This window comes from Macaca mulatta, chromosome 2 (assembly GCF_049350105.2).
Source record: "Macaca mulatta isolate MMU2019108-1 chromosome 2, T2T-MMU8v2.0, whole genome shotgun sequence".
Classification (NCBI taxonomy): domain Eukaryota; kingdom Metazoa; phylum Chordata; class Mammalia; order Primates; family Cercopithecidae; genus Macaca; species Macaca mulatta.
This window is the reverse complement of record NC_133407.1, coordinates 185,188,174-185,332,352: the sequence shown is the minus strand read 5'-3', so window position 1 is coordinate 185,332,352 and position 144,179 is coordinate 185,188,174. Positions and strand designations below refer to the sequence as shown.

Genomic DNA, 144,179 nt, shown 5'->3' with positions numbered 1-144,179 from the left:
TTGCAAACCTCTAGTTACTTATTTCCTCCATCCTTCTAACAGTCACTCACTTCCCCAACATTGCTGTCAGATTGCTTTTTGCAAACGGAACTCTAACTAATTATATCCCTCTTCAATTCCTTTTGTTAGATTGTCATTGCTATCAGATTATATGTATGTTTTAGTTATCTATATCAGTATGCATACATACGCATATGATTATTTTTGCATATATAGTTAATGCATATGTATGGTTAATAAACCTTACATGTATAGTTAAAATACAAATGCAGCAGCATTAGAATTTAGAGTTTATTTAAGGAGACTTGATTTATTTTGCAACACCAGTTTGCATGTGGTATGGGGCTTTCCTGAAGGGACAAGAGAGGAGATAAAGGCTTTTAAAGGGCAAACGTGGAAGTACGGCAAAAGTAAAGGTTGTATTGGCTAAAGTGGAGCAGTAGTGTTATTTTGATCATTCCAGTGGCAAATACCTAGTTAGAAATTAGCTAGGGAGTTTTGGTTAGTTACAGTTAACTTTTGTTTTACCATTTACAATGAGTTGAATTTCTGTTTGCTTAGGTACAAAACCCACTTTGCTGCACCCATGTCAGCCTAATAAAATTTAATTTAATTATTTTCACTATTTTCTCCCTTCTGGCCAGCCTCTCCATTATGGGACATTGACCAAAACTCAGGTACACTTGCCACTTTCTGTGACCAGCACAGCTGGTTTGTCTTTGTCTCAGCATAGAGTTCATAATTTGCAAGGTTTGGTCCCTTATGAAAACGTTTCTTTTATTGGACATTTTGTTTTTATTATTCTAATCATAGAGAGAAAATCTGGCACAGTGTGGTGGCTACAAACATGTATTTAAAACTCTTGAGCGAATACAGCACACCAGGAATATGACAATGACTATCACAAACATAATGCCAAGGGACTGGGGTATACTCCACAGCCAAAGTATGCTTGAACAAAACCAACTGAAATAAAACGAAGGAAAACAAAAGTTAATGGTTAAAACCACTGATAAGCTTAGCATGTGAGCCCGGAGGGCAGTTAGTTGAGAAGATTTTTAGATTTAAGCTCAAACCATCTTTAGATGATGAAATAAAATGGCAGTTGCAGTCTGATAATTTTTCTGTTTTGCAGTTTGAATGTCTCTTGTCATGTCAGTGAATGTTTTGTGAAGCTCCTGAGTGGCCCAGTAAGCATCATGCATGAAGATTATCCTCTGACATTTATATCAAGTTGTCCAGCCCTCGCTTGTAGCCCTTCAGGAATAGGACAATTTCTAAGTAGATAATAAAACATCAAAGACAATGGACAGAACTGGAATTTAATTATGGGTGCACTATATTTTTCTACTGAAACATAATTTTCCCTCTATAATCACCCCCATTTCTTTCATATATAATTATAGTAAGACTAATTTGTTTACCAAATAAGTCTATCCTCATTAAGCTTCAACTGAGTATTTACATAAGTGCAAGTAGGAATAGGAATTGATAGTCTCTTTTTAAGAAGGCCTTGCTACGGCCTTTACTAAATAATCTCAGATTAGACTTTAAAGGCTGTTCAAGCTATAAAGTCATACCAACAACTTACCATTAGTTTCTCCTGCAATTCTGACAGATTTAGGTAAACTCCCCTGTACTCAAAAAGGTTCTAAAAATATATTTCAGTTTCCTGGGCCTTCCAGTTAGTAAGGTCTTTCTTACTCTTTACCAGTATTGTTAGAAAGCTTGTGAGCAGCTATCAGGCCAGATTTTCTGAAGGAGATGGCTCTAGTTTTGTTTGATAAACACCTGCAAATTTCATGTTGAAATTTGATTACAAATATTGGAGGTTGAAGATGGGAGGTGTTTAGATCATGGGTGTCGATCTGTCATGAATGCCTTGGAGCCATCCTCGTAGTAATAAGTACGTTCTTACTGTATTAGTTCCCATGAGGGCTGGTTGATAAGAGCCCAGCACTGCACTCTCTCTCCTTTCCTCTGTCACCACGTGATCACTACACATGCCAGCTCCACTTCACCTGTGGTCATGAATGAAGTAGGCTGAAGCCTTCATCAGAAGTGGGCATTTAATCCATGCTTTCTGTATAGCCTGCAGAATTGTTCTCCAAACAAATACCTTTCATTTATAAATTACCCAGCCTCAAGAATTTATTACAATGCTAAATGGAATAAAGCAGGGCATAATTGGCTCCATAAAGTCAATTCTTAGTTTCTTAAATCTCTCCAGTCGTATCTAATTTTTGCACATTCTCCAATATGACATTCCAGTGACAGTAGTAGTAATATTACCATAATTATGTTATATTATGAGAACAGATTCTGATTAAAATTTTGCAAATACCTATATTGCAATCAAAATAACAATACTCAATGATGGTTTCTGAATTCTGGAGATATCAGCTACGGAGAAGAAGATAAATGTATTAATTCTGTTTACAAAAGGTATACTTAGCCAAATTGTTTGCAAAGTTTCTTTAATTCTGGTCTCGTGTTGTGTTTCTAACGTTATCAGAAATCTTTACTTTTCAGAGCCTTTCCTGTAAATCTGTTGAGATTAGATAGATACTTTGCATACAGGGATGTTTCCTTTACATTATTCAGTAGTATTAATGACTACACATTAACTCGAATTCTAAACTCTTAGTAACTTTCTTTTCTGGAATAGAAGCAATTGACAAATATGCATCACACCAGTATTTTACAGATTGGCAAATCTACGAATACACAATTTCATAATTTCTAGAAGCATGTGTTTCCTGTTGTATAATTTTTCAATGTGGCACAGGACATGGTTGGTAATGAACCCACATTTTTTATTTCTTCTATAATAAGAAGTCCAAAATAGATAAGCATATATTCAGCAATTAGTATTTTTTAAAAAATTTATTTGGAAATTATCCAGATATTCAATGAGTATTGATAATATTAATTCAATGGTGTGACTTTCTAAGAATATCATTTACCACAGAGAAGTGGAAAGATATTTTTAAGCAGACTTATCATTAAACATAATTATGGTTTAAAAGTTCATTTATAAACATATATTGTACTTACATCTATTTAGTTCACTTATTCTGAATTGTTTGGTTTACTCATGAAAATTTCATAAGACATAAGACATAACCAGGCATCCTCTCAAATTACTCTTTTGTTAACTATATTTACAATACATTTATGTCAGTAAGTCATCATAAAAACAAAAATCTAAAAGTCAAATATTAGGGGTTTTTTTTTGTTTGCTTTATTGCTGTGCCTGATATATATGAAGTAAATGCTATTATATTTTCACATAGGTTTCTATGTTGAACTCTTAGTTTTATGACTTTAAACATCAGGTAGAGATAATAAAAACTTATTTGACTAGGAAACTCAGCTAATATGAAAGTTGTGTGTTTGTATTATATTTAATTCTGAAAACTCTAAAGCGATGTCTATTCTAGTAAAACCAACAAACATAAAGTAGCTTTGATTTAACAGAGATTATCACAGATCATGTGAACCTGAAAAATATATTGGTGAATTTCTATCTTTCTGAGTTTAAGGAATCCTTAATTCATATAAGCACATATTCTTCTATAGGCCAAATGAATAGAGCTCTATTACTAATTAATTTTGCAATACCATCCAAAGGTAGCAAAATGTCACACATACAAACATATGTAGACACAATAGACATACAGAAAGAAGCAAATATTACAGTGTTCATTCTAAAATTGTAGCCACATCAGGTACAACAATAACAAACTTAAGGCTGGGCACAGTGGCTCTTGCCTGTAATCCCAGAACTTTGGGAGGCCAAGGCAGGTGGATCACCTGAAGTCAGGAGTTTGAGATCAGTCTGGCCAACATAGCAAAAACCTGTCTCTACTAAAATAGAAAAATTAGCCAGGCGTGGTGGTGCACCCCTATAGTCCCAGCTGCTTGGGAAACAGGCAGGAGAATCGCTCGAACACAGTTGGCAGAGGTTGCAGTGAGCCGAGATCACGCCACTGCACACCAGCCTGGCTGGCAGAAAAAAACTGCATTTCAAAAAAAAAAAAAGAAAGAAAAAAAAAGAAACTTAGTAATTTATAAAACTATCTAGACATGAATTGTGTTTCTCATAGTTGGAAGAAGATGTCCTGTCCAGATGACCAAAGCTTTTTATTAATATTTTTGGAAAATATTTTTACTATTTTTCATTAGCCCCATTTACAAATGCCACTTTTTTTTTCAGATGTGACTTCTCTTTGAAATTTGCATATAAAATTATAAAGGTCTCATTTCTTACAGTAGAGATGTAGAATATTTACATATTAAAATCATAGTGCTTAGATTCCAGACTTCATTTTCCAAAACAAATAAACAAAAAGAATGCTGATAGAGACCCAGTTAAGACAAGAAGACAGCTAAGATAACCACCTTAAAGAAAGGTAAGTTTTGTGATGTAGATTAAGGTAATGCCTTCGCTTTCTCCATTATTTAGAGGTTTAGTCCTACTACTCTTCCTGGACCAGATATGTGGATCTCTTACAAATGGAGATTCCTTTAAATTTCTCTTCTAAAGGGAATCTCAAAACAACCCAGCCAAAATAGTCTTTATGCCAGTAGGTAAAATATTTTGGTAGTTATTTGGCCCCATCATTCACATATCATCCCAGCTTTTGTTTTGTAACTACATTAAAGATTTCAGGGTTATCTTATCAGTGAATAGGACACGGATTTTCTATGCCTGAACTCAGCATAGATGGACCACAATGTTTCACAAATAGTACTTCTACTTCTATTCTTGCCTTATATTCAGAGACTGGCTTATCCTTTTTTTTTTTTTTTTTTTTTTTTTTTTTTTTTTTTGATTGCATGACAGACATGTGAGTTTTTGAAGAAATTCTTTGGGGATGAATTCTAAGAGATTATTTATTTTTCAGCACTTTTGGTCTTTCCCTGGAAGATTGAGGGATTGGATCTTTGCTGTCTATCTTAGGTATGTAACATTTAGCTTCAGCTACAGGCTTCTCTAGGTCCCAGGATCATGTGAATAAATTGGTACAGATCAGGGAGTCCTAAATCATACGATCCAAGAAGAATTAGAAATTCCACAGAAAATGTCTGGGGCATATGTTTGGACTGGATATTTTTCGCTATTGCTCTGAGCTCAGATTTTGACCAAGGTGCAAAACTGGGTAAAGAAGGTAGGCCTGGTTCATCTGATGAGCTGACTTTATAAGGCAACTGACTATTTTTCTTTTACTCTTACAGGTGAAAACATAACTGAGCAAAAGACTTAATAGACTCAGAGTTATGAGGTAGAGGATAATATAGAGAACATAATGAAATGAAAATGAGAAAGCATTTCATAACATGAAAATGAGAAAAATCTTACATAAGAATATTTTCACAGTGATTCTGAAATAGGAAAATTAGACAGTGCTTCTAAACTCCAAGCTTACTTTCCTCATTCCCACATGTAGGCAAAACTACATTTGGAAAAAATTTAGTTTATAGTGTGTGACTTTGAAACAAAATGGTAAGAGCCCCTCGTCAAAGCAAACCTCCTCCTTGCTTGGGGTCCAGGCCACAAGATTAGATATTATGGCTCCAGAGTCATGCAGTCAGAGGCCACAAGATTCCTAACCTCCCTAATTATTTCTGTAGATAACATTATTATTGTAAAACCTAAGGTTTTTAGACCCTGCATTGTGATGAAACACGTCACACCACCCAGACTGGTAAACTCGCTTGTCTGATCTTGTAGCTCTTTTCCAGAAACTGGTTTACTGCAAGAGGACAGCTTTGACTCATATGCATTTATCCCCAAACCAACAAATCAGCATTCCCCATTTCCTAGCCTTCTGTCTGAAAAACTATCTATAAAAACCCTTAGACTCTGTCTGGGTGCAATGGCTCGTGCCTTTAATTCCAGCACATTGAGAGACCGAGGCAGACAAATCAATTGAAGCCAGGAGTTTGAGACCAGCCTGGCCAACGTGACAAAACTCTGTTTCTTCTAAAAATACAAAAATTAGCCAGGCGTGATGGTGCATGCCTGTAATCCTAGCTATTTGCTGGCGGTTGGGGGGGGCGGGGCCGGGGGTGCATTGAGGCATGAGAATCACTTGAACCCAGGAGGGAGAGGTTGCAGTGAGCAGCCATCCTGCCAGTGCACTCCAACCTGGGCAATAAAGTGAGACCCTGTCTCAAAAAAAAGTGAAAAAGAAGAAGGAAGAGAGAGAAAGAAAGGAAAAAAAGGAATAAAAAAGAAAGAAAGAAAGAAAGAAAGAAAGAAAGAAAGAAAGAAAGAAAGAAAGAAAAAGAGATGTAAGGAAGGAAGGAAGGAAGGAAGGAAGGAAGGAAAGACTCTAGCTTCTGAATATTTGGAGAGTTTGACTTGAGTTATAATTAAACTCTGTTTTCCCATTTAGCCAGGTTTGTGTGTATTAAACTTTTTCTCATTGCAATTGCCCTGTATTGATAATTGGCTCTATCTGGGTAGCAGGCGAGAAGATCTCATTTGGTGGTAACAGAGAGAAGGAGCAGTTGGAGTTAAGTCAGTCATTGACTTACACCTAGACTTTATGGAAAAAAAATACATACACACACACACACACACACACACACACACACACACACACACACACACACACATTCTAACTGGATATAAAGACAGAATGACATTTTGAAGGCATAGTAAGAGCACCACCTATGACTGAATACATTGCAAGACTGTCTTCATTTTTTCTTTTCTTTCCCCCTGACCATTGCCTAAAAATAAAATTTTTATTTTATTATCATCAGATTTCAGCTCACCTGAAAGTTACATAAATATCTGGAGTTTGAGCTGCATGAGGAGGACAATTTTACTCGTGGGTGGCTTATGAAGGGAATCTAGATCATTGGCCTTATTAAAATCATAACTAGCTCAGATGAGACTACACCAATCAAAACATTAAGAGCATCCAATTTTTAAAAATCAATTTTTATTTTAAGTTCTGGGGTAGATGTACAAGACATGCAGATTTGTTACCTAGGTAAACATGTGCTGTGGTGGTTTGCTACACAGATGAACCCATCACCTAGGTATGAAGCCCAGCATCCATTAGCTATTCTTCTTGATGAAGAACATCCAATTTATATACAAACTGAAGTTCACATAAAATGTCACTAGTGTCACATGTTGTGGAAAATTGTGGCATAAAGTATAATTTCAATTGTGAAAACTAGAACTGGCTTCCAGTGACTTAATGTTTATGATTCCGAAGTCCTCAGTACACTGTAGTATAATCTGTATTTCTCACACATATCTAAATCCACAATGCCCAGCTGAACATTTTCACTTCATCCATGTAGAATTATTGTCACTTGTTCTTTATATTGTGTGCATCAGCATTCATTCTTTTGCTTAGTTGATTCTGCTAAAAATCAAACATTCAAACAAAAAATTGATGGAAAATAAAGTGCTGTCAACAGCAGCAGCAAGATTTTTAGAGAAATTTAGCTTTAATCACTGTAATTAAAAGGGTAGAGTAACAGTTAAATATGGAGTAAACTTTCAGCCAGTGCCAATATATTCATGAACAGTATACAATTTATAAGTAAATTTCAAGTCAAAGTCTCTTTATCAAACACCAATTCCCTAGAAAAATTAACTTGAATTAAAAAAAGAAAGGAAAATGAAAAGACTCTCAAAGCTCTGTCTAGTATCAATGAACACCAAAGTTAATGCAGGCACTCAACCCAGACTTCGGAGCCTTTCCCTTTATTTTGGCTTAATGGATCTCCAATACTTTCTGTCTCCCTCTTTATTGACATGTCTTTCTTGCATTTACCGTCTATGACGTGATTATTCTGTATCTATTTTTCTTCGTCCTTGTTTTATTTCACCCATGCAAATTTCCATTTCCACATTCCAATCCCTTTCTTCTCTTGATGACTTCCTCTCACTTATCTATCTTTACTTTTGAGAACTTTTCCTAAGTACTCTAATGGAGTAAAAAACTTTCGTTTATGAGCAGCAGACAAATACAAATTGTTCTCCACGTGTCATAGAGTACTCTATCTTATCCCCTCACTGCTGTGCTACTTCTTTCCCCTTCACTCCTTATTTGCTGACTTTTATTCTATTACATGATGATGTATTGGGGGAAACCCCACCCCTGATATTCAACGTGGGTTGTTTGCTATTTCCCTAAGCGTCGGCTGGTCTGAGAAATAAAGGGGAAGAGTACAAAAGAGAGAGATTTTAAAGCTGGGTGTCCGGGGGAGACATCACATGTTGAAGGGTTTCGTGATGCTCCCTGAGCCCTAAAACCAGCAAGTTTTTATTAGCAATATTCAAAAGGGGAGGGAGTGCATGGATAGGGTGTGGGTCACAGAGATCACATGCTTCACAAGGTAAAAAAAATAGCAAATGGAGGCAGGGCCAGATCACAGGACCACAGGAAGGGGTAAAATTAAAATTGTTAATGAAGTTTTGGGCATGCATTTTCACTGATAACATCTTATCAGAAGACAGGGTTTGAGAGCAGACAACCAGTCTGACCAAAATTTATTAGGCGGGAATAAGCAGGATTTATTAGGTGGGAATAAGCCTCATCTTAATAAGCCTGGGAGTGTTACAGGAGACTGGGGTTTATTTCATCCCTTTGGCTTTGACTGTAAAAGACAGTCACCCCTAAAGGGGCCATTTCAGAAGCCTACCCTCAGGGGCCATTCTCTTTCTCAGGGATATTCCTTGCTGAGAAAAAGAATTCAGCAGTATTTCTCCTATTTGCTTTTGAAAGAAGAGAAATATGGCTCTGTTCCATCCAGCTCACTGGCAGTCAAAGTTTAAGGTTATCTCCTTATTCCCTGAACATCACTGTTATCCTGTTCTTTTTTCAAGATGCCCAGATTTCATATTGTTCAAACACACATGCTCTACAAACAATTTGTGCAGTTAACGCAATCATCACAGGGTCCTGAGGCGACATATATCCTCCTCAGCTTATGAAGATAACAGGATTAAGAGATTAAAGTAAAGACAGGCATAGGAAATCACAAGGGTATTGATTGAGGAAGTGAAAAGTATCCATGAAATCTTCACTATTTATGTTCAGAGATTGCAGTAAAGACAGGCATAAGAAATTATAAAAGTATCAATCTGGGGAACTAATAAATGTCCATGAAATCTTCACAATTTATGTTCTTCTGCCATAGCTTCAGCCGGTCCCTCCGTTCGGGGTCCCTGACTTCCCGCAACACTGATGCTCTGACTAAAGCCACTAAAAATGACTTCCTTTCTACACACAGTGATTTCCCTGGACTCCTTGTCCTGTAGAGCATTTATTTTGTCATTTCTCCCTGTGCTTCACTTGGTCACACTTATCTTTCCTCTCTTTATGTCCACAACAGCCAGCTTTCTACTTCCCTCCTGCTTCTTCCCTTGATCACTCTGTTTAGTACCATTTTCTGTTATCTCCTTTGTCTCTCTTTTGAACATCCAGGGCTTTGGGTAGCAATGGAAAAATTTTACTGAATGGATATTGACTCTAGTATAGAAATGGCAGGGGAGGTAGAGGAATCCACAGGAAAATAATGGCAGAAACGGAAGTAAAGCAGCCAGTCAGCAGCCAAAGTCCTTTTCCAACAGTAACTCCATGAGTGTGGCTGTTTCTGCTGATAATAACACAGCTCATATTTTCAGCAACATTGTTGTACATACAGGATACACATGCTGGAATCTTATGTTTTTACCTCAACTGCCTTTGCACAATTTTTTTTGTCTATGTACATTTGTCTCCATTTCTCTATATCCAACTCTATGTAGGGTGGGTTCGATTGGGCAAATCTAGGTGAAATTCTTTGTCTGCCACCAAGACCCATGTGGTAGAAAGGGATTCCAGGGGTTGGCCATATAACGAATGACATCCATTGCCTTCATAACCTTTTAGTATGTTTCTCAAAAAGTTTTGTATTTCAACTTTTATTTTAGATATAAAGAATGCACGGGCAGCTTTGTTATTTCGTTACATGAGTATATTGCATGCATGCAGCGGGCATAGTACCCAATAGGTGGTTTTATCACTGATTCCTTCTCTCCTCCCTCCCCAACCTATTAGTCCACAGAGTCTATTACAGTCATGTTTATGTCCTGTGTTCTCAATGTTTAGCTTCCACTCAGAAGTGAGAACATGTGGTATTTGGTTTTCTGTTCCTTCATTGGTTCATTTAAGATTACAGCCTCCAACCACACCTATGCTGCTGCAAAAGATATGATCCTGTTCTTTTTATGGCTGCATAGTATTCTGTGATCTATATGTACCACGTTATATTTATCCAATCTACCACTGATGATCACTTAGGTTCATTCCACGTCTTTGCTATTGTGAATAGCACAGCAATGAACATAAGAGTATATGTGTCTTTATAAACAAAGTAGCATAATTCTGGTACAAAAACAGATGCATAGAACACTGGAAAAGAATAGAACACTCAGAAATCAAGCCACAAACTTACAATCATCTGATCTTCAACAAATCTGACCAAAAAAAAATGCAATGGGGCAAGCATAGTCTACTCAATAAATGGTGCTGGGATAAGTGACTAGCCAAACGAAGAATGAAACTGGCTAGCCATATTTAGAAGAATGAATGCCCCCACAACCTGCATCAAGGGGAAACTGGATGGGGGCTATCCCTGGTGGGGCAGCTCCTCAGTTCTGTTTACCACCAAACTTGGCACAGCCAGGTGATTAAATCCAAATTCATTCAGAATGTAGTTGAGATGAGGCGCTGTGTGGTGGAAGAAGAATGGCATTTGTAGCCAGACGACCTAGGTTTGAGTCTTATCTCTGGTCCCACACCTTTCACATATACCAAAATTAGCCCGAGCTGGATTAAACATTTAATGTAAGAACTTATTCTGTAAACATCCTAGGAGATACCCTAGGGTCTTTCTCAATATCAGCATTGGAAAAGAATTTTGGTTATGTCCTCAAAAGCAATTGCAACAAAAACAAAAAATGACAAATCATCCTTAATTAAACAAAGGAGCTTCTGCACAGCAAAATAAACTATCGATAGAGTGTGTAAGCAATTTACAGAATGGGAGAAAATATTCCCAAACTATGCTTTCAATAAAGGTCTACTATCCAGAATAAATAAGGTATTTAACAAATCAACAAACAAAAACCAAATAACCCATTTACCAAAGAGCAAAGTGCATGAACAGACACTTCTAAAAAGACTACACAAGTGATCATGAGACATATACGAAAATGCTCATCATCACTAGTCACCAGGGAAATGCAAATCAAAACTAAAATGAAATATCATCTCACACCTGTCAGAATGACTATTATTAAAAAGTCAAAAAACAACAGATGCTGGAGAGGCTACCAAGAAAAGGGAACACATACACTATTGGTGGGAATACAAATTACTTCAGCCACTGTGGAACGCAGTCTGCAGATTTCTCAAAGAACTTGAAACAGAGCTCCAATTTGACTCAGTAATTCCATTTCTGGATATATACCCAAAGGAAATTAGATCATTATACTGTCAATTTTTTTCTTGTCATACTTCTTTTTTTTAGTGTACTCTCCAATAGATATGACATTCATAACTATATCCTCAGCTGCTTAAATGACTTCCAAAATAATATTTATATTGCTCTTGTAGAACTGTATTGCTAAATCTAAACAGCTTACCTGCACCTGGCTGTTCAAAGCGTGCTCATACTGCAAACTCCTCAATGCATCTGAGTTCTCAGTCTCTATTTTGGATGACTATCTGCCTACTCACAGAGTGATACTTTTTTCCTTCAGTGACCACTACATTTCCGTCAAATACGGGACTAAGTTCAAGTGACAGTAAATTCTGAATACCTTAGAATCTATCTCTTCATCCTTTTCATTATTCCCAACATTATATTATACAAGGATGAAGCCACTTGATTTAAGTTTGTGTCATGTCAGTACTTACGTCAGCACGTTAAACTGCTTACATCTCTCTACTGAAGAGTTTTCAGTGACTTCTGTGTATTCTATGTATTATTTGTCTTATTTCTTTGTCTTTTTCAAGAAACATTCTATGAAAAAAGGATAAGCGATTAGGGAATCTACCAAAAAATATGGCTTTTACTTTCCAACTAACTTTTCTTTAATGAATACATTTACTGTCAAGAATGTTACAAATCACTATTTAAATACAAAAATGTAAATATTACAAATAAGTCTATTAGATTTTGTTTCTGAAAGAATGCTCACTAATATGTTGCTGAGTTAATGTTCTAAAGAAAGTACTGAATATGTTGCCATCATTTTCAAACTCCCGCAATAATACTTCTATAATTGTTCTGTAAATTGTGGTAAAGACAAAACCACTGACTACCCTCTGAATTCGCTTGGAAGCCTCCCCATGCTGGCCACCCTGAACACACCTGGCCTTCCTTGCTTCTCTCTTTTCAAACCAGCCACATTTACCATTTATTGTTTTCCAATGATCAAGGCTCTTTGATAATCTAGGTCCTCCCATGATGAAGGCCTGTTGGATGGCAAATGTCCACAGTTATCACTTTGTTAGAAATAAAGGTTCCTGAGAGACCCACACAAGAACTACTGAAAGAGAATCTGCATTTTGACAGGATCTCTAGGGAAGTCATAGGCATTATCATTTGAGAAGCACAGAATTAGGGCACCTTCCACTGCAGTCCCTGGCTTTGTTTTATATTGGCTCCTCCCTTGTCCTCTTCCTAGTGAAATTTCCCATCAGATTTTAGCTACAAATGGAGGAACTTGGTATATGTCTAAAATGTAAGCTGAAATTTGAATGGGGAACACAGCTCTGTTTGGTTTTGGCTCCTGAATTGAATCTAAAATTTTGGTCTTATTAAAATTATGCTTTGATTACATCAGATAAGACCATACTAATCAAAGCCCTAAGAGTAAATTTCACATATATACTAAAGTTTGAACAAATATGGCAGAAGTGTCATCTGTGGTGGTAAATAGTGGCATAAAGTGTTATTTCAATTGTTAAAAGTAGAAGTGTCCACAATGAAATGATGCTTATGGTTCTGGGAGTCTGTAATGACCTTTGGGCCAACCTGGATTCTCATATGTGTCTGAATTCACAATGCCCACTAGAATCGCTTCAATCTGTTCTACAGGGAGTCCTCTGGCAATCTTATGAGAACTTCAGTTTTTCACTCCTTCATCTTCTGGAAAAAATACCCAGCTGCACAATTGGATCAGTCATGTGCTCAAACCAAATTTTTATAACCAAAAGTTTTCTAAACTTGAGAAATGAAGTGTCAAAAAGAATGAATATGCAGTGAAATGCTACCAGTGCTATTAACATCGCGGTGCTACTGTGGTTTTTTTTTTTTTTTTTTTTTTCTGTTTTATACAGTGTAACACGTTTAAAGGATATCCACAATTTCTTTCAAAAATATGGGTAAGGAGGAAATAATTTTTTTAATTTTCATTATGTTTTATAGAAATGTTGAAATGCTGTTTAATTGATTGAAATTTTAGATCAGGTATACAAGCTATTAAAATAGCCAGAAGGAAGTTGAATAACTATTACTGTACTGTCTTTAGATTTCAGTTTTACAACTATACTATGGATAGGGTACATAGTTATAAGACTGAATTGTTCCTTTAATGATACTGTATTATCTTGTTAATCTTGTTATAATAACTTTATATGACCTAGGTCATTAAACAATTAAAACTTGGTTTAAAGGTTCAGATCATAATGATTCTTAGAATTATTTCTTGGAATTATTCTGATATAAATATCCATTCGTTTTAATTCGCCACATTCTCTGATTAAAACTTTTAATGTGAGTTACCTACAGATAAATTCCTGTATCCTTACACCCACATTGGACAATAATTTCACAGCTCACACTATAAATGTTATTGATGTAAATAAAAGTTGCATTAAGAGGAGTCTTGGTAATTCTGCCTTGGCTACTTTTGAATCCAAAATCTTTCTCTCTCTCTCCGTATTCCAAATGTAAGATCAGTGTGTTTCATTTGCCATCCTAGATCGTGTCCCTTCACTCTACAAGGAAGAAGAATGGGAAAATGAGTTTCTAGCTCTTTTGGCTTGTAGAGCAGTAGGTATCCTCTGACAGCTGCCAAGACATGGATGGCAAAAAAAGATCACATCTTGGCTATTTACGGGACATATGTCCACTTTGTTACCTCTTTAACATAACTTGCTCCAGTTGATTTTCTTGCCACTCTTTTTGTTTATTTGTTACTCTCCAATGGATACATCATTCTTAACTGTGCCTTTGACTACCACAATAATTCCAAGTAATTATTTCTGTTAAGCTCTAACAGGCTCATATTACTGATTGGATTTACCTAGTTGGCTGCAGGATGCTCACTCCAAGAACTTGCTAGCACATCTGAGTTCCCATCCTCAATATTTAATGACCAACTACCCAGTCACCAAGTGACTCTTACCTCCTTTATTACCTTTTGTTTCCCACCAAATATGTCATAGAATACTAGAGAATCTACATTCCGAATTCTTTGGAATCTATTTCTTTGTCTTACCATTTCTTCCAATGTAATATCACACATGGACTAGACACCTAGCACTCATTTGAATCACCTTGAGGGTATTTTTAAAGACAGATTTCTAGAACTCATTTCTGAAATAATCAATTTCTACATTAAAATCTCACAATCTATATTTTTCATAAAACACTTTCCAGATAATTTTCATTTGTGATTTGATTTGGGATTGCTGGGACCTTAGTAACAAGTTTCTAATTAGTACCCCTTAGTCCAATTTCCCCATCCCACAGCATATTTTCTACACTATCAAAAAATCTAGAAACTGTTTTAGGATGCTATTTCCCATCTTAAAGTATTTGGTACATAGTTATATAATGAAAAAGTGTAAGATTCTTCACATGGCATTTATTTCATTGATTTTCATTCAGACCTTTCAAAAACCTTTTCTCCAGGACCTCCATTCATGTACCAGACACAGGAATGTTCTACCACATTCAAGAGTGTGCACATAAATTTAGTGAATCCAGAGAATGCATATTACTACCCAATTTTCAAACAATAATATATGATTTTTTCATTTCATTAACACCTTAAATATAGGATTTCTTATTTATAATAATGATCAAAAAATTGATAATTGCACACTTCATTGCAACACCTCTTCCCCAATTTCAGCTCGTAATGCCATTGCAAATGTTCCCTTTCATTTGTTGCATTTTATTTTAGAGGACATGCAGTGAGGACATGGAAGAGGCAAATGCAACATTGCTGACAGAGTTTGTTCTCACAGGATTTTTATATCAACCAAAGTGGAAAATACCCCTGTTCCTGGCATTCTTAGTAACATATCTCATCACCATCATGGGGAATCTTGGCCTGATTGCTGTCATCTGGAAAGACCCTCACCTTCATATCCCAATGTACTTATTCCTCGGGAATTTGGCTTTTGTGGATGCTTTGTTATCATCCACAGTGACTCCGAAGATGCTGATCAACTTCTTAGCTAAGAGTAAGATCATATCTCTCTCTGAATGCAAGATACAATTTTTTTCCTTTGCAATTGGTGTAACCACAGAATGTTTTATCTTGGCAACAATGGCGTATGATCGCTATGTAGCCATATGCAAACCTTTACTTTATCCAGTCATTATGACCAACAGACTATGCATCCGGCTATTAGTCTTGTCATTTCTAGGTGGCCTTCTTCATGCTGTAATTCATGAAGGTTTTTTTTACAGATTAACCTTCTGTAATTCCAACATAATACATCACTTTTACTGTGACATTATCCCATTGTTAAAAATTTCCTGTACTGATTCTTCTATTAATTTTCTCATGGTTTTTATTTTCTCAGGTTCAATACAAGTTTTCACCATTGGGACTGTTCTTATATCTTATACATTTGTCCTCTATACAATCTTGAAAAAGAGGTCTGTGAAAGGTATAAGAAAAGCCTTCTCCACCTGTGGAGCTCATCTCTTATCTGTATCTTTATACTATGGCCCCCTCGCCGTCATGTATGTGGGCTCTGCTTCCCCACAGGCTGATGACCAAGATATGATGGAGTCTCTATTTTACACTGTCATAGTTCCTTCATTAAACCCCATGATCTACAGCCTGAGAAATAAGCAAGTCATAGATTCACTCACAAAAATGGTCAAAAGAAATGATGTTTAGATCTCTTACTCATTTCTCTTTTCTATTTACTAAAATAGTCACAAAATTGTGCAAATTAGAGGTACCTATGTTTTGCCACCATTAAAGGATTTTGCAATTATAACTCTCCCAGCACTTTAATGACCTATGATATTAGTACCTATTTAACTAATTAAAATATCCCACTGTTATTCAAAAGCATTTGAGAAATTTTAGTCAACTGTCCATAATAGAATAATGATAGCATAAAGCAAATAAAAATATTGTACAGTATGGCATGTTAATCAATGTGTCTCATAAATACATCAAATTCAAAATAGTCTAGTTCATCTGTTAAGCACTTAAGTATGATGTTTTTGATACTAACACAACTGTATGACCCGAGATGTCTATCACATTTATCTTCATAGTGAAGGTTGATTTGTGTCTAGGGGAAGACAGGTAGATTCAAGAATTCTACTAGCCATCAAGAGGCCTTTCAGTCCACTTACTGTAAAAGAGTGAATTTCACTTCTTGTAGGAAGCCAACTTACATATCAAATAAAGTAACAGAAATGGAAATGCAGTGAGGACGAAATGAGATGGGGTTAACAGTGAAGGCACTGCCAATATGCAAGAGGGCAAGAGGATGCTGTTAACGCTGTGTGCTTGTATGAGTAAGAAGCATGCAGCCTTTAACTTTCTAAGATGGCTTCTAAGGGACTTAGCAGCTGTGATTTCATTTTCATTCTGAAAAGCTTCCCTAAATCAGAAAATTAAATGAATAAACAGAACTTAATTTGAAATAGTCATAGAAAGGAAAAGACAAATGACATAGTAGGAAGAAAAGGGTCTTAATCTTCCTAGAAAAAATAAATGAAGCTACTAAGGTTTTAAAAGTCAGTGATGTTACATGATTATTGGAATGTGTTGTTGACAACCAGGGACTTTAAATCTTTATCACCAAAGTTCAAAGAATTTTAAGTTGACATGACATCATAGTGTCCAGTGATTGTGAAGAAAAATATGAAAATGAGGAAGAGTTTGGATTTTTCTGCTTCAAAAAGTCCTTGTTAACTTTCTTTTCACTTCATACTCTTGAAGTATGTGAGTCATCCATCTACCATTCCACTCTGCCCTTTGTCTTTCAACACTGAAATTCATTTCACTTTGTCACTGATACCAAGGCCCTTACCCTAAAAATTACTCACATGTTGTTTTGCAAACCTCTAGTTATTTCCTCCACCCTTCTTACACTAATTTATTTCCCCATTTTGCTGTCACATTGTTTTATTCAATTCCTACAATTTATTTTGTTGGATCATCATTGCTACCTGATTTTATATATATGTATACATATGTGTGTGTGTGTATTTTAGGTGTCAATGTATATGTATACATACACTTATGTATACATGAGAGGAGAGAAAGGCTTTTATTGATTTAATGTGGAAGTAAGGCAAACAGAAACTTTTGTGGCTAAAGTGGAGCAGTAGCATTATTTGGATTATTCCAGTAGAAAGTTCCTATGTAGAGGTGAGTTGATCATTTCTGATTGGTTAAAGTAAACTTTTGTTAAGAACCTATCATCAGAGTGAACAGGCAACCAACAGAAAGGGAGAAAATTTTTGCAATCTCTCCATCTGACAAAGTGCTAAGATCCAGCATCTACAAGAAACTTAAACAAATTTACAAGGGAAAAACAAACCACCCCATCAAAACATGGGTGAAGGATATGAACAGACACTTCTCAAAAGAAGACATTTATGCAACCAACAAACATATGAAAAACAGCTCATCATCACTGGTCAGTAGAGAAATGCAAATCAAAACCACAAGGAGATACCACCTCACACCATTAGAAGGGTGATCATTAAGAAGTCAGGAAACCACAGATGCTGGAGAGGATGTGGAGAAATGGGAACGCTTTTACACTGTTGGTGGGCATGTAATTAGTTCGCCATTGTAGAAGACAGTGTGGTTATTACTCAAGGATCTGAAACCAGAAATACCATTTGACCCAGCAATCCCATTATTAAGTATATACCCAAAGACTTAGCTATCATTCTGTTATAAAGACACATGAAGACATATGTTTATTGCAGCAGTATTCACAATAGCAAGCACTTCAAACCAACCCAGCAGCCCACCAATGATAGACTGGATAAAGAAAATGTGGCCCATATACACCATGGAATACTATGCAGCCATAAAAAACAATGAGTTCATGTCCTTATCAGGGACGTGGATGAAGCTGGAAACCATTATTCTCAGCAAACTAACACAGGAACAGAAAACTAAACACATGTTCTCACTTATAAGTGGGAGTTGAAAAATGGGAACACATGGACACAAGGAGGTGAACGTCATACACTGGGGCCTGTCAGGGGTGGAGGGAAGGGGAGGGAGAGCGTTAGGACAAACACCTAATGCATGTGGGGCTTAAAACCTACATGGCAGGTTGATGGGTGCAGCAAACCACCATGGTACGTGTATAGATATGTAACAACCTGCACGATCTGCACACGTACCCCAGAACTTAAAGTATAAAGAAAAAGAAAAACCTAACTTTTGTTTTACCATTTACAATGAGTTGGGTTTCTGCGTGCTTAGGTAGAAGCCCATTTTGCTGGGGCCACCTCAGCCTAATGTACTTCAATTTTATTATTTTAACTATTTTCTCCCTTTTGTTTCACTTCTCAATTATGGGATATTGACCAACACTCAGGCACACGGAGCACTTTCTCACCACCAGAGCTGGTTGTCTTTGTCTCAGCATAAGTTACAATTTCTAGTCTCTTAAAGCAGTGTTTCTTTTATTGGACACTTTGTTTATGACATTTTAATCGTATGGAGAAAATCTGATAACTGTGATGGCTGTGAATTTGCATTTCAGACTGGAGAAAATACAGCATACCAGGAAGATTACAATGATGACCCTCATGAGGAAAACATCAAGGGACTGGGAATTACCCCACAGCCAAAGCGCCCATGAACGAAATAAGACAAATAAAAAGTTAATGGTTATAGGCCAGGCATGGTGGCTCACGCCTCTAATCCCAGCACTTTGAGAGGCCGAGGTGGGTGCATCAGTTGAGGTCAGGAGTTCCAGACCAGCCTCGCCACCATGGTGAAACCTGTCTGTACTAAAAATACAAGAAATTAGCCGAGAGTGGTGGCAGGTGCCTGTGATCCCAGCTGCTTGTGAGGCTGAGGCAGATGAATCACTTGAATCCAGGAGGCTGAGGTTGCAGTGAGCCGAGATGGTGCTACTGCACTCCAGCCTGGGCAACAGAGCGAGACTCTGTCTCAGGAAAAAAAAAAAAAAAAAGGTTAATGGTTATAACAATCTGTAAACTTAGTATCTGAACCCAAAGGGCAGTTAGTTGAGGAGATATTTAGATTTTAAGCTCAAAGCATCTTTTGATGATGGAATAAAAGGGCAGTTGCAATTGTTGATTTTTCTGTTTTGCAGTCTGAATGTCTCTGATTATGTTATTGGATATTTTGGTGAGCTTTTTAGCAGCCCACTCAGCTGCATGTATGAAGATTGTCCTCTGAACTTTATATCAAGTTGCCCACACCAAGCTCATAGGGCTTCATGAAAAAGACAATTTATAGGTAGATAATAAAACTCAAAGACAACAGACAGAACTTGAATTTAATAGCGGATGCACTATGATTTTCTACTGAAATATATTTTGGGGTATTAATTTGGTAGATCATCAGCTTCTCAACGTAGCTTTTGTTTTGTAATTAGGTTAATGAGTTGAAGGTGGATCCCACTGATGAATAGGACAAGTATTTTCTATGCTGAACTCAACATGAATTGACCAGAATGTTCTACAAATCACACTTCTAATCTTGCCTTATAGTCAGAGATTAGTTCCTCCTGTTTTATTTATAAGATTACATGTCAGATGAGTGAATTTTTGAAGGAATACTTGGGGAATGGATGCTGGAGGATTATTTGTTATTTTCCCACCCCGTTTCGTTCCTTTTCTGGAAGACTGAGTTGTTGGATCTTTGCTATCTATTTTAGGTATTTCATGTTTGGCTTCAGCTATAGGATTAACCAGCTTACAGTACCATGTTATTAAATTGATAAAGATCAGGGAGTCCTGGGTTATATGATCCTGCAAGAATTCTAATTCCACAGAAAACTTCTGGCACTTTTGCTTGGGACAGAGATATTTTTCTCCATTGCTCTGAGCTCAGATTTTGACCAAGGTGTAAAGGTGGTTAAAGAAGGCAGGCCTAGTTGATCTGAGGAAGTGACTTTATAAGGCATTTATCTAGTTTTCTTTATTTAATGGGTGAAAATGTAACTGAGAAAAAGGCTTAGTAGACTCAGAGTTATAAAGTGGAGTATGATAGAGTGAAATGTAGTTGAAACCACCTTTGCAAAAACGATGACAGAAAAATCTCACATAGGAATATTATGACAGTGAATCTGCAATAAGAAAATCAGGCAGTGCGTCTCATCTCCAAGCTGCCCTTCTGCATTCCTGAGTGTAGGTTCAACCACCTCTGGGAGGAATTTATAGTTTGACTTTGGAACAAATATGGTAAGAGTCTCTCCTCAAAGCAAACTTCCTCCTTGCTTGTGAATCCGACCACCTTTGTAAAACTCAGATTATCACAAAATTAGAAGTTATGGCTCCTGATCATGCAACTAGAGACCACAGATTTCTAACCTTCCTAATCGCTCCTACAGATAATATTCCTATTGTGAAATCTAAGATTGGTGTTCCAGGTGTTTTATAGATCCTGAATTCTGATAAGTCAGCTGGCACCACCCAGAATGGTAAAAAGACTCCTCTAGTTTTGAGACCCCCACACAGGATTCACAAGAAGACAGCTTCAACCCCTATGATTGTATCCTCATCCCAACCAGTCAGCTTTCCTCATTCCTTAGACCCCTGCCCAACGAACTGTGTTTAAAAAACCCTAGCCTCTGAATTTTTGGAAAGGGTGATTTGAGCAATAATAAAACTTGAATCTAATCTCCCATTTAGCCAGCTGTATATGGATTAAACTCTCTATTGCAATTCCTCTGTCTTGCTAATGGGCTTTATCCAGGTGTCAGGCAAAAAGATCTCATTGGGTGTTTCCATAGAGAGAGGGAGCAGTTTGAGTTAAGTCAGTCAGTGATCTACACCTAGACTTTCTGGAAATTATATATAAACTAATTGGACAGAAAGATAGAATGCCAGTATGAAGCTGTAGTGACAGCACCAACTAGGTGGCAATGCATTGCAAGATTGTCTTTGCTTTTCTTTATTCCTCCCCCAGACATTTGCCTATTAACACTTCTCATCAGATTTCAGCTCGCCTGGAAGTTAGATATATGTCTGGAGTTCGAGCTGCAGTTTGAATGAGGACAATTTTACAAATTTACTTGGGGTTGGCTTCTGAAGGGAACCTAGATCTTTGACCTTATTAAAATCATGTCTTCACCAGCTCTGATGAGACTATATTAATCACAGCATTCAGAGAATCCTATTTTATGTAGAAACTGAAGTTTGCATATAATGTCTGAAGTGTTAGGTGTTGTGGATAATAGCGGCATAAAGTGTAATTTCAATTGTTAAAACCCAAACTGGGTACAGTGACTTAATGTATATGGTTCTAAACTCTGCAGTATCCTGTAGGATAATCTGTATTTCTCATACACATCTAAATCCACAATACCCAGTTGAAGATTTTCACTTTGTCCTACAGGGAATCCTAAGATGCTCTTAGGGGAATTTCAGTTCTCTACGTCTTTCTCTCCTGGTGAAAACAGATACACAATATTGGTCAACACTTGTGTTGAAAGCAAATTTTTATAAACAATATTTTTCTGAGATTGGAAATGAAGCCTCCAAAATGCATCAGTGTGCATAGAATTGCTGCCTGTCTTATTATCAGATCTGTTCTATTATGTATTTTTCTCTGCTTTAGAAAGCCTAATACTTTAAAGGATCTCTGTAATTTCTTATGAAATTAGTAAGAGGAAAATTGTTTTATCATATCCATTATTATTTTTAAAGAAATTTTAAAATGCTATTTAATATATAATAATTTTGTATTTGGTTTGCAGCATGCCAAGATTGCTGGGAACAAAAAGAGTGAAGAATCTTGATATCTCATTATTATGGCTAAAATCTTGATAACCAAAATACCTATATAATAAATTTTTAAATTTTAAATGATAATGTATTATCTTTTTAACCTGACTGTAATGATGTTATAAGTTCTGGCTAATTAGAAAGTTAAAATTATTAAAGCTGGGTTTAAATCTTCAATTCATTGTGAATGTTATGTAAGAAACTTTTCCGATGGTTGTGATGTAGTTTCATTCTGCATAATCACATTCTCCAATGAAAACTTTTAGGATCTGTCAATTAAATATTTTCTCCTCTATACTTTCACCACTTCTCTCAATAATTTCATTGATTATTTCATATATAAGGTGCATAAACATATAAATAATAAAATCCATAGAAGTACCCATTTTTCATATTGAACATTTTAGATACACATGGTAATACTAGCAATAATTATAATATATGTATATCTATGCATATATCTCAGAAAATATGCAGAAAATGTACTTCCCTAACCTTACTAGCATTTATGCTTTTAAAAGCACCCTGAAACAAATTGAATTTTAGAGTTTTTCATAATTTTGTAATTTGGGATTGCATGGGATTGTCTTATAAAATTTTACAAGTAGAATTACTTGTCCTATATTTATTACAATGTTTGTATTAGGATCCAGTCTTTGTCTTAGTTGATTCTGCTAAAAATAATCAAAGAAAAAAACCTGACAGAGAAGAAAGTGTTCTCAAATCAGCAATATTTCTTGAGAAATTTAGTTTTAATGACTATAATAGCAAAGATAAAGCAACATTTAAATATGGAGTAAACTTTCAGAAAATGCTGATATGTTCATGAACAGTGCAAAATGTATGGACAAAAATTATACTCAAAGTCTCTTTGTCATACACAAATTGCATAGGAAAGTGAACTTTGAATTCTTTTTAAAGAAAATGAAAAGACTCTCGGAGCTCTCTGTGGTATTCATGAACACCAGAGTTAATGCACAGTTTCAACATAAGCTTCTGAGTCCTTCCCTCTATTTTGCCTTAGTGCATCTCTGATACTTCCTCTCTCCCTGTTTTGTGGCTTGTCTTTTTACACTTACCCACCTATGACTATCACATGAGAAAATCATGACAGTGAATTTGACATAGGATAATTAGACAGTGCTTCTAATATCCAAGCTGCCTTTCTTCATTCATGGGTATAAGCCAAACTAATTTTGAGAGAAATTTAATTTAAGTTTGACTTTGAAACAAAGAGCACAACTGTCCTTACTAAAAACAAACCCCTCCTTCCTTGGGGACCAGACCACATTGGAAAACTAACAAATTATTACAAGATTAGAAACTATAGCTCAAGAGTTATGCAGCCGGAAGACACGGGATTCCTAACCTGTCCAATGACTCCTATGGATATCATTACTATTGTCAAATCTGAGTTTGGTGTTCGAGGTATATTTTTAGACCTTGTATTCTGATGAACCAGGAGGCACCACTCTGACTTGTAAACCGGCTCATCTGGACTCACCTCAAGAGGACAGCTTTGACTCCCTATAATTTCATCCCTAAACCAACCAATGATCATTTTCCATTTCCTTGCCCCTGCTCAACAACTGTCTTTAAAGCGATCAACTATCTTTAAAAACTAACAACTGTCTTTGAAAAATACTAGCCTCTGAATTTTTGGAGAGGCTGTTTGAGTAATAATAAAACTCTAGTCTCCCATTTAGCCAGCTCTATGACTATTAAACTCTTTCTCGCTTATAATTCCTCTGTCTTGATAATTGACTCCATGTGGGTAGAAGGCAAGAAGATCCCAATGGGCGGTTCCATAGAGAGAAGGAGCAGTTGGAGTTGTCAGTCAAAGACTTACACCTGGACTCTGGAAAAAATATATATATTAATTGAATAGGATGATAGAATGGCATTACGAAGACATAGTGACAGTGCCAACTAAGAGGCAACACACTGCCAGATTGTCTTTATTTTGCCTTTTTCTTCCCCCTGAACTTTTTCTAGTAAAACCCCTTATTTCTCTTCAGATATAAGTTTGCCTGGAAGATATATGTCTGGAATTTGAGGTTCAGTTTGCATGAGGAGGACAATTTTACTTGAGTTGGCTTCTGAAGGGAATCTAGATCTTTGGGTTATTAAAACCATATTTTTACTAGCTGAGATAGCATTATACTGATCACAGCATTCACAGCATCCAATTTTATAAACTGAAGTTTGTATAAAATGTAAGAAGTGTGATGTGTTGTGGATAATAGTGGCATAAAGTGTAATTTCAATTGTTAAAAGCAAGAATTGGCTTACAGTGACTTAATATTTATGATTCTGAAGTCCATAGTACACTGTAGAATGATCTGCATTTCTTATACACATCTAAATCCACAATACCCAGTTGCAGATCTTCCCTTTGTCCTACATGGAACCCTAAGGTGCTCTTAGGGATGTTCCAGTTCTCTACACCTTCCTGTCCCGGCACAGTGGATATACACAACTGATGAACCCTTGTGTTGAACCGACATAGAGCCAAGTTTATGTCAACATTTTTCTGAGATTGGAAATTAAGCCTCCAAAATGAATCAGTGTACAAAGTTTTACTACCTGTGTTACTATCAGTTCTGTTCTATTATGTATTTTTCTCTGCTTTAGAAAGCCAAACACTTTCAAAGGAGCTCCATTATTTCTTATGACATTGGTAAAAGAGAAATGATTTTATATCTGTTATTCTTTTTAAATAAAGTTTAAAATGCAATGTAATTCACAATAATTTTAGATTTGATATAGCATGCTAAAATTACGGACAAATTAAAAAAGCAAATAATCTTCATGTTTTATTATCATGATTAAAATGATTAAAAGAGTAAATAATCTTCATGTTTTATTATCATGATTAAAATCTAGATAAGCAAAATTCTTGATAAATGAGTTTTTATAATGATGATTTTCCAACTACATCCCAACTATAATGATGTTGTAAGATAAGTTCTGGTTAAGTAGAATGGTATATGCTTTAAAGCTCAGTTTAAACTTTTCTTTCATTATGGTTCTTATACAAGAAACCTTACTGATGATTCTAATATAAATGTACATTCTGTGTAATCACACATTCTGATTAAAATTTTAAGATCTGTCTATTAAACATTAACTTCTCTATAACTTCTGACAATAATTTAAATATTTTATATATAGATACATAAATATACATAGCAGTATGTAGAGATACATATATTTTTATTCAGCATTTTATGTGAATAGTAATACATGTATGTATATATCAGAAAAATACTTTTCCTAACTTATTCAGCATTTATAAATTTAAAAGGACTCCAGTAAACACTTCTGAGAATTTTTCATTATTTTGTGATTTAGGATTTAGGATTTCATTATTTTGTGATTTGTGGAAGGAAATGGTTTCCACGTAAAAATTTACTTAAGAATGGAATTACTGCAATTTGTTCTTTATATTATCTGTATCAGGATTCAGTCTTTGACTGATTTCTTTCTGCTATTAAAAAATACTGATGGAGAATGAAGTGCTCTCAAAACCATCATGGTTTCTTGAGAAATTTAGTTTTAATTACTTTAATAACAAAGGAAGATCAAAATTTAAATATGAACTAAACTGTCAGTTTCAATATTTTCATGAACGGTGGGAAATTGGTGAGTAAAAGTTCAAGTCAATGACTATCATACACAAATTCCACAGGAAAAATAAACTTTGAATTTTTTATAAAAGAAAATAAAAGACTCTCAGAGCTCTAGCTGGTATTGTTGAATACTAGTGTCAATGCACACATCCAAACGAAACTTCTGAGTCTTAGCCTCTGTTTTGCCTTAATGAATCTCCGATACTTCCTCTCTTTCTATCTTGTGGCTTGTCTTTTTTGCACTTACCCGTCTATGACTTCATTATTCCCTACCTATCTTTCCTTCCTCCTTCCTGTTTTATTTCACCCACACAAATCTCCATTTCTGCTTTTACTGTCCCTTTTTTCCTCTCAACATCTTCCTCTTATCTCCTCTCAATCTGTCTATCTTTTCTCTTGAGAACTTTTCTTTATTCTATGGGAGAAAAACTATTAAATTAGTTTGTGAGCAGCAGACAAATGCTAAGTGTTCACATTTCTTTGAGTGCTCTATCTCATACCCTCACTGTTGTGCTACTTGTTTCCCATTCACTTCTTATTTGATGACGTTTATTCTATTACGTAAGGAAAATTGCTCTCACTAAAGCCATTAAAAATTGCTTAATTTCTACACACAGTGATTTTCATTAAGCCAGTATAGTACTTGTACAAAATTAGACACATAGACCAATGGAAAAGAGGAGAAAACTCAGAAAGATAGTCACACACTTACAACCATCTGACTTTCAAGTTCAACATAAACATGCAGTGGTTAAAGAATTCCATAGTCAATAAATGGTGATAGGATAACTGGCTAGCCTGAAGCAGAAGAACAAAACTGAACCCTTACCTTTCAACATATACAAAAACTTACTCAAGGTGGATTAAATTTTTAAATGTAAGACCTCATACTATAAATATCCTAGAAGAAGCCCTAGGAAATATCCCTCTTGATGTTGGCCTTGGTAAAGAATTTTTTGTTAAGTCCACAAAATCAACTGCAACAAAAACAAAAATTGACAAGTGGGACCTAACGAAAGAACTTTTGCACAGCAAAAGAAACTATCAGTAGAGTTTAAAAGCAACCTACATGAAGGGAGAAAATACTTGCAAACTATGTATCCAACAAAGGTCTAATATCTACAATCTATAAGGAACTTAAAAAATTCAACCAGAATAAATAAATAAATAACCCCATTAACAAATGAGCAAACATGAACAGACACTTCTTAAAAGAAGACACACAAGTGGTCAACAAACATATGAAAAAATACTCATTATCACTAGTCATCAGAGAAATGCAAATCAAAACCACAATGAGACACCATCTCACACCAGTCAAAAAAAAAGTTAAAAAAAAAACAAACAGATGTTGGAGAGGCTGCAGAGAAAGGGAACATATATATACTGTTGGTGGGAATGTAAATTACTTCAGCCACTGTGGAAAGCAGTCTGTAAATTTTTCAAAGAACTTGAGGCCGGGCGCGGTGGCTCAAGCCTGTAATCCCAGCACTTTGGGAGGCCGAGACGGGCGGATCACGAGGCCAGGAGATCGAGAGACGATCCCGGCTAACACGGTGAAACCCCATCTCTACTAAAAAATACAAAAAACTAGCCGGGCGAGGTGGCGGGCGCCTGTAGTCCCAGCTACTCGGGAGGCTGAGGCAGGAGAATGGCGTAAACCCGGGAGGCGGAGCTTGCAGTGAGCTGAGATCCGGCCACTGCACTCCAGCCTGGGTGACAGAGCAAGACTCCGTCTCAAAAAAAAAAAAAAAAAAAAAGAACTTGAAACAGAACTGCCATTTGACCCAGTGATACTATTACTAGCAATCCTATTACTATATCCAAAGAAAATTAGCTCATTCTACCATCATTTTTTTCTTTCCATACTTCTCTTTTCTCAGTATACTCTCTGACAAGTAATTCATAACTATGCCCTCATCTACTCCAATGACACCCAACTTATTTTTTTATTTCTGTTGCTCTAGTAGTAGTATATTACTAATACTAACCAGCTAGTCCCGATGTTCAAGGCATGTTCACACCACACACTTGTCAATGCATCTGAATTCTCAGTCTCTATTTTGGATGACGATCCATCTACTCATAAAGAGACTCCATTTTCCTTCAGTAAATACTACTTTCCCATCAAATACAGGACTAAATATTTGAACTCTAGCGATACTACATTCTGAATGCCTTGCAATATCCTAGTGATGCTACATTCCGAATGCCTTAAATCTCTTTCTTCATCCTTCTCATTATTGCCAGCATTATGTTACACAAGTACACGGCAATATAATTTAATGTTGTGTAATGTCAGTGCACCCTTCTGAAGAGTTTTCAGTGACTCCTGTGTTATTTATTGATATGGTTTGGCTCTGTGTTTCTGTGTTCTCTCCCAAATCTCATATCAAATTGTAATCTTCATGTGTCAGGGAAGGGGCCTGATAGGAGGTGATTGGATCATGGGAGCGGATTTCCCCCTTAGTGTTCTTGTGATAGTGAGTGAGTTCTCATGAGACCTAGTGATTTAAAAGTGTGTGGCACTTCTCTCTTTGCTCACTCTCTCTCCTTCTCTGCCATGGTAAGACTTGCTTGCTTCCCCTTCACTTTCTTCCAAGATTGTAAGTTTCCTGGGGCCTCCTAACCATGCTTCCTGTGCAGCCTATGGAATTATGAGTCAATTAAATCTCTTTTCTTCATAAAGTACTCAGTCTCTGGTAGTTCTTTATAGCAGTGTAAGAATGAACTAATACAGAAAATTAGTACCAGAAGAGTGGGGCACTGCTATAAAGATACCTGAAAATGAGGAAGCAACTTTGAAACTGGGTAACAGGAAGAGGTTGTAACAGTTTGGAGGACTCAGAAGAAGACAGTAAGATGAAGGAAAGCTTGGAATTTCCTAGAGACTTGTTGAATGGTTTTGACCAAAATGCTCTTAGTGATGTGGACAATGAAATCCAGGCTGAGGTAGTCAGATGGAGATGAGAAACTTATTAGGAACTGGAGTAAAAGTCAATCTTGCTATGCTTTAGCAAAGTGACTGGTGGCGTTTTTCCCTTGAGATCCTAGAGATCTGTGGAACTTTGAACTTGAGAGAGATGATTTAGGGTATCTGGCAGAAGAAATTTCTAAGCAACAAAGGATTAAAGATGTTTTGTTACCTGGTTGTTTCTAAAGGTGTATGATTATATGTGTGAACAGAGAGATTTTCTGAAACTTGAACTTATCTTTAAAAGAGAAGCAGAGCATAAAAGTCTGGAAAATGTGTAGCCTGGCCATGTGGCAGAAAAGAAAAATCCATTTTCTGGGGAGAAATTTAAACCTGTTGCAGAAATTTGCATGAGTAACAAGGATCCAAATATTAATAGCCAAGACAATACAGAAAATGTCAGCAGGGCATTTCTGAGATCTTCATGACAGTTCCTCCCATCACAGGCCAAGAAGTCTAGGAGGGAAAGTGGTTTCATGGGCTGGGCCCAGGGCCCCGCTATTCTGTGCAGCCTTGGGACTTGGCACCCTGCACCCTAGCTGCTCCAGCTCCAGCCATAGCTAAAAGGGGTCAAGGTATAGCTTGAGTCATTGCTTCAGAGGGTGCAAGCCCCAGGCTTTGATGGCCTTCCTGTGGCCTGTGGGTATGCAAAAGACAAGAATTTGGGAACCTCTGCCTTCATTTCAGAGGATGCATGGAAACACTTGGATGTTCAGGAAGAAGTCTGCTGTAGGGGCGGAGACCTCATGGAGAACCTCTACTAGGGCTGTGGGAAGGGGAAATGTGAGGTTGGAGCCCTCACACAGAGTTCCCACTGGGGCACTGCCTAGTGGAGCTATGAGAAGAGGGCCACTGTCCTCCAGATGCCAGGATGGTAGATCCACTGACAGCTTGCACTGTGTGCCTGGAAAAATGGCAGGCACTAGATGCCAGGCCATTTTGATTTGCATTTCTCTAATGATCAGGGATGTTGACCACCTTTTCATATGCGGGCTTACCATTTGTATGTCTTCTTTTGAGAAATGTCTATTCAAATCTTTTACCCTGTATTTGATCAGATTATTAGATTCTTTCCTATAAAGGGGTTTGAGTTCCTTATATATTCTGGTTATTAATCCATTGTCAGGTGGGTAGTTTACAACTATTTTCTCCCATTCTGTGGGTTGTCTCTTCATTTTGTTGATTGTATCCTTTGTTGTGCAGAAGCTTTTTAACTTGATGTAATCCCATTTGTCCATGTCTTCTTTGGTTGTCTATTCTTGTAGGGTATTGCTCAATAAATCTTTGCCCAGAACAATGTCCTGGAGACTTCCCTCAATGTTTTCTTGTAGAAGTTTCATAGTCTGAGGTATTAGATTGAAGCTTTTTATTCATTTTGATTTTATTTTTGGATATGGTGAGAGATAGGGGTCTAGTTTTATTCTTTTGCATATGGATATCTAGTTTTCTCAGCATCATTTATTGATGAGACTGTCTTTTCCCAATGTATGTTCTTGGAACCTTTGTTAAAAAATGAATTCACTGTAGATGTGTGGATTTGTTTCTGGTTCTTTATTCTGTTCCATTGATCTATGTGTTTCTTTTTATGTCAGAAAAATTCAGGGCACTTCCCACTGCAGTCCTTGCCTTTATTTTTCATTGTTTCATCCACTGACTTTGTCTAATAAGATTTCCCATCAGATTTTAGCACAAAATGGGGGAACTAGGTATATGTCTAAAATTTGAGCTGCAGTTTTCATGGGAAAGACAACCGTATTCGGGTTTGTCTCCTAAAGGGAATCAGAAACTTTGGCCTTATTAAATTATGTTTTGATTACCTCAGATAAGATTATACTAATCAAAGCACTAAGAGTAAATTTCACGTTTAACTAAAGTTTATACAAACATGACAGAAGTGTCATCTGTAGCAGTAAATAGTATATAAAATATTATTTCATTTGTTAAAACTAGAAGTGTTCACATGAAAAAGTGTTTATGATTCCAGAAGTTAAATGCCACTGGGGACAATCTGGACTTTTTATATATGTCGAAATCCACAATACACACTAGAACAGCTTCAGTTTGTTCCATAGGGAATCCCTTGGCACTCTTATGAGAATTTCAGTTTTCCATTCAATCATCTTCTGGCAAAAGTACAGAGTTATACAATTGAATGACTCTTCTGTTCAATCCAAATTTATGTAAACAGTAGTTTCCTGAGCTTGCAGAAAGAAGCCTCCCAAAAGAATGAATATGCAATGAATTGCTACCTGTGTTATCAGCATTCCTGTGCAATTGTATTTTTTTCTGTTTTAGAAAGCCTAATGGTTTTAGAGGATATCCTAAATTTCTTTCAAAATATGGGTAAGAAAAAATATCTATAATTTTCATTATGCTTCGTAGAAATGTTGAAAATGCTAGTTAACTTACCATAATTTTAGATTGGGTATACAAGCTGTCAAAATAGCCAGGTTGAAATTAGATAACTATTACTGGCTTATCTCTATATTTTAGTTTCATGATTATGATATGGATAGGATAAATAGTTATAAGACAGCATTGTTCTTTTAATGATATTTTATTTTGTTGTTAACCTTATTATGACTTTATATGACAACTTGTGGTGATCTAGGACATTAAACAATTGAAACTGGTTTTGATCATAGTGATTCTAAAAATTATTTTGGATTATTCTGACAGAAATACTCATTCTTTCTAATTAATCACTTTCTTAGACTAAAACTCTTAAGGTCAGTCACTTAAAAATTAACTCCTGTATTCTTATCCCCACTTCTGGGTATAATGTGACAACTCATACTGTCAAATGAAGGATGCATTCAGTGGATTCATTGTATTTCTGCCATGGCTGAGTTTACAACTAAAGTCCACTTTTGATCCTGTCTTTTTTTTCTTCTTTTACCCATATTCAAAATGTAGGATCAGTGTGTTTCATTGCCATCCTAGATCATTGTTTCTTCACTCTAGAGGCAAGAAGAATGGGAAAATGAGTTTCCAGTTGTTTTGGCTTCTATAGTAGTAGGTAACCTTCTGACAGCCCCCAAGACATGGGTGGCAAAAAAGACTATTAGATCTTGGCCATCTTATAAAGAATGTACAGTCACTTTGTGCATCATTCCTAATGATGCTTTCAAATACTACAATGATTCCAAGTAATTATTTCTATTAAGCTTGAATAGGCCCATATTACTGATTGAATCTCACCTAGTTGCTCAGATGTGATGCTCACTCCAAAAACTTGTCAGCAATTCGAGTTCCCATCCTCAATGTTTAATATCCATCTACCTGGTCACCAAGTGACTTCTCTCTCCTTCACTGATGACGTATTTCATACCAAATATGTCACAGAAATTAAAGACTCTACATTCTGAATTCTTTTGAATCCATTCATTTGTCCTACCATGCCTTCCAATATCATATCACACAGGGACTAGACTCTTCACATGCATATCCATCACCTTGAGGGTATTTTCGAAATACAGATTCCTAGACCTCATTCCTGAAATAATCAACTTCTACATTAAAACCTCATAATCTGCATTTTTCATGAACAAAAGTCTCCCAGATGATTCTCATGTGTAATCTAATTTGGGATCTCCTTGACCTTAGTATCAAGTTTCTAATTAGGATTCCTGAATCAGCTTCTCCTTCCTGCAGCATACTTTTACACTATCAAGAACTAAATTTTAAAAATATACTATTTTAAAAATATACTGGGCCAGGAGCAGTGGCTCACACCTGTAATCCCAGCACTTTATGAGGAGCTGAGATCGTGCCATTGCACTCCAGCCTGAGCAACAAGAGCAAAGCTCTGCCTCCAAAAATATATATACATATATGTGTGTTATATTATGTATATAATATTATATACAAATATACATATATACACATATGTGCATATAATATTATATACACATATGTATATATGTATGTATATATAATATATATACATACATATATGCATATATAATAATATATATAATGCCATTTATAATATATAATATATAAATATATTATATAAATTATATAAATTATATATATAATGCCATATATAATAATATATATACACATATATGCATATATAATAATATATATAATGCCATTTCCCATTTTAAAATATTTGGTGCATGTTTATCATGTGAAGAATAAAGTTTGAGATTCTCCACATTACATTCATTCCATTTTTAATACAGGCCTTTCAAATATCTTTTTTCCTTCACCCTACATCCATATCCCAGACAGAAGGTTTTCCTATTATATTCAGTAGAGTCCACAAAAATTTAGTACATTTAGATGATGCATCTTTTTAAATCTCAATCTGTTAATTCCTACACAATTTTCAAACCAAAATGTATTATTTTTCCCATGTATTTAAATGCTCAAATATAGGGTGCATCAATTAGAGTGCTGATTAAAAAAAATTAAGAGGGCTCTGATAATTACATGGTTTATTTGAACACTTCTTCCCCAATTTCAACTCACAATTCCATTGCGAATGTTCCTTTACATTTATTTCATTTTTTAGAGGACATGCAGTGAGGACATGGAAGAGGAAAATGCAACATTGCTGACAGAGTTTGTTCTCACAGGATTTTTATATCAACCAAAGTGGAAAATACCCCTGTTCTTGGCATTCTTGGTCATATATCTCATCACCGTCATGGGGAATCTTGGTCTAATTGTCATCATCTGGAAAGATCCTCACCTTCATATCCCAATGTACTTATTCCTTGGGAGTTTGGCCTTTGTGGATGCTTGGTTATCATCCACAGTGACTCCGAAGATGCTGATCAACTTCTTAGCTAAGAGTAAGATGATATCTCTCTCTGAATGCATGATACAATTTTTTTCCTTTGCAATTGGTGTAACCACAGAATGTTTTATCTTGGCATCAATGGCATATGATCGCTATGTAGCCATTTGCAAACCTTTACTTTATCCAGTCATTATGACCAATGGACTATGCATCCGGCTGTTAGTTTTGTCGTTTCTAGGTGGCCTTCTTCATGCTTTAATCCATGAAATTTTTTTATTCAGATTAACATTCTGTAATTCCAACATAATACAACACTTTTACTGTGACATTATCCCATTATTAAAGATTTCCTGTACTGATTCTTCTATTAACTTTCTGATGGTTTTTATTTTTGCAGGTTCAATTCAAGTTTTTACCATTGGAACTATTCTTATATCTTATACACTTGTCCTCCTTATAATCTTAAAAAATAAGTCTGTCAAAGGGATGCAAAAAGCTGTCTCCACCTGTGGAGCTCATCTCTTATCTGTATCTTTATACTATGGGCCCCTCGCCGTCATGTATGTGGGCTCTGCTTCCCCACAGGCTGATGACCAAGATATGATGGAGTCTCTATTTTACACTGTCATAGTTCCTTTATTAAACCCCATGATCTACAGCCTGAGAAACAATCAAGTAATAGATTCATTGACAAAAATTTTCAAAAGAAATGTTTAGATCTCATACAATCTCTCTTCTGTATTTACTAAAGCTGTCACAAGATTGTGCAAGTTAGACGTGTGTATGTCTTACCAGCACTCAAAGATTTTGCAAAATTCTAGTACTTTAATGACCTAAGGTTTAATATATAGTAAACTAATAAATATATTCCTAAAATAGCATTTAAGAAATTTTAATCATGTTCACATCATCATTGAATAATGTTACCAGAAAACAAATAAAAACATTTTATAGTGTTGTATGTTATTCAATGTGGCTTTATAAATGCATTAAATGCTAAAATAGTCTAGGTCATCTAATAAGGACTTGAGTATAAGTGCAGTAAAAATAGTGACCGACCTCTTTTTAATTTGGATGTGTTAGGACCTTTAATAAATAATCTCATATTAGACTTTAATCTTTAATTAGACATCGTAGCCTGGAGAGGCTGTGATGTCATGCTAAGAACATACCGTTTGTCTTGACCTGCAATATTCATAGATTTAGGTAAATTTGTCTGTACTCAAAAGAGGTCCTGAAAAGATTTTTCAGTTTCCTGGGCCTTCTAGAAAGTGACCTTCTTCTCAGCCGGTAAGGCTGAAAAGCTGTGAGCAGATATCAGGCCAGTTTTTCTTGAGAAACTTTCTATAGTTTGATTTGATGGGCCAATCCAGATCTCATGTTGAAGTCTGAATGAAATGTTGGAGGTGAAACAGAATGGAGGTGTATGGGTCAAGGGAGGGAATTCTCATGGTATGGATGAATTCTCACATTCTTTGTTTCCTTGATGGCTGGTTATTAAAAAGAGCCTGGCATCTCCCTGCTTCTCTCTTGCTTCCTTTCTTACCATGTGATCACTGCACATGACACCTGCTGCTATGACTGAAGCAAGCTGAAGCCCCCATCAGTAGCTGATGTTGGCACTTTGCTCCTTGTACGGCCCGCAGAATTGTGAGCCAAATAATTCTATTTTATATATGAATTACCCAGCCTCAAGTATTCCTTCATAGCAACTCTAAATGGACTAAGGCAGGTCTTAATTTGCTCCATAAAGTTAATTCCTAGTTCCATAAAACTGTCCAGTCATTTCTAATTCTATGCTCATTCTCAAATATGACATTCCAGTCAAAGTTCTGGAAACATAACCAATGTTTTCCAATGTGTTGTGTCATAAGGAGAACAGATTCTTAATAAACTTTTCCAAATACCTCCATTGCCATGAAAATAAGAATATTTAGTGATAGTTTCTGATTTCAGGATAGATCAGCTAAGGAGAAAAAGGTAAATATGTTAATTCTATTTATAAAGGGTGTACTTGAACAAATTACTAATAAAGTTCATTTAAATCTTGTTAAATATTGTGATTTTATAGTTATCAGAAATCTCTCTCCACTTGTCAGAGTCTTTTCCATGTTTGTGTTGAGATTTTATATCACAGCTGCTTCCAAAAACTTTTATGATAGCATCAGCAGAAAACAACAAACTCTCAGTGAATTACAAAAAATGTTTAAATGGCCAAGCTTACAGATTTGTTAAGAGTTTGTTAAGAGTTTATTACAATGCTATTTACATAGAATTTTGTCATTGTGTTCCATATAACATAATGAGATAATAATTAGAATTATAACTGATCACAATATTTTAGTGCATATCAGAGTTCTAGAAAAATAATAAAATTCTAGAATATGTATATTAATCATACATATTTCTAAAAGTATAACAAAGAATGTAAACATTGCTTTTATTGGACAATATGTCTCCTTCAATTTTGCGTATCAAATAAGCCTCATTAGCTTAACATCTCTCTTTTTAAAAAAGATAAAACAAATTCTCTTTAGCTATTCTAGGGGCTCATCCAGGAAATCCCAAAGTCAGTTGAGGTCAAAAAGAACTCAATTTAGAATTTTATTTGGAGAAGTTTGTTAAAAATACCAAATGACTTAAATAATTGGTTAAATACAGTCACAAATTGAAAGAATACCAAAATGACAAAGATTTCAAAGGCAAATAGAAAAAGTGATGTTATTGTGAAAAAATAAAAAAGTTAGCTCTTTTAATACTGAGAAAACTCAGTTTTCTTAAGTAATCAAATACTGGCTAAAGACAATATGAATCACAGAACATCATCTTGATAAAACATAAAATCTTTTTGTTTCATAGGCCAAGTATTTAAAGGACCAAGAGAAAACTTAACCAGTGTCTAATAAGAGCAGAGCAACACGTTGTTAAAACTGTGATTTTAACTGAAAAGACCAAATTATAGTTTTGATTAGTTTAGTTTTAATATTAAGACACATTTTAAAAACTCATAATAACTTGAATTCTGGCAACTTAACTGCAAAATATTCTCTTTCTCTTCCAACTTTCTGCATCCATTTGATTTTTGTCTTTCATCATCTATTCTGAAACAACTTTTAGCTACCATCTGAACCAGACAATATTACTCCAGTTTTTTTTTTTTAAAAAACCCCACATATCCTCAAACCTGGTGACTTTTCTTATAAAAATCATTTCTTAATTTACTTACTTACTTTGCATACAGGGTTGTTTCTCTTAAGTTCTTCAGCAGCTTTAATTACCGTACATTAACTAGAATTATCAATTCTCAGTAACTTTATTTTCTAGGATTTTGTATCCTGAAAATCTACTGAATATTTTTATGGGTTCTCATGCTTTTTTAAGGCAAGTGTTTAGACTTTTTAAATAGAAGATCATATCAACTGAAAACAAGGATAATTTGATTTCTTCCTTTTCAATTTGGATACGCTTTATTTCTTTCTCTCATCTGTTCTAGCTAGGACTTCCAGTACTGTTACATAACAGTGGCAAAAGCGGACATCCTTGTCATTTTCAACATCTGAGAGAAAAGCATTTTATTTATTCCCCATTCAGTATGACACTAGCTGTGGGTCTGTTGTATATGGTTTTTGTTATATTGAGGTATGTTCCTTCTATATCCAGTTTTATGAGGTTTTTATCATAAAGGGATGTTTTATTTTATTAAATATTTTTTCAGCATCAGTTGAAATAATCATACTGTTTTTGTCTTCATTCTGTTGATACGATGTATCACATTGATTGATTTGTGTATACTGAACAACCTTTGCATCCCTGGGATAAATCCCACTTGGTCATGATGAATGATCTTTACCATGTATTTTTCAATTTGGTTTGCTTGTATTTTGTTGAGAATGTTTGTATCAATAGTCATCAGAGATATTCTCTTGTAAGGTGTTTTTTTTTGTTTTTTTTTTTTTTTTTTTTTTTTTTTTAATGTCTGTTTGTCTGGTTTTGATATGAAGGTAATACTGGCCTTGTCAAATTAGTTTGGAAGTATTCCTTCCTCCGTTATTTTTTGAAATAGTTTGAGTAGGATTGGTATTAGTTCTCTTTAAATGTTTGGTAGAATTTGGCAGTGAAGCCATCAGGTCCCAAGCTTTTCTTTACTGGAAGACTTTGTATTATGGTTTCAATATTGTTACTTGTTATAGGTCTGTTCAGATTTTGAATTTCTTCCTGGTTCAATTTTGGTAAGTTGTATATGTCTAGGAATTTGTTCATTTATTCCAGGTTTTCTAATTTATTGGTATATATATAGTTGCTCATAGTAGGCACTAATAATCCTTTGCATTTCTGCAATATCAGTTACAATATGTCCTTTTTCATTTCTGACTTTATTTATTTGAATCTTCTCTCTTTTTTCCTTAGCTTGGCTAAAGGTTTGTAAATTTTAAGTTTTTTTAAAAAACAACTTTTTGTTTCATTAGTCTTTTGTATTTTTTGCATTTCAATTTCATTTATTTCTGCTCTAATCTTTATCATTTCTTTTCTTCTATTAATTTTGGGTTTGGTTTGCTCTTGCTTTTCCAGTTCTTTAAGATGCATCATTAAATTGTTTATTTGAAGTTTTTCTCTTATTTGATGTATGCAATCATCGTGTTAACCTTCCTTGTTAGTACTGCATTTGGTATGTCAGACAGGTTTTGGTATGTTGTGTTTCCATTATTTGTTTCAAGAAATTTTGTGATTTCCTTCTTAATTTCTGCATTGACTCACTGGTCACTCAGGAGCATATTGTTTCTTTTCCATGTGATTATATAGTTTCCAAAATTCCTCCTGATATTTAAGTTTTAGTTTTACTCCATAGTGGTTAGATTAGATTAGATTAGATACTTAATATTATTTCAATTTTTTGAATATTTTAAAACATGCTTTGTAACCTAACATATGGTCTATCCTTGACAATAATGTATGTGGTGAGGAAAGAACATATATTCTGTAGCTGTTAGGTTCTGAAATGTTCTGTAAATATCTATTAGATCCATTTGATCTATAGTGCAGATTAACCTCAATGTTTTTTTGTTGATGTTCTGTCTGGAAAATATGTCCAATGCTGGAAGTGGAGTATTATAATCTCCAGCTATTATTGTATTGGGGCCTAGTTCTTTCTTTAATATTTTTTGCTTTGTATATGTGGGTCTCTTCTATTGGGTGCATATATATTTAAAATTGTTATATCTTCTTGATGAATTGACCCTTATATCACTATATAGTAACCCTCTTCGTCTCTTCATGTAGTGTTGTCTTAAAATCTATTTTGTCTGATATAAGTATAGATACTCCTGCTCTTTTTTGTTGTTTCAGGGGTGGATGAAGTATCTTTGTTCATCTATTTGTTTTTAGTCTATGTGTGTCTTTGTAGGTAAGGTGTGTGTTTTGCAGGCAGCAGATCAATGGGTCTTGTTTCTTTATCCATTCATCTACTTCATGTCTTTTGATCGGAGAGTTTAGTTCATTTACATTCAATGTTATTATTGATAAGTAAGGACCTGCCTCAGCCATCTTATTTGTTTTTTGGTTGTTTTGTTGTCTTCTCTTCCTTCTTGTCTTCCTTTAGTGTAGGTGATTTTCTCTGGTGATATGATTTATATTCTTGCCTCTTATTTTTGGTGTATCTATTGTATGTTTTTGGTTTGAGGTTAACATAAGTCTTGCAACCACTAGCTTATAACCCATTATTTTAAGCTGATAACAGCATATTTCATGTAAGCAAACAAACAAACTAGAAGAAAGCTAGTAAGAACTCTATGCCTTAACTTCATCTCTCTGCCTTTTAACATTTTGTTGTTTCCATTGATATCTTACTGTCCTATATATTGAAAAGTTGATGTAGTTATTATTTTTGATTGGTTCATTGTTAAGTCTTTCTGTTTAGGATTAGAGTTGTTTAAACACCATAGTTACAGTGTTATCCTAGTCTGTGTTTTTCTGTGTACTTACCATTACCAGTAAGTTTTGTACCTTCAGGTGATTATTTATTGCTCACTAATGTTCTTTTCTTTCTAATTGAAATACTCCCTTTAGCATTTCTTGTAGGATGGGCCCAGTATTGATGAAATATTTTGTTTGTCTAGGAAAATCTTTATTTCTCCTTCATTCTTGAAGGATGTTTTCACCAGATAAACTATTCTGTTTTTCCTTCAGTACTTTCAATGTATGATGCCACTGTCTCCTGGGTGTAAGATTCCCACTGAAAAGTTTGCTGCCAGATATATTGGAGCTCCATTGTATGTTATTTGTTTCTTTTCTCTTGATGCTTTTAGGATCCTTTTTTTATTCTTGATTTTTGAGTATTTGATTATTAAACGCCTTGAAGCAGTCATCTTTGGGCTAAATCTGCTTGTTGTTCTATAACTTTCTCATACTTGAATATTGATATCTTCCTCTAGGTTTGGGAAGTTCTCTATTATTATCTCTCTGAGTTAACTTTCTAGTCCTATCTCTTTCTCTACCTCCTTTTTAGGCTAATAACACATTTCCCCTTTTGGTGATGTTTTCTAGATCCTGTCAGTGTGATTCATTGTTTTTTTCTTTTGTCTCCTCTGATGGTGTATTTTTTTTTTCTTTTTGATATGGAGTCTTGCTCTGTTGCCCAGGCTGGAATGCAGTAGAATGATCTCAGCTCACTGTAGCCACCACCCTCCAGGTTCAAGTGATTCTCCTGCCTTGCCTTTCTGAGTATCTGGGATCACAGGCATGCACTACCACACCTGGCTAATTTTGCATTTTTAGTGGAGACAGGGTTTCACCATGTTGGCCAAGCTGGTCTCGAACTCCTGACAACAAGCGATCCACCCACTAGGCCTTCCAAAGTGCTGGGATGACAAGCATGAGCCACCAAGTCTGACCACCGAATGTATTTTCAAATAGCCTGTTTTCAATTCTTTTTTCTGCTCAATCCATTTTGCTATTAAAGGGCTCTGATGCATTCTTCAGTATGCCAATTGCATTTTTCAGCTCCAGATTTTCTGTCTGGTTATTTTTACTTCTTTCAATCTCTTTGTTAAATTTCACTGATATCATTCTGAATGCCTTCTTTGTGTTATTTTGAGTTTCCTCAACACAGTTATTTTGAATTCTCTGTTTGAGAGGTTCCATATCTGTATTTCTGCAGGATTGGTTCTCTGGTGCCTTATTTGGATCATTCGGTGAGGTCATGTTTTCCTTATTAGTGTTCATGCTAGTAGATGTTCTTTGGTCTCTGGGCATTGAAGAGTTAGGTATTTATTGTTATCTTCATTGTCTGGGCTTCTTTGTACCCATTCTTCTTGGGGAGGCTTTCTCAATGTTTGAAAACATTTGAATTGTTGTGATCTAAGCTATATCTGTTTTAGGGGGCATCTCAAGCCCAGTAACACTGTGGTTCTTGTGGTCTTGTAAAGGTACCACCTTGAGGGTCTTGAACAAGATTTGGGATAATTTACTGGATTACCAGGCAGAAACTCTTGTTCTCTTCCCTTACTTTCTCCCAAACCAAAGGTCTCTCTATCTCTATCTCTCTCTCTCTCTCTCTCCTGAGACATTTGTAGTTGGGGGTGGAGTGACCCAAGCACTCCTGTGGCCACCACATTTAGGACTGCACTATGTGAGACCTGAAGCCAGCACAGTGCCAGGTCTCACCCAAGGCCTTCTTTAATTACTCCTTTGCTACCACCTATGTTCCCTCAAGGTACTGGGGCTGTTCAATCAGCAGGTGGGAAATCCAGTCAGGCTTGTGTCCTTCCCTTCAGGGTGTCGAGTTCCCCCAGGTCCTGGGAGGGTCCACAGTTGCCATCCAGAAGCCAGGTACTAGAGGCAAAAATCTTAAAAGTCTACCTGCTGTTCTATTGTATGTGACTGAGCTGGTATTTAAACCACAAGACACAGTCCTTCCCACTTTTCTCTGCCCTTTCCAAAGGCAGAATAACCTCACCTCTGACCAAAACTACAGGCTCATAGGCAGTACTAGCAGATTACTGCCAACATTCCCTTAAGGCCTAAGGGCTTTTAAGTCAGCTGTGTGTTTAGGTAATTCACCCACCTCGGCCTCCCAAAGTGGTGGGATTACAGGTGTGGACCATGGCCTAAAGTCAAGAGTTCGAGACCAGCCTGACCAACATGGTGACACCCTGTCTCTACTAAAAATACAAAAACTAGCCAGGCATGGTGGTGAGTGCCTGTTATCCCAGCTACTCGGGAGGCTGAGGCAGGAGAATGAGTTGAACCCAGGAGGCAGAAGTTGCAGTGAGTTGAGATCGTGCCACTGCGCTCTAGCCTGGGCAACAAGAGTGAAACTCCATGTTGAAATAGATAAATAAATAATCAGCTGTGGTGAGTGCTGCCTGCCCTGAGATTTACCCTTCAGGGCAGTGAGCTCCTCTTCAGGCCAGGGCTTATCCAGAAATCCTGTCCAGGAGCCAAGTCCTGGAATCGGGAAACCCCATAACCTACTTGGGTGCTTGACCCCCATGGCTGAACCAGTGACTAAGGTGCAATCCAAATCCCCTTTACTTTTCCCCATGCTTTTTTCAAACAGAGGGAGTCTCATCCCATAACCACCACAACTTGGAATGTGCTAAGTCCCACCTGAAGCCAGCAAGTCTCAGAGTCTCTCCCAAGGCCCTCAGTATATTACGTGGGTATTGATGCTGGTTATTTATAGCCCAAGGGCTTTTCTGTTAGCAGGTGATGGAGTCCTGTCAGGACTGGGTTCCTCCCTTCAGGGCAGCGGATTTTCTTCTGGCCAAGGGTATGTCCAGAAATTTCATCTGGGAGCTCGGGCCTGGAAAGGGGGGCCAGCAACTCTTACTGGTGCCCTATCTTTCTGTGGCTGAGCTAGTATCCAAGATGCACGACACAGTCCTCCTCACTTTTACCTCTCCTCTTCTCAGGTGGAAGGAAAAAATCTCTTTTGGATGCACAAGCTGTGCAACCTGGGGTTAGTGTAGGGGCAAGGCTGACACTCCCTTACCCCTTTCCCACCCTGGCTGATGTCTCAGTAGGTGATATGTCTCCCCACTCTACTGACTCTGGACCCAGTCAGCACTAAGACTTGCCTAGGATCTTCAGTGCTTGTGGCCTAGAATTCCTGTCAAATTTATTTAGTGTCCCAGAGCACTTTAGCTTGTGGTGGCTAGGATTGCAGGCACTCAAATTCTAACCTCTGGGATCAGCAATTTCCCTCTGGCTAGGGCTGGTTTAAATGTTTTCTCTGTAAGGAGGCATCACCTGAGTTTGGTTCAGTTTTCAGCTCTAATAGGACAGCATTGAGTTCAACAATTGCTGTGCTCTCCCTCCCCCAGCACACAGAAACACTTTCTGCACCAGGCTGACAGTGCTGAGGGGTTGGGGAGGGGTAATTTTGGAGATTCAAGACTTTTTTTTTTTACTTATTCAGTGCCTCTTTCAGTGATACAAGGTTAAAACCAGGTACTGTGGTACTCACCTGATTTTTGGTTCTTATGAAGGTGTTTTCTTGTGTAGATAGTTGTTAAATTGAGGTCCTTGTGAGGGGACAGTCAGTGGAGCCTTTTATTCTGCCATCTTGCTCCACTTGCTAGTCCTAATTCACTTGTTCTTAATAACTGTGTGTGCATTAGTCATAAAAATTCCATGAGACAGTAGACATAGTGAGCCAACATCTCACATTATTTTTGCTAATTATATTCACAGCACACGCATGTAAGTCATAAAGCCAAAAACCTAAAAGTCAAGTATATGAGTTTTTTGTTTTACTGATGTGCTTGATTTATATGAAGTAAACACAAAATTTCACATTTTGCCTTAGGCTGAACATCAAATAAAGATAACCTAAACTTATTTGACTAGTAAACCCATGTTGAATGGTAGTTGTATTCTTGTATTATATGTAATGCTAAAAACTCTAAAAAGATGTATATTTTAATTAAACTAACAAACTTAAAATAGCTTTTATTTACCAGAGATTATCCTGGGTCATGCAGACTTGAAACATATTTTGGTTAGTTTTTGTTGTTCTAAGAGTTTAAGGAATTCTTAATTTATATAAGTATATATTATTCTACAAGCTAGTTAAATAGAGTTCAAATACAATTTAATTTTGGCGGTATCATCTAGAGTTAGAAAAGTGTCACACATACAAACATATATAGACATACATAAATATACAGAAAGAATCACACCTTATAGTGTTTATCCTAAAATTGTAGCCATGTGTCAGGTATAATAATACTGAATTCACTAGTTTATAAAAGAATACCTAGACTTGAATTGTGTTTCTGGTAGTTGGAACAAGTTAAAATGTCTTGCCCAGTTGACTAAAGCTTTTTACTAATATTTGTGGAGAATACAAATACTTTTACTATTTTTCACTTGCCCAATTTACAAATACCTCTTTTTTCTTTCAAATGTGTCATCTTCTTGAAATTTGCATATAGATTTTTAACCTGTTTACCCTCATGCCCTAGCACAGACAAGCTAGAAGATTTATATAACAAAGGCACAATGCTTAGAATTCAGGCTTAAGTACAGTCATCTGTGAAAACAAACAAATTAAAAATGTGTTAGTAAAAATCCAGTTAAGATAAAATAACTAAGATAAACACCTTAAACAAAGGTCAGGTTTGTGATGTAGATTGAATCAATTCTTTCTCCATTATTTAGTGATTTAGTTCTCCATCTCTTTCTGGACCAGAAAGGGAGACATCTTAAAAATGGAAATTCCTTTAAATTTATCTTCTAATGCAATCTTAAAATAACCAGTTTGAAATAGTCTTTATGCCAGAAAGGCAAAATATTTTGGGTATTAATTTGGCCAGATCATTAGCTTCCCAATCCAGCTTTGTTTAGTAACTAGATCAATGAATTCAGCATGGATCCCATTAATAAATAGGACAAGTATTTTCTGTGCCGGCACTCAACATGGATTGACCAGAACGTTTTACAAATAGTATTTCTAATCTTTCCTTAGAGTCAAAGACTAGTTCATCCTTATTTCTTTACAAGATTGCATGACAGACCAGTGAGTTGTTGAGGAAATAATTTGAGGGTGGATTCTAAGGGGTTGTTTGTTATTTTCCCAGCACTTTTTGTCTTTCTTTGGAAGATTGAGAAATAGATCTTTGCTATATATCTTAGGTACCACACATTTTGCTTCTGCTACCAGCTTCACCAGCTTCTAGTATCATTTGAATAAATTAGTGAAGATCAGGGAGTCTCAGATCATGTAATCCAAGAAGAATTCAAAATTTCACAGAAATTTTCTGGGGCTTTTGTTTAGAACAGGTGATAGCAGCAGGAAGCAGACAAATTCATAGGCAGACAAGGGAAGGTCATTGATGAAACTCCACTTCAAACCAAAGACATATTAAAGCCTGAAATCCATGCTACAGTCTAGGATACATCCACGGACTGGATTGAGAGACTCTCTTCCCATTTGGCACACTTTCCTCTGATTGATCCTCACCCTTCACCTATTTTACAAATAACTACCCTTTCCTAATTGGTGTTTTACACTGTCATGCCCACTTTTCAGTGGTGACTTTAGCCTTTTTTGCATACTCACAAACCAATCAGCATGCACTCCCCCATTCTGAGCCCATAAAAGACCTGGACTCAGCTACACTTAGGGACTACCCACCTTTGGGTGAGAGAAGAGAGACCACCTGACTTCAGGTAAGGGGGCTGCCCAACTCAGGTCCCCCCTTCATTAACAGCTGTTTGTCATTCAATAAAACTCTTCACCTTATTCACCCACCAGCTGTCAGCATAACCTCATTCTTCTTGGATGTGGGACAAGAACTAGGGACTCTCTGAATGCAGGCATGAAAAAGCCTGTAAGACTATATCCTCTGCCCCTGCCAGCACTCAGTGGCTGCCTCATGCAACAGGAAGCAGGGGCAGGGCCGGACCCAGCCCCAGGGCTGCAGGCCAGAGCAGGGCAATGAAACTGACAGACCTGTTATCATGCCCCGTTTGTTGGGATGTGGACAGCAGGACTAGAAGAGTTGTTAGCATGCTTTCACACCTCCTCTGGGGCTTCAGGGAATCTCTGTTCAGGTGCCATCACATTCCCCTTGTCCAGATGCTGGCTCCCAATGTGCACACAGGTCACAGCACACCTGGCCCAGCTGCAAGCTAAGCACAGATTCTGCGGTGAGTGCAGGATCCAGGCAGGAGGGCAAGGCAAGCACAGCCCACCAGGCTGAGTGAGTGGGATGTCTCCTGCAGCAAGCCCAGGACCCAAGTGAGGCCCAGGCATGGATGTCACTGGCTGCAGAGGTCTCTGGCTGGTGACGTGACAGTGAAAACAATCCTGCATCACAGGGACATTTTTCACTATTGCTCTGAGCCAGATTTTGACCAACATGTAAAAGCAGTTAAAGAAGGCAGGCCTGGGACGGTGCAGTGGCTCAAGCCTGTAATCCCAGCACTTTGGGAGGCCAAGGTGAGCAGATCACCTGAGGGTAGGGGTTCAAGACCAGCCTGGCCAAAATGGAGAAATTCCGCCTCTACTAAAAATACAAAAAAAAATAGCCAGGTGTGGTGATGCACGCCTGTAATTCCAGCTACTCAGGAAACTGAGGCAGGAGAATTGCTCGAATCCGGGAGGTGGAGGTTGCAGTAAGCCGAGACTGTACCACTGGACTCCAGCCTGGGTAAGAGAATGAGACTGTTTCAAAAAAAAAAAAAAGGCAAGCAGGACTGGTTGATCTGAGAAACTGACTTTATAAGGCATTCGTCTAGATTCTTCTTATCATTAGGAGTGAAAATATAACTGAGCAAAAGGTTTAGTAGATTCAGGGTTATGAGGTAAGGGATAATCCCCTGCAATATAGATGAAACTATATTTGCAAAAATTATGACAATGTGAAAAATCTCACATAGGAAAATTATGATAGTGAATCTGATGTAAGAAAATGAGACACTGCATCTAACCTCCAAGCTACCCTTCTTCATTCCTGCATGTAGGCTGAACTAACTTTGGGATCAATTTAGTTTAAGTTGAACTAGTTTATGGTTTCAACAAAGATGATAATCACGCCTCACAAAAACCCCCTTCTTCCTTGGGAACAAAGCCACCTTTGTAAAACCAACCAGTTAGCCAACGTAAGGCACATGGAATTAAGCCAAGGCAGACATCTAGGCCTGCATGAGTTTGGAGCACAGGCACATAATTCTACTTGTTATATAACCTGTTGGTATAAGCTCATACTTGGCTTGGAGCCACTATTATTTGAAAAAGGTATAACTGCCCTGCTGACACTGCACAGGCTCAGCTTGCATGCACCCAGAGAGAGAGTAACGCTACTGACCCCTGTAAGGGAGAGCCAGTTGCCTTGAAGGTTGACAGGAGGGAACTAGGAACCAGCTTGTGCCCAGAGTGAAAGAGTTAAGCTGCTCTCCCCATAAGGAGAGAGGCTGGGGAGTGCAGCTTGTAGGCCAGGGAGTGCAGCTGCAGGCACAGGAGTGGTAGGAGATGCAGAGCCGGAGCAGACAGCTGACATAACGAAAGACAGTGTAAGAGAGCTGCTGATCAGAGACCTGCTGAATAAAACTACATTTCACCTGCCTACACCACCCCGCCAAGTGTCTTTCAGCTATCTGCCACCAACCCAATCCCCTCGGACCTCAGCATGGGCTGGAACCTAACCCTGGGCATGACATTTAGCATAGTCATGGACCTAATCACCACAAAGTTAGAAATTACGGCACAGGAATCTTGCAGCCAGACACTACAAGGTTCCTAACCTCCCCAGTTGCTCCTATGATAACATTTTTATTATAAAACATACCTACAGCATGAGCTGGGTGGCGATAAATTGCAAGATTGCTTTGCCTAGTAAAATTTTTCATCAGATATCAGCTCGTCTGGAAGCTAAGCTGTTATGTCTGGAATTTAAGCTGTAGTTTGCATGAGGAGGACGACTTCACTTGGAGTCAGCTTCTGAAGGAAATCTTGATCTTTGGCCTTATTAAAATCATGTTTTAACTAGCTCAGGTAAGACCATGCTAATCAAAGCATTCAGAGCATCCAATTTTATATATAAACTGAAGTTTGTGTAAAATGTCAGAAGTACCACTTGTGGAAAATAGTGGCATCAAGTGTAATTTCAATTGTAAAAATCAGAACTAGCTATAGTGACTTAAAGTTTACCATTCTGAGCTTTGTAATACCCTGTAGGATAATCTGGATTTCTCATACACATCTAAATCCACAATGCCCAGTTGAAGATCTTCACTTTATCCTATAGGGAATCCTAAACTGTTCTTAGGGGAATTTCAGTTCTCCACACCATCCTCTCCTGGCAAAAAATAAAGAGATACAATTGGTGAACCCTTGTATTAAAAGCAAATTTATGTTAACAACATTTTCCTAAGATTGAAAATGAAGCCTCCATAATGAATCAGTGTGCAAAGAATTTCTACCTGTGTTATTGTCATTTCTGTTCTATTATGCATTTTTCTACGCATTAGAAAGTCTAACACTTACGAGGGATCTCCGTAATTTCTTATAATATTGGTAAGAGAGAAATTATTTTTTCATATTATTATTTTTAATGAAAGTCTAAAATGCTATTTAACGTATAAGAATTTTGTATTTGGTTTACAGCATACCAAAATTGCCAGGGGCAAATGGAACAGAAGAAGTGAATAATCTTCCTATTTTATTATCTAGATAAAATAGCTAAAATCTACATCTAAAATCTTATCTAAAATCTAGATAAGCAAAATAACTATAAAATAAAATTTTGAACCCTGATATATTATCTTTTAAATCCAACTCTAATGACTATGTAAGATAAATTCTGGATAACTAGAATATTAAATGCTTTAAAACTGGGTTTAAAGCTTTAATTCACTTCTATTCTTATATAAGAAATCTTTCTGATGATTCTGACATAAAGGTTTATTCTGTGTAGTCACATTTCTGATTAAAAATTTTAAGATCTGTTAATTAAATATTAACTCCTCTATATCATCAGCACCTGTGGCAATAATTTCATCGATCATATTAAATATAGGCATATAAATAATATATAGAATTAGTACATAGAAATAAATATATTTTATTGAGTATTTTATTTATAAATAATACTAGTAATACTAATTCATATATATACATCTCAGAAAATATGCAGCAAATATACTTCCCCTACCTTTTTTGACATTTATAATTTTAAAAAGTACCCGTATAAATTGACTTTGAGAATGTTTGATTATATTGTTAATTGGGTTTGAATGGAATAAACCAATTCTATAAAAATTTACTTAACAAGTGGAATTACTGCCCTTTGTTCTTTATATAGTCTGTCTCAGGATGTAGTCTTTGGTTTATTTAATTCTGCTGAAAAACAAGCAATCAAAGTGCTGATGGAGAATAAAGTGCTCTCAATATCAGCAAGATTTCTTGAGAAATTTCATTTTAAGCTCCATAATAATAAAGATACAGCTACATTTGAATATGGAATAAAATTTCAGACAGTGCCAATATAGTCACGAACAGTGGAACATTTTTTGGTAAAATTTTAAGTAAAAGTCTCTTCATCATACACAAATTCCAAAGGAAAAAACCTGAATTTTTTAAACAAGAAAGTGAAAATACTCTCCGAGCTCTCTGTCACATTTGTGAACATCAGAGTTAATGCACACATTCAACCCAAGTTTCCGAGCTTTTCCCTTTATTTGCCTCCATGTGTCTCTGAGACTTCCTCTCCATCTCTTTTTTGGCTTGTCTTTTTTGCACTTACCCCTATATGGCATGATTATTCTCTACCTATTTTTCTTCCTCCTTCTTATTTTATTTTCACCCACACAAATTTCTCTTTCCACTTTTTCTGTCCCTTTTTTCCTTTAAATATTTTGCTGTCCTCTTTCTCATCTATATTTTCTTTTGAGAACTTTTCTTAAATATTCTACAGAAGAAAAAATATTAAACTAGTCTATGAGCAGCAGACAAATGCTAACCAGTCTCCACATTTCATAGAGTGCTCTATTTCATCACCTCACTGTTTTGCCACTTGTTTCCCATTCACTTCTTATTTGCTGACCTTTATTCAATTACATAAGGGAAACTGTTCTCACTAAAACCACCAAAAATCACGTACTTTCTCAAACACAAAAGTGATTTTCCATCACTTCTTGTCCTACTACACCATTTATTGTGGCATTTGGCCCAGTACTTCACTTTGTCATTCTTTGTATTTTTCCTGCCTTTATGTCCCCAACACTTAGCTCTCTAGTTCCCCTCCAGCTTCTTCCCTTGATCGTTCTGCTCAATATCATTTTCTGCTCTCTCCCTCATCTCTCTTTTGAACATCCAAGTTTTTGGGGACTGTAACAGGAAATAAGTTATTGAATGGATATTGAGTTTAACATAGAAATGCTAGGAAAGTTGGAGAAATTCACTGGAAAACAATGGCAGGAACAGAAGGAAGCAAGGCAGCCAGTCAACAGCCAAATCCTGTTCCAGCAGTAGCTTCATGAGTGTGGTTGTTTCTGCCGCTGAACTGCCAATGACACAGCTTATATTATCTGCACCATTGTTTTTCAAATGCAGGATGCATGTCCTGAGATCTTGATATTTTTGCATATAATACCACTGCCTTTGTATTAATTTTTTAATTGTCCATGTACCTTTGTCTCCATCTCTCTGTATCCAAATCTAGGTTGAGTGGGTTTGATTATACATATCAAGGTCAAATCCTTTGTCTGCCACTAAGATCCATGTGGGAGAAAAAGTATCAGATGTTGACCATCCAATAAATGACATCCATTCCCTACACTACCTTTCAATGTAACTTTTCAAGTATATTTTCCCTTTTTTTGGAAATTTCAATTTTTATTTTAGATATAGAGGGTATATATGCAGGCTTGTTACATGGGTATACTGCAGGGAGGTAGTGAGCATAGTACCCAATAGATGGTTTTCCACCCATCCTCCCCTCCCTCTCCCATGTACTAGTCCAAAGTGTCGATTGTTCTCTTGTTTATGTCCGTGTGTGTTCAATGTTTAGCTCTCACTTGTAAATGAAAACATGTGGCATTTGGTTTTCTGCTCCTGTGTTGTTGGTTTGCTTTGGATTATGGCCTCCAGCTGCAACAATGCTGCTGCAAAGTACATGATTTCATTCTTTGTTATGGCTGTGTGGTATTCCATGTTATATATGTATCACATTTAAAAAATCCAGTCCACCCCTGCTGGGCACCTAAAATGATTCCATGTGTTTACCCTTGCGACTAGTGTAGCAATGAACATAGGAGTGCTGTGACTTTAACAACCAAAACGGCATGGCATTAGTACAAAAACAGACACATAGACCAATGGACAGAGTAACAAACTCAGAAATTAAGCCACACGCTTGCAAAAATCTGATTTTCAACAAGGCTGACAAAAACCAAGCAATAGAGAAAGGATCCCTTATTCAGTAAATGGTGCTGGGATGACTGGCTAGCCACATGTGGAAGAATGAAACTGAACCCTTTCCTTTCACCATATACAAAAACTCATTCAAGATGGATTAAATATTTAAATGTAAAACCTCAAGATGTAAAAATCCTAGATGAAAACCTAGGAAATATTCTTCTCAACATTGGCCTTAGCAAATAATTTTTGACTAAGTCCTCAAAAGCAATTGCCATGGAAACAAAAATTGACAAGTGTGACCTAATTAAACTAAAGAACTTCTGCACAACAAAAGAAACCATCAATAGAGTACACAGACAATCTGCAGAATGACAGAAAATATTTGCAAACTATGCATCCAATAAAGGTCTAATATCCAGAATGTATAAGGAACTTAAACAGATAAACAAGCAAAAAAGTTTAACCCCATTAACAATTAAGCAAAGGACATGAACAGATCCTTCTCCAAAGAAGACACACAGGCTGTCAACACACATGAAAAAAATCCAAATGCTCATCATTAATCATCAGAAGAATGCAAATCAAAATCACAATGAGATACCATTTCACACCAGTCATAATGGCGATTATTAAAAAAACAAAACATGCTGACGAGGCTGTGGAGAAAAGGAAATGCTTATACACTGTTGATGAAAATACGTTAGTTTAAGCCACTGTGGAAAGCAGCCTGGAGCTTTCTCAAAAACTTGAAACAAAGCTACCATTTGACCCAACAGTCCCATTACTGGGTATATACGCAAAGGAAATTAGGTCGTTATACTATCAAGGGTTTTCGGTGTTATGCTTTTCTTTCTTAATGTACTCTCCAATAGATAAGACATCCATTACTATGCCTTCAACTACTCCAATGACTCCCACTATCTATCACTCTAGTAGAATTGTATTAGTAATACTAAACATCTCACTTACATGTTCAAAGCATGCGCACACTGCAAACTTGTCAATGCATCTGAGTTCTCAGTCTATTTTGAATGACAATCTGTCTACTCACAAAGTGACTCCTTTTTCCTTCACTGAATATACTTTTCTATCAAATATGTGACTAGTGCCACTGCTTTCCGAATGCTTTAGAATCTATTTCTTCATCCTCATTATTTGCAAGAGTATAATACACATGGACTAGGCACTTGTACACTTAATAAAATCCTAAGCCCCCCATCAACAGAACAAACACCCTCTTGGCCAAAGGGTCTCCAGAAAAATTGTAAAAACAGTTCCCAGTCATGACTGGGTGGGAAGTCAGATGTGGCTTGTTATACTTCCTCTCTTTTGCAGTTTAAACACGATAACTGACCGGTATTAAGTTAAGATAGAGATTATAAGACTGACAGAACATACTCTTTATGACAATAAGATTCCAAATTATAAACAGAACTTAAGGCCACACCAGGCAAGGTTTAAGTCAGGCACCTCTACACTTAAAGAATAAACTGTGTTCTAACTGCCAGAAGGACTTTTTCTTTTTCTCTAGCAGCTAAACAGGCACTGGCCTCAAGATAAGCAAGATTAAAACAATTTGCAGCTGCACCAGATGCTCAGTAACTGAACCCCCTGCTAACAGACATAACTACAGCTTTGATTGGACAAGAGACTGATTTCAGTAACTTTCTCCAGATCAGAAGAAAACTGACCACGGACTGGTTCTGGCTGGTTTACAGAGACAGTGCATTTATGTGCCTTCATGTCCTGAGAAGACCTTTTGATGTATAGAGCCTAACTCTTACACATTTAAATGTTAACTCTCCACTCCAATGTGAACATGGGTTGTATGTTACATACATGTTTGTTCAATATGCATGTGCCAAGACCACTTTCATGAATACTCATAGATCCTCCTGTAACCTGTTGAATATGTATATTTAGCCAACTTATTTAGCCTAAAGCTCCTACCTCAAGCCCTTCTCCTTTGATGTGCCTGTCTCTGGTCTTGGCCAGAGGCATGCTTCCCAGCCTACTTGATGGCCACCTTGCAGGCTATAACCCCTTATAAGAAATAAGTCTTCTCTCCTTTTCTAAACTTACCAATAGTGATTTTCTTCAGTTAACACACATTACATGCCTTTCTGTCACCTGTGTTTTAAAAGTAGATTATTTGATCACATTTTTAGAATTAAAATAATTGCATTTATTTTGATTTCTTCTATTTCTCAAAACAGTTTCCATCTATTACAGGAATCTGAAAGAAAATTAAAAGGATATCATAATAAGAGTATGTTTTTCTATCAACTTCCCTCCCTCACTATTTGCTTTATAAGTCTTAGTGAGTGCTCTTTTACATTTAATGCATTTCATTTCAGGGATGTCGAATGAGGACATGGAACAGGATAATGCAACATTGCTGACAGAGTTTGTTCTCACAGGACTTACATACCAACCAGAGTGGAAAATACCCCTGTTCTTGGTGTTCTTGGTGATCTATCTCATCACTATGGTGTGGAACCTTGGTCTGATTACTCTTATCTGGAATGATCCACAACTTCACATCCCCATGTACTTATTTCTTGGGAGTTTAGCCTTTGTTGATGCTTGGATATCTTCCACAGTAACTCCCAAAATGTTGGTTAATTTCTTGGCCAAAAACAGGATGATATCTCTGTCTGAATGCATGATTCAATTTTTTGCCTTTGCATTTGGTGGAACTACAGAATGTTTTCTCTTGGCAACAATGGCATATGATCGCTATGTAGCCATATGCAAACCTTTACTATATCCAGTGATTATGAACAATTCGCTATGCGTACGGCTGGTAGCCTTCTCATTTTTAGGTGGCTTCCTCCATGTCTTAATTCATGAAGTCCTTATATTCAGATTAACCTTCTGCAATTCCAACATAATACATCATTTTTACTGTGATATTATACCATTGTTTATGATTTCCTGTACTGATCCTTCTATTAATTTTCTGATGGTTTTTATTTTGTCTGGCTCAATTCAGGTATTCACCATTGTGACAGTTCTTAACTCTTACACATTTGCTCTTTTCACAGTCCTAAAAAAGAAGTCTGTCAGAGGCATAAGGAAAGCCTTTTCCACCTGTGGAGCCCATCTCTTATCTGTCTCTTTATATTATGGCCCACTTCTCTTCATGTATGTGCACCCTGTATCTCCACAAGCAGATGACCAAGATATGATAGACTCTGTATTTTATACAATTGTAATTCCTTTGCTAAATCCCATTATCTACAGTCTGAGAAATAAGCAAGTAATAGATTCATTCACAAAAATGGTAAAAAGAAATGTTTAGATCTCATAGTAATATCTCTCATGTTTAGTAAAAAGAATTTTGCAGTTAGATAAGGTGTTTTGTTAAGTATTCAAAGTTATTGTAATTATAATTGTTTTAGCATTTGAGTGACTTAAGGTTTTATACCTAATAAACTCCTTGAAATATTTATATATGTTATTCAAAAGCATTCAAGGAATTTTAACGAGGTGTTCATGTCATATTAGATTATTAAAACAGAAAACAAATGAAAATGTTTACGGGTTTAAATACCCTTCATGTGGCTTTACAAATGCATTAAATGTTAAAGCACTGTAGTTCCTCTCAAAAGTATTTGAGTAGGGGATATAATACAGGTGACAGAATGGTATGGTCTGGAAACACATCACATTTAACTGCATTGTGGTGGCAGGTTTGTGTTTAGTTGAGCTGATCAAGATCTCAGGAATCCGCTATCCCTCAAAAGGTCTTTTACTGCAGACTATTGGAAATGGTGAATTTCACTTCTTATAGGAATTTAACTCATATATCACTTGAAGCAATAAATAGAATGGAAAATGTAATCATAAAATAAGAAGTGAGTTAAAACTGCCAAGCAAGGCCAAACTCTAAAAGGATACTTTTACCTCTATTCATTTCTATTAGTAATAAGAAGAGGCAAGTTGCCTCTCTTTACTTATGATGCCTTCAGAGGCCTATTACAGTTGTATTTGTATGATACTGGAAAACGTGAAAAGATTCACATTGCTAACGAATTCAGAAAGCTACCAGATAATTTAAAAGTTAAGTTAGCGTGGATGTAGAGCAGAAAAATGCCAGAGGAGAAAGTAAATGATATCAATTTTTCTAGAATTAAAAAAATGAAAGCAATGAGAAAAGGAAATCAGTAATATTTCCATAATTGTTGGCATTTGTTATGGATAAAAAGTGGCCTTAAATGCATGCTACCAAAGATCAAATAATGCTAAAACGATATGATCTCATTGTGTCCAGTGAGTGGCTAGGAAGTGTGTCAAAATAAGCAAGAATATGGATGTTTTGTGACTCAAAATTCCTTAAATTTTAGCTTTCCTCACACTACATCCTCTTGCTGTATTATGAGTGATCCATCGTCAGGTCACCCCCACTCTTACTCTTTCATCACTAAAATTTCATCTATATTCCTATTTATATCATTTCATCTACATTCCTGTTTATATCACCCAGGTCCCCAACCTAAAACAACTCACCTGTCTGTTTTGCAAGGCTCTAGTTAGTATCTCCCTTATCCTTTTACAGTCTCTTATTTCCTAAACGATGCTGTCAGATAATTTGTGCATTTAAGTTTAATTAAGTCATATCCTACTTAATTAACTTTTAATGGATTGTCATTGCTAGCAGATTATATACATATGTGGTACATATATCTAGATATGAATATATACATATGGATATGTTTGTTTATATGTCTGTACAGATTGTATAATATGCATATATGTTCCTCAACTAGTATTTATTCACCTGGAATTATTTGAGATATTTTGCAAAAAAACTTCTTGGTTTAATTCTGGAGACTCTTCTTCCATGATTCTCTTAATGGAACCTGTGTTGCAGCCAAAGTGAGTTACCAGGAGACTTCTGTGCACTCCTTACTCTGTCAGGTGCATGTTTTTGTTAATATAGCTCTCTCCACAGAGAATCCCCTACTACTGCAACTCACCTCTAAATCATTTGCAATTGGAATAATAACTTTCTTCAAGGTGTGTATGAAATGTTACCATTTCATAAAGTTTTCATCCGCAAAGCTTTTTCTGTTTACCTGGAAGAGGATTGGAATGCTCACTCACTTAAAACAATGAGCACTTCATTTATACTTCTTTTTTTAAAATTTTTCAACTTTTAAATTCAGGGGTGCAGGATGTGCAGGTTTGTTACGTAGGTAAATGTGTGCCGTGGTGGTTTGCTGTACAGATCATCCCATCACCCAGGTATTAAGCCCAGCATCCATTAGCTATTCTTCCTGACTCTCTCCCTCCTCCCACCAACCACTCTTCAACAGGACCCAGTGTGTGTTGTTCCCCGCCATGTGTCCATGTATTCTCATTATTCAGCTTTCACTTATAAGTGAGAACATGCAGTATTTGGTTTTCTGGTCCTGTGCTAGTTTGCAAAGAATAATAGCCTCCAGCTCCATCCACGTCCCTGCAAATGACAAGATCCCATTCCTTTTTATGGTTATATAGTATTCCATGATAAATACATACCACATTTTCTTTATCCAGTCTATCATTGATGAGCATTTAGGTTGATTCTATGTCTTTGCTACTGTGAATAATGCTGCAGTGAACATACATGTGCATGTGTCTTTATAATAGAATGATTTACATTCCTTTGGGTATATACACAGTAATGCGATTGCTGGGTTGAATGGTACTTCTATCTCTAGGTCTCTAAGAAATTTCCACACTGTCTTCCACAATAGTTCAACTAATTTACACTCCCACCAACAGTGTATAAGCATTCCTTTTTCTCCACAACCTCACCAGCATCTGGTGTTTTTATTGACCTTTTAATAATAGCCATTCTGACTGATACAAGATGGTATGTCATTGTGATTTTGATTTGCATTTCTCTAATGATCAGTGACATCGAGTTTTTCTTCATATATTTGTTGGTTGCACGTACGTCTTTTGAGAATTGGGTGTTCATGCCCTTTGTCCATTTTTTAATGGGGTTGTTTGTTTTTTTCTTGTAAATATGTGTAGAGGACTATGTGCTCACAAACAGGGTGTTCCCGATAAGTCCTGCTCTCGCAAACGAAGCAGGGCGTTCCCCATAAGTCCTGCTCTTGCAAACCAAGTCAGGGAAAGGTCAGAAAAACAACAATGTGTCTTGTGACTTGGTAACATTCCACAAACGACTGTATAAAAGAAAGCAGAGCGTGCCATTCGGGGCGGCCGCCATGTTTGTCTTGTCTTGTGTTGTCTTGTGTGTTCATTCCTTTGTTTAGGAAACACGCGGACCCCAACATCATGTTTAAGTTCTTTATAGATGTTGGATATTAGACCTTTATCAGATGCACACATTGCAAAAATTTTCTCATTCTTAGGTGGTCTATTTACCCTGTGTTGATAGTTTCTTTTGCTGTGCAGAAGCTCTTTAGTTCAATTAGATCTTATTTGTCAATTTTTGCTTTTGCAGCAATTGCTTTTGGAGTCTTCATCATAAAATCTTTGCCCATGCCTATGTTGTGAATGGTATTGCCTAGGTATTCTTCTAGGGTTTTTATAGTTTGGGGTTTTACATTTAAGACTTTAATCCATCTTGATTTGATTTTTGTATATGGTGTAAACAAGGAGTCCAGTTTCAATTTTCTGCATATGGCTGGTTTGTACTCTTAACACCACTTATTAAATAAAGAATACTTTCCCTGTTGCTCGTTTTTGTCATATTTGTGGAAGACCAGATTGTTGTAGGTGTGTGGTCTTACTTCTAGGTTCTCTATTCTATTCCACTGGTCTATGTGTGTGCTCTTGTACCAGTACTATGCTGTTTTGGTTAATGTAGACCTGTAGTATAGTTTGAAGTAGGGTAGCATGATGCCTCCAGCTTTGTTCTTTTTGCTTGGGATTGCCTTGGCTATTCAGGTCCTTTTTTAGTTCCATATGAATTTTAAAAGTTTTTTCTAGTTATGTGAAGAATCTAATGATAGGAATAGCATTGAATCTATAAGTTGCTTTGAGCAGTATGGCCATTTTAATGATACTGGTTCTTCCTATCCATGAGCATGGAATGTCTTTCCATTTTTTTGTGTCATCTCTGATTTCCTTGAGAGGTATTTGGTAGTTCTTCTTGTAGAGATCTTTCACCTCCCTGGTTAGCTGTATTTTTATGTACACTATTCTTTTTGTGGCAATTGTGAATGGAAGTGCATTTGCAACTTGGCTCTAGGCTTGTCTGTTGGTGTATAGGAATGCTAGTGATTGTTGCACATTGATTTTGTATCCTGAGAATTTGCTGAAGTTGCTTGTCAGCTTAAGAAGCTTTTGGGCTGAGACAATGGGTTTGCTAGATATAGGATCATATTATCTGCAAACAAAGATAGTTTGACTTCCTCTCTTCCTATCTGAATACCTTTATTTCTTTCTCTTGACTGATTACTCTGGCCAGAACTTTCAATATTTTGTTGAATAGCAGTGGAGAGAGAGGCCAACCTTGTCTTGTGCCAGTGTTCAAGGGGAATGCTTTCAGGTTTTATCCACTCAGTATGATATTGACTGTGGGTTTGTCATATATGGCTCTTATTATTTTAAGGATTGATTCTTCAATACTTAGCTTATTGAGAGTTTTTAACATTAAATGATGTTGAAATTTATTGAAGGCTTTTTCTGCATCTATTGAGATAATCATGTAGTTTTTGTCTTCAGTTCATTTATGTGATGAATCACATGTTTTGATTTGCCTGTGTTTAACCAACCTTACATCCTGGGGTTAAAGCCTACTTGATAGTGGTGAATAAACTTTTAGATGTGCTGCTGGATTCAGTTTGCCAGTATTTTGTTGAGAATTTTTACATTGATGTTCATCAAGGATATTGGCCTGAAGTTTTCTTTGTTGTTGTATCTCTTCCAGGTTTTGGTATCAGAATGATGCTGGTCTCATAGAATGAGTTAGGGAGCAGTCTCTTCTTCTTTTTTTTTTTCTTTTTGAGATGCAGTCTCGCACTATCACCCAGGCTGGAGTGCAAAGGCACAATCTCAGCTCACTGCAAACTCTGCCTCCCAGGTTCAAATGATTCTCCTGCCTCAGTCTCCCGAACAGGTGGGATTACAGGTGCCTGCCACCATGCCCAGCTAATTTTTGTATTTTTAGTAGATACAGGGTTTCATCATGTTGGTCAGGCTGGTCTCGAACTCCTGACCCTGTGATCTGCCTGTCTTGACCTCCCAAAGTGCAGGGATTACAGGTGTCAGCCACTGCGGCCCTTCTTCACTTTTTTTTTTTTTTAAATAGTTTCAGTAGGAATGGTACTGCTTTTTTTTTTTTTTTTTTTTTTTTTTTAACCTCTGGTAGAATTCAGCTGTGAATCTGTCTGGTCCTGGTAATTTTTTTGGTTGGTAGGGTATTTATTACTGACTCAATTTTAGAACTCAGTATTGGTCTATTCATGGATCCAATTTCTTCCTGGTTCAGTCTCGTAAGTGTGCAGATGTCCAGGAATATATCCATTTCCTCTAGATTTTCTCATCTATGTCCATAGAGGTGTTCATAATATTCTCTGATGGTTGTTTTTATTTCTGTGGGGTCAGTGGTAATATCCCCTTTTTCATTTCTGATTTTGTTTATTTGAATCTTCTCTCTTTTCTTCTTTATTAGTCTGGCTAATGGTCTCTCTATTTTGTTAATTTTCTCAAAAAATCAGCTCTCGGATTTGTTAATCTTTTGAAGGGTTTTTCATGTCTCTATCTCCTTCAGTTCTGCTCTTGTCTTGGTTATTTCTTCTCTCTGCCAGCTTTGGGGTTTATTTGCTCTTGGTTCTCTAGTTGTTTTAGTTGTGATATTAGGTTGTTAACTTGAGATCATTCTAGCTTTTTGATGTGGGCATTTAGTGCTATAAATTTCCCACTTAAATCTGCTTTAATTTCATCCCAGAGATTCTGGTACATTGTATCTTTGTCCTCATTAGTTTCAAAGAACTTCTTGATTTCTGCCTTAATTTCATTGTTTACTCAAAGGTGATTCAGGAGCAGGTTGTTTAGTTTCCTTGTAGTTGTATGATTTTGAGTGAATTTCTGAAGCTTGAATTCTAATTTAACAGCATTATTGTCTGAGAGACTGTTACGATTTCAGTTCTTTTGCATTTGCTGAGGAATGTTTTGCTTCCAATTATGTGATCAATTTTAGAGTAAGTGTCATGTGGCAATAAGAAGAATGTATATTTTGTTGTTTTGGGATGGATAGTTCTGTAGATATCTATTAGGTCCACTTGATCCAAAGCTGAGTTCAGGTCCTGAATATCTTTGTTAATTTTCTGTCAGAATGATCTGTCTAGTATGGGGTGTTAAAGTCTCCCATTATTTTTGTGTGGGAGTCTAAGTCGCCTTGAAGGTCTCTAAGAACTTGCTTTATGAATCTGAGTGCTCCTGTATTGAGTGCATATATATTTACGATAGCTCTTCTTGTTGAATTGAACGTTTTACTATTATATATGGCTTTCTTTATTTTCTTTAATCTTTGTTGGTTTAAAGTCTTTCTTGTGAGAAACTAGGATTGCCATCCCTGGTTTGTTCTCTTTTTCATTTGCTTGGTAAAATTTCCTCCATCCCTTGATTGTGAGACTATGTGTATCTTTGCATGTGAGATGGGTCTCCTGAAGACAACATACTAATGGATCTTGGTTCTTTATCTAGTTTGCCATTCTGTGTCTTTTAATTGGGCCATTTAGTCTCTTTACATTTAAGGTTAGTATTGTTATGTTTGGATTTGATTCTGTCATCATGATGCTAGCTTGGTGTTTTACAGGCTTGTTTATGTGGTTGCTTCATAGTGTCACTGGTCTGTGTACTTCAGTGTGTTTTTTGTAGTGGCTGGTAACAGTTTTTTCTTTCCATATTTAGTGCTTCCTTCAGGAGCTCTTGTAAGGCTGGTCTGGTGGAAATGAATCCCTCAGCATTTGCTTCTTTGAAAAGGATCTTATTTCTTCTTCACTGATTAATCTTAGTTTGGCTGGATATGAAATTCTGGGTTGGAATTTCTTTTCCTTAAGAATGTTGAATATTGGCCCCTATCTCTTCCACCTAGTATCGTTTCCACTGAGAGATCCGCTGTTAGTCTGATGGGCTTTCCTTTGTAAGTGACGTAACCTTTCTCATTGTCTGCCTTTAACATTTTTTCTTTCATTTTGACTTTGGAGAATCTGATGATTATGTGTGTTAGGGATGATCTTCTCATGCAGTATCTTACTAGGGTTCTCTGCATTTACTGAATTTGAATGTTGGCCTGTCTAGCTAGGTTGGGGAAGTTTTTCTGGATGATATTCTAAAATATGTTTTCTGAGTTGGTTCCATTCTCTGCATCTCTTTTGGGTACCCCAATCAGGCATAGATTCAGTCCCTTACATAATTCCATCCCACATTTCTTGGAGGTTTTGTTCATTCCTTTTCATTCTTTTTTCTCTATTCTTGTCTGTCTGCCTATTTTATTTCAGAAAGATAGTCTTTGAGCTCTGAGATTTTTTTCTCCACTTGGTCTATTCTGCTATTAATGCTTGTGATTGCATTATGAAGCTCTTGTAGTGTGTTTTTCAGCTATATCCAGTCAGTTCTATTTCTCTTTGTACTGGCTATTTTGCCTGTCACCACCTGCATCATTTTATTATGATTCTTAGCTTTCTTGCATTGGGCTACAATGTGCTCCTTTAGCTCAGTGAAGTTCATTTTTATCTATATTCTGAAGCCTTCTTCTGTCATTTCCACCATCTCAGCCTCAGCCCAGTTCCAAATCCTTGCTGGAGTCATTTGGAGGAAAGGGGGCTCTCTAGCTTCTTCAGTTTTCAGTGTTTCTGTGCTGATTCTTTATCATCATTGTGGGCTTATCTAACTTCACTATTAGAGGTTGCTGACCTTTGGATGGGATTTTTGTGTTTTGTTGTTGTTTTTGTTGTTGTTGTTAACTTTTAACAGTCTGGCCATTCTTCTTTAGGATTGCTGCAGTTTGCTGGGGGTTCTACTCCAGACCCTAGTTACCACAGATTTTCTAGTACCTGGAGGTATCACCAGTGAAGGCTGCAAAATAGCAAAAATGGCAACCTGCCCCTTCCTCTGGGAGCTCCATCCCAGGGAATACTGACATGTTGCCAACCTGAACGCACCTGTAGGAGGTGACTGGAGACTCCAGTTGAGAGGTCTCACCCAGTCAGGAGGAACAGGATCAGGGACCTGCTTAAAGAAGCAGTCTGGCTGCGTTTTAGCAGAGCAGCTGTGCTGTGTTGGGGATCCCTTCAGCCCCTGATCAGTTTGGGCTCTCCAAGGCCTGCAAGCTGGACTGGGTGAAATGCCCAAACAGCAAAGGCATTGGCTTGCCTTGCCCCATAGAACATGGGCAGGGGTGACTCAAGACCCAGGCTGGGAGGATCCACCCAGCGAAGAGGAATGGATCAGGGTCTCATTTAAAGAAGCAGTATGGCCACACTGCAACAGAACAGCTGTGTCATGCCAGAGAACTGCATCTGCCTTGATCAGCTTAGACTTTCCAAAGCCCACAGGCTGGAATGAGCAAGTTGTCAAAACAAAGGTGACAGCCTGCCCCTCCACCCAGGCAGTCTATACCAGGGAGAGATCAGAGCTCTGTCCAAAGAATATGGGGAGGCATGGCTTGAGGCCCTGGCTGAGAGGTTCCACCCAGTGAGGTGTAATGGATCGGGGTCCCACTTAAAGAAATAGTCTGGCTGTGTTTTATTAAAGAAGCTGTGCTGTGCTGGGCAGTCTCTTCCTTGTCTGGACCCTTTGGATTCTCCAAAGCCTGCAGGCTGGAATGGCTGAGTTGTCCAAACAGCAAAGATGGTGGAGTTCCCTTCCTCTGGGGACTCTGTCCTGTCTTGGTCAGGCTCTACCGTGTTGCCAGTGGCTGGCTGGAATTCCAAGCTAGTCTTATCTTGTGAAGTGCCATGGAAGTAGGGCCCACATGCTGATGCTGATTGGCCCCCTGGATTCAGCTCCCTTTCTAGGGATACGTATGGACCTCCACCTTGCCTGAGTTGCAGTTGGAGATCTCAGAGCCATTGTATGTAAAGCTCCTGGGTCTCTGTGTGTGCCTGAGCGGGTGCTCTGCTGAGACTCTACACAGCCCTGGGTGTCGGACTCAAGACCCTGGTGGAGTGGGCTCACAAGCAGATCTCCTGATCCGAAGGTTGCAGTGTGACTTCCCAGGGTTGCACATTCACTCACTGCTTCCCTTGGTTGGGAGGTGGGTGTTCCCTTAGTGCCATGTCACTGTCACTCCTGGGAAGGCCATCACCCTGCCCAGCTTTTCTTTATTCTTTGTGGGTTGAGTTGTTTCGCTGATCAGTCCTAGTGCAAGTACCTGAATATTCCAGTTGAAGGTGCTATATTCACTTGGCTCTTTCATTCCTCTCCGTGACTGGAACACACTGTAGCTGCTTCTAATCTGCCACCTTGGTCCCTTCCTTATTTAATCTTCCTAAGCTACATTTGGCTTTCTATGTATTGTCTTAAAGATCTTTTACATTACAAATCAGAAGTCCTACTGTGCTTTCTTTCTTTTGCTATGGGAGGCTCAATGGCTTACATACATGAAAGCCCAAAATAAGTACTTGTGAAATATTTGTGAAATCAAATAGAAACCAACAGTACAAATGCGTAGAATACAGTGAATTGTTCTTGCTTTCTTTTTCATGAGGATTGGCTCTTTGTATAGAATATGACAAAATATCATGGAGAAGCTATTCAATCTTAAAAATTGAAGGATACAAAACATATAAATATTTAAAACAAAATTCATTATTTCGTATTTGCAGAGCTCCACTCACAAAAGTAGACCAGATCATTTGCCCTCTTTTTGTTCCCCAGAGAGGTACCTGCTAAGTAGCAGGAAACAGAGCTAATGGATTACAGTATAGCTGCTTTTATTTTTACTCCCCAGAGAATCCATGTTATTGTATATATTTATAGTTTATTGATTTTTATTGCTCTATAACATTTTATTGTACTTATGGTTTTCAGTCAATTATCTATATTTTGCTTGTTTGTTCACTGTTATGACCCAAAGACAAGATTGGTAATATTAATACAAGCATCTGGTGTCTCTTCTGCCATTTTAAAGGTCTAGTTACCCAGTTGGCCTTTTCTTTGAATGGGAAGGTAGAAAACAAACTACGAATACATGGACAGGGCATATAGCATCTCAAGTCTTATTTTAGGTGGGGTGGCGGTTGGAGGAATGGAACAGGCAATTGAGAGCTCTGAAGAGCCCAGACTTTCTCTGCAGCTTTGTCCTATACATTTCTAGTTAAAAAAATGTATCTGCTCTGGTATGTCCTTCAGATATAATCCCAACTATTTTATGCCCTCAAGAAATTCACCAAAATTGCTAGTCCACTGATATAATCTCATTCTCATTTCTGTTATAGATTTATTCCTTTTAGCACATTATTTTTGTATTTAGTGGAATATTAGAAAATAGGCAAATTATGTACTTGGGAAACCCCCTCCCCATTTTGGACAAGACATTCTTCTGAATTTTTATAAAGAAATTAAAGAAGTATTTATGTATTATTTAATGAGTATTTAGACATAAAGAATAATATCACATTGAAATTTCATTCAATTGCCTATAACACCGCTCATGTTGGGTTGAAAGCACCCCATGGAACTACTAATAGCAATAGAAATCCTCTCTATTATATGAAGACGTATTTTTTACTTAATCTTGATATTTAAGTATTCATAGTTTTCTATATATATGTTTATATTATATATATATATTCTCTCTGTGTCTCTCTCATATATATTTATTTACTTATCATCTTATAATATCTTCTACTGCTCATGAGACTGCTGACAAAATTATCCTATACTGTGCGCAAAGAAACAATATTATTAGAATTTAGGTAAATGCAAACAGCAATAAAAACTAGAACAACAGCATTGTTCTAAGCCTGGGAATTTGGAATTTCCAGCCTCTGCTTTTTCCTTTCCTCACTATTTTGACAGTTACATGTAAAATTCAATAGGACATCTGTTGCAAAGGATGAAGTATTGTGGTATTTTAAAAATACTTTTTCTTGGGAATTACTACCAACTGATGATAGCCAATCAAAACTCTATTGCCTCATTTCAGTAAGGTTAACAAGAAGGATCTATGTTTATCAGAAAAAAAATTGTATAGCTGGAATCAAGCTTTGGAAGAATTTTCTCAAAACATTTCACCTGTGGAGGAGGTGAAGCAAGATGGCTGAATATGAGCCTCCAGTGATCATTCTCTCAAAAGGAACACCAAATTGAACAACTATCCACTTTAAAAAGACATCTTCAGGCTGGGCGCAGTGGGTCACGCCTGTAATCCCAGCACTTTGGGAGGCCGAGTAGGCGGATTATGAGGTCAGGAGGTCGGGACCATCCTAGCTAACATGGCGAAATTCCATCTCTAATAAAGATACAAAAAAAATTAGCCGGGCGTGGTGGTAGGCACCTGTAGTTCCAGCTACTCGGGAGGCTGAGGCAGGAGGATGGTGTGAACCCGGGAGGCAGAGCTGGCAGTGAGCCGAGATCGCACCACTGCACTCCATCCTGGGTGACAGAGCGAGACTCCATCTCAAAAAAAGAAAAAACAAAACAAAACAAAAAAGCACCTTCATAAGAACCAAAATTCTGGTGAGCAAACATAGTATCTAGTTACAACTTCATATCATTGAAAGACACGCTAAGGAGGGTAGAAAACACAGTTTTGAATTGCTGATATCACCCCTCACATAAAAGGAGAGAGGATACATGTGCTTAGGGGAGGGAGAGAACACTGATTGTGGGACTTTTCACTGGAACTCTGGGCTGGCCTGTCAGAGGGCAAAGCAACACCAGGCAGAACTCAGTGCCCACAGAGGAAACATTTAGACCAGTCATAGCCAGCAGGGAATTGCTCATCCCAACAGTTGGTACCTGAGTTCTGGCAAGCCTCGACACTACAGTCTAAAGTGCTCTGTTATCTTAAATAAACTTGAGAGGCAGTCTAGGCCACAAGGACCATAATTTCTGGGCAAGTCCTACTGCTGTGTTAGGCTAAGAGCCAATGGACCTGAGGGGCATGCAACCTAGTGAGACACCAGCTGGGGTGACCAAGCAAGTGCTTGTGGCACTCCTCCCCCGACCCCAGGTTAAACATTCTTGCAGATCTTGCAGATCCAGGAATGACTGCAAATCCAGGAATGACTCCTTCCTTCCACTTGAGGAGCAGATAGGAAAAAGTAAACAGGACTTTGATCTGCAACTTGGATACCAGCTCAATCAGAGTAGGATAGGGCACCAGGAGGCCCCAATTCCAGGCCCAGCTCCTGGATGACATTTCTAGATACACCCTGGGCCGGAAAGGAACCTGCTGCCTTGAAGGGAAGAACCCAGTCCTGGCAGAATTCTTCCCTTGCTATCTAAAGTGCTCTTGAGCCCTGAATAGTCATCAGTGGTACCCAGGCAGTACTCACGATGGGCCTTGGGTAAGACTCAGAGATGTGCTGGTTTCAGGTGTGATCCATTACATTCACAGCTGTGGTGGCTACAGTGGGACACTCCTTCTGCTTGAGAAAAAAAAGGAAGAATAAAGTGGACTTTGTCTTGCAACTTAGGTACCCGTTTGGCCACAGCAGGATACAGTACTAAGCAGGATCTTGTGGTCTCTGAGTCTAGACTTTGACTCTTGGATGGCATTTCTGGTCCTTTATCGGCCAGACGGATACCCACTGCCCTGAAGGAGAGTCCCAGACTTGGGAGCATTCACTACAAGCTGACTAATGAGCCTTTCGGTTTGGATTGAACATTAGCAGTAGCCAGGCAGTACTCATCATGGGACTGGGGCACTAGTAGCCATGAGGAGAGACCTCTCTGATTGTAAAAGGAGAGACAATAGTGAGAAAGACTTTGTCTTGTGGCTCGGGTGCAAGCTCAGCCACAGAAGAACAGAGAACCAGGTAAATTCTTAAGGTTTCTGACTCTAGGTCCTGGCTCCCACACAGCATCTGTGAATCCACCTGTGGATGAGGGAAATTTGCTGCTCTGAAGGGAAGGAAAGAATACCGGAGGGCTTTGCCACCTGGTCACTGCAAAGCCCTAAGGTCTTGAGTGAACATAGGCAGTAGACAGGTAGTGGTTACCATGGGCCTTGGGTATGACCCAGTGGTGTGCTGGCTTCAGGTCTAACCCTGCACAGACCCAGTGGTGTATGTCACCCAAACCTCAGCTTCAGGCAGCTCAGCACAGTGACAGAGACGTCATTTGTTTGGGAGAAAGTAAGGGAAGAGAACAAGAGTCTCCACCAGATAATCCAGGGAATTCTTCCAGATCTTATCCAAGACCACTAAGGTGTTACCTCTTTGAGTCTGTGACAATCACAGTGTTACTTTGCTTGGATTGCCTCCTAATACAGATATGGCTATAGTGACCAAAAACTTAGATTAAAACACCCAAGTTCCTTCAAATACCCATAAAGTCTTCCCAAGAAGGATGGGTGCAAATAAGCCCAGACTGCAAAAACAATAATAAATACCAGACATTGAAAGACATCCACAAGCTTCAAGACAATCCAGAAAAACATGACCGACCAAATGAACTAAGAAAGGCACCGGGAATCCATCCAGGAGAAGCAGAGATATGTGACCTTTCAAGCAGTGAATTCAAAATAGCTGCTTTAAGGAAACTCCATGATTTTCAAGAAAACAGAATCCTGTTAGATAAATTTAACAAAGAGATTGAAATAATTTAAAAGAATCAAGCAGAAATTCTGGAGCTGAAAAATGCAACTGAAATAATAAAGATTACATCAGAATCTCTTAATAGCAGAACTGATCGAGCATAAGAAAGTATTACTGAGCTTGAAGACAGGATGTTTGAAAATACATAGTCAGAGGAGATGAAATGAAAAAAAATACAAAAGAATGAAGCATGCCTAAAAGATCTAGAAAACAGCCTTAAAAGAGCAAATCTAAGAGGTATTGGCCTTAAGGAGTAGGTAAAAAGAGAGATAGGGGTAGAAAGTTTATTCAAAGGGATAATAACAGAGAACTTCTCAAACCCACAGAAAGATATCAATATCCAAGTACAAGAAGGTTATAGAACACCAAATAGATTTAACCTAAAGAAGCCTACCTAAAGGCATTTAACAATCAAACTCCCTAAGGTCAAGAAGAAAGAAAAAATTCTAAAAGCAGCAAGAGAAAAGAAACAAATAACATACAATGGAGCTCCGATATGTCCTGCAGCAGACTTTTTCAGTAGAAACCTTACAGGCCAGAGAGAGTGGCATGACATATTTGAAATGCTGAAGAAAAAACTTTTATCTTAGAATAATGTAAACAATGAAGATAGCCTTCAAACATGAAGGAGAAATAAAGATTTTCTCAGACAAACAAAAGTTGAGGGAGTTCACCAACATCAGACCTATCCTATAATAAATGCTAAAGGGAGTTCTTCAATCTGACAGAAAAGAACACTAATGAGCAATAATAAATCATGTGAAGATACAAGACTCACTAGTAATAGTAAGTACACAGAGAAACATAGAACAGCACTGTAATTGTGGCATATAAACTACTCACATCTTGAATAGAAAGACTAAATATGAAGTGATTAATAATCATAACTACAACTTTTCAAGACATAGACAGTATAATAAGATATAAATAGAAAAAACAAAAAGTTGAAAAGTGGAGATATGAAGTTAAAGTGTAGAATTGTATTTATCTTTGATGATTTATTTGTTTGCCTATGCGATCAGTGTTAATTTATCATTAGTTTAAAGTAATGGGTTATAAGATAGTATTGGCAAGCTTCATGGCAACCTCAAATCACAAAACCTATACAAGATACACAAAAAAATAAAAATCAAGAAATTAAAACATGCCACCAAAGAAAATTCACCTTCACTAAGTGGAAAACAAGAAGGAAGAAAAGAAGACCACCAAAAAAAAAAAAAAAAAAAAAAAAAAAAAAAAAACAGAAAACAAATAACAAAATGGCAAGATTAAGACCTTACTTATGAATAATAACATTGAATATAAATAGACTAACCTCTCCAATCAAAGGATATATAGTGGCTGAATAGATTTTTTTTTAAAAAGACCCAATGATCTGTTGCTTACAGGGAACACACTTCACCTATAAAGACACACATAGACTGAAACTAATGGGATGGAAAAAGACACTGCATGAAATGGAAACAAAAAAGGAGGAATAGCTATACTTACATCAGGCAACATAGATTTTAAGGCAAAAAGTGTAAAAGGGTACTAAGAAAGTTATTATGTAATGATAAAGAGGTCAACTCAGCAAGAAGATATAATTACTGTAAATACATATGCAGTCAACACTAGAGCACCCAGATATATAAAGCAAATATTACTAGAGCTGAAGGGAGAGATAGACCCCAATACAATCATAACTGGAGACTTCAACATTGCACTTTCAGCATTGGACAGATCTTTCAGACAGAAAATTAACAAAGAAACATTAAATGTGATTTGCACTATAGAACAAATGGACCTAACAGATATGTACAGAACATTTCATCCAACAGTTGCAGAATACACATTATTCTCCTATGCACATGGATCACTCTCAAGGATAGACTATATATTATGGCAAAAAACAAGTCTCAAAGAATTTTTTAAAAAAGAAATAATATCAAGTATCATCTCTTAATGTAATGGAATAAAACTAGAAATCAATAACAAGAGGAACTTTGGAAACTATACAAACACATTGAAATTAAACAATATGTATATGAATGACCAGAAAGTCAATGAACAAAATTGAAAATTTTCTTGAAACAAGTAAAAATGAAAACACAACATACCAAAACCTATGAGATGAAGCAAAATTGGTACTAAGAAAGTTTATAGTCATAAGTGTCTACCTACAAAAACATAGATAAACTTCTAATAAACAACCTAAAAATGTATCCTAAAGAATTAGAAAAGCAAGAGCAAACCAAATCCAAAATTAGTAGAAGGAAATAAACAATAAAAATTAGAGCAGAAATAAATGAAACAGAAAAAAGGAAAACAATGTAAAAATCAAGGAAATGAAAAGTTGGTTTTCTGGAAGGATAAACAAAATTGAAAAACCACTGGCCAGACTACCTAAGAAAAAAAGACAGAAAACCCAAATAAATAAAATCAGAGATGAAAAAAGGAGACATTACAACTGATACCACAGAAATGCAAATGATTATTAGGGACTACTATGAGTAAGCATATGTAAATAAATTTGAAAATGTAGAAGAAATGGATAAAATCCTAGATACAAACAACCTACCAAGATTGAACCATACAGAAATCCAAAACCTGAACAGACCAATAGCAAGTAAGGAGATTAAAGCTGTAATAAGAAGTCTCCAAGCAAAGAAAATCCCTGGACCCAGTGGCTTCATTCCTGAATTTTACCAAATATCTAAAGAAGAACTTAACATCAATCCTCCTAAAACTACCCCCAAAAATAGAGCTGGTAGGAATACTTCCAACTTCATTCTACAAGGCCAGTATTACTTTGCTACCAAAGCCAGACAAAGATATCCAAAAAAGAAGACTACAGGCCAATATTCCTGATGAACATTCATGTAAAAATCCACAAAATAGTAGCAAACCAAATTCAACATCACATTAAAAAGATCATTCATCATGACCAAATTGGATTTATTCCAGGGATGTAAGGATGGTTGGGCATATGCATATCAATTGATGTGATACGTCATATCAACAGAATAAAAGACAAAGCCCATATGATCATTTGAATTGATGCAGAAAAAACATTTGATAAAATTCAATACCCCTTTATGAAAAAAACTCTCAAAAAACTGGTTATAGAAGAAACATACCTCAACATAATAAAAGCCATAGATGAAAGACCCACAGCTAGTATCATACTAAATGGGGAATAACTAAAACCCTTTTTGTAATATCTGTAAAATGACAGGGATATCCACTTTCACCACTTTTAGTCAACATAGTACTAGAAGTCCTAGCTAGAGCAATCAGACAGGAGAAAGAAATACAGGGTATCCAAATTGGAAAGGAAGAAGTCAAATTATTCTTGTTTGCAGATGATATGATCTTATATTTGGATGAAACTAAAGACTCCACCAAAAAACTATGAGAACTGGTCAACAAATTCAATAAAGTTGCAGGGTATAAAATCAACATACAAAAATCAGTAGCATTTCTATATACCAACAGTGATCAATCTGAAAAAGAAATGAAAAAATTAATTCCATTTACAATAGCCACACATAAAATTTAATACCTAGGAATTAACTTCACCAAAAAAGTGAAAGATCTCTGTAATGAAAACTATAAAACACTGATGAAAGAAATTGAAGATTACACCAAAAAATTGAAATATAGTCCATGTTCATGGATTGGAAGAATCAATATTGTTAAAATTGTTTATACTACCTAAAGCAATCTACAACTTCGATGCAATGCCTATCAAGATACCAATGACATTCTTCACAGGAATAGAAAAAATCTATCCTAATATTTGAATGGAACCACAAAAGACTCAGAATATACAAAGCTATCCTGAGTAAAAAGAACAAAACTGGAAGAATCACAGTAACTGACTTCAAATTATACTACAGAACTATAATAACCAAAACAGTATGGTGCTAGCATAAAAATACCTACATAGACCAATGGAACAGACTAGAGAACCCAGAAACAAATTCATACATCTACATTCAGTGAACTCATTTTCAACAAAAATGCCAAACACGTACATTGAGGAAAGGATAGTCTCTTCAATAAATGGTGCTGGGAAAACTGGATATTCATATGCAGAAGATTGAAACTAGACCCCTGTCTCTCACCATATACAAAAATCAAAATGAACGGAAGACTGAACTAGAATACTTGAAACTATGAAACTATTACAAGAAAACATTGGGCAGTACATTGGTCTGGGCAAAGAGTTCTTGAGTAATACCCCAAAAGCAGAGGCAATCAAAGCAAAAATGGACAAGTAGAATCATATGAAGTTAGAAAGCTTCTGCACCGCACACAATCAACAAAGTGAAGAGACAACCCACAGAATGGGAGAAAATATTTGCAAACTACCCATCTGACAATGTATTAATAATCAGAATACATAAGAAACACAAACAACTAGTAGGAAAAACATCTAATAACCTAATTAAAAATTGGCAAAAGATATGATAGACATTTCTCAAAAGAAGACATACAATCACTAACAGGTATATGAAAAGATGATCAATATCAATGATCATCAGAGAAATGCAAATCAAAACTACAATGAGATAACATCTTACCCTAGTTAAAATGGCTTATATCCAAAAGATAGGCAGTAAGAAATGCTGGTTAGGGTGTGTAGAAAAGGAAACCGTCATATACTGTTGTTGGGAATGTAAATTAGTACAAGCACTGTGAGACAGCTTGGAGGTTCCTCAAGAAACTAAAAATAGAACTACCATATGACCCAGCAATCCCACTGCTAGGTATATAGAAAAAAAAAAAGAAAAGAAAAAAGAAAAGGAAAGAAAGAAAGAAAGAAAGAAAGAAAGAAAGAAAGAAAGAAAGAAAGAAAGAAAGAAAGAAAGAAAAGAAAAGAAGGAAAGAAAGAAAGAAAGAAAAGTAAACCAGTGTATAGAAGAGAGATCTGCACTCCCATGTTTACTGCAGCACTATTCACAATAGCCAAGATTTGCAATCTAAGTGTCCATCCACAGACAATGGATAAAGCAAATGTGCTATATATACACAATGGAGTACTAATCAGCCATTAAAAAGTATGCTCCTTTCATTTGCAACAGCATGGGTGAAACTGGAGGTCATTATGTTAAGTAAAATAAGTCAGGCACAGAAAGACAAAAGACAAACTTTGCATGTTCTCACTTATTTGTGGGAGTTAAAAATCAAAACATTGAACTCATGGAGATAGAGTAGAAGAATGGTTACCAGAGGTTGGTAAGGATAGTAGGCAGGAAGGAGTGGTTATGGTTAATGGGTACAAAAATATAGTTAAGTAGAATGAACACGATGTAGTATTGTGACTACAGTCAACAATAACTTACTGTACATTTAAAAATAACAAAAAGTATAATTGCATTGTTTGTAACACAAAGAATAAATGCTTGAGGCAATTGATAACCCATTTACCCTGATCTGATTATTATGAATTGTATGCCTCTATTAAAATATCTCATATACACCATAAATATATACCACCTACTATGTACCCACAAAATTATTTTAAATTTTAAAAAAAGTTCATCTATAAGATGTGCACTTGCTACAATTGTGTGATATTTACCACATCTAATAAAGTACCTTCTACATGAGACTTACTTGAGGGCTATAGGTAACAGTAACATCATGATATCCCCCTTTATCCTTCTAGATAATTTGCACAACACCCTAGACATGTTTCAGAACCTTCTTGTATTCTGAGCCTCAATCAAAACCAGCATCTTATTGGGTTATTGGTTAAATGGGCCAGAGTAACACACTCCAATTAGGAACACGTTGTCTCCAAAATTCAAAGAACCTATTAAGGCGTTATCCCTCTTTCTAGCCTGCAGGATAGGTTCAATGGAACAACTTTTCGTTCACTTTAGAAGGGATAGCTCAACATGCCCCACACCACTGGACCCCTAGAAATTTCACTGAAATAGAAAGTCCCTGAATATTTGTGAAATATATTTCTGACCCTCTGGCATGCAAATGTGTTACCAACAAGTCTTGAGTAGTTACTACTTCTTGCTTAATGGGACAATCAGCATGTCATCAGAATAATCAGCACAATGTCATCAGTATATCATCAGTGGAATATCTTGCGGAAAAGAAAGAGGATCAAGGTCCCGAATATTTGCAACTCATATATCTGACAAAAGAATTGTATCTGGAATATATACCAAGTTCTCAAAATCAATGGAAAGAAACCTAATAACCCAATTTTATTAAATAAGCAAAATATTTTAACAGGAGAAACTTCACCAAAAATAATACAGATGTGTCAAATAAGGTCATAAATACATGCTGGATCATTAGTCATCATGGAAATGCAAATTAAAACCTCAGTGTGATGCTATGAGCTACATATTTAAGTAAACAGAATTGAAAAGATTATTTATACTGAAAACAATGATGGAGACCTTTGGTAGTAAAAACTAGACAACAAGTTAGAAGATAATTACATAAAATTTAAAGGGGTAGTCAATTTAAGTCAAGTTTTGGTTGGGTGAAAAGCTAATTCGGCACATTATATTGTTGACGCCACCTTTCTGCGGCGCATTCACAGTTACTTTGCTTTTATATACGCAATTTTCTTCTGTATATTTCTTTTTCACTAGAAAAATTCTAAGAAAGTCAGATAATTGATTAATAAATCTGCCAAAAGATATGCCCTTTGCTTTCTCCCATCTTGCTAGTGGAGATTAAAGTTTTAAAAAAGTTGATGTGTAGGTAGTTACTTATCAATATTCAGATATCAAATCTAAATGCCAAAAATAAGGACATTTTTACTTTCCTGAACAAATGCTCATTGAGAAGTTTCTATGTTAATTGTCAAAAACAAAATCTGAACATATTACTACCACAATCACAATCTCTCAATAGTTTTCTTCCAAATTGGGATTAAAGAACAAAGTCTGTGACTTAGTTTCCAAACCCACTCATACTCATACTGCTCCTTTGGCCACATTTGGCTCCTTCTTGCTTCTCTCTTTGATTGCCAGTCACATTTGCCATTTTTTGTTTATCCTGGGATCTAGGTTCTCTTATCATCTAGGCCCTTCAATGATGAACGTTGTGTGGAAGGCAAGTGTCCACAGGCATCACTCTGTTAGACAGGAAGACTGCTTTTTTTTTTCTTTCTTTTTTTTGAGACAGGGTCTCACTCTGTAGCCCAGACCGTCTGGGCTCACTGCAACCTCCGCCTCCTGGATTCAAGCAATTCTTGTGTCTCAGCCTCTCAAGTAGCTGGAATTACAGGCATGGACTATCACACCCAGCTATTTTATTTATTTATTTATTTATTTATTCATTCATTTATTTTTTGAGACAGAGTTTCGCTCTGGTTGCCCAGGCTGGAGTGCAATGGCGCAGTCTCGGCTCACCACAACCTCCGCCTCCCGGGTTCAATTGATTCTCCTGCCTCAGCCCCCCGAGTAGCTGGGATTACAGGCATGCGTCACCACGCCTGGCTACTTTTTTGCATTTTTATTACAGACGGGGTTTCGCCATGTTGGTCAGGCTTGTCTCCATTTCCTGACCTCAGGTGATCCACCCACCTTGGCCTCCCAAAGTGCTGGAATTACAGACTGAGCCACGATGCCCCGCCTTTTTTTTTTTTTTTTTTTTTTTTGGTATTTTTACTAAAGACGGGAGTTTCACCATGTTGGCCAGGCTCGTCTCATATGGCCTCAAATGATCCCTCCGCCTCGGCCTCCCAAAGTGCTGGGATTACAGGCGTGAGTCACTGCACAGGCCTAAACAGGATGACTCATGAGCCCCACCTCAGAACTACTGAAACAGAATCTGCATTTTAACAATGTCTCCAGGAAATTCATAGGCCTTGAAATTTGGGAAGCACAGATCTACGCCCGCTCCACAGAGGTCCTTTGCCTTTTATTTTCTTTGCTCCTCCCCCTAACTTTTGCCTAGAAAAATTTCTCCTCAGACTTTATATTAAATTTGGGGAGCTAGGTATATATCTGGAATTTGAGCTACAGTTTGCATGAAGAGGACAATTCGTGTTTGCTTCTGAAAGGAATTTAGCTCTTTGGTTTTATTAAAATCATGTTTTCATTAACTCAGATGAGACCATACTAACCAAAGAACTCAGACCATCAAATTATGTAAGTAAACCAAAGTTCGTGCAAATATGTCAGTAGTGTCATCTGTGGTAAAAATAATAATAATAATAATAATAGCATAAAGTATAATTTCAATTCTTAAAACTAGAACTGTCTACAATAACTTGATGTTTATGATTCTGAAGTTTGTAATCCCCTGTGGAATAATTTGAACTTTTCATACATGTCCAACCCTACAATGCCCAGTAGAACCGCTAACTTTGTCCTTAAGGGGATCCTCAAGCTCTCTTGGGGCAATTTTCGGTTCTCCACTTTTTCCTGTTTTGGCAAAAGTGCACAGTTGTACAATTAGTTGACTCTGGTGTTCAAGGAAAATTTATACACATGTTTCTTCAACTTAGGAAATGAAGCCTCTGAAATGAATCAATGTGCCAGGATTGCTACCTATGTTTTTGTCATTTTAGTGCTATAATTGTGTTTATTTCTACTTTAGAAAACCTAACACTTTTAAAGGATCTCCACAATTTCTTCCAAGGTATGGGTAAGAGTAAAATGTTTTCTATAGTATTATTCTTTGGGTAGAAAGTTTAAAACTTGTTTGATAATTTAAGATTAGGTTTACAAGATGTTAGAATAGGCAGATACGGAAAGTATTAGTGAATTATCTGCATACATTATTTTTACAATTAAAGTCTGTTCCCTACTTCTCTAGTAGTTAGAAAATAAAAATAATAATAAAGCCTGAACAAGCAAAATAGCTGTAATACTGATTTGCTCCCTTCAATGATGTTTTATTACCTTGTTAACCTCACTATAGTGACTTTGTAAGGTAAGTTTTGGTGAACCAGAACAACTTAAAACTGAGTTTAAAGAATCAATTATAATGATCACTATACAAGATATCGTTTTGTTGATTCTGATAAAATAATCTATTGTTTAATTAAATACATATGATTAAAACTTTTAAGGTGTCACTTAAATACTTAGCTTTTTACCCACTTTTGAAAATAATTTCATTGAGTATTTATATTTATATATATGCAGAAAATACATATAAATGCAGAAAAATGTCCCTCCAATGCTTTTTCCACATTTATGACTTAAAAAGTATACACACACAAATGGAATCTGAGATTTTCAATTATTTTTCTATTGAGATTGCGTGAACGGAGCCCAATTTAATTTAATTAATTCCAAATTAAAATACATCTGAAATTATTGTTGTTGGCTATGTATATAACCTGTTTCAGGTTGCACTCTTGGCTCAATATTATCTTGCTACAAAAAAATTGTTGGAGAAGAAAGAGATCTCAAGTAAAGGCAGCAGAATTCCTAAAGTCTGTTCTAACCACTAGAATAACAAAGACAAAGTAACTTGTATATGGAAAGAACTTTTAGACAGTGCTAGTGTATCTATGAACAACACAAAGTTTGTAAGTAAAATTTAAAATTGGATCTTGTTTTCATACAAAAAGTCCATAGGAAACTAAAGTTCTAATTTTGAGTAACAGTAAAGAAAAGTTTTCTAGAATTCACATCTAATTCACATCTTTTAATGAACTTTAGGGTTAAAACATCTATTTATCCCCAATCCTCTGTCTTTCTCTGATACTTCCTCTCTTCCTATTATTTGGCTTTCCAACACTCAGCTTTCCGGTATCTTTTCTGCTTCTCTTTTCTACATTTATTCATATATGCCTTTTTTGTTCTCTACTGTTCTCTCTTTTATTTTCTTTTCACTACCTAGATTTTCTTTTCCACTTCTCTGCTTCCTTTCCTCCTCTCCCTGCCTTCCTTTCTTCTCCTTACTTTTGAAAACTTTTATTAAAAAGGCTTACAGAAAACGTCTGTTTTTAAGTTCAGGGGTACATGTGCAGGTTTGTTACATAGGTAAATTTGTGTCATTTGGGTTTGTTGTAGAGATTATTTAATTGCCCAGGTATTAAGCCTAGTACCCATTAGTTATTATATTTTTCCAGATCCTCTCCCTCTTCTAACCCTCCACCCTCCAACAGGCCACAGTGTGTGTTGTTCCCCTCTATGTGTCCATGTGTTCTCACGAATTAGCTCCCACTTATATGTGAGAATATGCAGTATTTGGTTTTTGGTTCCTGTGTTAGTTTACTAAGGATAATGGCCTCCATTTCCATCCATGTCACTGCAAAGAACATGATCTCCTTCTTTTTCATGGCTGCATAGTATTCCATCATGTATATGTATCGTATTTTCTTTATCCAGTCTATCATTGATGGGCTGGATTCTATCATTGATTCCATGTCTTTGATATTGTGAACAATGCTGCAGTGAACATACATATGCATGTATCTTTATAGTAGAATAATTTATATTCCTTTGGGTATATACCCAGTAATGGGATTGTTAGGTCAAATGGTATTTCTGTCTTTAGGTTTTTGAGGAATCACCACTATGTCTTCAACAATGGTTGGACTAACTTATTTACATTCCTCCAACAGTAGGCAAATGGCAAATGTTGTTTGCATTACTTGGAGTGCTGTAGTTCATTCCCCTCACTGTTGTGCCATTTGTTTCCCATTCACTTCTTATTTTTTTCTGGCTTTAATTCTATCAGCAAATGCAAACTGCTTTCACTGAAGCCACTAAAAATCTCTAATTTCCACAATCAGTGATCTCTCTTCATATTTAGTTCAACCAGAGCATTTCTTTTGGCATTTTGCCCTGTACTTTGTCCTTCTTGAGTATATTTCCTCTCTTTATGTCTACAACATTCAGCTCTCCAGTTTCCCGCCTGCTTCTTTGATCACTCTGCTCAATATTTTTTTCTGATATCACCCTTGTCTCTTTGTTTGAGCCAGGACTCTTGGTTGCATTGGGCAATGAGTTTATTGAATGGAAAGCTATCTAAAAGAGAAATGCCAGGAAAGTTGGAAGAATGAGCTGTAAAAATGGGCAGGAACAGAATGAAGTAAGACAGCTAGTCAACAGCCCAAATCATGTCCCAACACTAGCTCAACAAAAGCTCCTGCTGTCATGGTTGAAATTTCAAATGTCACAGCTCACACTGTCAGTTCCATTGTTGTGTGTGGATGCTTTTGTAAGGGTCTTGATATTGCTGCTTTGGCTGCTTTTGCATCAAAAGTTCTCTTTGATCACTGTTCCTTTGTTTTCCACCTTCCAAATTCCAAATCTATGTTGGTGGGTTTGGCTGGCCAAACCTAGTCAAGTAGCCTCATTCTAGGTGCAAGAAGGATGGAAAAGTAAGTTTCTAACTCTAGAATGGGTAGTATTCTCTCTCGGCCACCAAGATTAATGTGGTAGAAAAGAGGACCAGGGGCTGGCCATCTAATAAATGACCTGTAAAGTGGATACACTTTATAACCTGTTTAATATAATTTTAATTGTATTGCCTCTCTGTTCCTCTTTTATGTTTGATACACTCTCCAATGCATAGGACATCTATAACTATGCCTTAAACTACCCCCAATGCCTCTCATATCATTATTTTTATTAAGTTCTAGTAGAGTCACATCTCTGAGTACATCTCACCTGGATGTTCAGAGAATGCCCCTTCCCCATATCTGCCAACGAACCTGAGTTCTCAATCTCATTTAGAATCACCAAATGACTCCTCTTAATTTCAGTGACTACACTCTTCCCATCTAATATGTCATGGAGCCCTGGTGACTCTACATTCTGAATTCTTTTCAATCTATTTCTTTGTCTTCCTCATCACTTCCTTATCACACATGAAGTAGGTACTTTGCATTCATTTTAATCACATGAATAGCATTTTCTTAACAATACATATTCCTAGACCTCATTCTTGAACTACAGAATTTAATAGTAATTCCTCATATTCTGTATTTTGGTAAGAAAGTTCCCCCAGACAATTCTGATATGTAATCTGGCTTGGGATTCCTTTGCAACAGAAACAGTTTCCTGATTAGTATCTCTGACTGCAGGTTCCCTTCCTTGCAGCCTGTTTTCTATAACACCAATTATTTAACTTAAAATATGTCTTACATGCCACCATCTGTCTTAAAATTTTAAATTCATGACTATTTCCTGAAGAATACAGTTCAAAGTCCTTCACATGGCTTTTAACTCATTTTGTGTTTCTGACCTTACAAAGATCTTTTCCTTTGACCTTGTATCCATGTCTCAGACACAGAAATTTTGTACCGTACTCCAGTGTCCACATAAATTAATCACATCCATAGAATGCCTTTCTTTTTGCTTAAATATGTTTATTCATGCACATTCTATAAACTCAAATAATTGCATTTTTCCACCTCTTCAATTCCCCTACTATGGTTTTCATCAGCACAGTGTAATAAATACACGAAGAGGACATTCTGATGCGTGTATGATTTTATTTTAACTCCTCTCCTCTAGTATTCACTTTATAAATCCTTATTGAATATTCTTCTTATGTTTATTTCAGTTCATTCAGGGTACATCCAATGAGGACATGGATGAGGAAAATGCAACATTGCTGACAAAGTTTCTTCTCACAGGACTTACCTATCAATCAGAGTGGAAAATACCCCTGTTCCTAGCATTCTTGATAATATATCTCATCACCGTCATGGGAAATCTTGGTCTGATTGCTGTCATCTGGAAAGACTCACACCTTCACATTCCAATGTACTTATTCCTTGGGAGTTTAGCCTTTGCAGATGCTTGGTTATCATCCTCAGTGACCCCTAAGATGCTGATCAGCTTCTTCACTAAGAGTATTACGATTTCTCTCTCTGAATGCAAGATACAATTTTTTTCCTTTGTAATCAGTGCAACCACAGAATGTTTTCTCTTGGCAACAATGGCATATGATCGCTATGTAGCCATATGCAAACCTTTACTTTATCCAGTGATTATGACCAATGGACTGTGCATCCGGCTATTAGTCTTGTCATTTGTAGGTGGCTTTCTTCATGCCTTAATTCATGAAGGCATTTTATTCAGATTAACCTTCTGTAATTCTAACATAAAACATCACTTTTACTGTGACATCCCATTGTTAACAATTTCCTGTACTGACCCTTCTATTAATTTTTTAATGCTTTTTATTTTGTCTGGTTCAATACAGGTATTCACTATTTTGACTATTCTTGTCTCTTATGCATTTGTCCTCTTTACAATCTTAAAAAAAAAAAGTCAGTCAAAGGCATAAGGAAAGCCTTTTCTACCTGTGGAGCCCATCTCTTATCCGTCTGTTTATATTATGGCCCCCTTCTCTTCATGTATGTGGGCCCTGCATCTCCACAAGCAGATGATCAAGATATGGTGGAGTCTCTGTTTTACACTGTCATCATTCCTTTCTTAAATCCCATGATCTACAGCCTGAGAAATAAGCAAGTCATAGATTCACTGACAAAAACATTAAAAGGAAGTGTTTAGATCTCATACTGGAATGTATTCTCTTTTTATTTAAAGTCACATAATCATGCAGGCTAGATGTCAGTATATGTTCGTGTATGTTTAAAGTTTTTTGCAATTACAATTGTCCTAACTTTTTAATGATTCAAGTCATTAGTATCTAATAAATTCCTTAAGATATTTGTATATATTATTGAAAAGCACACAAGAAAATTTTGTCAACTGTTCATGACATACTAGAATAATTAGAGCAGAAAAAAATAAAAGCATTTTACATGTTTCTTGTTCTTCAATGTGGCTTTATAAATGGATCAAGTGCTACAATAGTAGGTCTTCTAATAACAACTTGAGTATGATGTCTTTGTTACTAATACAGGTTTATAAACTGGAGATTCATAGCACACTTCCTCCATAGAACAAGTTTGTGTTTGCATGAACCCAAGCAAATCTCACGAATTCGGCTAACCATCATGAAGTGTTTTTTTCCACTTTATTGGGAAATGGTTAATTTCTTTTCTTGTAGAGATTCAATTCACATATTATAGACGGAAATGAACAGAAATAGGAAACTATGAGAGGATTCTCTTAGTTCAGTGTGCTTCTGTGAGGAGAGGCAGTTGCCTCTCCGTGTTTGTGATGCCTTCTAAGAACCTTTCCAACTGTATTTATATGTTTGTTGGCAATCTGAAAACCTTTACTAATTTGGAGTGCTAACGGATGAGACTAAATAATTAAGTTGAGATGAGTGCAGAGAAATAAATAAAATAGAAGTGGCAGAATAAGAATTGAATGGTCGTAATTTTCCCTGAATTAAAAAAAAAAAGGAAGCTTGTAAGATCAAGAAATCGTTGATATTTATAGGTTATTGTAATGTTCCCTTGTCAATGAGTGACTTTATGCATTTGCAGGGACTTGGATGGAGCTGGAGGCCATTATCCTTGGCAAACTAACACAGGAAGAGAAAAACAAGTAACACGTGTTCTCACTTACAATTGGGGACTAAATGATGAGAACTTTATACTACAAAAGTACAATTAGGCCAGCCTGGGCAACATAGCAAGACCCCATCTCTAAAAAAAATTAAAAACTAGCCAGGCATGGTTGTGTGCACCTGTGGTCTCAGCAACTTGGGAGGCTGAGGCAGGAAGATCCCTTGAGTACAGAAGGTGGAGGCTGCAGTGAGCTATGATCATGCCACTGCATTCCAGCCTGGGCAACAGAGTGAGACACTGTTTCAGGAAAAAAAGTACAGATAAAATTATCATGTATTATGTCATACTGCACAGAGGGTGATAGAAAAGACATGAGAGTGAACAAGGGTTTGAATATTCTATTGCTGAAAAGTCCTTGATAGCTTTCCTCAAATTCAATGCTCTTTAAATATAATGAGAGATTCATCTTCAGGTCATCCTTGCCTTTATTCTCTCCACACTTGAAATTCTGTGAGTTCATGCTGGTACCACTCAGGTCCCCACCCCAAAACATACTCAGCTGTGTGTTTTTCAGAACTCAAGTTTCTTATCTTTTTCATCTGGCTCTTACTGTCTTACCTTCCAAGCACTGCAGCCAGATAATTTTTCATAAACAAGACTCTCATTGAATCATATCCCTCTTCAATAACCTTTAATGGATTGTCATTGCTACCAGATTACATGCATATAAGGTATATGTTCCTAGAACTGAATATAGTTGTGTACTGTATAATGACATTTTGATTGCATATGGGGTGGTGGTGCCATAAGATTACAATGGAGCTGAAAAATTCCTATCACCTAGTGACATCATAGCCATCATTATGTCACAGTACAACACATTACTCATGTGTTTGTGGTGATGTTGGTGTATACAAATCTACTACACTATCAGTCATATAAAAGTATAGCTCATATATTTATGTACCATCCATAATACTTGATAGTGACAATAAGCAACTGTGTTAGTGGTTTATATGTTTATTATACTATTAATAATTATTTTAGAGTATACACCTTCTAATTATATAAAAAGTTAACTATAAAACAGTCTCAGGCAGGTCCTTCAGGATATATTCCGGAAGAAGGCATCATTGTCATAGGAGATGAGAGCTACGTACATGTTATTTCCCCTAAGGACCTTCCAGTGGCACAAGATGTGGAGGTGGAAGACAGTGATATTCATGATCTCGACCCTAACTAGGCCTAAGCTAATGTGTGTGTTAGCTTTTAATAAAACATTTTTAAAAATAAAAAATTAAATAAAAATTCTAAAAATAGAAAAAAGCTTATAGAATAGAATATAAAGAAAAATATTGTTGTATAGCTGTACAACATGTTTGCCTTTTAAGCTTAGTATTATTACAAAGAAGTCAAAAAGTTTTAAAAAGTTTAAAAGTTTATAAGGTAAAAACATTACAGTAAGTTCAGTTAATTTAATTTTGAAGAAAGAGAAAACTTTGAACTAAATTTAAGGTAGCCTACATGTACAGTGTTTATAAAGTAAAGTTCACAGTGGTGGACAGAAATGTCCTAAGTCTTCACATTAACTCATCACTTACTCACTGACCCACCCAGAACTACTTCCAATCCTGCAAGCTCCGTTTGTGGTAAGTTGTACAATTTTTAAATTTTCTGTCTTTTTTTACTCTACCTTTTCTATGTGTGGATATATTTAGATATACAAACCATTGTATTACAATTTCCTACTGTATCCAGTATAGTAACATGATGTGCAGGTTTGTAGCCCAGAGCAACATGTGACACCATATAGTCTAGGTGTGTGGACTATACCATCTAGATTTTTTGTAAGTACACTCTAGGATGTTTTCACAATGACAAAATCACTTACTTCTTGCAAGAACACTATAGGATGTAATCAAAATGACAAATTTCTCAGAATGTATTCCCATCATGAAGCGATGCACGACTGCATGTAACTATCCATGTTTAATTGTTAATTTGTATGTGCAGATTTTATGATATAGACGTAGATACACGTACGCATAAAATACATAAATATAGAATCTAAATAAATAAGTGTGTATCTACAGTCATCCTTCTGTATCCCTGGGTCTTCTGGATCTGTGGGGGATCTAGCACTGCCCTCAGATACCAAAATTTATGGGTGCTCAAGTCCCTAATATCAAATGGCATAGCATTTTGCATATAACCTCTGCAAATCCTCCTATGTACTTTAAATCATATCTAGATTACTTAAAATCACTAGATAAATAGCTGTTGTACCATATTGTTTAGCAAACAGTGACCAAAACCAACAGTCTCTACATATTTAGTAAAGACACAATTATTTTTTCTTGAATAGTTTTGATCCACAATTGTTTGAATCCACAAATGAAGAACCAACAGATATAGAGGGCCAACTATATGTGTGTGTGTGTTTATAGATGATAGATAGATCTTTGGAACACTGCATTTGCTCACCCTGACATTGAGTTCCTGTCCAATGAAACCTTGGTTTAACTGGAGTCTCCTTCTCTACAGTTGTCCTAATGGAATCTGTGTTGTGGTCAAAATCAGTCACTGAGAGACTGCTGGACATACTTTAGTCTCTCAGGCACCTGCTTTTGCTCAGATAGGTCCATCCACAGAGAAACTTCCCTCCCCTGACTGCGTCCATCCTCATTTACAATTGAAATGGCACTCTTTCTTCAAGACCTATCTCAAAGGTTCCTACTAACTCATTTGAAATATTTAGCAATTTTTTTCTTTTTAGGCCAAAATTGTCCTTGCATAATATTTATTTTCGACCCAAAGGATCTTGTAGATTACAATATATAGTCTTACTACTCTTTCTGTATTTTGCAGTGTGTAGACTGTGGCTTATTCACATAAGGGCCTAAATAAGTATTTATGAAATATTTGTGAAATTAAAATGAAACTGACAGCACAAATTCCTAGAATGCAGTCAGAGTGCATCAGTCTTTTTTAACCCTGATATGAGCCCAAGGAGATTACTGAGCCTGGGATGTCTGCTGCATGGCAACTTGCCTTATGTTCCTTCATGACAATTGAAAATATACACCTAAGTAAATTATTTATATTCTTATTACTAGGATTGGCTTCTGGCATAGAGTAGGAGAAAGTATCAAGGAGAAGCTGTTCAGTTAGATGTTTCATATAAAGGATAAAATATACAAATATTTAAAATATTATTTTACATTTGTGGACATCCAGTTAACAAAATCATCTACCATCTTTTTGTTCCCCCAAGGAATCCCCCCAATCTCCAGGAAACAGAGTGAATGGAACACTTCAACTGCTGTTACTCCTTCCCTTAGAGGATCCATGTTATTACATGTGTCCGTAGCTTTTCTACAAATTTGTATTGCTCTGTAATATTTTCATTGTACTGATCATTCCCTGTGAATTATCTGTCTTTTGTCCATTGTTATAACCCAAAGATTAGACTGGTAATGTGAGCATCTGATGTCCATTTTTTTCACCATTTTAAAGGTCTAGTTCCCTGATTGGCCTTTTTCTTCAATGTGAAGGCAGATATCAAGCTCTGAGCATGTGGCAAGGTGTGTAGCAGGTTAAGTCATACTTTATGTTGGATGAGTATGAAAGAGGTCCTCTCAGAAACTCAGACTTCCGAAGCCTTTTTCTTGAAAATGTCTGGTCTACAGGTACTTGTTCTCTAGTTTGTTCCTGAATATAATTCCAACTATTTTATGGCTTCCTGACACAAATTATTTCTTTATAGATATACTCTTTTTTGTCATTTGGTCATTTCAAAAGATGTTAGGAAAGAGTTAAAATATACATCTGTTATAAGCTGTACTCCAAGTCTGAAGACCTGAGAACCAGCAGTGCTGAGGGCAGGAGAAAATCAATGTGCCAGCTCAGTCAGCCAGAGAGCAAATCTGACCTGCCGCTGTCTTTTTATGCCACTCAGGCCCTAAATAAATTGACTGGTGCCCTCCCACACTGAGGAGAGCCATCTGCTTTACTCAGTCCACCAATTCAAAGGCAAGTAGCTGCTAGAAATACCCTCACAGACACACCCAGAAATAAGGTTTAACCAGATATCTGGGCATCTCTGGCTTTGTCAAGTTGACGCATAAAATCATCACCTGGCACCACTTGTCAATGCAACTTCCCCAGGATTGGAGGTAAAGATCTTTGTTAATATTTACTCTTTCCTTTAATATCTGGGAACTAAAATATTATGATGCAAAATTAACAACAGTTTAAAACTGTGATATAAAGTCAATACATCTTATGTTACATGATAAAGAAATCATAGAAGGAAGAAGCCCAGGCGTGGTGGCTCATGCCTGTAATCCCAGCACTTTGGGAGGCTGAGGCAGTGGATCACGAGGTCAGGAGATCAAGACCATCCTGGCTAACATGGTGAAACCTTGTCTCTACTAAAAATGAAAATAAAAAAAATTAGCCGGGCGTGGTGGCGGATGCCTGTAGTCCCAGCTACTTGGGAGGCTGAGGCAGGAGAATGGTGTGAACCTGGGAGGCGGAGGTTGCAGTGAACCAAGATCATGCCACTGCACTCCAGCCTGGGTGACAGAATGAGACTCCATCTCAAAAAAAAAAAAGAAATAATAGAAGAAAGAAAACAAGGACTTTTATTATATACACGCATAAACATAAATGCATTGAAAACAACCAGAAAACACTCATGCCAATTACATTCTTTATTTCTGTAACTGTTCATGTGGTCAAAGCTGGTATAGATAACCTTCTTCCATTACCCATGCTTCATTCTCATGGCTTTTAGTAAGCATGTCGGTTGGTCATGGTTCTTCACCTGGTATAGTGACCCAAATCTCAACCACCCTCGCCAGCACAGTCACTTCTTTTTTTTTTTTTTTTTTTCCTAGGAATTCAGAGAAATGAGGAACCTAAAGTGGCCAGGTGGTGGTATGAACTTTCAGTTTGGTGGAATCATTGTTCTGTGTCTTAGTAGAACATTCCTTCCTCTGGAACTAAGACCTCTAAGCCAGGAGAAAAATAAGGTCAGGGGACCAGAAGCACAAATTTTGCAAACAAGATCATTAGGGCTAGTAGTGAGTGACCTCACTCTCATTTTCACCAGTTCCTTTCCTGGGCCCAAGCATCCTATGACAGAAACAGCACCATATATTGGATTCTAATTCAGAGCATGTACAGAGTTTTGGAAAACTTTGTCCCAGCCCTATCAGGTACTGCCACATCTCTGATGTGACAATACCATGCTGTTACTCGGTCTTCAAAAAGCCATTTACTTTTTTCATCAAATTAGTGGCTTTGGGATAGTAGAGAACATGGCAAGCCTAGTGTATTCCAAGAGTATGGGTTCAATGTTTCACCTCTTTTGATGTGAAGTGAGTTCCTTGATCAAAAGCAATGCTGTATGAAATACCATGAGGTGTGTAAGTTCTTTGTAAGTCCAAGGGCAGTGGTTTTGACAAAAGTATTGGTGTATGGGAGGCAAATGTGTATCCGAAGCAAGCAGCTTTTTTTATTTATTTATTTATTTATTTTTTGAGACAGAGTTTCACTCTCGTTGCCCAGGCTGGAGTGCAATGGCATGATCTTGGCTAACTGCAACCTTTGCCTACCGGGTTGAAGTGATTCTCCTGCTTCTGCCTCCTGCATAGCTGGGATTACAGGTATGCACCACCACGCCCAGTTAATCTTGGATTTTTAGTAGAGATGGGATTTCTCCATGTTGGTCAGGTTGGTCTTGAACTCCTGACCTCAGGTGATCTGCCCCCCTCAGCCTCCCGAAGTGCTGGGATTATAGGCGTGAGCCACTGCGCCAGGCTGCAAGCAGCTTTTTTAGTAACAACTAAACACTGGCTCTTCCTTTTTGGGAGTGGTCTAATGTAATCAGCCTGGCATCAGGTAGCTGGCTGATCACCCTGGTGAATGGTGGCAAATTGATGACTCTGTTGATATCCATTGCTAGGAAATTAGGCACTCAGCAGTGACCATGTCCAGTACAAACTTGGTGAGTGAAAGTCCATGTTTCTGAGACCTTGTCTATCCTCCATTCCTGCCACCACGGCCACTGTGTTCATGAGTCCATTGAGTTTGATGGGGGTGGATGGAGAAAGTGGATTTCTGATGTCCACAGAATACATCATTCTATTAATATGATTGTCATCCTTCTCTGTTGGGGTCATCCTTTGGTTGGAATTCACAGAGCATACAAATATTTATATATTTTTTGCCAATTCAGAGATGTCTGTCCACATACCTCTTTCCCAAATTTCCTTGTTACCAAATTTCCAATTATTTCTCTTCCATGTTCCTGAGCATCCAACCAAACCACTGGCCACATCCCACAAGCCAATATATAATCACAAGTCTTACTATTTCTCCTTCCAAGAAAAGTAAATGACCAAGCGCACCACTCTAAGTTCTGTACAATGAGAGGATTTCCCTTCATCACGCTCTTTCTGAGATGTCCTAGAAAGGGTATCCAGTGATGCAGCTGTGCACTTGCTGGGCTGTCTGCGTATCCTGTAGAAATGCCTGTATCCAGGCTCCAGTCTACTCTTCCTCTTTCAAACGCTCACAGAGAACACCTCAGGAGTCCATTGGTGCAAGCAATGGAGAGAGAAGGCAATGTAGCAGAAGTGCGGACCATGTGCATTTGGGCCATTTTTTAAATAATATACTTTTATCCTCAGAGCCTGCTTAGACCCAATCGTGTATATACCACTGCTATCTGACGTTAGAGTGTTGCTGTGTATGCTCAGCTTTACAACTTATTGGGTCAGAAAACACTCCATTCATGATTTGCAGCTCATGTCACATAGTAAATTGGTGGTCCATAGTGAAGTGTCCAGTCTCTACTAATGCCCAGCCAGTAGCAGAACAAGAGCTGTTTCTCAAAAGAATGGTTATCTGTGAAGGATGGCAAGGCTTTGCTTCAAAACTCAAAGGGCTTGTGCTGTGATTCATCAGAAGAGGCACATCAACGTCTCCAGATAGCATCCCTTTCTGCCTCTGACCCTTCTAGCACCATTAGGTGGTCAAGAGGCAGAGCATCTCCCACAGCAGCCCAGACCTATTATAGAGCCTTTCCTTTTACGTACCCTTTTCCAAAACTAACAGCTTTTCGGGTCACTAGGTAAGTGGAATAAAGTAAGACAACCAAATGGGCCATATGTTAATTTTAGAATCCAAAAGGGCCCAGTAGAATATGTTGCTCTCATTTGATTGTAGGAAGAGCCAGATTTCACTCTAAAAGGGATATCTTCACATGTTTCACACCACTGGAGCCCTGGAAATTTTACCAAGGTAGAAGTCTCCTGATTTTTGTCGGATTAATTTCCCATCCTTTGTTAACACAAACGTCTTACCAATAGGTCTAGAGTAGTCAATATTCTTGCTCATTAGGTACCATCGGCATAATGTCATCAGTGTAATGAATCAGTGTGATACCTTGTTGTTGAAGGTAGGCAATCATGAAGAAATATTTATACATTCCCTATCTGTTAAAAGACTTGTATTCAGATTATATAAAGAATTCTCAAAATTTAATAATAAATAATTTAATTGAAATATAAACAAAAGGATTACACGACACTTCACTAATGAAAACAAACAGATGTCATATAAGGACAGGAAAGGATATTCACTATCATTAGTTACCAGGGAAATGCATATTAAAACCACAATGAGATGCCATGACCCAATAATTTAAAAGACCAAAATTGAAAAAACTACCTATTGTCGGCGCAGCACTATAGTGCTTTTGTACTCACGGATAGGCAACGAAATGAGTTAGGAGGTAATTATACAAAATTTAAGAGGACAATACGTTCAAGTCAAGTTTTGGTCATGTTAAAGCTACCTCTGCACATCACGCTGCTTGTTCCACACTTCTGCAGAGGTTTCACATTGACTCCTCTTTAATTTATTATTTTCCTCTGCTTCTTTTGTCTTTCACTAGCAAAATCTTAAGAAAGGAGGATAATTGATTAATGAGTCTACCATAAAACATGCCCTATGCTTTCTCCCAGTATCTTGCCAGCCATAGCCCCAGTTTAGATGGAACATTTTTAAGAACATTTTTTATGGTAGAGATAGTTACATATCATTATTCATTTATAAAATCTAAATGTCACAAATGAGTAAACTAAGTTTTATTTTTCTAAGTGAATGTTCGCTGAATACTTTGTCAAAGATAAAAATGTGAATCTAAACATGTTACCACTATACTTACAATTTCTCCATAGTTTTCCTTTCTTGGTGTAAAGAACAATGTCCCTGTCCTAGCTCCCAAGTGCTATGCAGTCCCACTCACACTACCTTCCTGGCTTCACCTGGCTCCTCCCTGCTTCTCTCTCTGATTGTCAGCCACATTTATAATTTTTTATTTCTCAATGATCTAGCCTCTCTGACAATCTAAGTCCTCAATGATGAAGGCCCTGTGGATAGCAAGCATCACTTTGTTAGACAAGAAGATTCTGAGCCCCATGCCAGAACTACTGAAACCAAATATGCATTTTAACAAGATCTCCAAAATAGGTACAGGCATTGAAATTCGGGGAACAGAGACCTAGGCCACCTCCCACTGTGGTCTCTGTTTTCTCTTTCTCTTTGATCTTTGCTAATAAGATTTTTCATCAGATTTCAACTCAAAGTTGGGAACTAGTGATATGTCTGGAATTTAATTGGCAGTTTTCATGAGGACACTTTCGTTTGGAGTTGGCTCCTGAGGGTAATCTAGACTTTTGGCCTTATTAAAATCATGATTTGATTAACTCAGACAAGACTGCCTAATCAAAGACCACAGGGAAAGGAATATTATATATAATCTGAGGTGTATATATATGGTAGAAAATAGTGGCACAAAGTGCAATTTCAGCTTCAATTGTTAAACTATACCAGTATACAATGACTTGATGTTTATGGTTTCGAAGTCTATAATGCCGTGCGGGACAGCCTGGACTTCTTATACATATTCAAATCTATAGTGCACAGTAATACAACTTAACTTGCCCTAAAGGGAAACCTTGGGTGCTATTAGAGGAATTTCAGTCCTCTACTCCTTCCTCTTCCATCAAAAGCACATGGTAGTACATGCAATTGGTTGACTCTTCCACTTAAAGCAAATTTATATAAATGACATTTTTCTGAATGTGGGAAATGAAGCCTCCATAGCAAATTTATGTACGAAGAAGTGCTACCTGTGTTATTGTCATTCCTGTGCTGTTGTATTTTTTCTACTTTAGAAAACCTAATACTTTTAAAGGATTTCCACAATTTCTTTCAAGATATGGGTAAGTCAGAAATGATTTATGTAATATTTGTTATTCTTTACATATAATATTGAAAATGCTGTTTAATTTATTGTAAATTTAGATTGAGTTTACAAGATGCCAAAATAGCCAGATGTAAGATGTCAAAGCTATTAGTGACTTATCTATTTTACTTTCATGAACTAAAATCTGAATATGCAAAATAGCTGCAAAGGTAAATTAATTTCTCTAATTATATTTTCTCACCTGTTACTTTCACTATAATGACTTTATAAGAGATGTGGTGGTGAACTAGAACTTTAAACAATTTAAAACTGGGTTTAAAGACTTGGGTCCTAATGCTTCTTATATGGAAATCTTTCTGATGACTTTATAAAAAGACTCATTCTGTATTATAAATCACAACTCTGGTTAACAGTTTTAGCCTAGTCATTGAAATAGTAACTCTTTTATCCTTCCATCCGCTTCTTACTATTATTTTGTTGATTATTTAATATATAGTGGAAAATATGCAGAAAATACACCTTCACTACTCCAATACTACTTCCAGTATTTATGACATAATAAGTAATCCCAAACAAAATGAATTAAAGAATTCTCAATTATTTACTGATTTGGGATCATATGGAAGAAAACCTATTCCAAATAAAAATACATTTAACAACTGGAATTCTCAGCACTGCTTATTATATCCTGAGTAAGATTCAAGGCTTTGGCTCAACTTTATTTTGCTAAAAGAAATGTGGGAGAAAAAGTTGCTTTCCAGTAAAACAGCAGAATTACTAGAAAAAGTCTGTTTTAATAATCGCAATGATAACCTTTTAAATATGGAAAGAACTTTCAGATAATGCTAATGTATTAATAAACAACTTGAAGTTTGTAAAGAAAAACTTAAAATCAGATCTCCTTTTCATACACAAATTCTGTTCAGAAAATAAAACTTTGAAATTTTAACTAGAAGAGAAGAAAAGATTCTCAGATTGACACTTGAACACCAAAGTTAGTGATACAGGAGCTAAAAAGAAATTATTTAGGCAGACAGGATAAAGGAGTCCTGGGCAAGGCTTCCCTTTCAATAAAAAGCAGCCCCCAAATCATTTCTTTTCTAACAAAGAGCAGCCTGAAATATCAAGCTGTGAACATAGATAAGCAACCTAGAAGCTTGCATAGCTAAATGCTGGCAGCTGTGCCAAAAGGAATAGGTTACCTGGGAGCCAGGCATGTTCAGCATGGAGGCTCCATCTTCCCTTTGCTTTTCTTTGTCACCACGTGTGCAGTCAGGGAGTAGGCAACATGGTGCCAGCCAGGTAGAGAACCTATATACACAGTAAAAGATTGGGGTGGGGCGGCCAGCTTCTCAGAGGGCTAACCAAACAGCACGCCTGGCCTGACCAATCTCTCGTGCCCTGTGTAAATCAGACACTGCCTCCTCAAGCTCATCTATAAAACCCTGTGCACTTAACCGTGAAACTGGCAACCCATTTTTCTCCAGGACCCCTCTCTGCACAGAGAGCTCTTCTCTTTCTTTTGCCTATTAAACTTCCGCTCTTAACTTCACTCTGGTGTGTCCGTGTCCTTGATTTCCTTGGCATGAGGCAACGAACCTCAGATGTTACCCCAGACAAACAATGGTGTTTCATTAGGGTAAATATTTATCTTCAAACCTTTGAGCCTTTCCATTTTGTTCCACTTCAGTCTTTCTCTGGTACTTCCTCTCTCCCTCTCTGGCTTGTCTTTCCTGCACTTTTCCATTTACGACCCCATAATTCTCTGCTTATTTCTCTGTTCTCCATCTTGTTTTCTTTTCACCTGCCCAAGTTCTCTTTCCACTTCTCCGTCTTTCTCCTTTAAATGTGTTCCTCTCTTCTCTTCTTTTGAAAACTTTTATTAAATTGTTCTATGGGAAATTCTTTTTTACATTTGTCTATGGGCAGTGAAAACATGCCAACCATCCTCCACATTTCATGGAGCATTCTGGAGCGTTTTCCATTGTTTCCCATTTAGTTTGAATTACTCTCTGACCTTAACTCTGACACAAGTGCTCTACTAACGTTGCCAAAAATCTTTTCATTTTCACACTCGAAGATCTCTGCTCACTCTTTGTCTTGCTATAGCATTTTTTTGGCATTTAGCCCTGTACTATACTTTGTCCTTGAGTATCCTTCCCTCTTTATGTCTACAACTCTCGGCTTTCCGGTTTCCCTGCTGCTTCTCTGATCACTTCCTTCAGTATCCTTTTCTGGCCTCTTTCTTGTCTCTCTTTTGTTTGAGCCCCGGACTCTCAGTTACAACGGGAAGTGAATTTATTACATGGAAATCTGTCTAAAATAGAAACGCTAAGGAGGATGGAGGATCAGCTGGAAAAATAGGCAGAAACAGAAGGAAGCAGGACAGTCAGTCAACAGCTAAACCCATGTTCCAACACTAGCTGGGTGAGGGCTGTTCTTACTGCTGCTGAACATGGGTGCCACAGCCTCCACTGCTGAGGCCACTGTTGCCAAACTCAGGGATGCATTAGCTGGAGTCTTGTCATTGCTGCCTTTGCTACCAAATTCTCTTTTGTTCCTGTACCTTTAGCTTCCCTCTCCAAATTGTAAAACTCTGGAGGGTTGGTTTTTAAACCGTCTTTGCAGAAATGATAACAGTAAGAAAATTATGGCAGTAAAAGAGATCTGATCGAACCCACCCCCTATTATGCCTTTCCCTTAATTATTCCTGGGCTTTTGGGCTGAACTCACTTGGACAGACATTTAGTTTATAGTTTAAATGATAATAGGCCTTCCCCAAAACTCAACAAGCTTTGTAAAGCTAATGAAAGGCCTTCAGGTTGGGGGAGGAGAGGAACCGGAATCCTGCTAAGGTTTAGACATAAAGGATTGCCAACCATTCCTGCAAATAATAGCAGTATTGTAGACTGGCCTTTTGAGATATCTTTTCGAAAATAATAGCAGTATTGTAGACTGGCCTTTTGAGATATCTTTTCGAAAATAATAGCAGTATTGTAGACTGGCCTTTTGAGATATCTTTTCAGGTTTTTTTGCATGTCTGACACCCATGGCTCCACCTGGACCCACCAATCCCTCTCCTGTGGCCCCACCCAGAGTGAGTCAGTGCACAGGAGGACAGCTTCAAACCCCCACGATCTCATCTCTGACCCAACAAATCAGCAGTAAGCACCCATTACCTGGCCATCCCCACTCCTTCCCCCAAACTGCCATTGAAAAACCCCTAACTACAGGCCTTTGGGGAGATTCATCTGGGTACTAACTTTGTCCCCCACGTGGTATAGCTGGCCTGATGCCAGCTTCCTTTACTGCAATGCCATCTTCTCTGTGAATTAATTTTGTTTGTGCAGCAAGCAAGAAGAACCCTTCTGGCAATTACAATTTGACTGGCCAAACTCAGATCAAGTGTTTCACTCTAGGTGCAAGATAAATGTGAAAGTGTGTTTATAGCTCTCTGGTTTCTAGAATGGGTGGTGACTTCTTCCCACCACCAAGACACATGTAGAAGAGAAGGGGATGGCTAACAATTCTAATAAATGAGGCATACACATATTATCACCCCTGTAATACAACTTCCTTGAGTTTTTCCTTCCTCTTTGTGTACTCTCCAATTGCTAGGTCTTCCATAATGACGCCTTCACTTACTCCAAACCGAGTCATCATTTCTAGTAAGTTCCAGTAGACTCATACTACTAAGTTCATCTGAACGGGATATTCAGATGATTCTCTGTTTGAAATGCTTGTTCCCGTGCTGTAAAGAAATAGCACTTGAACAAAAGTTTAATTTATTTAGTAAGGCCATTTTTACCTCCTGCAGAAAGGGTACACTCACCAGCAGTTTTGCCACAAGAGTACAGCAAACAAAGGAGACGCGTCCTGATACATCCACCCTACTGCTGTGTCCGGTTTCCATTGGCTGGAACAAGACCTCATATTCTGTTTTTGCCCCAATTGGCTAGCAACTTAGAACTTTTTAAAAGAGGCAAAGGTAGAGGAGAACAAAGAAAGGAGGAAGTAATTTGTGGAATGTTGAGAAAGGTAAAAACACTTTTAAATAAGGAAGAGGAACAGGCTATGACCTAATGCTTGCTTGGACCAGTATAAGCATGCCAGGGCAAATATTTAGGCTAAATTGTGGGAGTTAAGAACGTAAAGTACATTGATGTCTTTATTACGGCTAGCAGATATTTAAGAATGTTAGCACAGGTCTTTGAATACATTTTGCTTCTAAGAGAAGTTACTATTTATTCCTAATTAGACGGGGAGGAAAGTCTATGAAGAGTCTCTACTTTACTTTTTATATTCTCCTTCCACAAATTTGCCAATGCATCTGAGCTCTCAATCTGCATTTTTGATGGCCATCTGCCCAGCCCATATAATTCCATTCTCCTTCATTGGTCACCCCTTACATATCCAAAATGTCATTAAGTCCTTATGACACTACATTTTAAATTCTTTTGAATCTATTGCCTTGTCCTCCTTATCACCCCAAAAGTCATATCACACAAGGACTAAGCATTTTGCATGCATTTGAGTCACTTGGGGAGCATGTTAAAAAATGGAGACTTTTAGGCCTCATTGTTGAACTACTATTTCTACAGTAATACCTTATAATCTATATTTTGCACAAAAAAAGGTACCCAGTTTATTCCGATATATAATCTTGTTTGAGACACATTGGACAATAGTAACTAAGTTTCCTTGTTAGTGTCCCTGATTCCAGTTTCCCTTTCCTGAAGCCTATTTGGCACAGTAAAAGGTATTTAATTTTTTTAAATTTAGGTTTTACCAAGGTGGCCAACTAGATGCAGCCGAAGTGCTGCTCCCACCAGAAGAGACAATAATTTCAACTACACCAACATAATTTGAACAGATTATTTGCAGAGAAAATGCCAAATACGGATACAGAAAAGATGCAGTTGCTGAGGCTGAAGAGGGAGGGAGCTGGGAACTCCTCATGGGATGCCTGAACGTTATAACTGGTTCCCAGCCCTGAACAGCACTGGAGGAAGGGGTAAGTGAGGGGACTGGAGGACTGACCACTCTCACCACAAACCTCTGGGATCCTACTACAGGGGACCCACACCCCTAGGTTGTGTGAGCTGGTAAGCGGGATCTCTCAGAGATTAGATGGAGCAGAGCACAGGTTAGCTCCAGCAGAATCCAGTCATAAAAGCCCACCCGCCAGGGCTGCCTGTCTGCCTCTGAGAAAGTCTAGCCCCAGGTAAGCACTGGGAGAAAGCAAGGCCTGCTTCCCCATGGGCCTGGGGCACATCTGTTCCGCAGGCCTGACTGAGTACCAGACCCTCCCAGAGCCCCTGCCTGGCTGCCCTGAAGGAGCAGGTACAAACGGCAACCTCCGCTACCCAGCCTGAAAGCTTTGCTCCACCTGAGTGCGTTCCAGCTGGGAGCCATTGCCATCCTGCACCACACCTGGAATCCAACCCGGAGCATCCGAAGGAGGGAGCTGAGAACCATTCCTAGCACCCCAAGGATGTGGCCTGTGGCTCAGGAGTGCCAAGGTGGAATCTGGGCTTTGTACTGGAATTGGGGAGGATCCCACACTCTCAGACTGAGAGGACTGAGTTGCATAGATTCGAAGGCTGATGTGGGACCTAGCTGTGTCTGCCTCCACAGAGCTGGTCGGGTAAGGGTGGGGCCTGTCTCCCTACCTGGCCTCTCCCTAAGGGAACCCCATGGCCTGAAAGACTTAACAATGACAACAACAAAAAATCATAGGCACAGTGCCAGCAATTGGAGGTGACTCCCCAAGGCCCACGAGCAGACCTGGTGAGGGGATCACAGCTCTCCCCTTGCACCACAAAACAGATTTTAAAAAACCGTGAAGATACACAAGGGAACTGCATGACTAAGAGCCTATTTACTGTCCATTGCCTTCAGGCGCCATCTGCTGGATCACATCCCTAACTACACCACCAAAAATCATTACTAATTCTCCCTCCCAGAGAAACCAAGAGCAAGAATTCAACAACAGAGATCTTATTCAGAGCCTTAGCCCTCTGAAAACTTCCAGAAACTAAGCCAACTGACTGTACTCGGTTTATACCAAAATTAAAGGAATACCACCACTTCCAGATGATAAAGAATTAGTACATGAACTCTGGCAATTCAAAAAGCCAGAATGTCCCCTTACCTCCAAATGACCTTATTATCTCCCCAGCAATGATTCTTAACTAGCCTAAATTGTCTGAAACTACATACATTGAATTCATAATCTGAATGGCGAGGAAGCTCATCCAGATTGAGAGAACATTGAAACTCAACCCAAAGATGCCAAGGAATCCAGTAAAATGATTCAAGAGCTGAAGGATGAAATCCTTGTTTTAAGAAGGACTCAGAGTAAACTTCTGGAGCTGAAAAATTCACTATGAGAATTTCATAATATAATTGAAAGTATTGCCAGCGAAACATCCAGTTGAGGAAAGAATCTCAGAGCTCAAAGACTGGGTCTTTGAATCAACTCAGTCAGACAAAAAAAGAATTAAGAAAAATGAACAAAACCTCCAAGACATGTGATTATGTAATAGACCAAATCTACAACTCATCAGCATTCCTGAGAGAAGGAGGGAGAATAAGCAACTTGAAAAATATACTTGAGGAGATAGTCCATGAAAACTTTCCTAATCTCACCAGAGAGGTCAACATGCAAATCCAAGAAATACAGAGACTCTCAGCCACATACTGTATAAGATGACAATCTCCAAGACACACAGTTATCAGATTCACTAAAATCAATGCAAAAGAAATCATCTTAAAGGCAGCTAGAGACAAGCAGAAGGTCACCTACAGAAGGGACAGCATCAGGCTAGCAGCAGACCTCTCGGTAGAAACCTTACAAGCCAGAAGACTCTGAGGACCTATTTTCAGTGTCTGTAAAGAAAAGGAATTCTAACCAAGAATTTCATATCCTGACAAACTAAGCTTCATAAGTGAAGAGAAATAAAATCTTCTCTGACAAGCAAATGACGAGGTAATATATTTAAACTAGACCAGCCTTACAAGAGATCCTTAAGGGTGTGCTAAACATGGATTTGAATGGATGACACCTGTTACCACAAAAGCATATTTAAACACATAGTCCACAGGCAATATAAAGCAACTGCACAATAAAGTTTAAATAGCAATCAGCTAACAACACAATAATAGGTTCAAAATCACACATACCAATACGAACCTTGAATGTAAATGTGCTATACACCTCACGGAAAAGACACGGAGTGGCAGGTTGAATTAAAAGTCAAATCCAACCATCTCTTGTCTTCAAGAGACCCATCTCACAGGTAATGACACCCACAGGCTTAGATTAAAAGGACAGAGTAAGATCTACCAAGCAAACGAAAAACAAACAAAAAAGAGCAGGAGTTGCTATTCTTATATCACATAAAACAGACTTTAAACGAATAAAAATTAAGAAAGAGAATGAAGGGCATTGTAAAAATGATAAAAGGTACAAACCAACAAGAAGCCTTACGTAGTCTAAATATGTATGCAGCCAACATTGGAGCACGCAGATTCATAAGAAACTTCTTCTTTGCCTACAAAAGGCTTAGACAATCACACAATAATAGTGGGAGATGTCAACACCCCCACTGAAAGTGTTAGATCATCAAGCAAAAAGCAAGCAAAAAAACTCTGGACTTAAACTCAAAACTTGACCAATTAGACCTAATAGACATCTATAGAATACTTCACCCAAAAAACACAGAATATACATTCTTCTCATCTGCACATGGAACACATTCTAGGATCAACCATATTACTCTGTCATAAAGCAAACCTCAATAAACCAAAAAAGTGAAATCATACAAAGTGTACTCTTGGACAACAGTGCAATAAAAATATAAATCAGTATTATAAAGATCTCTCTCAAAACTACACAAATACATGGAAATTAACTTACTCCTGAAAAACTCTTGGGTGAACATCAAAATTAAAGCAGAAATAAGAAGTTCTTTAAAATAAATGAAAATAGGGACACAACTTACCAAAATCTCTGGGATCCATTCAAAAAGTTTACAGTCTTAAACGCCTTCATCAAGAAGTCAGAAAGATCTCAAATTAACAATCTAACTTTGCACCTAAAGGAACTAGAAAAACAAGAAGAAACCAATTCCAAAACCAGCACAAGAAAATAAATAAGTGAAATTATAGAACTTAATGAAATTGGGATGTAAGGATCCACACAAGAGGTCAATGAAACCAAGAGTCCATTCTTCAGATGAATAAATAAGATTGATAGACCGCTAACTAGATTAACAAAGAAAAAGAAAGAGAAGATCCAAGTAAGTACAATCAGAAACAACAAAGGTGATGTTACAACTAATCCCACAAAAATACAAAAGGCCCTCAGAAACTGCTATAAACAACTCTATGCATGCAAATTAGAAAATCTAGAGGAAATGAGTAAATTCCTGGAAGCACACAATCACTGAAGATTGAATCAGAAAAGACTGAAACCCTGAATAGGCAAATAACAACTTCCAAAATTGAACCGGTAATAAAGAATCTACCAATCAAAAAAAAAAAAAAAAAGTCCTGCACCAGATAGATTCACAGCAAAATTTACCAGATGTACAAAGAACTAATACCAATTCTACTGAAACTATTTTGAAAAATTGAGGAGGAGAGGCTCCTCCCTAACTCATTCTATGAACCCAGTAGCAGCCTGATACCAAAACCTGGCAGAGACACAATGAAAAATCAAAGCTTCAGACCAGCATCTCTCAAGAACATAGACACGAAAATTCTCAACAAAACACTAGTAAGCCAAATCCAGCAGCATATCAGAAAGTTAATACAACACAATTAAGTAGGCTTTATTCCTGGAATGCAAAGTTGGCTCAGCATATGCCAATCAATAAATGCAATTCACCAAATAAACAGAATAAAAAGCAAAAACTATATGATCAGCTAAATAAATGCAGAAAAAGCTTTTAATAAAATCCAACATCTCTTCATAATAAAAACCCTCAGCATACTTGGCATCAAAGGAACATACCACAAAATAATAAGAGCCATCTATGAGAAACTAATAGGCAACATCATACTGCAGGTGCAAAAGCTGAAACCATTCCCCTTAAAAACTGGAACAAGACAAGAATGCTCACTCTCACCATTCCTATTCATCTTAGTACTGGAAGTCCTAGCCAGAGCAATCAGGCAAGAGAAAGAAATAAAAGGTATCCAAATAGGAAAAGAAGTCAATCTTTTTGCTGATGATGCAATTTTATACCTAGAAAATCCTAAAGACTCTGCCAAAAGGCTTCTAGAATTGATAAATGACTTTAGTAAACTTTCAGGATACAAAATCAATGTACAAAAATCATAGCATTTCTATACACCAATAATGTTGTGTTATTGATTTCACTTGTGTTCAATAAAATCAAGAACACAATTTCACTTATAATAGCCATACAGAAAATGAAATACCCAGGAATACAGCTAACCAAGAAGGTGAAAGATCACGGTAAGAACTACAAAACACTGCTGAAAGAAATCAGAGATGAAACAAATAAATGGAAAAACACTCCATGTCCATGTATTGGAAGAATCAATATTATAAAAATGGCCTTACTGCCCAAAGCAATTTACAGATTCAATGTTATTCTTATGAAACTACTAATGTCATTCTTTACAGAATTAGAAAAAACTACTCTAAAATTCATATGGAACAAAAAAAATAGTCCAAGTAGCCAAAGCAATCCTAAGCAAAGAGAATAAAGCTGGATGCATCACACTCCTCAACTTCAAATTATACTATAAAACCAAAACAGTATGGTTCTGTTACAAAAACAGAGACATAGATCCATGGAACAGAATAGAAAACTCAGAAAATTAGCCACACACCTACCTACAACTATACGATCTCTGACAAGGTTGAAAAAAAGCAATGGAGAAAAGATCCCTGTTCAATAAATGGTGCTGGGCCAACCATATGCAGAAGATTGAAACTGGAACCTTACCTTTCACCATATGCAAAAATTAACTCAAAACGGATTAAGGATTTAAGTGTAAGACATCAAACTATACAAATCCTGGAAGACAACCTAGAAATTACTCTTCTTCATATACACTTTAGCAACCTCAATCCTGCAGCTCTAGAAGATAAGGGTCTCCTTCAGGGCACACACAGGGCCTCAGCCCTTTTATATGGTGCTTGAACTAGGGATTGGAATCCCTGATCTCGTCCTTTTCTTTTACCACTCTCCAGTGGCATTAGGAGAAAACAACCAATGTCATTGTACTTTTTCATTTTCTAAAAATGTTTGAATGTATTATATATAAAGTCAGCCAGATCCTTGCTTCTTATGAAGGGTTGATTAGCAATATCCAATGCATATATTTTGTGTATCTTTATTACTGTTCACATCATGGTCTATCAATACTCTCCTCACTACTAGATATAAAGTCATTAGCATCTGTAAATCTAATCAAATTAGAGAACCAAGTTTAGAATTCCTAAAGCAATTCCAAAAACTCACCCTTAAAACTGTGTTCTTCTAAAGCAACTGTTGCTACCAAAACCTGTGTTAGGTTTCTCTCCAGAGAAACAAAACTAATAGGATGGATAGATTGATAGAGGTATGATAGATAGATAGATAGATAGATAGATAGATAGATAGATAGATAGAAAGTTTTCTTGTAAGGTATTGGCTAATGCAATTATGGAAGCTAAAACCTCCAGGGATCTGCTCTCCACAAGCTGGAGCCCCAGGAAAGTCAGTGGTGTAGTTCAAAGACCTGAGAGTTAGAGAACAATGGTGTCAATTCTAGTCCAAGTCTGATGGCCTGAAACCAGGAGCACCAAGGGCAAGAGAAAATAGTCGCAACTCAAACAGTCAGGCAGAATGAATTCAACCTTCTTCTGCCTTTTTGTTCCATTTAGCCCCTCAGTGAATTATACAATGCTCACCCACACTGGGGAGAGCCAAGGGCTTTACTTAGTCCACCAATGCAAATGCGTCTTCTGTAAACACTTTCACAGACACACCTAGAAATAATGTTAATCAGATATCTCAACATTGCATGGCCCAGTCATGTTCACACATAAAATTAACCATCCACAGTGTTAAAGAGACTTCAAAGTGTCTGAGTTGTTAATATTGGACAAGAAAACAAGGCACAACTGGGTGCTGCGTACAAGGAGCCCACTTTAAATACAAAGACCTAAATAGGTTGAAAGTAAAAGGATGAGAAAAATTATGTTATCTAAACACTAGAAAGAAAGAAAGAAAGAAAGAAAGAAAGAAAGAAAGAAAGAAAGAAAGAAAGAAAGAAAGAGAAAGAAAGAAAGAAAGAAAGAGAAAGAAAGAAAGAAAAGAAAGAAAGAAAAAGAGAAAGAAAGAAAAAACTAGAGTGGCTATATTATTAGTCAACTTGATATAATGACATTTATGGAACACTCCACTTAATCACAGCAAAATACATCATATTTTAAAGTATGTAAGAAATATTTTTAAAAATAAAATAATTGAGTTGGGTGTGTTACTTGTGTGTGCTTCTTTCATTTGAAATATTTCACTGCATTCCATTCTCTGTGGCATACATTAAATTGGAGACTTTTTTTAAAGCATGCAAGGAACTTTTAATTCGTTATGCCAATTCTTTCTCAGGGAAGAATCTCAAACTCATTATCCTCACTAAAGAATAATAAATAACAAAAGTCAACTTAGTTATTTCTTCCAAAGGAATCTACCTCTTAACTTTTTTACTAGTCAGTGCTTTTAAACAAAGAAATAAAGTTTGTAGACTGATGTATTTGTTTGTTCTTTCTTTCTTTCTCCTTCCTTTTTTTCTTTCCCTCTTCCCCCTCACCTTTTTTCCTATAAGGAGTTGCTACAAAGCTAACAAATTTATTTATACAGACTATTTGATAAACTAGAGTTTCATACATGAATCAGATTCTTTTAATTGAATGTACTCTTGTAACATTTGAAAGCAAAATATGGAAGATTCCATCTTTCTCTCACAGTGCAGGTGAATATAAGGACCTAGAAATTTCACAAAGATAGAAGGCCTTGAATTTTTGGTGGATTTATATCCTACCCTCTGGCATACAAATGTCTTACCAATAAGTCTAGAACAGTTGTTACTTCTTGTTTTCTATGATCAATTAGCATAATATCATCAGTATAATGGAAAAAGGACACCCTTTCCAATAAATGGCCTAGGAAAATTGAATTATCACATGGAGAAGCCTGAAATTGGACCCCTATTTTTCATAATAAATAAAAATCAATTTAAGATGGATTAAAGACCTAAAACCATAAAAATACTAGAAGAAAACCTAGGAAAAAACTCTTGGATATTTGTCTAGTCAAAGAATTTATGACTAAGGCCTCAAAAGTACAGACAACAAAAATAAAAATAAACAAATGAGACTTACTTAAACTAAAGAGTTTCTGTACAGCAAAATAAATAATCAACAGAATTGCTCAATAGGCTGCAGAATGGCAGAAAATATTTGCAAACTATGCATCTGACAGAAGATTAACATCCAGGATTTACAAGGAACTCAACTCAATAAACAACCTAAATAACCTCATTAAAAGTGGGCAAAGGACATGAATGGACATTTTTTTTTTCAAAAGAAGACATACAAATGGCCAAACAAGCGTATGAAAAGGTGTTCGTCATCACTGATTATCATAGAAATGAAAATTAAATGCACAATAAGATGTCATCTAATACCAGTCAGAAGGGCTATTACTGAAAAGACAAGAAGTAGCACAAGTTAGAGAGGATGTAGAGAAAAGAGAATAGTTACACACTGTTCGTGAGAATGTAAATTAGTACAACCTTTATGGAACATCATATGGAGATTTCTCAAGGAACTAAAAATAGAACTACTATTCTATCCAGCAATCTCACTACTGAGTATCTACCTAAAGGGAAATCAATCATTATATAAAAAAGATACCTGTACTGGTATGTTTATTGCAGCACTGTTAACAATAGCAAAGATATGGAACCAGATTAAGTGTTCATTAATAGACGAGTGGATAAATAAAATGTGGTACCTATCTATTTATTTATCTATCTGTTGGTAGATAAATAGATAGGTAGATATACAATGGAATACAATTTGGCTATTAAAAAAAGCATGACATCATGTCTTTTGCAGCAATCTGGATGATACTGGAGACCATTATCTTAAGTGAAAGAACTCAGACAAAGAAATACAAATACTACATGTTCTCACAGGTAAGTGGAAGCTAAATAATGTGCACACATGGAATGTGTGGTATGATAGACAGTGGGTACTCATTGCTTCTCAGCCTTTTGGCTAAGATCAAGTGATAGAGGATACTCAGAAGCATGGGGTAATGGGAGGGAGGTGGATGATAAGAAATTATTTAATGGGTACAATGTACATTATCCTGATTTTTTTTTTTTTTAATGGAGTTTTGCTCTTGTCTTCTAGGCTGCAGTGCAATGGCATGATCTCGGCTCACTGCAACCTCTACTTACCCAGTTCAAGCAATTCTCCTGCCTCAGCCTCCCAAATAGCTGGGATTACAGGTGCCTGCCACCACGCCTGACTAATTTTTTGTATTTTTAGTAAAGACAGAGTTGCACCATGTTGGCCAGGCTGGTCTGGAACTCCTGACCTCGGGTGATCCACTGGTCCTGGCCTCCCAAAGTACTGGGATTACAGCATGAGCCACGGCGCCCAGCACTATCCTGGAGATTTTTACACACAAAGCCTCGACTTTGCCACTACCCAATTTATGTATGTAACAAAATTACACCTTTACCCCATAAATGTATACAAACAATAAGAAAAGATGAATGAGACCTACACCTAAAAGCTAAAACCACACTGCTTCTAGATGTAAACAAGAGACTATCTTTAAGAAATGGGATTAGGTAAAAGTGGTTAGGCAGGACACGGAAAGCAATAACAATAATAAAAAATAGACCATCAAAATGCAAATTTCTGTTCAGCAAAACACCATTAAGAAAATGAATATTCATCACGAAAATGAATAATTGGGAAGAAATATTTGCAAAACTATATCTGAAAAATGACAAGTAAACAAAATATATTTTTTATTTTATTTTATTTTATTTATTTATTTATTTTTTGTTTTGTTTTTTGAGACAGAGTCTTGCTCTATCGCCCAGGCTGGCGTGCAGTGGCGTGATCTTGGCTCACTGCAAGCTCCGCCTCCTGGGTTCACGCCATTCTCCTGCCTCAGCCTCCCGAGTAGCTGGGACTACAGGCGCCGCCACCACGCCCGGCTAATTTTTTGTGTTTTTAGTAGAGACGGAGTTTCACTGTGTTAACCAGGATGGTCTGGATCTCCTGACCTCGCAATCCACCCACCTTGGCCTCCCAAAGTGCTGGGATTACAGGCATGAGCCACCACGCCTGGCTAATATATTTTTAAAAGCTACTACAAAGCAATTACAAAAAAAGCACTCTGAGGAAAAATGGGCAACAAGTTTGAAAAAACATTTCACCAAGAAAGGTACATAAATGCCAATGAACACATGAAAATTGCTCGACAGGCTTGAATATTTTTAGAATAAAATGTTGAGAAAGTATGTTTTAAAAATATATAAATTATCTAATATTTTAAAATAGTTGAAATTACATCTGCCAATGAAAAATAACATATTATTTAACTAAAGTTTATATATTTTAAAATACAGAAGGAAAGATTGCAAAGAAAGATGCTAATAGGTTAACAGTAGTTGCCTCTGGGTAGTGGAATTATGGGTGATTATTCTTGCTGTTTCTTTAAATATTCTGTATATTACAGTCAGAAAATGGCAAAGTATATAAAAATTAAAAAGTCTTACATGTTTGGGCAGAATAGATGTTCACAGAAAGCTTATAGGTAGATCCTCCTCTGGATATCCCTATTTCATTAATCTTCCCTCCTCAATGAAGAAAATTAACGATAAAGGAGAAAGCATAAGAGATCTCTTTTATTTGGCCTAAAAGCTAACTGTTGATTCCTTCAGAGAACAGAGAATAAAATCATACACTGACTTTTGTATAGCATTTGAGGTCTGGACAAGGTATTAATGAGTGTAGGAGTCTTAACATTTCAGACCCGGGCTTCAGCTGTTCCTCACCCACAAAGTATGGTCATCTTTTCCTATTATCAGTTATTAAAAAAATTCAGTTTGGTTCTGGTTAGCTTGTATTCTAACCATAGTCCTGGGATATGGAAACCAAGGTTATTTATTCTTTGTCAGTCTTTACTATGTATCAGGCATTGTTCTGGAAAAATGAAATCTGGAAAAATGAAATCACCTGGAAAGTGGAAAAAACTGGAAAAATGAAATCACCATTATTTTTTAAATGGAGAAGATACAGCAGAAATATTAGGGGGGTGGCAATTATAGAGAAGCTCAGGTTTGGCCCCGAAAAAAATTGAGATGCCTATTAGACATTTACATGGAGATGTAAAGTGGGCAGCCGAATATACTAATTAATATGGCGGATTTGCCAATCTGTAATCGAGGAGCTAGTTTCTGTTTTTCTCACTGCAGAACTTATTTAAAGAAAACAATGAAAGTTTTCTACTCTTCTCATTTAAATCAGATGAATCTACCTTTGAAAGTAATCTGATCTAGTCCAAGATAAACCCAAAGCATCTAAAAAAAGAAATCCCAGCATAAACCTAATATAAAGATCGAATGTGTTGGGAAGATTAGGATTAAAGGTGGACTCTTCCTAGTTTCAGCCCCACACCTGAAGACAGCCAGAAGGAAAAAAAAGAATGAGCCTGAGAGCTCTAAGAAAAGCAACTAAGAAAAAGACTAGGGAGGCCGGGCGCCGTGGCTCAAGCCTGTAATCCCAGCACTTTGGGAGGCCGAGACGGGCGGATCACGGGGTCAGGAGATCGAGACCATCCTGGCTAACACGGTGAAACCCCGTCTCTACTAAAAAATACAAAAAAACTAGCTGGGCGAGGTGGCAGGCGCCTGTAGTCCCAGCTACTCCGGAGGCTGAGGCAGGAGAATGGCGTAAACCCAGGAGGCGGAGCTTGCAGTGAGCTGAGATCCGACCACTGCACTCCAGCCTGGGCAATAGAGCCAGACTCCGTCTCAAAAAAAAAAAAAAAAAAAAAAAAGACTAGGGAGAGAGACAGATGAGAAAAAGAGAAATATTTAATTCAGTATAAGTGCTAGAGCTAGAGACTGGGAAAGGGAAGAAGGGGTTTAAAAGGGAAGAAAAGAATCACAGTCACTTTCTAATGCCTTTTACCCACTAAAGTTCCCTGCTACATTAAAAGTGAAAAGAAATCAAGGCTTTCATTCATGAAATTAAGAATAATGGCTTCTTCCAGTTTCTTTCAATCTGTTCATTATCTCAAAGTTTGCTATTAGAGACTAGTCCCTAATATTTAATACTGATTTTTCATGTATTATAAATATAAATAAATAGCTTCACCAAATCTGACACAGGGGACCCAGAGACTCTTATTTTATTATGAAATGAAGGGGAGGGGCATCTTCATTTATTTCTCAGAACAGAAATGACAAAAATATTTCTTTTTTTGAGATTATCATCATTAGTCTTTGAAAAAACGATCCATCTCCTGAGAGTCACTGGGGACAGTATCCTGGCTAATACTGTAATTCACTTGTTAACCTGGGACATACACAGAAAATTAACACTCTCTGTTCAAAGTGTCATAGCGAATCTGAGAGTCTACACTAGAGACCTTATTAAAAGTTTGATGCTTAGAGACTGGGAATTGGGAAACTTCTGTAATTGTAAATATGTATTCATAATTTACAAGCAATACTCAGCAGACATTATTAGGGAATCAGTAGGGATTTCTTAGGAAAGGTAACATTGCTGTCATCAAATGAGAACGCTGTTTAAGTAATCCTGAGGAGACCCAAGAGTCCGTCTTGGCATGAAGGAAAGAGGATTTCTTCTCTGCTCAGGCACTAGCCCAACCTGACTGCACCTTCACCCACCCTCATCTGCTATCAAGCTCATTAGAGCAAGATGCTAGGGATAATGGCTGTTCTCTGAAATTTCTTGTAACTCTACTCTGTTCATTCTAATTCTTAGCACTTATTCTTTTCCCCCACAATATCTAGCTCCATGCTCTATTGCACACCTTACTGGAAATCCCTTAGATGTGGTAGGGGATCCAACCAAATCTCCAAAGGAGTGGTCTCATTTTCCTTATCTGAATCCAAAGCTGATCACGGATTACATTAATTGAAACTTGTATCAGGAGTTCATTAGTATATCTAATTACACCCCCATGCCCTAATCTCCCTGAACTTATTACATACAAGAAATGCGCAGGGCAGCAGTATCCTCAATTATCAACTATGGCAAAATAAACTGCTGAAGTACATAAACTCTAGGCTTAGACTCCTGCGTTTTGAAGTCTGGCTCTGCCACTTACTAACCATGTAACCTTGACTAAATCAGAAACTCTCTGTGCCTCTTTCTTCATTTGTAAATGAGGAGGGGGTGAGAATAATACCATTAGCTGTAGAACTCTGTTATGAAGATGTACAAGGGTGACCATTGTGAGATATTTAGGGTCGCATTTGGCAAATAGAACCCAGTAAAAGCTAGTCAGAGGCCAGGCGCGGTGGCTCAAGCCTGTAATCCCAGCACTTTGGGAGGCCGAGATGGGCGGATCACGAGGTCAGGAGATCAAAACCATCCTGGCTAACACGGTGAAACCCCGTCTCTACTAAAAAAAAAGTACAAAAAACTAGCCGGGCGTGGTGGCGGGCGCCTGTAGTCCCAGCTACTCGGGAGGCTGAGGCAGGAGAATGGCGTCAACCCGGGAGGCAGAGCTTGCAGTGAGCTGAGATCCGGCCACTGCACTCCAGCCTGGGCGACAGAGCGAGACTCCGTCTCAAAGAAAAAAAAAAAAAAAGCTAGTCAGAATACTCTAATATTCTTGACAACGCTGAAGCCTTCTTGAAAGCACACACCTATTCCAGGTCAGAGAAGAGGCTGATGACAGATGTACGTGGACTTGTGGTGGAATCTTTCATTATATATAGGTATTGAATGCTCTGGTGCATAAGCAGGTTCTTTTATGACTTTCTAGAAAGTTGGAGCACTTTTTAAAATTTCAGTTTTTATTTTAGATACGAGGGTACATGTGCAGGTTTGTTACCTGGGGATATTGTGTGATGCTGAGGTTTGTCACCTAGGTAGTGAGCATAGCACCTGATAGGTTAGCTTTTCAATTCATACTCCTCTTATTCCCTCCTCACTGACATTATTTTTTTACTTGGTTGGCATTTTGTTCATTTACCTGATAGACTCATTGTGGTTTTTTGTTTTTGTTTTTGTTTTGAGACAGAATCTTGCTCTGTCAGCCAGGCTGGAGTACAGTGGCATGATCTCAGCTCACTGCAACCTCCGTCTCTAGGGCTCAAGAAATTCTCCTGCCTCAGCCTCCCGAGTAGCTGGGATTACAGGCATGTGCCACCATACCCAGCTAATTTTTGTATCTTTAGTAGAGACGGGGTTTCACTATGTTGGCCAGGCTGGTCTCGAACTCCTGAGCTCAGGTAATCTGCCCGCCTCGGCCTCCCAAAGTGCTGGGATTACAGGCATGAGCCACCGCGCCAGCTGACAGACCCATTCTTAAATGAGCCCTAGGTTCAGGTCATCCAGAAGGGGTTAGAGCAGGGCCAGCTCCAAGCCACTCTCAATAAATAATATTTAATTTCTATTTATTATAAAAATAAAAACTATAAATATAATTCATACAAAAATTATATAAAGAAAAACATAGCTTGATGAATTATTAGGGAGTGAAAACTTATGTAATAATCTTAAATATCAAGACATGGAACATTTGGTGCCCTCTAAAACTGTGTGTATTTTTAAATTACAACCTCATTCCTTGCCTTATTATCTGCCAAAAATTACATTTTTCTTTCCTCATTTCTGATTCCTACCCATTTTACTTATTTTTCTTTTCTTTTTGTCTTATTGAATTGACTAGAATATTTAGTATAACACTGAAGTGATAAAAGCAGGAGTCCTTGTGTCATACCTGATCTCAAAAGGAAAAATTCAAAGTTTTACTACCCAGGTGACATTTTCTATAAGTCTTTGGTACTTAATTTTATTAAATAATTTATTTTCTATTAGAAGTTAATAATTTTATCATATAAAGGTTACTAAATGTGTCCAATACTTTTTTGCATATTTTCTTTTAATTTATTAATGGGGCAAAATATAGTAATACATTTTCAAACACCAAAGCAGCCTTGGAAGAAACCATGTTAGTCATATTTTAGTTTTTGTATAATGCAAGATTCAGTCTGCTGATATTTAAGTATTTTTATGTATATGTACATAAATGAGACTTTCCTGTAAATTTTCTCTCTCATAACTAGGTTGTGGAAACCTCATAAAATTTTGGAGGAGTCTATTCTCTTTTTGCATTTCTGTTTTCTACCAGTTTTAGTTTTACAATCTATGCGGAAAAGGTTGCAGACTTCTAAATGGCATCATGTTCCTCAGTTTAGAGACTTGCATTAGTAATTAAGTCAGCTTGCTTTGCCTTGGCAGAGAGAGAATCAGAATTTACACCTTTCAGAAATTGTTATTGACTGCCGTTTTACAGGTTCTGTTGACATTCCCAAAGACAAGGCTGCAAACCCCTCATAGATACAACATATTCCTCTAGAGATGAACATTCTCCTTTTGTCAGTGATCTACTCTTACTGGAATGTGTCATTGGCATTACCCATTATAAAACAGGCATTTGGGGTATTAGAATTATTTTATTGCTTTTAGTGGTGAAAGCTGGCTCCACCAAAGTACACTAACAGACTAGTCATTTACCCCTGAAGGAACTGTATCTAACTTCAGTAGACTTATGAATCCAAAATCACACTAGATGAAAAGGTACAGCTCAGTTGTAGAGCATTTGATTCCTGAATCACACTAGTCAATGCTGAGGGCTGGGGGGCACTGGGAGTCAGCATGAACCTTTTGCCAAAGACTCTAGTCTGCACGTACAGGGATACTTTCCTTACAAAGTCATTCTGTGTTAGGATCATATGGCCATTATGGCACTGCTTAAGATGCAGCCCTCTCTGAGGCTCTCAAAGCAAGTTTTTGTTCTGTACTCAATTTAAATATAGATTTACATTTGCTCCCTTTATGTCTCTGAACTCATAAGAACCTCATATGTATTAATATATCCATGTACTAATGCCAAAATCCAAATAGTCACACAAAGCATATGGCCTCTTTGTTATCAGTAAGGTTGCTAATAGTCGAATTTGAAATGTATCTCATGATCTCAGCACTTAACTAATTAAGCTGGATTTTATATTTGAACTGGATTGATAGATGATTTTCAATTACTCAATTCATACATCAGGTTTGAAGTCTAGTACTATCTTTATGCCCAAGCTAGACAGAGACATCACAGGAAAGAAAAACTACAGACCAATATTTACATTGGACATAATCACAAAAATCTCTTACAAAGTACTAGCTAATTAAATCCAGTGCTATTTAAAGTATAATGGACCATGATGAAGTAAGGCTTATCCCAGAAATGCCAGAACATTTAATGTCTGAAAATCAAATCAATTAACGTAATATACTAGTAGAATAAAGGCAAGAGACTATATTAACAGCTTAGTAGATGTATTAAAGAGTATTTGACAAAATTCAACATATATTTTTAATAAAAATTCTTAGCAAACTAAGAATAGAAGAAAACTTCCTCAATCTGAAGAAGTTCACCTATTAAAAAAATATACAGCCAAGACCATACTTAATAGTGAAAGAGCAAATGATTTCTACCTGAAGTCAGAAATACTCTCATTACTTTTACTCATTACTGTACTCCAGGTCTTAGTTAGTGCTATAAGGCAAGGAAGAGAAACAAATGTAGATTGGAAAGAAAGAAGTAAAACTATCTTTGTTCATATATTGCATAATTGCTTAAGTAGAAATTATATAAGATATAATATATAAAACTAATAATTTAATGTCACAATACAGTATAAATAAAAATAAACTATTTCTACATATTAGCAACAGAAAATGAAATTAAAAATAGAACACTGTTCATAATAGCATATAAAAGTAGAAGACATAGTATATTTAAAAACAGATGTGCAAAATCTGGTATACTAAAAAGTGCAAAAATTGCTTAGGAAAATCAAGTAATATCAAAATAAAAATGTTGATAGACTTAATATTGTTGAGATGGCAGATCTTGTGAAATTGATCTGTAGATTCAATGCATCCTGGTCAAATACCCAACAGGCTTTTTACAGAAGTAGAAAAACTGATTATAAAATTTATATACCATTTGATTTTAAGACTTACTCTACAGCTACAATAATCATTGCTAATGCAATAAGTAAAAACACACAAGAATTTTAATGGGATAGGATAGCTTCCTGCAAAAAATATACATTCATATTGTCAATTGATTTTTAACAAAGGTGCCATGGTAATTCAATAAAGAAAGGATATGTATTCTAATAAATAGTACTGGGATAACTGAATATTCAGCTGGAAAAAAAAACTAGTCTTGAAATTTTACTCACCTTATGACCAAAAATGAATTCAAAATGGATAATGTTACCCTCATCTGATCACTATACATTGTATATATCAAAACACCACTATGTACTGCATAAATATGTACAATTACCATGTATCATGTATCAAGTAAAAAAATAAGTAAAAAATGGATGATGAATTGAAAAAATATAGGAGCCCAAATCGTAAAACTTTTAGAAGACAATAAAGTAGAATATCTTTGTGATATTATTAAGAAAATATTTTAAATATGACATAAAAACATAAATGATAAAAGAAAAAAATGTTAAGTTGGGTTAAATTGGACTTCATCAAAATTAAAATTTTTGTTGAAAGATTATATTAAACATATAAAAAATACAAAAAGTCAAGTCACAGATTACAAAACATGTATCTGACAATGAACTTGTAACCTGAATATACAGAAAATGTTTATAATGCAATAATGGAAGGCCAAATCAACAAAAACACATGGGCAAAAGAGTTGAACAGACACTTCATAAAAGAAGATATAGGAGAAGCCAAAAAGCACTTGAAAAGATCCTCAATCCCTTGCTCATTAGGACTATGAAAAATTAGAACCACCGTTAGATATCACTGTACACCCGCCAGAATAGCTAAAATTAAGGTTCGATAATAACAGGTGCTGATACTAATGTGGAGAAACTGGAATCTTCACATAATTCTGAAAATGCAAAAATATGACAGCTGCTTTGTAAAACAACTAGCCATTTAAAATGTATACTAAATATACATTTATCACACAAACCAGCAATCCCACTTCTTGGTGTGTTACCAAGAGAAATGAAAGATTGTTTCCACACAAAAGCTTGCATCTGTATACAGATAGTAGTTTTATTCACAATAGCCCCAAATTGAAAGCAACCGAAATATCCTTACACTGGTACATGGATAAGCAAATTATAGCATGCCACACATACAATGGAATATTACTGTGGTAGTCAGAATCCAGTCAGGACAGAGGAACTACTCAGTAATTTTAATAGGGAATTTTTGCTAAAAAGGATCCCCAACTGATAACAGAAGGTTAACAGGGAATAAAAGAGAATGCTAAAAATACCCTAGGACTGAAGTACAGTTCCTAAGGGAGGAACAAACTTGGAAAGGATCTTCCTCAAGGCTGTGAATCAGGTGTCTCTGGAGAGTGTATGTCCGCTACCTACTGGATGGTAAAGAAATTTGCCGGGTTGTGTAGGTCAGGGCTTGTCAGCAACCTTTGATTGAGGCTGGCATGGCAGGAATTGCAGGCTGAGACCAGGAATGAGAGGAACTTTTCTTCCAGGGAGCTGGCGGACCAGAGAAGCATACCTTGTGAGAAGGACATCACAGGCAAGGTTGACAACAGAAGTTACTGGTTGGGAGTGTAACTGCATGTCCGTCATGTATGTCACTGCAAAGTGTGCCATGGGAGCAAAAGGAGTAGCTCATCACATCCAGTAAAAGTCCTTTTCTCCTAAAGTATATTTAAAGTGCATTTTACTGGTAAAACTTAATATTTTGCCAGCTGAGAAAGGAATGTTGACAGGGTTCAGCTCTAGTATCATAAAGCAGAGAAATTAAGGGAGAATTTGAAACTGAGAAGCCCAGTCTATCACTTTGACTATTCAGCTTCCACATGCACCTTACTATGCGCATTTGGATAACTGTACAGCAATAAAGCAACTCTATATCTCTGCCTGACAACATATAAGAGGTACCATCCCAAAAGTCATTGTGTTTGTTGCCAGCTGTCTTAATTACTCTTCGAATTCAGTCATGGACCAATTGAATATTCTTTTGCCTAAAGACTAAACGGCAAAGTTTTCTTTCAACAACTTCTATGTAAAAGATTAATGAGGACAGCGCGCTGCCACGCCGACGCTGACCCCGCTCTGCACGTCAGCCCGCCCGCGCCCACCAGGGCCACAGTTCAGCAGCTGGATGGAAGGTGGCGCCTGGTGGAGAGCAAAGGCTTTGATGAATGCATGAAGGAGCTAGGAGTGGGAATAGCTTTGCGAAAAATGGGCGCAATGGCCAAACCAGACTGTATCATCACTTCTGATGGCGAAAACCTCACCATAAAAACTGAGAGCACTTTGAAAACAACACACTTTTCTTGTACCCTGGGAGAGAAGTTTGAAGAAACCACAGCTGATGGCAGAAAAACTCAGACTGTCTGCAACTTTACAGATGGTGCATTGGTTCAGCATCAGGAGTGGGATGGGAAGGAAAGCACAATAACAAGAAAATTGAAAGATGGGAAACTAGTGGTGGACTGTGTCATGAACAATGTCTCCTATACTCAGATCTATGAAAAAGTAGAATAAAAATTCCATCATCACTTTGGACAGGAATTAACTAAGAGAATGACCAAGCTCAGTTCAGTGAGCAAATCTCCATACTGTTTCTTTTTTTTTTTTTTTTTCATTACTGTGTTCAATTATCTTTATCACAAACATTTTACATGTAGCTATTTCAAAGTGTGTTGGATTAATTAGGATCATCCCTTGGTTAATAAAGAAATGTGTTTGTGCAAAAAAAAAAAAAAAAAGATTAATAAGAAAAAGAGAGAAGAAAATGGTTAGCATATACAAATAAACACACAGGTATAACACTGATATGGTTTGGCTGTGTCCCCACCTGCATCTCATCTTGAATTCCCATGTGTTGAACTTGATGGGAGGTAATTGAATCATGGGGGCAAGTCTTTCCCATGCTGTTCTCGTGAGAGTAAATAAGTCTCGTGAGATCTGATGGTTTTAAAGAGAGGCATTCCCCTGCATAAGCTCTCTCATTTTTTGCCTGACGCCATCCATGTAAGACGTGACTTTTTCCTCCTTGCCTTTTGCCATGATTTGGAGGCTTCCCCAGCCACATGGAACTGTAAGTCCAATTAAACCTCTTTCTTTTGTAAATTGCTCATTCTGGGGTATGTGTTTATCAGCACCGTGAAAAACAACTAATACAACACATAGAAAATGGGTAAAGACACTAGTCTTCATTTCTGTAATTGGTCATGAGACTAAAGTTTACATCTATGACCTTTTCCTTTCACTACACATTCTAAGTCTCCCTTGCCATCAAACAAAACCTCAGCTAGTTGGAATTCTTTTCCTTGTGGAGTGTTGTAAACCTTCATTTCCAAGGGGTCTGAGTCTTTAATAGCCATTCATTTATTTGGTGGCTTTAATATTCCACTAAAATTTACTAAAAGGAAGGAAATGCTGTGAGCAGCCCCAGAGAATCCCATGTGTTTCAAAATAGCTATCTCTGTCTCCATTGTGGAGTAGCAATCCAATTTTCTCTGCTAAACAGGATCAATTACTCAAGTCAGTATAATAACCCTTTAATTTACTTGTTGGTTCAGTAGCATGAAGAACCCAAAATGGTTGGGCGACAGTCTCAATTTCTAGTTCAATGGAACCATTATTTTATCCTTGATGGAAGCATCTCCTTCTTGGAGACCAAGACCTCCAAAATACCAGAGTCTTAGTTGCCAGAACAAGACTCCAACATTCTGTGAGTAGGTTATTTGGGAAAACAGTGAGAGGACCTGCCCATTTGTGGTTCTATCCAATTATTTCTGGACTCGTGTATTCCGGCTATGGGGAAATTGCACTGTATAACAGAATTTAATTAAAAGAATATAATCAATCATGTAAGACAAAATTTCATGCTTTGAGGGTGTTGTCTCCAATTTATTATGTAACTGAGTCTTCAGAAGGAATTGAATCTTTCATGTAGGCCTGTTGCTTCCAGGTAATGGAGTAAGACAAGTTAATTTTATGGTCATGAGCCCATTGCTATACTTCCTTTGAATTGCTTAATCATAAGAGGCTGTGGAGAAGAGAGAATGCTTATACACTGTTGGTGGGAATACATTAGTTCAGCTACTGTGGAAAGCAATTTGGAGATTTATCAAAGAACTTAAAACAGAACCTACTGTTTGACCAGTAATCCCGTAAATGGGTATATCTCCAAAAGAAAAAAAAAAAAAAAACCAGTTCTACCAAAAAGGCATATGCACTCATTTGTATGTTCATCACAGCACTATTCACAATAGCGAAGGCACAGAATCAACCTAGGTACCCACCAACGATGGATTGATAAAGAAAATGTGGTACATACATACCATGGAATACGACACAGCCCTAAAGAACAAAATCATGTATTTGCAGCAATGTGGATATAACTGGAGGCCTCAGCATCGGACAGTATATCCACATAACGAACTTGCACATGAATCCCCTGAATCAAAAATAAAAGTTAAAATTATAAAAATAAACAAAATAAAAATACAAAAATGTGGCATGCTTATTTTATAATATTCAAATTTAATTCAAATTATATAAACAGTTAGAGAGTAAAAATAGAAAGCTCCTCTTATATCCCCCCATCTCCTTCTAACTCCATGGACAAAATTACTGTTAACATTTTATTTTTCCAAGTTTTTTACTATGTAGATAAAGATATAATTTTACATAATTTGTATATGTATTATATCTACACACACACAACTTTTTAGACCCAAATTGAATCATATGCTATGTTCAGTAGCTTGCTTTACTTACTGAACAGTATATCAAATACATCTTTCCAAGTGAGTTCATATAAATCCTTTCATTTTATATTTTATTATAATAAATAAATATATTTAGTATTTTGAGGAATCTTCCTCCTTTTTTTCATAGGGGCTGCACCATTTTAAATTCCCACCAACAGCACAAAAGGGTTCCCTTTTTCCCCACATTCTTGCCAATTTTTTTTTTAAAAGTCATCCTAAAAGGTGTAAGGTGATAGTGCAATTTTGATTTTCATTTCCTTGATAATTACTGAAGTTGAGGACATTTTTATCTACCTGTTGGCCATTTGTATGCCCTCTTTGGAGAAGTATGTTCTTTCTCAATATTTTAAACATGTTATTTGGGTTTTTTTTCTGTTTTTGAATTGAAGGAATTCCTTCAACTGATAGTTTAGATATTAATCCCTTATCTCCTATATGGTTCACAAATATTTTCTCCCATTCTGTAGGTTGAATTTTTAGCCGTTAATTGCTATTTTTTAAATATGCAGGAACTCTTTTTTAGTATGATGTAGTCTCACTTTTTTGTTTTTGCTTTAGCTGCCTGTGCTTTTGGTGTCATAGCCAAGAAATCATTGCCAAGACCAGGGTCATGAAGCTTTTCCCAGGTTTTCTTCTAGAAATTTTACAGTTTCTGGTCTTACAGCTAAGTCTTTAATTCATTTTGAGTTGATTTTTGTGGATGGTTTAAGATAAGGGTTAAATTTCTTTTCTTTCTTTCTTTTATTTTTGTTTCTTTTTGAACAGAGTATCCCTCTGTCACCCAGGCTGGTGTGCAGTGGTGCAATCATGGCTCACTGCAACTTCTGCCTCCTGAGCTCAAGCGATCCTCCCACCTCAGCCCCCTGAGTAGCTGGAACTACAGGCCGTACCACCATGCCCAACTAAGTTGTGTATTTTTGGTAAAGATGGGGTTTTGCTATGTAGCCCAGACTGGTCTCTAACTCCTGGGATCAAGCAATCTGCCCACCTCGGCCTCCTAAACTGTTGGGATTACAGGCATACGCCACGGCACCCATACAGGGTTTAATTTTATTCTTAAGCATGTGGATATCCAGTTTTCCCAACACCATATGTATAACAGACTATTCTCTGCCAATTGTATATTTTGGCACCATTGTTGAAGATCCATTGCCTGTATGTATGGTTTCATTTCTAGGCCCTCTATTTTGTTGCATTGGCCTATTTGTCTTTCCTAATGCCAATACCATACTATTTTAATAGCTGTAGGTTTGTAATATATATTGAAATCAGAAAGTGTTATGCCTCCAGCTTTGTTCTTTTTTCTCATGATTTTTTAGTTATTCTTGGTCCTTTGTGCTTCCATTTTAGTATTAATTTTTCTGTTTCTGTAAAAATGCCATTAGGATTTTGACAGAGATTGTATCAAATCTGTAAATAACTTTGGATAGTATAGATATTTTAAAAATATCATGTCATTCAATCTATGAACACAAGATGTCATTCCTTTTATTTGTGTCTTCTTTAATTTCTTTTATCAATGTTTTGTAGCTTTGAGTGTACAAGTCTTTTATCTTCTTAGGTTTATATTTAATTGTCTTATTATTTTGGATGCTATAGCAAATGAGATTATTTTATTAATTTTCTTTTCAGATAGTTCATTGTTAGTATAGAGAAATACAGCTGATGTTTTATGTAGATTTTGTAATTTGCAACTTTCTGAATTCATTTATTAGTTCTAAAAGGTTTTCAGTATAATCTTTGGCGTTTTATACTATATAATTATGTCATCTGCAAACAGAGATAATTTTACTTCTTTTCTAATTTGGAAGCTTTTTATTTCTTTTCCTCGCCTAATTGCTCTGGCTAGGACTTCTACTGCTATATTGAATAGAAGAGGAGAGTGGGCATCCTTTTCTTGTTCCCAATATTAGAGGAATAGCTTTCAGTTTTTCACCACTGAGTATGATGTTAGCTGTGGATCTTTCATATACTTTTCATTATAATTCTTTATTTTGTTGAAGTAATTTCCTTCTATCCTGAGTTTATTGAAAGTTTTTACGCTGAAAACAATGCTTACTTTTGTCACATGGTTTTTCTGCATCTATTGAGATGATCATGTGATTTCTCTTCTTTGTTCTATCGGTATGGTTTATCACATTAATTGATTTTTGTATGTTGAACCATCCTTGCATCCCAGGGATAAATGTCACTTGGTCACAGTGTATGGTCCCTTAAATATGTTACTGAATTCAGTTTGCTATTGTATGGTTGAGGAGCTTTACATCAATGTTTGTCAGCAACATTGGCCTGCAGCTTTTCTTTCTTGTATTGTTTCTGTCTGGATTGGTATTAGAGTAATACTGGTCTGATATTAGTTTAGAAGTGTTTCCTTCCCTCTGATTTTTGGAAAAGATTGAGAAGGATTGGCATTAGTTATTCTTTAAACAGTTGGTAGAATTAATCAGTGAAGCCATCTGGTTCTGTTTTTTGTTGTTGTTGTCGTTGTTAAAACAGTTTTGATTTACTGATTCAATTTCTTTATTTGTAATAGGTCTGTACAGACTTTTTATTTCTTCATGACTCATTCTTGGTAGGTTGTATGTTTGTTGAAACTTATCCATTCCTTCTAAGTTATGCAGTTTATTGGTGTGTAATTGTTCACAGTAGTTTCATGATCTTTCTGTATTTCTGTGGCATCAGTTTTAAAGTCTCCTCTTTCACTTACATTTTATTTGTCTTCGTGCTCCCTTTTTCTTCTTTTAGTAAGTCTAGCTAAAGTTTTATCAGTTGGGTTGTCTTTTCAGAAAACCAACGGTTAGTGCCTCGAGCAGCCCCCAGAGAAATCAGAAAATTGAACATGTAGCATAGTTCTTATCTTATCTTACCCAGGGAGAAGCTGGGAGCTGGAGGTTTCTCCCTAATCATAGTGCTGTGCCAGGGGCAGGGATTATGGCAAGAGGCTGTCTTGAACCTTCCTACTGGCTTCAATGTGGCAGTTTTAAGCTTGCCTGGGCTACAGAAACCTCTCAACTAGTCTCTGGATTTCTTACGAAGGAAATTGGTCTGTGTATTGTTGAATCTGTGTGTTCATGAGGAGGGTCTAGGGCTTCCTATTGTGCCCTCTTGCTGACATCCCATCAGACTGTGATTTCAGTTAAGAGGCAAAGACCAGTATGTGCCATTTTATTTCTTAAGCACTCTAGTGCACTCAGAATCTATCCCACACCACAGTACTTGAAGATATTATGGACCAGTTGGGTTTCCAAGGCACATGCTTCAATTGCTACTACAGGTTTAGCTTGATTAACTGTGAGGTTACTGTGCTATAAATTATCAACCATTATCAGCTGGGCATGGTGGCTCATGCCTGTAGTCCCAGCACTTTGGGAAGCTGAAGCAGGCAGATCACCTTAGGTCAAGAGTTTGAGATTAGCCTGGACAACATGGTGAAACTCCATTCTACTAAAAATACAATAATTAGCCGGGTGTGCTGGCAGAGACACAACAAAAAAAGAGAATTTTAGACCCATATCCCTGATGAACATTGATGCAAAAATCCTCAATAAAATACTGGCAAGCCAAATCCAGCAGCACATCAAAAAGCTTATCCACCATGATCAAGTGGGTTTCGTCCCTGGGATGCAAGGCTGGTTCAACATATGCAAATCAATAAACGTAATCCAGCATATAAACAGAACCAAAGACAAAAACCACATGATTATCTCAATAGATGCAGAAAACGCTTTTGACAAAATTCAGCAGCCCTTCATGCTAAAAACTCAATAAATTCGGTATTGATGGAACGTATCTCAAAATAATAAGAGCTATTTATAAGAAACCCACAGCCAATATAATACTGAATGGGCAAAAACTGGAAGCATTCCCTTTGAAAACTGGCACAAGACAGGGATGCCCTCTCTCACCACTCCTATTCAAATAGTGTTGGAAGTTCTGGCTAGGGCAATCAGGCAAGAGAAAGAAATAAGGGTATTCAGTTAGGAAAAGAAGAAGTCAAATTGTCCCTGTTTGCAGATGACATGATTGTATATTTAGAAAACCCCATCGTCTCAGCCCAAAATCTCCTTAAGCTGATAAGAAACTTCAGCAAAGTCTCAGGATACAAAATTAATGTGTAAAAATCACAAGCCTTCTTATACACCAGTAACAGACAAACACAGAGCCAAATCAAATGAACTTCCATTCACAATTGCTTCAAAGAGAATAAAATACCTAGGAATCTAACTTACAAGGGATGTAAAGGACCTCTTCAAGGAGAACTACAAACCACTTCTCAGTGAAATAAAAGAGGACACAAACAAATGGAAGAACATTCCATGCTCATGGATAGGAAGACTCAATATCGTGAAAATGGCCATACTGCCCAAGGTAATTTATAGATTCAATGCCATCCCCATCAAGCTACCAATGAGTTTCTACAAGGCTACGGTAACCAAAACAGCATGGTACTGGTACCAAAACAGAGATATAGACCAATGGAACAGAACAGAGTCCTCAGAAATAATACCACACATCTACACCATCTGATCTTTGACAAACCTGACAAAAACAAGAAATGGGGACAAGATTCCCTATTTAATAAAGGGTGCTCGGAAAATTGGCTAGCCATAAGTAGAAAGCTGAAACTGGATCCTTTCCTTACTCCTTATACGAAAATTAATTCAAGATGGATTAGAGACGTAAATGTTAGACCTAATACCATAAAAACCCTAGAAGAAAACCTAGGTAATACCATTCAGGACATAGACATGGTTAAGGACTTCATGTCTAAAACACCAAAAGCAACCGCAACAAAAGCCAAAATTGACAAATGGGATCTAATTAAACTAAAGAGCTTCTGCACAGCAAAAGAAACTACCATCAGAGTGAACAGGCAACCTACAGAATGGGAGAAAACTTTTGCAATCTACTCATCTGACAAAGGGCTAATATCCAGAACCTACAAAGAACTCAAACAAATTTACAAGAAAAAAACAAACAACCCCATCAAAAAGTGGGCAAAGGATATCAATAGACATTTCTCAAAAGAAGACATTCATACAGCCAACAGACACATGAAAAAATGCTCATCATCACTGGCCATCAGAGAAATGCAAATCAAAACCACAATGAGATACCATCTCACACCAGTTAAAATGGCAATCATTAAAAAGTCAGGAAACAACAGGTGCTGGAGAGGATGTGGAGAAATAGGAACGCTTTTATACTGTTGGTGGGATTGTAAACTAGTTCAACCACTGTGGAAGACAGTATGGCGATTCCTTAAGGATCTAGAACTAGAAATACCATACGACCCAGCCATCGCATTACTGGGTATATACCCAAAGGATTATAAGTCATGCTGCTATAAAGACATATGCACACGTATGTTTATTGCGGCACTATTCACAATAGCAAAGACTTGGAATCAACCCAAATCTCCACCAGTGACAGACTGGATTAAGAAAATGTGGCACATATACACCATGGAATACTATGCAGCCATAAAAAAAGGATGAGTTCGTGTCCTTTGTAGGGACATGGGTGCAGCTGGAAACCATCATTCTCAGCAAACTATCGCAAGAACAGAAAACCAAACACCGCATGTTCTCACTCATAGGTGGGAACTGAACAATGAGGTCACTTGGACATGGGAACAGGAACATCACACACTAGGGTCTATTATGGGGAGGGGGGAATGGGGAGGGATGGCATTGGGAGTTATAACTGATGTAAATGACAAGTTGATGGTGCTGACGAGTTGATGGGTGCAGCACACCAACATGGCACATATATACACATGTAACAAACCTCCACATTGTGCACATGTACCCTAGAACTTAAAGTATAATAAAAATAAATAAATAAACACGTACCTTATTAATGTTAAAAAAAAAAAATTAGCCAGGTGTGGTGGTGCATGCCTGTAATCCCAGCTACTCGGGAGGCTGAGGCAGGCGAATTGCTTGAACCCAGGAAGTGGAGGCTTCAGTGAGCCAGGATTGTGCCAGTGCACTCCAGCCTGGGCAACAGAGTGTGGCCTTATCTTAAAAAACAAAACAAAACAAAACATAAACCAGCCATTATGAAAGATCTCAGTGTCAGCACACGGCTCTAGATCAAGGGCCAAATCTGTCCCATGATCCCATATTCAGGAGTCTATCATCTTGGACAGATCCCGGCACCAAATCTGAATCAGTAAGTTTTCAGCTAGAAAACAGAGAAGTCAGGAGATAGGACGGAGTTAAAAGAGAAAGCTAAAGAACAGTCTACGGTTGAGAAAAAGTGCCCAAAGAAGAGACAAACTTAGAAGCAAAACCTCCTTCCCACCGTTAAGATCCAGACCTTGTTGGAGAAAGCAAGACCTGCAGATTACTGTACGGCGAAGTTTGCTGGGCCCCCTCGTGCCAGGGCTCTTCTAAAGTCAGAAGCAAGCAAAGAAGACGCTGTGGGCCGGGATTGTCAATTGGTAATCCTATTGGAGATGATTTTAGCAACAACATTTGTTGGAAGGGTGAGTGTCATTGACTATTCCTCCTGCATGCCACAGGTAGTTCGGTTACTGCAGCAAAAGAAAAGGAAGTGCGAGAAAACTAGAGAAGCCCCATTGTCCTGTATCGTCCTCCAGCGCCCTCTACTGACAAAGCTTATCATGGTGCCATCTGAAAAAGGAGACGTGCTCCAGCAAATCTGGTGGATAAAGGATAGTCGTCCTCGGCAAGGAAAAGCAACAAGCTACAGATACATTCCGCAATATGGATGAATTTTAAAGGATTAGGCTAAATAAAAGTAGCCAGATGCAAGCGACTATAAACCGTATGTTTCCATTTTTATAAAATTCTAGAAAAGGCAAATCTATAGTGACAGACATGATTAATGGATGCCTGGAACCAGGTTAGGGGCAGAGATTAATGGCGAAGACGCACTTGAGAACTTTTTGAGATTATTAAAATGTCCTAAAGTTTGACTATGGTAGTGGCACAACTGCGCACAGTTTCTAAAACTTACCAAATTGTGCTTTTAAGATGGATGAATTTACTATTCATAAATTATAACTTGGTAAAGCCTCGAAAATAATTCCTAGTGCTTTTTCGTCTTCCCTAAGCTGCCTTATTTCTTTAAACTCTTTGGACTCATTAATTGCATTCTTAAAAATTTGCCATGGCTGTTAATCTTTTCATCTGTCAGATATGTTTACCAGCCCATGTGCTTTCTAATAAGGATTAACTCCAAGGCATCTACATGCCTCAACAGAGCCAATTTTTTTTTTTTTTTGCATAAACAATTTTAGAAATCAGACTCACTGATTAAATTCAGACTGCAGTTGCTACCGAAGGGTTACTTGTTTATCCTCTGAGAATACACCCGCAGCAATATCTTTCTGTAATCAGATGGCCTTTCAATGCTTTCCAGTGCAAAATGTTTATTTTGTTGATATTGCCTGCCTTTTCCATGTATATAAAACAAATCTTCTGGTTACTCATATTTTACTGAGAGCCTGAAGTGATAATTTACCATGACATATGCAACACACCTAGAGACTAGCATGGGCTTTGTTGGCTGTAAGAGTTCTAAATAAGAGAAAGGTCTCAACTATTTATTGGCCAGGCAAGACAATAACTGATGCCTAGGTGGAAAATTTAGGAAAAGTATTACCATCAGTCAGTTAAGATAAGGTCCAACTGATTATTTTTAGTTAACCAAATTTAGTCGTGGGACTTATTCTCTAGGTTACGCCTAGGCCAGATACAAAATAGATTCCTAATGTCTCCTAGCATTAGTGATTGTCCTATGGAAATAATTTAAGAAACTGAATAAGTGAGGAAGACAAAGGCTATATATTCATAGCTTGCTATAGCAAGAGAGTCAGCCACTATCACTTGCGTTTTGCCAGAGACTCAAATGCAGACAGGGAGTGGGAAAAAAAGGAAGATTTCATGTGTGCCTTGATTTGAGGCTGTTGCCATGGGGAAGCTGTAGCCATGCTAACTAGATTGGGACAGCCTATGTAATGTGACTGATGAGGGGTGCATATTTGGTATTGTCCCGATCATCCTAAATTGGAAGTGAAAACAAAAATTAGAAAGCTGACATTTATTAATCAATCCTGATCATTTCCAGCTGATCATTACAGAAGTTACTGTGTAGCTTCCTGAATTGTTACTAAAAATAGCAATCTGGTTTCCTGCCAGTCTGACTTATGGCTGGGTGACTTCCTAGGCTGTTTATTGTAGACAAGAGGTTGGTTTCCTAGAAAGGTTACTGTAGGTTCAGAATCAGAATGCTATTTAACAAAAAAATAATATATTATAGTGCTTAAGAGCACAGACTCTGGACTCTGGAATAAAACCCACTGGGTTCAAATACTGTTTTTTTCACTTAGTAGGTAAGGAACTTGAGGTAGTTTCTTAACATCTCTGTGCATTTGCTTCCTCATCTACAGAACTCGAATATAACCTACTATACAGACTATTATAAACGTTAATGAGTTAGTAAACTTAATTTCTTACAAGAGTGCCTGGAGAAATGCAACTGTTTGATAAATGCCAATTATCATTATGCCCTACTCATTGAATGATTTTACAAATTTAATTTAACTAAATGATAAAATGTTAAGAAGCCCAGGAGGGACTTCATGATGACTGACTGGAGGCACCGCTCAGCAGCCTCCTTCAAAATAAAGAACTTAAATAGTGAGTAGATAATTACATTTCAAATAGCATATCTGAGACATAATGCTGGAATTCAGCAGAGAAGTGACAGGAGGAAACACATGAGGTACCGAAGGAGAGGGAAGCAAGTCAAACAGCTTTGTCTGGAGAGGCCATATATGACAAGCCCACAGCTAACATCATACTGAATGGGAAAAAGCTGAAAGCCTTTCCCCTAAGAACTGCAACAAGATAAGGATGCTCATTTTCTGCACTCCTATTTCACATAATACTACGCCCAGCACATGAACCCAGGAACTTAAAATAAAAAGTAAAATTAAAAATTTTTTAAAACCCATAGTACTAGAAGTCCTAGCCAGAACAATAAGGCAAGAGAAGGAGGTAAAAGGCATTCATATTGTAAAGAGGATATCAAATTGGCCTTCTTTGTAGATGGCCATATTTAGAAAACCCTGAAGACTTCACCAAAAAGCACTTAGATCTGATCAATGAGTTTGGTAAAGTTGTAGGATACAAACTCAACAGACAAAAATTAGCAGCATTTCTATACACCAATAACAAACTAACTGAAAAAGAAATCAAGAGGGGAATCTCATAAACAATACCTATAAGAAACATAAAATTCCTAAGAATACATTTAACCAAGGAGGCAAAAGATCTCTACAAAGAAAACTAAAAAATACTGATGAAAAAAGTTAAAGAGGACACAAATAAATGAAAAGACACCTCATGCTCATGGGTTAAAAAGACTAATATTGTTAAAAATTACCATACAACCAAAGCAATCCATAGCTTAAATGCAATTCCTATCAAAATACCAATGACATTTTTCACAAAAATAGAAAAAAAAAATTCTAAAGTTTGTATGGAACCAAAAGAGAGCCCCAATAGCCAAAGCAATCCTGAGAGGAAAAAATGTAAAAACTGGAGGCATCACGTTACCAGACTTCAAAATATATTACAAGGCTATCATAACCAACGAACATAGTATTGGTATAAAAAACAGATGTATAGATGAATGGAACCAACTAGAGAACCAGAATTAAACTCATGTATTTAGAGCCAATTGATTTTCAATAAAGGTGCCAAGAACATACATTAGGAAAAGGACACCCTCTTCAATAAACTGTCCTGGGAAAACTGGATATTCATATTCGGAGGAATGAAACTAGACCCCTATCTCTGATCATATACAAAAGCCAACTCAAAATGATTAAAAATTTAAAGGTAACACATAGAAGAAAGCAAAGAAAAAACACTCCAGGACATAGGTCTACGTTAAGATTTATGACCAAAACCCCAAAAGCACAGACAGCAAAATCAAAAATAGACAAACGGGTCACATCTAAGTAAAAAGCTTCTGCATAGCAAAGGAACCAATCAACAAAGTGAAGAGATAACCTGTTGAATGGGAGAATATATTTGCAAACTATCCAACAAAGAAATAATATCCAGAATATTCAAGAAACTCAAACAACCCTACAAAAAAAATCCCATTAAAAAGTGGGCAAAGAATTTGAATACATCCTTAAAACAATATGTACAAATGGCCAACAGGTATATAAAAAAAATACTCAACATCACTGATCATCAAGGAAATTCAAATCAAAACCACAGTGTGATATAATCTTATCCCAGCTAGCATCATCATTATCAAAAAGACAAAAATAACAGATACTGGCAAAAATATAGAGAAAGGGATGTCTTACACACTGTCAGTGGGAATGTAAATTAGAACTGTTTTCCATAACAGTATGGAGGTTTCTCAAAAAACTAAAAATAGAATTACCATACAATCCAGGAATCCCACTACTGGGTATTTTTCCAAAGGAAAGAAAATCAGTATATCAGAGGAATATCGATGCCCTCATTTGTATTGCAGCACTATTAACAATAGCTATGGAATCAACCTAAGTGTCCATTAATGGCTGAATGGTTAAATAAAATGTGGTATATTTATACAATGGAATACTATTTGGTCATAAAGGGGAAAGAAAATCTGTTCTTTGCAGTAACACGGATGGAACTGGAGCTTATTATGTTGAGTAAAATAAACCAGACACAGATTGTATGGGCTTATTCATATATGGGAGCTAAAAAACATTGATATTATAAAGGTAGAGAGTATGGTAGTCACCAGAGTCTGGAAAGATTGGGGAATGCAGGGAATGAAGAGAGATTGATTAAAGGATACTAACATACGGTCAGATAGAATGAATAAGTTCTAATGTTCAATAGTAGAATAGGGTGGCTATAGTTGACAACAATGTATTACATATCTCGAAATAGCTAGAAATGAGGACTTGAAGTGCTCTTAACACATTGAAATAAATGCTCAGGGTGATGGATATCCTAAAAATCTTGACTTGATCATTAGGTATTTTTTGTGCATGTAAGAAAATATCACATGTGTCCCATAACTATGTAAAAATATTATGTATCAATTAAAATTTTTAAGTTAAAAAGGTTACAACTCATGTTATTTAGTTAAAATTGAAAATTAAAGCAATTTATTACTGGGGAAATGCTTATTCCTCCTTACTCAGTAAAAATACCTACACTGGACTAAAAAATAGTGGAAATAATGTAGAAAAGCAATGTGGCAACAAAGTAAAATGTGTTTATTTATTATTAAAAAACTTTCATGATGAATCAATGAATAGAACAAGTAGAGGTATCACTCCATTTGAAAATAATTATTTTCATCATTGATAGGCAAGGTATTACAGCAAAGAAACTGACACCAGGAGAGTATGAAATGCATGTCACTGATATGATCAGTTTTTAAAAATAAATAGGATCTTTAAAATACTAGAAACTTTATGATATCTTATAATGAGTGACCACATGCCACACAGAGGTTCTCTGGGAATCATGTCAACACTTAAAAGAATTGCTGGATTTAGGATGAATTATATATTTTTCTTCTAATAAAAGATAGGTTTTCTAAATGTGCTAATCCATTCTCTGATGATAAGTAGCTATTCAACACATATTTTTAAATGATTAAAACCTTTATTTTGTCCTTTAATGTCAGTTTGATATTTAACTAAGTGAACTGTAACTACTATCAATATGAAATCATGCAACACAGATAAAATCTTGAAAACATGTTGAGGATATTTCTATATATCCTCATATAATACTCTGGGCAAAAATTATATAACATAGTAAAAACTCTCATGTTTGCTTATTTTTTAAAAAATTTGGAAACAAAATGCTTCCACCTTCATAAAAATATTCCACATATTTTAAGATAAATTTGAACTTATTTTTCAAATTTAAAAATTCAGCACTTTTTAATTTGCTTACAAAACAACTGATTGACATCAGAGTATATGGTAATTTACTGGCTAAATATCAGGCAAGGCTTTTCTAAATTAGTGACTAGTATTTAAAACAAAGTGCCATAATTTTGTAAAAGTACCCAAGGGTGTACTTTTATTTTAAGGAATTTGTGTGTGTGAGGAAAGGAATAAAAGAGGATCTAAGAGAAAACATGGAGAAAGAATAGCCAGAGATGTAGCAATAAACACGTGTTAAATCACAGAAGCCTGAAAAGCAAATATGCTTCAGAGTGTGGTCAATGGTGCCAAATCATAAAATTAATTAATTAAGATAATAATTTTAAAAATGCTTTAGGTGTGGTAATTAGGAGTTGAGTAGTGATCCTAGTGAGGGAGTGGCGATGAGAACCTCCAACTCCTTCCTGTCATGAGCCCAGACTCTGGCTACTGTGGTTCACTCTCCATTCACTAAATATGCTTTGTGCTTTCAAGTTTCCATGCTTTTGCTTTTAATCATGCTGCTCCTTCAACCTGTAATTCTTTGCCACACATTCTTCTTGCCTATTGAAATTTAATTTATCCTTCAGGAATCATGAGAAATATCATTTTTATATAAGGGCGTCCCTTAGTTCTCTAAGTCCTTCTTTGTATTCCCATATACCTTGTTTGTAGTTAAGTTTGTAATACTTAACTCAGCCTGAGTTTCTTTATTATATCGTTGTATAAGTGATTTTACCCTCTAGATTGGGAGCTCCCTGAGGGCAGGATTATTTCTTATTTATCTATTCAGGTTTCTGCCCAACCTCACTCCTACCACATACCCCTCCTGCCCAATGTCTGACTCCATGACTTCTCTATTGTAGTCACTCTATAATGTTGAAGTTAATTTACTTGAAATTTCTGCAAGCAATTCAATAAGCATTCACCTAGGGCCTACATTATCTGGAACTATGAGGGGTTTGCAGTGTGGAAAACCTAAAAGAAAATTAATCTTGGCTCACGCCTGTAATCCCAGCACTTTAGGAGGCTGAGGTGGGAGGATCATGAGGTCAGGAGATCCAGACCATCCTGGCTAACACGGTGAAACCCCGTCTCTACTAAAAATACAAAAAATTAGCTGGGCGAGGTGGAGGCAGAGCTTGCAGTGAGCTGAGATCCGGCCACTGCACTCCAGCCTGGGTGACAGAGCGACACTCTGTCTCCAAAAAAAAAAAAAAAAATTAATCTATCTGAGAATAAACAAAAGTTGCACATGAAAAAACAGCTGAATGAGCATAGGAGTGAAGCACAATTAAGAGCTCTTTGCATCACGCAAACAGTCATTATCTTGCAGATCAGAAAGTTGAGGATGCCTTCATAATGGGAATCAGAGCTCATAAAAATTGAGTAGGATTTGGATAGAAGAATAAATCAAAGAGGGCATTTCATGTGAAGAGTAGATTCTGAGTAAATATTCTGAGGTCAAGGTTAAACTCTAGCGCATCAAGGAATAGATAAGTGATGGGCACGTCTCTGGAGATGGATTTTTTTTTTTTTTTTTTTTTTTTTTTTTGAGACGGAGTCTCGCTCTGTCTCCCAGGCTGGAGTGCAGTGGCGCGATCTCGGCTCACTGCAAGCTCCGCCTCCCGGGTTCCCGCCATTCTCCTGCCTCAGCCTCCCGAGTAGCTGGGACTACAGGCGCCCACAACCGCGCCCGGCTAATTTTTTGTATTTTTAGTAGAGACGGGGTTTCACCGTGGTCTCGATCTCCTGACCTTGTGATCCGCCCGCCTCGGCCTCCCAAAGTGCTGGGATTACAGGCGTGAGCCACCGCGCCCGGCTGGAGATGGATTTTTAAAGGTAAATGGTAGAAAATAAAGTCTTAAGTGATATAAGCCCTATGTATGGAGCCCTTGGAGTACCAAGATAAAGGACAAAAAGTTGGTTTGAAGACTAATGAGGAGCCAAAAACATTTCTAATGCATAAGAGCATATCTACACACTGGAGAAAAGATGGGGCTAGGAGGCCAATTAACAAGTAAGTTCTTATGATGACGGCATTGAGTCTGGTAATAGTTTCGTGGATCTATACTTATGTCCCAATTTATCTAGTTGTATACATTATATGTGTAGAGCTTTTTGTACATTATTCATACCTCAATTAAGTTTTTTAAAGTTACCTCATGACATATAAGCGAAACTAAAGAACATAATGTCAGACTTATTTCAGAGGATGAATATACAAGATTTGGCCAGATTAATTTTGGGAGCAAAAGAAAGGAACACAACCCTGGACGATCCTGCCACATTTTGCCTCTTCTCTGCAAATACAAATTTCTCTTCAAATCTCTAACTTCTACCCCAAGTGATCAATGTAAATCTTTTTCTCTCTATCATAGTTTTCAGGTAATCAAGGTAGGGGTGTGTGTGTGTGTGTGTGTGTGTGTGTGTGTAAGGGAAAGAGAGAGATTCCGAGTATGTGAAAAATCAAGAGGAACCTTAAGCTATGTTTAGTGATAGCCATTTTGATTTAACTTCCGAATCTCAAAATGCATCCATCTTTACATGCTGTTTGATTTACTGGTTCTGGGGGAACCATGCCCATCAGATTAGAGTATCTGCAGAAACACTCTGATGCCAAGGAATTCCCTTTAGAATAGAAAACTTTAACTTTGCCTGACACATAATTATTGTCACTGACCTATTGGTAGGAGTGTCCCAGATTTTTATAATTTATTCCCTAATGATTTAAAATCCAATATTTTTATTCTTAATTTCCCTACAAAGAAAAAACATCAGGTGACCAGTCAGCTACTATAAAATGTTTCTCAGTGAACTCAAAATATGAGGACTGATTTCTAACTTACTTATATTATAGTATTAAAATGCAGAATATACATTTTCTAAAAATGTATATTCAGTATTTTCATTGTTTTTAAATTTTAGCCACTTAATAACTTTCTTTGTCTCTAAAGTGAAGACATTATAGAAAGCCATAAGGACGCACAGTAAGTGGATAAATCAGACCTGTTCTTTGTTCAAAGTACCATAATTTTATCAGCAAATATACAGATAAGGCTGACAATGACCCATACAATAATTCTGGGATGTAGAGTAGAATTAATATTTTATTCAGTTGAGAATTATATTTTACATTGGAGAAGAGAAAATGAGTTTTTACTCATTATATTCTGATATATCATCTACATAAAATAATAATTATTGACAATAAAATCCATTTTTCCATAGTCCACATGATAAATATTTTCTGTTGATTGTCCATTAGGTATTACTAAAATAATTATAAAGAGCAGTATTTTATATTTTTACAAAGTTTTTTTCAAAATATAATTCTGAGGGATTTTTAAAAAGAGTTATAGACCTAAAATATAAAAGACATTTTATTGTATTCTTTTGATTACAAGCCTCTAGTGATGAAACTCCAGAAAACATCATTATATTATGTGAGTGAATAGAAAACCAGAGTTTTAAATTTGGTGTAAACAAAAGTAAGAAACAGAGAAAACCTAACCAAAATATGTTTCTAAAACAATGCATTGGCCAGGCGCAGTGGCTCATGCCTGGAATCCCAACACTTTGGGAGGCCGAGAAAAGCGGATCACCTGAGGTCAGGAGTTCAAGACCAGCCTGACCAACATGGTGAAACCCCGTCTCTACTAAAAATACAAAATTAACCGGGCATGGTGGCTCACGCCTGTAATCCCAACTACTCAGGAGCCTGAGGCAGAAGAATTGCTTGAACCCGGGAGGTGGAGGTTGCAGTGAGCTGAGATTGCACCACTGCACTCCAGCCTGGGCAACAAGAGTGAAACTTTGTCTCAAAAAAAAAAAATGCACTTTGAATTAACTATTGTAGGCTTTTCTCCAAAATTGTCTACTTGGAGTATGCTGTGGCTAAAGACCTTTAGAAACTTCTAGAAGAAAAGAGAGTTAACTTTATTATTCCTTAAAACTCATATTTTTTCTGCAACTGAAATATTTTAATGTTATAGTTGCCAAATTATAATAACTATATAATAAATTCAGGTGATTAATAAACTCAAATAAATATATAGCCACTTAAGAGTAGATAATGAGTTTGTAAATTTAAATAAATTTAAAGCTTAAGTAAATAAATGGAGAGCCTCCATGGAGCTCACCGAAAATGAAGACGTTAGTTTCTATGAGAGATGTTTGAGTGAAGACAAAATAGATATTTACCATGAAGAATATTCACACTGTGTGTGGAGGCTTTGCAACCAAATCTTACAATGTTAGACATGCACGTAAAACTCTTAAAACTAGATACAGTATTAGGATAAGTGTGTGATTAAGAGTAATAGCCTCTTGAGAAATTTGTCATACCAAGATTGGAATAGTATCTAGAATATGTTGAAATGAACATAAAATGTTATCCAATACAATTATTAAGAACACCTATAGATGTTTCATATTATTATCCTCTCTAAAAGGATGAGTAGATATTTCTTTTTTTTTTTTTTCCTTGAGACAGAGTCTTGCTCTGTTGCCCAGGCTGGAGTGCAGTGGCAAGATCTCAACTCACTGCAAGCTCCACCTTGAATGCAAGGTTCAAGTGATTCTCCTGCATCAGCCTTGTGAGTAGCTGAGATTACAGGTGCGCACCACCACACCCAGCTAATTTTTGTATTTTTAATAGAGATAGGATTTCACCATGTTGGTCAGGCTTGTCCCGAACTCCTGACCTCGTGGTCCGCCTGCCTCAGCCTCCACAAGTGCTGGGATTACAGGCATAAGCCACTGCGCCCAGCCTGATATTTCTAAAAATATGCATTGGTGACCTTATCTGGAAAGGGTTACTAAGCTAGCAAAAGCATTCTTCAAACTCACTGTGTTTGTGTGCAGTTTTTAAAATGTTAACATTTAAAATGCCTAAAGAGTAATTCATTTTAAGCATCACATTGATCCAATAGGATATGATTTAAAACTTGTTTATTTTTTTCCTGGAGGAAAAGATACCATAAGAAAATGTCTTTTTAATTTTGGAAATGGAAAATTATATGTACTGACCATAAATTTTACATCACCATAGGAAAATTCATGCAGATAAAGCTTTCCTGCCCTAGGAATTCACACAGATATTTTCAGACAAGCCCTGTGTGCACAATCCATGATATTTTTTTCTCACTTGATGTGACCTACAGTGAGTGTGCTAGTGTTCAGGAGATGGCACAGGATGATTTGAAGAAGACTTTCTTCCCTTTTGTATACAGGGAAGTTATAGGGAGAAAATTGGAAACATTCTGCTTTAGAATCTCAGTTAAATTTCTTTACAATTTATGTCTCTGCAGAGAAGCCAGGAATGGCAAAGGAAAATCACTCCTTAGCAGCTGAGTTTATCCTCATAGGATTTACCAATTATCCAGAGCTGAAGATGCTTCTGTTTGTGGTGTTCTCTGCCATCTATCTGGTCACCATGGTGGGGAATCTTGGTCTGGTGGCATTAATTTATGTAGAGCGCCATCTTCACACACCAATGTACATCTTTCTGGGCAACCTGGCTCTGATGGATTCCTGCTGTTCCTGTGCTGTTACCCCCAAGATGTTAGAGAATTTCTTTTCTGAGGATAGAATTATTTCCCTGTATGAATGTATGGCACAATTTTATTTTCTCTGTCTTGCTGAAACCACAGACTGCTTTCTTCTGGCGGCAATGGCCTATGACCGCTATGTGGCCATATGCCACCCACTGCAGTACCACATCATGATGTCCAAGACACTCTGCATTCAGATGACTGCAGGGGCCTTCATAGCTGGAAACCTGCATTCCATGATTCATGGAGGGCTTCTGATAAGGTTAACTTTCTGCAGGTCTAATAAAATTGACCACTTTTTTTGTGATATTCTTCCACTGTATAGACTCTCCTGTACTGATCCTTCTATTAATGAACTAATGATATATATTTTTTCAATACCAATTCAAATCTTTACCATTGCTACTGTCTTGATCTCTTATCTATGCATCCTTTTGACTATTTTCAAAATGAAATCCAAGGAGGGAAGAGGTAAAGCATTTTCTACCTGTGCATCCCACTTTCTCTCTGTCTCAATATTTTACATTTGTCTTCTCATGTATATTCGACCATTTGAAGAAGCAGATAAAGATATACCGGTGGCAATATTCTATACAATAGTAATCCCATTACTAAACCCTTTTATTTATAGTCTGAGAAATAAGGAGGTGATAAATGTTCTTAAAAAAATGATGAGGAATTATAACATTCTTGAACAAACTTGTTCTATAGCAAATTGATTTTTAAATGTATTAAAATGCTTTCATAAACAGGGAACACAGAAAAATTAATATGTTATTTTACACAAAATGTAAGCCTTTAAATCATTAGGCTATGTTTGTTTAAAAAATATATCAATGGAATTTCAAAATTGTTTGAAAAATCTTTATCCAAATTCCACAACCAGAATGAATCAGGGGAAACTCACTGGTAACTGTTATTACTACCTTTCACGACTCTCATGGAATTGTCAGAGAGTATTATCCTAAACCTCAATTAATCAACATAGCATGAAAGTTAAATGTTTAAATATGTAGAAGAGTCTTTTCTGATTAATGTTTCCTAGTTAATGGAAGACATTATATCCAATCATACGTAGAGTGTTTGAAACATTTCAAATTTCCTGGCAGAAAAGTGAAATGGTAGTTTTATTTCAGAAAACTGACCTGACAGACACCTATGTATTACTTTAGAGTGGAAAAGACTAGAAGCAAACTAACTGCAGTAATTTATATCTAAGGTAATGAAGTTTTATTTAGATAAGATTCCAAGAATGAAAAAAATAGAATGAAAAGGAACACACACACATACACAGGCATACACAGACACAGACACACACATACACACACACACAGAGGCTCACTCACAAAATATTCTGTTTTGCAGAATAATTAACAGCGACTTATAACAAATTGGACAGAGTAGATTAAGGTCTGCTTTAACCAGAAACATAATTAAGGTCCTTTTCATTCTTGAAGGCATCAACTATGTTTTTTGCTATGTATTATAAAACTGCAGGTTACATATTAAACACTCATCAAACATTTTAAAACATATTGATAATGACATTGTTTTATTTTTGAGTAGTGGTAAACTGTACCAATATTTTATGTGTTTATTGGCCATTTTTACTTTTATGAATTGTCATTTTTGCTTTGTCTTTTTTCTTATTTATATCATTGTTTTCAAAGAAAAGTCATCACAACTATTTGTTGCAAATAATTCCTCTGTGGGTTGATAGTGTTAGTATTTGTTTCTGATATTTATAAACATTTTAATTTAATACACTCATATTTACTTATTTTTTCTATGATCTCTTTCATGTATTTCATCCACAATTTCTTTTTTAATCCAAAGTCTACTATTAACCAGTATCTCTTTTTCTCCTTTTCTTATTTCTCTTCTTCTCCTTCTCCTCATTTTCCTCCTCCCCATTTTCCTCCTCCTTCCTTTTTTGATATTCTAAATTTTTGCAACTTGACTCGATTCTTCCTGGAATTTATTTCATATATGGCATATTAAAGGTATAACTTTATTTGGCCATTTCTCTAAAAATTATTTACAAACTAATTCAATTCAAATAAACACTTAGGAGAACTTATTTGGGAACCTGGCAAAATGAATTTAAAATTTTTTCCTATTCTGGATTTTTCTAGAAAATAAAAAAATAGACTTTGTGTGTTATATATTAAAATATATGATAAAATTCCAATAATGACAACAGTTTGGTTTTAAATCAAGAATTAAACCAAAAGAACAAATCAGATTGTTCAAAAGTAAACTCCCATATAAAATAAGAAGAACATCACAAGCAACAAGGAAATAAAGGATTGTTTAGTAGCCCTGGGTCAACTGAGAAACTATCTCTTCCACTTGTGTTAAAATTTATATCTCCCTGTCATTTAGATATATATTTATAGACAAAATTTGTATTTCCTTCATTTTTCATAGTTTGATTTTTAATATACAGTATCCCACTGGGATTTATTTTATAATGTTATAAAGTGAGAATTAAAATTTGATTTATGGCTAACCAGTAGTCCCGGATGCATTTATTGACAAACTCTTCTCTTAGTGATTCCTTATTCCTCCTTTTTGTACGTTTACGTTCATACGTTCGCATGTACATGCATATACAGAAAGGTCTATTTCTAGCCCGTTTGTACAACAAAAACAAGACTGTTCTAGTTCCTACACTTCTGTCTCAGGAGGGAAGATGGGCATTTTAAAGGCAACCAAACTAAAAAGCTATAAGCTATAATTGGGGAAGACTCTTCTGCTTCTACCTAATGTCTATTGTTAGGGTTATACAACATTTATATATAAAATATCTATTCACTCTATTCTTTCTTTCTATGTGACCTCATCTTTTTTTGGCTTTTAATTTCATCAATATGAAGATGGCTCAGAATGTATATTTCCAGCTCTGATATCCGTCCTACTCTCCAGACTCATATGTGCAACTGCCTACTTCACATAATTACTTGAATGTTGCAAAGACATCTCAAATTCAACATGATGAAAGCACAAGGCTTGAATTTCCCACTAAACGTGGTCCTCCCCTGGTCTTCTCCATTATGATGGTCGCATCCTCTAACCAGTCGGGCAAGGCAGAAATTAAGAGAACCCCATGCAACTCTCTCTCCTATCACAACCAAGCTTTCATGATATCTGTCAACTTAGTCTCTGAAGTGTATCTTAAATGTGCAAATCTCTCCACTTACACCACCTGTACATAATTTCATCTCTCACCTGAACAATATCAATAGCTTCAAACTCGTCTCTGTGTTTTTGCTCCTTTATATTTGTTTTCTAATATATATTTATAATACGATTTAAAAATAGTACTAAAAGGTGAATTCCAAAAACTACAGTTTCTTGCCCACCATGACTTAGGTGTTTCATCCACAACAACCTTCTAATTTTTAAAATGATTTCTCTGAAAATTTATCCTTATATTTCTTAGTATCAGTTTTAGTCATATTAATCAATTTCCCATTATGGTATATGAATATTAAGTTATTTATTAAACACCTCCCATTCCCTTTAGCCTTGATGATATAACATAATTTTTTTTTTTTTTTTGAGATGGAATGTCACTCTGTTGGCCAGGTTGGAGTGCAGTGGCCTGATATCAGCTCATTGCAACCTCTGCCTCCCAGGTTCAAACGATTCTTCTGCCTCAGTCTCCTGAGTAGCTGGGACTACAGGCACGCACCACTGTGCCCAGCTAATTTTTTGTGTTTGTTTCTAGAGATGGGAGTTTCACCATGTTGACCAAGCTGGTCTTGATCTCCTGACCTCGTGATCTGCCTGCCTCAGCCTCCCAAAGTGCCATTACAGGCGTGAGCCACTGTGCCCGGCCCCAACAAAATCTTTTATAGTTCAATAACCACTTTTTATGAGAGACATGCAAATAGAAGAACTAGTTTACCATGCTTACATTTCATTTTCTTTATACCTGTCAATTTTTTTAAAGTTAATAAAAACTTTATATTCCTATTTGCTCATTCACATCCATTATGTATCCATTAAATTGATCAACCATATTAAATAATCATGAGTTCTTTTTTTACCCTGGAGACTTCTTTTCTGGTAGCCTCCACCCTCCTGCTCCAGTCTGGATAATTTGCTCTCTAGACCCAATGTTCAGCTGTCTTACTGAGACTTTTATTTTTTGATTTCTTGTGTTAAATAACTCGGTATTCAAGCTCTCCATCTTTCTCTTAATTGTTCATTCCCTCTTTTTGATGACTGTTCTTTGGCAATTGTTTTCCACATATGATAATAATTTGATTTCTTTAAAATTCTGAGTTATAAATATTTTTTCTTCTGAACTCTGAAGTTATGTTTCCTTTATATTCTAGCATGATCTGTTGCTTTGGAGAAATTGCATGTTATTCTGATTCCCATTCTATTGTTTACCTGGAAATATTTAGAATATTTTCTTTATCTCTGACTTTATGAAGTATCAGAATGAAAAAATTTAGCAATGCTGTCATCAGTTTTTCTAGATAGTGGTGGAGTCTTGTTTCACTCGTTCTTCCCTGCTTAGCTGTCTTTTCATTTCCCTTGCCTTGTCTTCTATCCCTCTTTTCTTTCCTCCCTTCCTCCCTCCCTTTTTTTCTCTCTAAAAATTCAAAGCTTTACTTCCTTAATTAAGGCAATTCTGAGTGTACAAGACAGATACAATTTACATAGAAGAAGGAGAATAAATAAATTACCAGTTTTCAGAATCATAAATGTTTCCCTAAAGACTGTGAAAACATTAATACTTTAAAAGTTGCCATTATCAACTCAGCTTTTGTTTTCTGGAAAAGTTTTTATTTCTCCTTCATGTTTGAAGGATATTTTTACTGGACACACTATTCCGGGGTAAAACTTTTTTTTCTTCAGCACTTCAAATATGTCGTGCTACTCTGTCCTGGTTCTAAGGTTTCCTCTGAAAAGTCTGTTACCCCACCTATTGGATCTCCATTGTATGTTATTTGTTTCTTTTTGCTTGCTGCTTTTAAGGATCTTTTGTTTTAATCCTTGACCTTTGGGAATGTGATTATTCAGTGCTTTGAGGTAGTCTTGTTTGGTTTAAAACTGCTTGGTGTTCTATAACCTTCTTCTAATTATATATTGATATTTTCCCCTAGGTTTGAGATGTTCTCTGTTATTTTCCTTTTGAATAAACTATCTACCCCATCTCTTTCTCTATTCCTTTTTAAGTCAATAACTCTTAGATTTGTCCTTTTGAAGTTGTTTTCCAGATCCTGTTGGTGTACTTCATTGTTTTTATTTTTTTTTTACTTTTCTCTCCTCTGTACATTTTTAAATGGCCTGTCTTCAAGCTCACTAATTCTTTCTTCTGCTTGATCAATTCTGCTATTAAAGGACTCTAATGCATTTTTAGCATGCCAATTGCATTTTTCAGCTTCAGAATTTCTGCTTTTTAAAAATTATTTGAATCTGTTTCTTAAATTTTTCTGATAGAATTCTGAATTCCTTCTCTGCATTATCGTGAATTTCTTTGTGTTTCCTCAACACAGCTACTTTGAATTCTCATCTGAAAGGTCACATATCTCTGTTTCTCCAGGATTGGTCCCTGGTGCCTTATTTTGTTCATTTGTTGGGGTCATGATTTCCCGGATGGTGTTTATGCTACTAGATGTTTGTCAGTGTCTGGGCATGGAAGAGTTAGGTATATTGTAGTCTTTACAAGTCTGGGCTTCTTGGTACCAGTACTCCTTGAAAAGGTTTTACAGATATCCACGAGGACATGGATGTTTTGATATAAGTTTTATCTGCTTTAGAGAACACCCTAAGCCCACTAATGCTGTGGTTCTTGCAGACTTGTAGAGATATCACCTTGATGGTCTTGGACAATATCCAGAAGAATTCTGTGAATTACCAGGCAGAGACTCTTGTTCTCTTCCCTTGCTTTCCTCAAACAGATGGAGTCTCTCTCCTTCTCAGTTCTGAACTTGAAGTTGGGGATAGGGTGACACAAGAACCCCTGTGACCATCACCACTAGGACTGTGCTGAGTCAGACCTAATGCCGGCACAGCCCTGGGTCTCACCCAAGGCCTGATGTAACAACCCCCTGGCTACCACTTTTGTTTGCTCAAGGTCCTGGGGCTCTACAGTCAGCAGATGGCAGCACCAGCCAGGCCTGTGTCTTTCACTTCAGGGTGATGAGTTCCCCTAGGTTTTTAGAGAGTTTTAGAGGTGCTGGCCCTGGGAGGGTTGAGAGGTGCTGCTCAAAAGTCAGGGACTGGAGTCAACAACTTTAGAAGTCTACCTGGTATTCTGTTGTTCTGATGCTAAACTGGCACTCAGATCACAACATACAGTTCTTCTCACTCTTCTCTCCGCTTTTTAAAGGCAGAGGAGCCTCACCCTGTGGCTACCACCACCACAGGCCCATGGGGAATACTGCCAGACTACTGTTGATATTCTCTTAAGGACCAAGGGCTTTTAAGTCACCTTGTGGTAAAAGTTGCTTGGCCTGGGACTCACCCTTCTGGTCAGTGGGCTCCTCTCTGGCCCAGGGCAGGTCCAGAAATGCCATTCAAGAACCAATTTCTAGAATCAGGGACCCCAAGAGCCCACTTCATGCTTTGCCCCACTGTGGCCAAGATGGCACTTAAGCTGCAAGACAAATCCCCTTACTTTTCTCTCAGCTTTTCTCAAGCAGAAAAACTCTTGCCATAGCTGCCATAGCTGGAAATGTGTTGAGGCTCACCTGAAGTTTGCAAGTCTCACAGTCTCACCCAAGGCCTTTGATGTGTACCTTTGTATCGCTGCTGGCATTTAGGGCCCAACTGCGCTTCCGTTTGTTGATGATGAATGCTGCCAGGGATGGATCCTTCCTTTAAAGGCAGTGGATTCCCTTCTGGCCCAGGATGTGTCTAGGGATGTCATCCAGGAACCAGGCCCTGGAAAAAGGGTCTCATGACTCTGACCAGTGCACTAACTTGTTGTGGCTGGGTTGGTATTTAAGATGCAAGACAAAGTCCCACTTACTCTTCCCTCTCCTCTCCTCAAGTGGAAGAAAAGAATCTCTTTTAGAGCCATGAGCTGTGCTGCCTGGGGTTAGTGGAGGGGTGATGATGTCAGCACTCCCTTCTTTATCCTGACTGGTGTCTGAGTAGGCTGTGTGACCACCCCCCCATTCCACTGGCTCTGGGCCAAGTTCAGCACTAGAACTTGCCTCCAAGTTTCAGTCCTTGTGGCCTAGACATCCTTTCAAGTTTATTAAGGTCCCCATAGCACTTTAGCCTGTGGTGGCAAGGCTTGTGGGAACTCAAGTTCTGACCACTGGGATCCACGACTCCTTTCTGGCTAGTGGTCGTTTAAATGCTCTCTCTGTGGGCAGGCATCAGCTGAGTTGATTTGGTTTTGCTTTCTATTATAACAGGCCATCACTGAGTTCAATGCCTCCCAATAGTTTCGCTCTTCTCCCCAAGACACAACAATGTTCTCTGTACCATGCCACTGCCTTGAGAGGGGTGTGGAGGGGGGAGGGGTAGCATTGGCACTCCAAGAGTGTTTTTTCTATCTCTTCAGTGCCGCTTTCAGTGGCATGAAGTTAAAACCAGGTACTGTGTGTATTCACCTGATTTTTTGTTCTAATGAAGGTGCTTTTTTGTTAGATAGTTGTTAAATTTGTGTCTTTGGGAAAGGATGATGATCAAGGAAGACTCTTATTCCACCATCTTGCTTCTAAATACTTACTTTGAGGTTACAAATGGATTCAGAGTGCAATTACTTACCCTAGTAAATAGTTGTCACATTGTAAGTAGTTATAATTTTCAACAAATACTGGAATGGAAGTCAGCATATATAAGTTAATTCCATTCAAAATTTGTGAAAATTTTCTGGGATCTTGCAAAATCAGTCATATTCTAAGTTTGAAACTATTAATCCCTTTTAAATCAACACTATCTGTGGGAAGTAAATCATATGTTTAAATATTATTCTCAACTTCCTTTGAATTCATTCAAAAGGTTATACTGAATATGGATTCACATGGGATTTTTATGTTCTAATGAAGAAAATTTTTATATTTAGTGATGGAAATTTTAATTTTTAAATTTAAATGTTTTAATTAAAATTTTAAAAATTTTCTCTCAAGTTCTCAGAAATAGAGTATCTGTACGATGGTGATTTTTCTATCTCTGGTTGAAAATAAGTCTATTTATACTGAAATGCTTATGGATTTAAATTTTTCATGTAGTTTGCTTAATTGCTTATCATATATGACAGTGCCATTTCTGACTATATTGATTAAATCAAGTTGTTTTTCACCCTAGTATTATTTCTTGTCTTATTTGTTAGAAATTCTACCAACATGCAGTGATTTCAATGAATGTTGTTGCTGTGTTCATAAACATTCACAGAAAGACAGAGATGCTTGTCATGCATAAGTGAGGCAGAAAGTAGTGAAATTCCTAATAGCTAAACAAAAATATTTATTCATCACTTAAGAGTACAAACATGAAAGAAAACTAACTTAACACCTATCTGCTAGGCATTACTAGACTTTTTATATGTATCAACTACTGATTGGGCCTTAATTCTTATACATTTCCTCAGTAGAAATCTCATATCTTGAAATCCTGAGTATCTTGCCCAAATTCATTCAGCTCTTCTGGATAGAGGTAGACTTTGAGTCAATATTGCCTTTTCTTCACATCCTTGGGAGTTTAGAAAAAAGATAATTTTTGTTTCATTAATCTTTTTTGTTCTTTTATTGTCAAATTCATTTATTTTGCTCCAATCTTATTTCTTTTCTTCTAATAATTTTTGGTTTGATTTTCTGTTGCTTTTCTAGGTCTTTAAGATGCATCATTAAGTTGTTTTAATTCCTTCATTCACTCAATGGTTGTTTAGGACCACATTGTTTCATTTTCATTTGTTCGTATAGTTTCCGAAGTTCCTCTTGTTATTGCTTTCTAGTCTTATTCCATTGTGGTCAGAATATATACTTAATATGATTTCTTTAAAAAAAATTGAGACTTGTTTTTTGGCCTAACATGTGGTCTAAGCTGAGAATGTTCCATGTACTGAGGAGAAGAATATGTATTCTGCAAGCTGTTAGATAAAATATTCTGTAAACGTCTATTAAGTCCTTTTGATCTACAGAGCAGTTGAATCTGATACTTCTTTGCTAATTTTACGTTTAGATGGTGTGTCCAATTCTGCCAGTAGGGCGTTGAAGTCCAGCTATTATTATATCTGTCTTTAGCTTG

At 36.8% G+C, this 144,179-nt stretch overlaps 5 protein-coding genes, 1 long non-coding RNA gene and 1 pseudogene across 6 annotated transcripts; 6 read left to right on the top strand and 1 right to left on the bottom strand.

Moving 5' to 3' along the window:
• The first annotated feature begins 15,220 nt into the window (after positions 1–15,220).
• On the top strand, positions 15,221–22,466 carry LOC698909 (olfactory receptor 5H14). The gene has a single exon (XM_077994049.1). The coding sequence runs from the start codon at positions 15,242–15,244 to the stop codon at positions 16,172–16,174; it is 933 nt and encodes a 310-aa protein (XP_077850175.1). The 5' UTR covers positions 15,221–15,241; the 3' UTR covers positions 16,175–22,466.
• Positions 22,467–31,401: 8,935 nt separating this feature from the next.
• Positions 31,402–92,640, bottom strand: LOC106995854 (uncharacterized). Its single transcript, XR_013414450.1, has 3 exons — positions 92,550–92,640; positions 66,440–66,529; positions 31,402–31,811 (listed from the first exon to the last, which is right to left on the bottom strand). It is a non-coding gene; the product is annotated as an uncharacterized LOC106995854 (long non-coding RNA).
• LOC697584 (olfactory receptor 5H14-like) lies at positions 33,304–34,415 on the top strand. Its single transcript, XM_015129033.3, has one exon. The coding sequence runs from the start codon at positions 33,392–33,394 to the stop codon at positions 34,319–34,321; it is 930 nt and encodes a 309-aa protein (XP_014984519.2). The 5' UTR covers positions 33,304–33,391; the 3' UTR covers positions 34,322–34,415.
• LOC697706 (olfactory receptor 5H2) lies at positions 52,943–54,508 on the top strand. Its single transcript, XM_001086621.4, has one exon. The coding sequence runs from the start codon at positions 53,308–53,310 to the stop codon at positions 54,268–54,270; it is 963 nt and encodes a 320-aa protein (XP_001086621.3). The 5' UTR covers positions 52,943–53,307; the 3' UTR covers positions 54,271–54,508.
• LOC699033 (olfactory receptor 5H8) lies at positions 80,219–81,153 on the top strand. Its single transcript, XM_028843474.2, is given in 2 exon segments — positions 80,219–80,899; positions 80,902–81,153. Coding segments are annotated over 2 exon segments (927 nt in total). The 5' UTR covers positions 80,219–80,224.
• Positions 92,641–114,756: 22,116 nt separating the features above from the next.
• LOC114676189 (fatty acid-binding protein 5 pseudogene) lies at positions 114,757–115,440 on the top strand (annotated as a pseudogene).
• A 19,285-nt stretch (positions 115,441–134,725) lies between these two features.
• OR5K4 (olfactory receptor family 5 subfamily K member 4) lies at positions 134,726–135,676 on the top strand. The gene has a single exon (XM_002808314.4). It carries the CDS (start codon positions 134,726–134,728, stop codon positions 135,674–135,676), a length of 951 nt encoding a protein of 316 aa, XP_002808360.4.
• The last annotated feature ends 8,503 nt before the right edge of the window (positions 135,677–144,179 follow it).

What these genes read in the sequence shown, in the direction of transcription:
- LOC698909 (XM_077994049.1), top strand. Translation starts at nt 15,242, where the DNA reads ATGGAAGAGGCAAATGCAACATTGCTGACAGAGTTTGTTCTCACAGGA.
- LOC697584 (XM_015129033.3), top strand. Translation starts at nt 33,392, where the DNA reads ATGGAAGAGGAAAATGCAACATTGCTGACAGAGTTTGTTCTCACAGGA.
- LOC697706 (XM_001086621.4), top strand. Translation starts at nt 53,308, where the DNA reads ATGCATTTCATTTCAGGGATGTCGAATGAGGACATGGAACAGGATAAT.
- OR5K4 (XM_002808314.4), top strand. Translation starts at nt 134,726, where the DNA reads ATGGCAAAGGAAAATCACTCCTTAGCAGCTGAGTTTATCCTCATAGGA.